The sequence below is a fragment of the Astatotilapia calliptera genome, chromosome 22, assembly GCF_900246225.1.
Source record: "Astatotilapia calliptera chromosome 22, fAstCal1.2, whole genome shotgun sequence".
Taxonomy (NCBI): domain Eukaryota; kingdom Metazoa; phylum Chordata; class Actinopteri; order Cichliformes; family Cichlidae; genus Astatotilapia; species Astatotilapia calliptera.
Genome location: NC_039322.1, coordinates 29237620 through 29381798, shown reverse-complemented (window position 1 = coordinate 29381798; position 144179 = coordinate 29237620). Strand labels below are relative to the sequence as shown.

The 144179-nt window shown below is 40.9% G+C and overlaps 6 protein-coding genes and 1 long non-coding RNA gene across 8 annotated transcripts; 3 read left to right on the top strand and 4 right to left on the bottom strand.

Annotated features, from left to right (window-relative positions):
* Positions 1 to 30135: 30135 nt before the first annotated feature.
* Positions 30136 to 31444, bottom strand: LOC113015071 (uncharacterized). The gene is made up of 3 exons (XM_026156992.1): positions 31301 to 31444; positions 30937 to 31215; positions 30136 to 30845 (listed from the first exon to the last, which is right to left on the bottom strand). Exons 2-3 carry the CDS (start codon positions 31144 to 31146, stop codon positions 30198 to 30200), a joined length of 858 nt encoding a protein of 285 aa, XP_026012777.1. The 5' UTR covers positions 31147 to 31215; positions 31301 to 31444; the 3' UTR covers positions 30136 to 30197.
* A 27660-nt stretch (positions 31445 to 59104) lies between these two features.
* marcksl1b (MARCKS-like 1b) lies at positions 59105 to 61045 on the top strand. The gene is made up of 2 exons (XM_026157192.1): positions 59105 to 59424; positions 60394 to 61045. Exons 1-2 carry the CDS (start codon positions 59338 to 59340, stop codon positions 60949 to 60951), a joined length of 645 nt encoding a protein of 214 aa, XP_026012977.1. The 5' UTR covers positions 59105 to 59337; the 3' UTR covers positions 60952 to 61045.
* Positions 61046 to 68860: 7815 nt separating this feature from the next.
* On the top strand, positions 68861 to 76252 carry hdac1 (histone deacetylase 1). 2 transcript variants are annotated; one of them, XM_026156707.1, is made up of 12 exons: positions 68861 to 69002; positions 69986 to 70098; positions 71693 to 71810; positions 71894 to 71968; positions 72228 to 72366; positions 73152 to 73293; positions 73384 to 73476; positions 73566 to 73674; positions 73761 to 74141; positions 74239 to 74394; positions 74450 to 74523; positions 75417 to 76252. In XM_026156707.1, exons 1-12 carry the CDS (start codon positions 68954 to 68956, stop codon positions 75522 to 75524), a joined length of 1557 nt encoding a protein of 518 aa, XP_026012492.1. In that variant the 5' UTR covers positions 68861 to 68953; the 3' UTR covers positions 75525 to 76252. The 2 variants fall into 2 exon arrangements, with proteins under 2 accessions (XP_026012492.1, XP_026012493.1); XM_026156708.1 differs by having other exon boundaries at positions 74478 to 74523; positions 75417 to 75517.
* Positions 76253 to 78326: 2074 nt separating this feature from the next.
* eif3i (eukaryotic translation initiation factor 3, subunit I) lies at positions 78327 to 83283 on the bottom strand. Its single transcript, XM_026156891.1, has 11 exons — positions 83125 to 83283; positions 82649 to 82741; positions 82475 to 82562; positions 82125 to 82190; positions 81514 to 81663; positions 80108 to 80235; positions 79465 to 79575; positions 79255 to 79344; positions 79093 to 79166; positions 78901 to 78993; positions 78327 to 78799 (listed from the first exon to the last, which is right to left on the bottom strand). Exons 1-11 carry the CDS (start codon positions 83125 to 83127, stop codon positions 78718 to 78720), a joined length of 978 nt encoding a protein of 325 aa, XP_026012676.1. The 5' UTR covers positions 83128 to 83283; the 3' UTR covers positions 78327 to 78717.
* A 3642-nt stretch (positions 83284 to 86925) lies between these two features.
* Positions 86926 to 96054, bottom strand: txlna (taxilin alpha). Its single transcript, XM_026156567.1, has 11 exons — positions 95967 to 96054; positions 95157 to 95356; positions 93141 to 93398; positions 90877 to 90968; positions 90394 to 90564; positions 90026 to 90220; positions 89805 to 89924; positions 89626 to 89700; positions 89446 to 89538; positions 89258 to 89353; positions 86926 to 87881 (listed from the first exon to the last, which is right to left on the bottom strand). Exons 2-11 carry the CDS (start codon positions 95344 to 95346, stop codon positions 87546 to 87548), a joined length of 1626 nt encoding a protein of 541 aa, XP_026012352.1. The 5' UTR covers positions 95347 to 95356; positions 95967 to 96054; the 3' UTR covers positions 86926 to 87545.
* A 3301-nt stretch (positions 96055 to 99355) lies between these two features.
* Positions 99356 to 136614, top strand: LOC113014353 (uncharacterized). Its single transcript, XR_003270957.1, has 3 exons — positions 99356 to 99463; positions 134689 to 134861; positions 136482 to 136614. It is a non-coding gene; the product is annotated as an uncharacterized LOC113014353 (long non-coding RNA).
* On the bottom strand, positions 107937 to 120705 carry kpna6 (karyopherin alpha 6 (importin alpha 7)). Its single transcript, XM_026155810.1, has 14 exons — positions 120529 to 120705; positions 114376 to 114509; positions 114154 to 114246; positions 113864 to 113963; positions 113653 to 113747; positions 112901 to 113032; positions 112721 to 112809; positions 112508 to 112607; positions 111533 to 111696; positions 111363 to 111441; positions 111014 to 111139; positions 110051 to 110178; positions 109428 to 109612; positions 107937 to 108653 (listed from the first exon to the last, which is right to left on the bottom strand). Exons 1-14 carry the CDS (start codon positions 120530 to 120532, stop codon positions 108466 to 108468), a joined length of 1617 nt encoding a protein of 538 aa, XP_026011595.1. The 5' UTR covers positions 120533 to 120705; the 3' UTR covers positions 107937 to 108465.
* Positions 136615 to 144179: the final 7565 nt, after the last annotated feature.

Below are 144179 nucleotides of genomic sequence, written 5' to 3'. Positions count from 1 at the left end.
TTGTAGTAGAAAAGACGTGCTTTTGGGGGTTTTTTTGTTTTTTTTTACAACTGTGACCCGCATGAAAATGGGATCACAGTCAAATACTGAATGAGGACACTCAGCTGCTGCTCGGCACTGCCTGTCAACTATGCTGAAATGCTATTACAGATGTAATTGCACTGTGTTTCTGATAGCGGTGACATTTACACATAATCATCACTGTCCTTTAATGCTCCTCGTATCTCTCAGTTGTAGCAGCATGACACTGTTAACACTAAAACTCATGATATCCCAGGGCCATCTCCTATCCTATGAACTAAATGCTCATCTATCTTTTTTGTGTTTTTCAGCATCACGTGGAAGGGTTCGCTGCCATGTGAATCTGGAAGGGTTCTGAGAAGGACAAAGGTACAAAGAAACTCAAAGAAATGCAAGAAAATGCACAGACACACTTAATCCTGAGGCATCTTTCCTCTCACAGATGGTGTGTAGGACTTGAGGCTATCATTTGCTGAAGGGGCCTTCCATTTTTCCTCAGCCTTCTTCCTCTACATTCTTCTTATCCTCTGTTTTAGAACACAAGTGATCACCATTACTTAATAAATGACTCATGATTCACACATGAATTATGTATGTATTCTTGTCCTAGCATTACAGCATACAGATTAGTCCTATAAAATCGAAAGAGCTGTAAACTTTGGTAATCAGAATCAGAAAGGGTTTTACTGCCAAATGTTGAGCAGGTTTACAACATTAGGAAATTGCTGCGGTGCTTCAGTGCAAACATACTGTCATAAATTACGCTAAAATAGACATTAAAATAAAAATAAGAATAAGAATTAAAAGTGCTAAGTAGAAAGATGAGTGCAGGTGGTGATCAGTGCCAAACATGGAATGATGAAGTGAACACAGCGTAGGGTCATGTTGTTAGTGGTGGCAACAGTCATACGGTTATTGTTCATGTGTCCAACAGCACAGGGGAAGAAACTGTTCTTATGGCGAGAGGTTCTGGTGCGAATGGACTGGAGCCTCCTGCCTGAGGGGAGCAGGTCAAACAGACTTTGTCCAGGGTGAGAAGGGTCAGCTGAGATCCGAGCTGCACGCCCCAGTGTCCTGGAGGTGTACAGGTCCTGCAGAGATGGGAGTCTGCACCCAATCACCTTCTCAGCAGAGAGAACAGAAAGCAAAAACACTCAGATTCTGTTTGATCTTTATATAGAATGAATGAAGTTAAACAAAAAAAGACCAGAATGACATCTTCTCTGCACAATAAAATGTAATATCTCAATGTGTGAGCAAAAGGGTTCTAGATGATAAAGAATATAGAAAGTTTTCAAAATAAAAGACTAAACACGTCAATTTGTGAAGTTCTGTTGATGTGAATTTATATCACAGGCGCGAACTCTGTATAAACCTGTATAGTCCTTGTGCACAAATTCCTCTACCGGTCTTGTAATACTTTGCAGTGTGCCACCACTTTGTGTGCTTGACTGCACAGCTGAAACCAGTAGAGAAACTGGTCCAGTTGTGTTTGGTTTCTTTTACAGTTTTTTACAGACGCTAGGACACATTTCTCAATACTTAGGTCACTTTTGCAAAACTCCTCACACAGTGAGCACAACAGAAGTCTATGTGGGCTAAACTGAGGATCAGTTATCATTGTTTTGGCACAAAATGCATTCAATGACTACATCTCTCAAATTTCATGAATTATTTTCTCACTCAGACACAACAACTGCCAAAAATCTTTGTAAGTACAGGACATTTTGCATGTGCTTACATACTGTTTTCAAAACTGTTAAACTTATGGCCAAAACAATAACACAATGCAAAACTTAAAAAGACAGCAAAATGCAACAGCAATATTTTATTGAAACATATTTTAAATCTAAAAATCCAGTTTAACCAGTCACAGCTGATTCTCATTGTAGATGAACATCTACACAGGTGTTACTCCTTCAATTTTTCAACTCCTTCAATTCTGGCATGCCAGAAGATTCTTTCCTAGGTGTATTGCCCTAGATGACATAAGATGTGATGTGGATGAGAACCTGTGGCCAAATGGAGAAGACCGAGTAGATTAGCATTACTATTGTATGAGTATCAGTGGATGGTGTGTATACAAATTCTTGTATTTTGGGATTACTTAGTGCAAAAAAATAAAAATACATAAACAAATATTAACCAATTCTGCATGATGTCTGATTCATTCCAGTAACATATATTGAAATTATAAACAGAGATGTGTCCTTGTTTTACACAAGAAAACACTGTGTAATGCTACATGTTGCTAGTGTTTTTTAGGTCATTGTTTTGTGGGTGACAAAGTGTGTTTGTCGGCTGTCAACCTTTGCTAGTGTTCTGGAAGAATGAGTTTATTTGAGACCTGAATAAAGTGTTTTGGTAGTTGTAGTGCATTTTGAATGTGAAATGAACTGCTTTGCCAAGCTGAAGGTCAGTTAGGAGAATTGTGTGAAGAGTTTTGCAAGAGTGGCCTAAGTATTGTGAAATGTGTCCTAGCGGCTGTAAAAAACTGTAAATTAGTGACACACTTGGAGCCTTCTGGACAGAGTTGAAGAGATGTGCTCTCTTAAAAAAATGTGTATCTTTGTCATATCTTAAATATGTCTGAATGATTCAATGTTACTTATGTTTTTCTTACATCAGAAGTAGAGAGTGCAAAGATGTCCACATTAATGCTGTAGTTACATTAGGGAAGACAGCGGTTGAAGACCACAGCATGACCAAAGTTATTGCGATTAATAAACTGCTGACTTTGAAATAGTTGCTTCCAAAATCTGGACCACATCTGCAGCCTGCCCCAGTGAGTTCTCATCTTCAAAGCAACTTTGGTGCACCAAGGCAGTGATAAAATGGCAATCACACAGTCTTATATTCACTCGCTGGGCCCATTTTAGGTTTGACAGCATTTTAGTAGGTAAAGGTGAATGGCTTGGACATGAATTGAGCTGTGGTTTGGGGAAGACCTCGAAGGGGACTGGCGACGGCTCCCGGGCCTGGCAGGTCCCCATTTACTAAATAGAAGTGAAGAAATAAAAGAATTGAGAACAAGGAGGGAGGGTGGGGCAAGCAAACGAGAATGAACAGCTTGCAGAACTGAGGGAACCTATATAGATGACAACCGGAAGGAGTGTGTTTGGAGGCGTGGTCCTGCTCTTGAAATTCCGATAGATACAAATCTCCAATAATATATATTTTATATAATATAACCCTGATATATATTATAAGTCTGCCTTCAGTTTGCTATTGAACTGAATTAGGTTGGTAATTCCATGCAATCTGTTGGTGGCGGCACAGCAAAACTCCAAATCGGTCACTGCAAGTCACACTGCAAGTGTTTGGAGACAAACTGCGCAACTGTCTTGTGATCAAAAGTGGTCACACAGAGGTTATGGGTGTGGCACGCTTAGCCTCTGGGTGACCAGCCAGGTCACTGCAACTACTTGCAACTGATCACTGAAAGTGAAAATATTCAATGTGGTCACTGAACAAACACTGATTTTTTTGCCAGTCACACGGTGGTTACCATCCTATTTTTAATCAAATGTGACTGAGGAAAATATGGAAATAATGTCAGGTTGACTTGAAACACCGAGTTGATTGGATCACAGAACAGCAGAATGCTGCAAAGTCAAAAAGTCACATTTTCCAGCTGACTGTCAAATTTAAACACTTTTAAACATTCTTACGATTAGAAGAGTTCGATTACTTTGTGGTTATCTGTGGCTTGAAAGTGGCAAAGGATCGAGCTTTGTCAGGAGCTGACATCCCCATTTCTAATCCCACCTATTACTGTAAGCTTTGAATGCTCATTTGTTTCTCTAATTAAAGGAATCAAAATCCAGCGTGCATCAAGTCTACTTGAATAATTTAATCATTACATCGTTTAACAAATCATGCAATTAAGGAATTACCAGTCCAAAAAAAGGACAACATAGATTTAACTTGACCTACTAGAGGCATCTGCACCTGGAAGCAGATGTCTGCCCCTCCCTGAGCCTGGTTCTGCTTAGAGGTCTTTTCCTGTTAAAATGGAGTTCTTCCTCCCCACTGTTGTTTATGAGTGCTATCAGAGTTTTTTCAGTTACATTATAAAGCAATTTGAGATGAATGTGTAAATTCAGAATGCATGAGAAATGACAGACTTAAGTAGAGACTTGAAGGGTGAAAAATAGAAACAGAGGAAAACAGGTGGGGAGGGATCAGCAACTACTCATGCAATCACCTGGCAGGTCCAGTATCATAGCTGTCGGTTAGAGCGTTGATTCTTACCCTCCTAGTACATGACCCAGAAAATTTAGCTGGGATGGCAACTCTTGAGAAATCTCCTCGAAGTCTTAGGATTGTTTATCCAGGTTTTGGCACCATTAGAAGTGCCAATCCTCCGGTGCCCTGATCCCTGATCCCTGTTCTGACTCTCACCAGGCTCCCCTAAGATCAGCTGAATGGATATGAAAAACAATGGAAGCTTTTTGTACACAGTAGCGCTAACTTGGCAGACGGGGACACAAACGAGTAAAGGGGATCGTGAACAGTAAGATATGGCACTGCACTCATCTATCGTTTCTCTCTGTGTGTGTGTGTGTGTGTGTGTGTGTGTGTGTGTGTGCGCGCGCGCGCATATGGGCGAGTCTGCATCCTACAAATTATGTACAAATTCCTAAATCCGCTTTACCGCATTCCCAAACGCGACCCTTGTGCTTTAAGTTAATTTAATCATCTCAATCCGACTTGCTTTCATTTGCTTACGTGTTATAATTCACTTTTTCTATAGTCTATTTTGAAGTTTTTCATTTGGCATTCTTTGCTTTCTTTTCTCCCCTGCCATTCTTCCTGTGTGGGATTTTCTTTCCTTTTTCTTCATCTTCTCTTTTTCCCTTTCTGTTGTATAAATTCCATAAATTCCGTCCTGTTTCCCAGTGAGGTTTGTTGTGTCCTGCCAGGGGGATATACAGACTGGACATTCCACAGGAGGGGGAGGAAGGAAAGATGATGGGATGTGTACTGAAAATGCAAAAAACATTTCTTTCTTTTTTAACCCTTTTCATATATAAATTAAAAAAAATATAGCTTTGCTTTTCTTGTTTTTTTATGGGATTCTTGTAGCTCTCCGTTAAAGTGTGTTGTTGTGCTGTAAAGCACAGATACTACTATCTTTTGTTCTGAGGCTGACAGGTTATTGCTGATCTTTGAGACAGCGGGGCAAAACAGTCTCAATTCAAGTTTTAGTTTTCTTAATTGGGAGCTTTTGGCCATTTCACACATAGCAGATAGAGACCGCTTACCCAGCATCAACACAAAACAAGGTGGGTACATTTGTAAAAGCATCTTGTTCTCTATGTTTTAGCACTCCCTCCAGACAAAAAGGGCAATTTTCTTCCCTAAAAGCAAATGTTTCTGAAATACTGAGTGGTATTATATGTTGTGTTGTGTATGAGGGAAAAGCAGCTCTATAGAAACACTGTCACTGTCAACAAAATGTGGCTTTAAATTTAGGTTGATATCTGGTGGTTCTCCGTGGATTTGGTCTGTTATTCATTCACTGAAATCGTTGTGCTCTGCTGGCAATAAATAATAAGAATCAGAATACTTTAATAATCCCTAAGAAAATAATATGGGTTACATTTCATCCAAGACAAAATGCACTCATGATATCAATCTATAGAGTAGTCACTTCTTCTTCTATGGTTTTCTGTGCCCGGTTTGCTGGCACTAGGATGAGAGTTACCCATTGTGGCGTTTAAATGTGTCTAAGCGTGACCATCAACAGTCTAAAAGATGGATGCAGCTACTGTGACGTCATCCACTGGTTCCTAAAGATGAGCATTTTCACTGTCACCATCTTGGGCAGTGAAACTGCCTGCTCATTGGCTAGCAGCTTTCCAGTCTCCCATAGACTTCCAAAGAACCAGAAGACTTTCCACAACTAGATAGGCTGAGCTTTTAAGATACGTCCACATTAGTTTACTTTTTTCTACCCAGAAGCTATGTCCATGTTTTATACCGTTTATGGTGGGTGCACTGCAGTTATGCAGTTTGTCCGAGGACATGCAGATGCACTAAGGAGTGGGTAATGCTTTCTAAGATTCCCATACAGCTATGGGAAAAATATATGGGGCGTTTGCCTCAAAAGCTTTCTGCCTGTCTGATAAGCAGTTCTAATAAAACATACTGGCAGCTTAAGAAGACCTTGACTTGATATCTACCAACTGCTATCAGAGATTAACTCAAAAGCTTAACACTTTACTTAAGGTCCTACAAAATCCTTTAATGAAAAATTCCAACATGCTTACAACTTAGCAATCTACTGCTATAACAATGGACTGTACATAAAAGATGGAACTGTGACCTCACCAAACTTATTCTCAGTGCTTTTGATAACAAAGAGTATCAAATTTGTATACATTTAGCAATGCGAAGTTTTTCACTTGCCAAAACTGAAACATAAATTTCTTGTTCAGGCTGCGTTATTGGCAGGAAAAAAATTTTCTTAAAATGGTTCTAAATACACTTCAAAGACTGTGGATAGGTCAGATTTAGTGAGTCAAATGAACAGTGGTTAGGTCTAATAGACTGACTAATACAATGGCTACAGTTCCCTGTGTCCAGACACCTGTTGGTCAAAGCATCCGGTGCTAAAGTGAGGCGATGCTTCTAGCTTAATTTTTCCATTCTAGCATCATGAGAAAGTTGTCATAGACAATAAAACATATATGAAAGATATAAAATACAACACAGAAAGACTGAAGCTATCCTTTTGGTCATTGTTTGCAGAGTTTGCAGACAAATCAACCTCTTCCATGTAAACTATGGATGACCTCATCAGTCTTCTAGTGTTTTGTTGGAACCCCTTCTTTGCGAGTAATTTTACCCAGTGAGAGCGAGGGACCTCCACCACTCATCAACTACTCAAGGAATACTGGTTTTCCCCCAGCAACTGGAGGCTTCCAGAGGTCACCAACCAATCTCTAAGTCTGTGTGACTGAAGCCAGAGGGACTTGGGGGGGTTGAAGCTTAAATATACTGCCAAATTAGAAGGATGAGTTTGATATGCGACATGAGGAGGGTAAAACAGTGCAGCTTACAGTTTTTGCCCGTTGCCTGAACACATTTTGCAAAACTTTGCTCATTGTGCCAAAACCCTAAACACAAGTACACATGACACAACACTGGGAAATATACCATTCACATCTGCACCAAATTGAAACTCTACTCTCAAAACCTAAACTCTGCTATCAAAACCTGACATTCCTTTGTCAAAATGTAACTCTGTTGACAAAATGACACATACTTGCATCATATGCAAACACTTACAGAGCAGGGGGAACACACTAGTCTACTTTATATAAAGCACTGCAGTCTTTGATTTCCATTGTTCATTCAGAAGGCATATTTTCAGGAGACACATTTGCAAACAACCAAAAAAGCAAATAGGCCTACTCAATATTGTACATTGCAGCACTGTACATTGCAGTACCATGAATTCAGATAAAGCAAAAAAACAAAACAAAAACAAAAAACCCATAATACAGTAATAGAAAAAACACTATACTGTAAACAAAAAATCATGACAATTGTGCATACGTGGGCTCATGGATCCCGCCGTCTGTTGGGGTCTGGCCACAGGACCTCATCAACATCGCAAGCAATGTCTTCTCCCGCTAGGCACTGGGGAAAATATCCTCTTCCATGTCAAAACCATCCATGGATTGCTGTCACCTGAATGTCGCCGCAGGCCTGTTCCATTGCCTGCAGAAGAGGCATGCAGGCATGTAGTTGGCGGTCATATACACGCCATCTCCAAGCCTAAAAAAATTCCTCTATAGGGTTTAAAAATGGTGAGTAAGGGGGCAAGCATACCACTTCAAGTTGACTGTGGTTGGAGAACCAGGCCTGGACCAGAGCAGCCCGATGGAAACTGACATTATCCCATATCACCACAAACCTGGGCTGATCTGGTCTGTTCTGTACAACTATATCATGGAGAGCATCTAGAAATGTGAGTATATGTTGCCTATTGTATGGACCTAGTTTTGCATGATGATGCAGAAGCCCTCGAAGGCTTATGGCGGCACATAATGTGATATTTCCCCCGCGCTGCCCTGGAACGTGCACAATTGCCCTTTGGCCAATTACATTACGACCCCGTCGTCTTGTTTTGCACAGGTCGAATCCAGCTTCATCAATGAAAATGAATTCATGAGGCTGTGCAGCTCCATCCATGGCCAAGATTCTCTGTAAAAAAAAAAAAGAAAAAAGAGAACATATTACTGTACTACAGTGCTACACATACAGAACCCTCACCCATCACACAGGTACCTGTGTAGCTCTCAGAATGTATTCATGTGGTACTGATATGGTACATATTCAGCTCGAAGTCCTTTGACCCTGTCACTGTTCCTCTCAAATGGGACTCTGTAGAGCTGCTTCATGGTGATGCTGTGTTTTCCCAAGATGCGTCTGATGGTGGTGATGCTCACATGGTTTATGTTGTTGAACACTTGCCTGTCTGCAAGTATTTGCTTTCGTAGCTGGTGGAGACGCATAGCATTGTCTGCCCTCACTAGGTCCACAACGGCGTTGGCGTCCTCCCCCAGAAGGTCTTCGAGTCATTCTAGAGAAATACAACCACATATTGTCATCGGTTTGCTTATTTTTCTTACAGTACTTTACTGTATATACTGTATCATCCACTGTACAACACTGTACTTCAATATAAGTAATCATGGTATGTTTCACAGAAACTACCACTTTGGCTGCAAAAGGAGCATTAGCACCCTGCAGTACCCTGCACACTTGATATGGTAACTGTAGAACAGTACTATAAAAACCATCTGAGTAGAGTAGAAGGCAGTGAGATGAAGACAGACCTGTTTTCTAGTCTGAATTTTCTTATTACAGATGCCACTGTGAAGCGGCTTAGATGTGGGTGGACTCTCTGCCCAGCTTCCCTCATAGTCAGGCCATGGTTGATGACATGGTCCACCAAAGTTGCTCTTATATCATCAGAAATATAGGTCCGTGCATGGCCTCTTTGACCTCCATCCATGCTTGCAAAGTTCTTGAAATGGCTAAACTGAGGGCTTTTTGCGGTTGGCTAATTGGTGTTCAGTTTTGCAAGTAAGTGCCTTCAGGTGTATATTTGAGTGGTTGCAATTACCCGATGTGTTTTGTATTTTGGATACATGTGTTTTCCAAATGGCACCCTGAAATTTCATTTTTGAACGAAGTGTCTTATGTATGAAATAGAGTGTAGTATGCAGGACCATGTGTGTTGCATAAAGGAGTAAGTGTGTTGCATAATTGCAACCAGAGTGCAAAGCAGCACTTTTGTTTAAGGTATGGGTACATGTGTTTGGGGTATGGTAACAAAAGCTTCAAGTTGTGTTACTTTAGTCTAAGCATGGGTTTATAGTGTTCAAGCAACGAGCAAAAACTGTAAGTTGCCTGCCTTTACTAGCTTGGATCCTTTGTCCTTTAAAAATGCACATCTCTGTTTATTTAATCAGCAGTTATTGATCTGATCTGATCTGATTTGATTTTTCAGATGCTGAGTGAGTTGTCTTACATCTCATCAAACACATTTCATTGTGATCTTGGTCCTGTGTTAACTTACACAGCAAAAAAAGCTAAAACCATACTGACGCTGTTTTGTTTTGTTTTTTATTGTGTGACAGCAGTGACCTAAATAACAGCAATGAGGAAATGATAGTTTCTGAAAGTGTTGCAGATGAGCTCCCTATAGACTCCTGTACATAGAAAGTCACTTATAGGGAGTAGGGTGATGGAAATGAGTGCATTACAGTTTTTCTCGATTGCTTAAACACTATAACCAGGCCTCTAAACTAAAATTTCAAAACCGTAACGCTACTGTTCAAAAAGCTCACCCATTTCCCTGAACTATAAACACTATTCCCTGCTTTGACACATGACTCAAATTTGGTGAACTGCTACTGCAAAACTCTACACACAAATCCCTACATTTTACAGTGCTTACACCATGTAGTCATTTAGAAAGCACTAGCATGCAATAATGTTAACTTACAGTTTTTTCTGATTGCGTAAGCACATTTTTTGTAACTATTGGCTAATTTTGCAAAACTCTTCACACAAATAAGAAAACCTGTCACCCAATAATCAAAACATTGTAGTTCTCTTGCAAAAGCAAACACAGCTAGATTAACTCTTCACACCTTCGTAAAAATGGTGTTTCCGTATCAAACAGTACACACAAGCCATCATCTACTAAGCACACAATGCGCCAACTGCACACTGATGGTATGAATACAAAACACATCTGGCTTTTGCTTTCTCTGCGCACAAGGTAGGCTATGTCAGTTTGAGCTCATACTTCTGTCATAGATCCATAAGCATAGAGGGATCCAAACTTCAAGTACTGGTGTTTATTCAAACACATCAAAACAAACACAAGTGTTTATTTCCAAGTACAGGATAATTTGCAATCGCCATAATGACTATATGGGTTACTTGGTCTGCAGTGAACATGCTTCCTCTGCCCCAGCATCTGGTCATCTAGCAATTCTGTAAAGTAACAATTTCAGTATTTTTACATCAATGGTATTGGTGTGTTTCTCATTGGCATACGGCAGTGCTACAAATCTTTGTGCGAAGTGACTGTGCTAACCGATTCTCATTTCAAGATGTCCTTATGGTACTTGCTACAGTGTAGCGGCTCGAGTTAGGCTGGACCCGTTGGCCAGCTACCCTCAGGGTCATTCCACGGTTGATTACATGGTCCACTATTGTAGCTCTGATGTCATCAGCAATTCTATTTCTTACTCTTCCTACCCTTCCTCTCCCCCCTTCTCGTCTTCCTCTTGCTCCTCCTTGTCCTTGTCGTCCTCTTCATCCTACTTCTTCACCTCCACGTCCTCTTCCTCGGCCTCCTCTACTTCTCACTCTTTCTGCTCCTTCCATTGTACTCCGCACACACAGCTTACCTGTATTATAGTGCTTAGGCTGATTGCAAAGTGAACTAATTATCTAAAAAAGTTTTCACATGTGAAAGTGTGCCAGACAGTTGGCAAATTAGTGTTAATGATAGCCATACATGTGTATACTTTTGCTAGGAGTGTGTTGGAAATTTGGTAATTGAGTGATGTGCAGTGAATTGTGCCTACAGTTTTGCAAAGTGTGTGTTACAAAATTGCAAACTGAGTGCAAAGCAGTTTTTGTGCTTTTAGTTTTGCAAACTCAGTGAGTGGTTTTGCTATAAGTCTGAATAGTTTTAGAGATTGTGCTACAGGAATCACAGTTAGGGTTTAAGCATTCAGAAAAAACTGTAAGTCAGCATAGCTTGAGCTCAATTAGCACACAATTAACCAGGTGGAAACACTAGGAGTCAAAATTTAGCACACACCAATCAGAACCTGCGATAGATAGATAAAAGGGCCAAAGTCAGCTCATTCAGGTTTGAAACAATGAATCCAAAGAGATGCAAAGGAAGAGGACGTGGTGGAGACAGAGGAGGTGGTGAAGGAGGTGGAGAACGACGGCGACAAGGAAGGGGAAGAGCAAGGGCAAGAAGACAGTCAGTCTCGGATGAAATTCGAGCCACTTTAGTTGACCATGTCCTTGTCCATGGGATGACTATGAGGGAGGCTGGGCAACGAGTACAACCAAATTTGAGTCGCTTCACTGTTGCCTCCATCATCAGAACCTTCAGGGAGGAAAACAGGTAGGTGTACTTGCAGTAAGACTGCTTTGTACAGTAACGTTTAAGTTACTGAACTTATGTGTCTTGAGTTTCAGTATGTTTCCATTATTTGCCTGTAAAATGACTGTGTGACAGTTACAGTAATGAGTGCTTCTATTTTTGTAGGACACAGAGACGACCACCTGGTGGAGGCAGGTTAAGGCTTTTGTCGGAGGAGCAAGAGAGGGAACTTGTAAACATGGTAATTGCAAATAATGTAATCCGCCTGCAAGAGATTCAAAGGAGAGTGATTGAGGATGATCATCTTTTTCGAGGCATAAATGCCATCAGCCTCTCCACAATTGACCGCATCCTCCGAAAGAATCAATTCCGGATGAAACAGGCATACCGAGTCCCTTTCGAACGAAACTCTGACAGAGTGAAAAACCAACGTGTGGAATATGTTCAGGAATGAGTTTTGATACTGTATAAAGTATTGTGTACCATCACAGCATGGCAGTTTATGCTGCCATTTCAGCACTCTTGAACTGTGGTTCAGGGTACCGATTGACTCTACTGTGTTATGTGTTTTGCAGAGAATCTTTGAGATTGAAGGACGGCCTGTTCCCCATGAAATAATCTTTGTGGATGAGGCAGGTTTTAACCTGACCAAAAGAAGGAAAAGGGGGAGGAACATAATTGGCCATCGGGCTATTGTAAATGTCCCTGGTCAGCGTGGGGGGAATGTCACTATGTGCGCAGCCATCAGCCAACGAGGGGTACTCCACCGCCATGGCGTACTAGGACCCTATAACACTATGCTTCTCCTTGCTTTTCTTGATGGTTTAAGACAACATATGTTCCAGCTGGACTACAGGGAACCAGCACAGCCAGAGCAGCCTCACTACGTTGTTGTGTGGGATAACGTCAGCTTCCATCGCGCTGCTCTGGTTCGTGATTGGTTTACCAATAACCCAAGGTTTTCTAATATCTTTCTGCCTGCATACTCTCCCTTTCTAAACCCGATAGAGGAGTTATTTTCGGCATGGCGGTGGAAAGTGTATGACCGAGAACCTTATGTCCATGTTCACCTCCTTCAGGCCATGGAAGAGGCCTGCCTAGACATATCAGTAGATGCATGCCAGGGGTGGATCAGGCATGCAAGAGGATTTTACCCCCGCTGCCTGGCTGGGGCCAATATAGCCTGTGATGTGGATGAGATTCTCTGGCCTGACCCAGACCAAAGACAAGATGCTGAGGTGGGATAATGTTTCTGGTGTGTGTTGTACTGTATAGTACATGAATGACAATGTGCCACTGTACATACATTGGTTGCGTCTTTTGTGTTTATCATGTGACAAGGGTTTTGAAGGGGAGAACCATAAGCAACCTATTTGTTTTGGAACTATTGTTTTGAATTAATTGTACCAGTGTGCAAAACTCTGTTGTAGTGTGTGTGTTTTTGAGGGCTTGTGTTTGATGTCTGTGGGCAAAGTTTGGTTTTTCAGCAGGAGTGAATAGTTTTGGGTGTAGAGCTTCATTTTGACCTGGAAATAGGATGTTTGGGAAATTGAGTGAGATGTTATGGATTTGTGTTTACTGTTGTGAGGATATGAGGCGTAGTTTCAGGAAATGTGTTTTAGCAATCGAGAAAAACTGTAATTTAGACACAACCGATGTAGACGAGACCAGAGAAAATAGCTGTTGCATTAATGTTTTAAATGCTTCTAGTGCTTCAAATGATAACTTTTTTTTCTGGAGGAATGAATTAGTCTTTGAAAAAATAAGAAACAAACAACTGATCTGACCTACTGCACTACAAAAATACTACTTAAATGCCAGTAGTACCGAGCGTGCTTCACTTTCCCCCTAGACTTCCACATCTTTGACTGATACTTACAAGGTCTGTTCCCTCCAGCTTTGAAAAACACATTCCATTTTAATGCAGCCGTCGCTCACAAGGTCATTTGTCACTTGATAATGACAAAGCAAACCCAAGGGCATTTCACCGCTAAGTGTGTGTATGTGAGCGTGCGTGAGAAGGAAGCAGGAGAGGTGAGGGACTGGCGGCATCCTTGTGAGCCCATCTATTTGTTTAAGGTTTAAAGACATGAAGAAATCCTGTAGACTGCTCCTGTTTTCATGTATGTGGAGAAAAACATATTACAGTTTTTTCTGAATGCTTAAACCCTAACTGTGATTCCTGTAGCACAATCTCTAAAACTATTCAGACTTATAGCAAAACCACTCACTGAGTTTGCAAAACTAAAAGCACAAAAACTGCTTTGCACTCAGTTTGCAATTTTGTAACACACACTTTGCAAAACTGTAGGCACAATTCACTGCACAACACTCAATTACCAAATTTCCAACACACTCCTAGCAAAAGTATACACATGTATGGCTATCATTAACACTAATTTGCCAACTGTCTGGCACACTTTCACATGTGAAAACTTTTTTAGATAATTAGTTCACTTTGCAATCAGCCTAAGCACTATAATACAGGTAAGCTGTGTGTGCGGAGTACAATGGAGGGAGCAGAAAGAGTGAGAAGTAGAGGAGGCCGAGGAAGAGGACGTGGAGGTGAAGAAGTAGGATGAAGAGGACGACAAGGACAAGGAGGAGCAAGAGGAAGATGAGGGGGGAGAGGAAGGGTAGGAAGAGTAAGAAATAGAATTGCTGATGACATCAGAGCTACAATAGTGGACCATGTAATCAACCGTGGAATGACCCTGAGGGTAGCTGGCCAACGGGTCCAGCCTAACTCGAGCCGCTACACTGTAGCAAGTACCATAAAGACATCTTGAAATGAGAATCGGTTAGTACAGTCACTTCGCACTAAGATTTGTAGCACTGCCATATGCCAATGAGAAACACACCAATACCATTGATGTAAAAATACTGAAATTGTTACTTTACAGAATTGCTAGATGACCAGATGCTGGGGGCAGAGGAAGCATGTTCACTGCAGACCAAGTAACCCATATAGTCATTATGGCGGTTGCAAATAATCCTATACTTGGAAATAAACACTTGTGTTTGTTTTGATGTGTTTGAATAAACACCAGTACTTGAAGTTTGGATCCCTCTATGCTTATGGATCTATGACAGAAGTATGAGCTCAAACTGACATAGCCTACCGTGTGCACAGAGAAAGCAAAAGCCAGATGTGTTTTGTATTCATACCATCAGTGTGCAGTTGGCGCATTGTGTGCTTAGTAGATGATGGCTTGTGTGTACTGTTTGATACGGAAACACCATTTTTACGAAGGTGTGAAGAGTTAATCTAGCTGTGTTTGCTTTTGCAAGAGAACTACAATGTTTTGATGATTGGGTGACAGGTTTTCTTATTTGTGTGAAGAGTTTTGCAAAATTAGCCAATAGTTACAAAAAATGTGCTTAAGCAATCAGAAAAAACTGTAAGCAGTATTATATGATATATATATTTTTATGCTAGTATGGTGGATACTCATTTTAAACATGGCCAAGTTTCAAACATTTAGGTCAGAGTGTTGTCAAGTAGCCAAAAGGTCATCCTTTGACCTCTCCAGATACTCCTTTGAAGACAGTTTTCTACTTCTCACTCTATGATGTCAAAGACAGTGGATTTCTATGGTGGCCCTCTAAGGTCAAATGCTGTGCAAACGCTCCAAAAGCACACACATTACAATGGAAGGTGGATAAAACACAAGAAATCTTCACTGTTGTGAGGCAGAAAAAGATGCAGGTCCTGTGTGTTTTAATTAATTAAATTTTTTTGTTTTATTCTTTTCCTGTAAGCTTTTGCAATGATTATTCCCACTGTGTGTGTGTGTGTGTGTGTGTGTGTGTGTGTGTGTGTGTGTGTGTGTGTGTGTGTGTGTGTGTGTGTTTAACTTCCGTATTCTTTTGACCCTAGATTTCCCTAATTTGGTCAGCTCAGAGTCCCTGCTATGGTTGTGAGCGCAGAAGCTCCACCCAACTGCTGCTCAAACCTTTTGATTTTCAAGGAGAGCCAATCAGAAGAATGCTGACCTGAATAAACAGTAAAAGAAGCTGAACTCAAGCTCATTTCAGACAGTGGAAGGTAAATAAGAATTATTTTTGAACTGGGAATCAGTTCAAAACTGTGTGTTGAGGGTCTTTAGCTTCTGCACATAACAAATCTGCATATCCAAGCTTGTAAGAAGTAGGTGTCATTACAATCATGTGTTTTTAGCATGCAGAGGATTTGACATCCACGAGCCAGGTCTGCTACTTTTAAAAGTAGAAAACCAAAGAATTTACAAAGAAAACATCTTTTTATGCCTTTATTGCATTTTTCGCGCATTTATCCTGAGCGTGTCGTTCCACTGCGTCCTGATAACTTACATAACAATGCTGAGGAGAGAGATGTTTATATTTAGACCATAAGGCCTCCAACCTTCAAACCGTATCCTCTAATTCCTTGGGTGCCCGATGTTGCAAAACAGTGTGTGAGATTGTGTGGGCGGCTGTTTGTGTTTGATCATGAGTGAGCCTGTGAAAACAGCCATGTATGAATTCCTGGTGTATTGGTGCAAGCATCATTAAGCGCATGAGTGTGTGTGTGTGTGTGTGTGTGTGTGTGTGTGTGTGTGTGTGTGTGTGTAGGTCTTATTATGTTAATCCTTGCCAGTCCTATTTGCTGGCCCTTCTGGTAAGAGGGGTATGTGGATGGAGGGGACCTTGGTTGGCAGGACTGGCATAAAGACAGATTACAGTAAAGCAGAACAGTTGCCACATGGCCTGAGCTGCTCTGAATATGCCCGCTGCTGCTTATGGGCACTGGCTTGTTTGTACAGGTTTGGGCTGGTCTGGCTTTTTTTTCTGGCTCTGCTATTAGCTGGTCAAATTTGGTTCCGGTTTTGGGTTGATGCAAAAATTTAAATGTCTATCTTTTTTTCTGAGTGAGGTGTGTTTAAGAGGTGATCACAGACAGGCAAGAACTACATCAACTCTTTGAAAGATGTTATAAAGTTAAATATTAGAGTCTCCTTGGATAGTGAATCAAAAATTTCCCACCTCCACCACACACACACACACACACACACACAGACTGTATATAAATGATACATGTGTCATCTTTCAGCATATGAATCTGAAAAGAGAAGACAAAGTTGTAATTGTCGGAATCCTGCATTCTCTTCCAAGGTCAGCAGTAGGGGACTCCTCTGGTTGCAAAAAAGACTTAAGTTTATAACTAGGGATGTTCCTGGTAACTACGTTTTTAGAAAACTTAGTCAGACTGAGTCGTAGAAACTAAGATAGCAAATTTGAAAACTGTTTAATGTAAAATGTCAGAAACTAAAAACAAAGATATTTTAAACCATTTATCAAATTCTTCACTAATGAATTATGCCTCTTAACTGTGCAGCACCACGAATCATGCATTATGGAGATTACCCCCTATACTGCAGACAAACCGATGTTAAATATGATATGAAACCATGTGTCTAAAAAAGATTTTCACGTATTACTAAAATATGACATATCAACATCCGAAAAACTAAAACTGCGATCGAGGAATGTGGCGCGTTTTTCCGTGCACTATGAATGATGCATGCTGTTCGAAAACGCATGACAGCCACTCCAATAAAAGTTAAAATCTAAAACAGCAAAAAAATAAATTATCCAGGGGCAGCAGCAGAGAAGCCCAAACCTCCCTGTTGCCACATCCTCCAGCTGATCTGGGGAAACACTGAGCCTTTCCCAGGCCGTCGGATAGATCTAAACTCTCCAGCATGTCCAGGTTCTATGCCCGGGCTTCCTCCCAGTAGGACAAGCCCGCCCACCTTAGCCAGGAGGCAAAAGCCTTAGTTGTTATTTTTCAATGTGGAGCTCTAATTTAAACCCCTTGTGAATGACTGAACCTCTCAGCCTCTCAGCTAAGGCATCCACCTTTCAGAGAAAGCTTATTTCTACTTGTGTCCGTGGAAAGATGATGCCTAGATTAGGATTGCGATGATGCGCAGTCTGGTGGCAGATGGCTCCATAATATTTAGGAGTTAACAATTTAGCAGTATTGGGCACTAATTAAAAAATTAATAACTGGATTAAATAACTAGTAAGTCTGTATCAAATAGTGAAAATAGCAACAATTTTTCAGCTAGTCGACTAGCCGCACACACCCCTATTTATGGCATAGTATAAACACTTCCCTGATGCCTTTTCAGGCTAGCTGGTAGCCTGACTAATGTGTTGTTAATGACCATTAATTAACCGATAAGCGTGATGTGACCCTAGAAGTCAGATCCATACCAACCTTGTGATGGCAAAAACACTCAGCTTGAGCCTTAAGTCCACATAAAGAGTGATTGGTGTAATTGGTGTACTATACTGTAAAGTCTCTTTAGTCACTGGTGATGGCCAGAGGGGCCGATGGCGCGAAATGGCAGCCTCGCTTCTGTCAGTCTGCCCCAGGGCAGCTGTGGCTACAACTGTAGCTGCCTCCACCAGTGTGTGAATGTGAGAGTGAATGAATAGTGGCATTGTAAAGTGCTTTGGGTGCCTTGAAAAGCGCTATATAAATCCAATCCATTATTATTATTATTATTATTATTATCACAGTCAAAACTACGGACATCAGCACAGAACCGCTTGCCCAACACGTGATGCCGAAACTGTTGGATGCAAGCAGACGTATAAACTATAACACCCTAAAAACAGCTCAAATAAAAGCCAAAAAGGTGATTAATATATTTATATAGCTAAATATCAGCTTCATGAGTTTTAAAATAAAAGAGACAAAACTTGAATTAAATTTTATGTGTAAACTTAGACAATCAAGATGGAATTAAAGTTGTTTACCCACAATGTTATACTGCCGAACTCAGATTTCCAGGAACCAAAAAGGTTCAAAATAGTTTTTCTTTCTTGTCAAAACCTGTTGTGTTATGATGACGCTACAGTCACACTATGGTTGCTTCAAAGATTACATCAAAGTCTGTGACCACTTGCAGTCAGTCGTCTTCAAAGCAACTTTAGTCCATCGAGACAGTGGAAAGAAGATAGAGTCAGTCTGTTTGCAAGTGAATAGGATCAAGTGGGCAATTACATGCAATCTACAGTATTTGTCATAACGTGACAACTGACTATGAGAAATCGGCAAACACTGCAAAATTTTCCTGTCTATGTACACAGAAATTACATTAAACATGAGCTCTAATTTAAATTAACTATTTAAATGAAGAGTGCAGCCAGAAACTCATTGGTATGAATCAAAAATTCAGAAAAATTCAAAATGAGGATACAACAAGACGCGTTTCTTCTTCTAAAAAGACTGAGTGAGATTGAGTGCAATGTGCTGGCAATCTCCTTTATGAATTAGATGGTAGTTATTTGCAAACCAAGCTGGATAGTGATAGGTTGCCTCCCACCAGATGATCAGTGCAACTGCCTTGGTACCCTAAGCAACAATGAGGTTGGGGGAGTTGACCAGTTGGTCACCACAACTACATCCAATCAATCTCTGATCTAAAATTAAAAATTAATGAAGTAGTTGGACTGAGCCATTATGAAGTAAACAAACCTGGGTTCAACAAATAAGTGACACTTATCTTTAAATGCGAAAGCCTCTTTAGCCTTATCTCCAGTTTAATTAAAGAAAACTACAGTTTTCCTTCCACCTAATCAGAAGTGTAAATGAAAGGGTAAACAACAGCCAAACGAATGAGTCAGTGAAGACCGATGTTATTGAACCTGGTCTAAAAATTCTGAACTGAAACTGAAAAACAGAAACGAGGCACAGAAAACGCCACTTCCATTTTAGTCACTGTTCCACCAGGCGGCCCGTTCGGTGAATGAGCCATACTCGGCAACCTTCATAAAAAAAGGCACTTGTTGTGTGCGTGTGTGTGTTTTTAAATAACAGCTATTGCCTGGTGAAGTGTGAGACTTCTCACTACAAAGCAGCTGCAAAATCTGAAAGAAAACTCAACGACAATAACGTCAAAATGAGCGGATAAGATAGCAGAGCTTCTTGGAGTTCACTTTTAACAAGTGCAATGTAGGAGTATAAGTGATGGAGACTCCCACATTTCGCAGAGGCTAACAAATGTGCATAATGAAGATGATCACACAGATATTCCCTGCAAATTTACAGTAAGCTGTTGCATGCGCAGTGTAGCAAAGAAGGATTTGGGAAGCTGAAACATTATCTTTCAGTCACTGCAGATGGTTTTTCCTTTTGTTGTTTTAAGACAAATTACAAAACATATCAAATCAGATGCTGAAAAATCACTTTAAAACACTATCAGATGTCTCAAATAACTTTGTATGAATCCTAAAATATTCTTGAGCACATTTTGAAATGGGAAGTGAGTAAGCTTGTTCATTTACATTTAAGAAATGTAAGTTTTTTAATCTGATCCTTTTTGTCATTAATGTGATTTTTCATGGGTTTTTGTAAGAGGTTGTGAATTTCAAGCAACGTTTAAAACAATACATTATCAATACAACTCCCACCATTTGCAAATATAAAGATCCTCCACGGCTGAAAACAATGTTGTGATGTTTGAATGGAGACATTCCTTCAAACACACACATGCACACACACACACACACACACACACACACACACACACACACACACACACACACAGTGTATTAAATGAGGAAAAGTCTATATCTATACCAAACCCCCTCCCTGAGAGTTTCAGTCCCTAGATACGTGAGCGCCATTTGAAGCGCTGCATCCACACAAGCTCACATCCGCCTGGATACGTGAGCGCCATGTCGAATTCATGACGGTTGTCATGGTGCCCACATAGCAACCAGCTATACATGTACTGGCTGCTGCCTCCGGTCGACTCAACGATGGGGTGGGGGAGGTAGGGGCACAGAGGGGTGGGAGGTTGGGGGACACAGAGAAGAGAAGGGTGGGAAATTGGGGGGTGTGCATGTCAATTTGTGCTTTTTTTTAGTACGTGTGTGTGTCTGTGTATGTGTGTGTTTTTTCGTTGGAAAGGAAGAGGCAAAGCAAAAAAAAAAAAAACAAGACAGACAGACAGAAGAAAGGGGGATCAGCTGGTCTGTAAACCTCAGAGAGATGGGGAAAAGACTGAAGAGAGGAGCGAACTTACGCTTGACAGCTCTCTGAAAAGCCACGAGGCTTATATGAAGAGACAGACACCTAAAAAAAAAAAACAGCACTTACTGTTTCACTGTAACAATAGTGTCTGAAAGACTGAATAAATGTGATTGTGTTGAAATGGGAAAAACCACTGATTGAATGTTTTACCGCAAAGACATGTAATCTATCGTCAAAATGGTGCTTCTCTACAAAAACATGGCTAAATCGAAATCTTCCAACATACTCGCACGTGTATCAAGATGATTCAACTGCTGCTTTTGTATTTTGATTTTCAAAGTGAATATGAGGCCAAAAAAAGGGATATCTGTAAGAGGCAGAGTGCACTGCATATCATTAGAGAGGAGAAGAGAGAAGCATGTTCCGCTAATTCCTCCTCCTCGGTGGGTCGGTCGGTCATGTGAGCGTGTGCAGAGCGTTTCATGGGTAATTGATGTGCTGAGTTTTATTTTGGGAGCCGAGTCAAACGACAGGGCTGTGTGCATCACCTGGCAAAAAAAGAGAGAGATAAAAACAAAACAAAATGCTGGACATGCATAGCTGCATGCAGAAGTATGCATCCCAACATACAGAACTCTTTACGCACAGTTCCACTTCATCCTAAAGACTCACATATGTAAACACGGACCAAGAAAGGGTACACGTGAAGTCGCGTTCACACAGAGACACAGGCACACATACATGAATATTTCAGTTTGATTCAAAACGTGCAAAGCAACCGCTGCCCATCCCCCCCCACACAAGGCTTGGATAGCAGTGCTGGAACAGGCCATCAATGATAGAGAAAGGCAAGGAATGAGGGAGGTGAGAGGACATGAGGGAGAATATAGACGTCAGAGTAGAGTGGCAGCTCTGACAGCTCAAGGGGAGCAGCGGAGGAGGGTGCGTTTACAATACAATACACCCTCTTTTTTGAGGAAGGTGGTGGTGTTATCTTGTTGTTGTTGGTGGTGTTATGCAGGGAGAGTTTATTTTTTAGAGCTCTTTCAGGTGAGCGACCATGTGTTCATCCAGTGTTTCATGATTTAGTTGATCCCATAAAAATACTCATCTCCTGCAGAGTAAAGCAGTTCCTTCTCTGCTATCAATGCTCTGACTGACCAAGACCTGAAAAACTATTTTTTAAGTGCAGAATACAGTTACCGATGATGGCCCAGGTCTAACAGGGTTAAGAATATTAGTGCACAGTCCACGGGTGAACTATGGTGAAGGCACCATTAATGCTAAATATATTACTGTTTGATAGACAAGATTTGGAGCACCATGAAGTGCCCTCGTTTGCAAACTGAGTAAAGTCTTTTTTTCTAAGAAGATCTTGCTTATTTTAGTATTTCAAACCACATTCTAACTGCACAGCTCCATAGCAAAATAGCCTGTGTGCTAAATGGGCCTGCCTCTCACTTCCTTTAAATTATGTGGCACAGCGCGATCTTAAAGTGACTCTGTTTGCACTTGCTAGGATGTTTCTTTGTAAAAGGGGACATTACTCACCTAAATCAGCTAATTAAATGCTGATTCTTAGTGAAAATTGGCTAACTTGGCATACGCATGTTATAAGGCATCAGTATGCCTTGAACTAAGTGCTTCTCAAAAACATTCCAAAATTTTCTTTCTGCCTTTCTGACATGAAACTGTATCTGAAAGGCCAGAAAAGGAGACCAATTAAATCCCAAACAGCTTATTATGCTCTTGTTTAGTGTCATTTATTGGATTGGTGTCAGGGTTTCTGGGTCTTTGACCCAGTATTCTTAGTTCATGTTCACTGTTTATATTCTGTCTGCTTCACCTCCTGTTTTATTGTGTTAGCCTTGGTCCATGTGCATTATGTTCCGTCCTCTTCCCGTTTATCATTAGGTCATTATGTTCAGCTGTGTACTCACCAGGTTCTAATCTCTCATCACTCAGCCTGTGTATTTATGTCCCTCAGTTCAACCGGTCCAATGTCTTGTCATTGATGTTATTGTGATGTTGTTCTCGCCGCCGTTAGGTTGTCCTCTGTTCAGTTCCGTCAGGTCAGCCGGTCAGTTGTCAGTCAGTCTTTCATTCATCCATTCAGTCAGTCGTCCAGCCGGCCAGCCGTTTCCTACTTCTGTTCTGTTTGTTCACTCCGTTGACAATAAAACACCAATCTTCACCTACCTGTGAGTCCAGCGTTTGGGTCCTCCTTCTTTCGTCCACGACCTCATCCTGACAATTGGATCATTCAAGTCTGATGAACCAAGTCGTATTGGTGATTTTAAAATTCATTTAATAAACAGGGGCCTCAGTAGCATGTGGAAGAACCATACACAGCCACAACAGCCTAGCACCTCCTCCTCCACGCTGGTCACCAGCTTGGTCACACCCTGCTTTAGGCATGCATCCCATTCTTGAACCAGCACTTGTAAGTCAGCCAGTGTGGTTATGTTGGTCACTCGGACACGAACAGCAAGTTGATCCGACGTGTTCAGTGAAGCTGAGGTCAGGACTGCAGACAGGCCATGTGATGCTATGCAGTTCCAAGTTCTGGAGGTAGTCTCTGAAAAACCCTGCTCTGTGGAATCTCATCTGGATATTTCTCTGGATAGAGATTACCTCTAGTATGACAAGCCATGTTTGTCGAGTGAGATACTGCTCCAGACCATCACCATGCCTCCACCAAAAGCTCTTACACTATCATTGCAGCAATCACCACTGCTTTTCACTTCTTTTGCACACTTTTACCCTTCGATCCAACTGCTGTAAGTGCAATCTGGACTCATTGCTGAAGATAATGTTCCTCCATAATAGCAGGTTTCACTGCATGTGTTGCCGACACAAGTGCAAACAGGGGAGTTGGGGCTGGCCTCCTGGCAGTCCTATGAGACCGGAGATTGATTATGTGCATTTGAACTCTACCCAGACAATGTGTTCCGGGTTGTTTGGGTAGAGTCCGGCCATGTCATATCAGCCAAATCTGCAGAACAGTGCCTTCAGTTCTTAAGTGTTGATAGGGTAAGAAAATGGCCCTGTGGTGTCGTCTTCCTGGGACGGGACTAGGGATGGGTACCGGTGTCCGGTGCCATGATGGCACCGGTTCTGACATAAACGGTAGTAACCAGACCGAAAAGCAGCGCACATTTCAGTGCTTTTTTTTCCTGAGCTGTGATACACTTTAGATTCTAGCCAATCATTTTACATTTCCAAGGATAGTAGGCGGGGCCAGGTACGTACGTTCTTTTAGAGCAGAGCTACAGATTAAAAATGACCAAGGCAAAGCGGTCAAAAGTCTGGCTGTACTTCACAGCAAAATATGCAAACTCAGCAGCCTGCAACAAGTGCTTTAAGCTGATACTGTGATACTGTCAAAGGAGGTAACACCTCAAATCTGATGAAACACCTGGCGACGCATAGCGTTTTTTTTTTTAAAGCCGAGAAATGCGCCGTATTTGATAGCTTGCTGCGAGACCTCACACCGGGCACATCTAGTGCAGGTGGGTTGCCTGTTATCAGACCCGGAGTTAGCAACGTCCCCCAAAAACCCGAAGAGGAGAGTCCTGGCCCCTAGCCCTGCCAGTGTAGCAGAAATGATGACGGATGATGATGGCAGCAGCAGCTGTTCTTCTCTGCGTGAGTAGCTTAATGTTGTTCGTGTGTAATTTACGTTGAGTAGGCTAACCACGTTATTACATTAATGCATGTAAGATGAACTAGCAAACATCATCATAGCTACATGCGGCTGTCTTCTTGTTTGACGGCAGATACTCCCTTCACCCTGGCCAAAAAGGCTAAAATGACCAAAGACAAAGTGGAAAAAAGCTAAACATGAGAGGTTTTTGGACAAAGTTTGTGTTTTTTTCCATTGTTTAAGCACTGCTTCCAGCCAAGAGTGATACCATATATGCCCCATAGCTGCAGAAAAGGCTAACATTGTTATCTTTTTACAAAAAAACAGTTGAACATGAGAGGTTTTTGGACCAATTTTGTGTTCTCCATTCTTTAAGCACCGGTTTGAGCACCGTTTAAGCACCGGCACCGTTTCAAAAGTACCGATTTGGCACCGGTATCGGATAAAACCTAAACGATACCCATCCCTAGACGGGACTTTTGATGGAACTAGATGTTAATAGGGTTCACTCCAAATAATGCTGCAACTTGATGTTGCAGACCACAAGCTTGAAGTTGCTATATGGCCTGGGCCTTATCCAAATGTCAAATGAGGCATGCTTGGAGCAGATGCCAACTGGGCGTTGTAGCAGGGTTCACCCTCACAGGTGCTGCTAATCAGGCACCTGATTGTCAACACCTGGGTACCAGATGCTCAAAACAAGAGTCAATAGCAGTATAAGAAGTTTGGCACTGCCAGAGAAGATTTGGCAAGTTTTTAATGGGCGTAACCGACAACTCTACTTAACCCACAAATACATTTTCTTACAAATGTGGCACCATTCTAGGAGAAACAAACATGCTTTAGAACGGCATAAGATTTATTGCCAAGATGCATTGCAACAACAAAGAAATAATCAACCAAACACAAAATTAATAAGTTTATTTTTGGTGGCTAAACTTAACCAAACAGTCACATATAGCAACAATTTAAGAAATGGTCACTCCAGCCTCAGTGTAGGTAGTTTGATATGCCTCTACTCTAGCTCCCTGTAAGTGTGGACTCAGGGTTTATCAGACACTACTCCAGAATTTGAGAGTGTATAGAATCACGTGCCCTGTCTGCAGTCCTGACCTCAACCCCACCGAACACTCGGATCAGCAGGAGAATTGTAAAAACTCCTGTCATTGTCATTTTAGGAATCCTTGCATTACATCACATTGGTTCCTTGGGTTTCCCTACATGAATTATTGTTTGGTGTTTACCTTACCATAACTACTGTTAGTATTTACAAAGAGAGTGCAGTGACAAGACCACAGCATATGTATTTCTAGAATTTCCATTCTCAAAGCACGAGGAAGGAGCATATTTAAATCGTAAATTTTATTTAATTCTATTTGCGACATGTGAAACTTTTTTTGTGTGTTTGACATTAAATCAACTGACATTGAATCACTATGAGAGCTATTTGGGGATTCTGCTCGCATGTGATTTTGTCCTGTTTAGTAAATCTGGCTCTTAGTTGGACTTGTCACTGTCTAAATCGGGCAGCTACAAACAAAGTACAGTCACGTCCACCTATTTCACGGCAAACGCTCTGACTTGTCATAGAAGGAAAACTACAAGGGGAGGAAATCACATTATCAATAGCTCAGTCCCATTAAATTTTCTTATAAAATATGTGCTTGCTTCAGAGCACAAGTGGATATTTTGCAAGTGAGAATTCTAGAAACATCTGAAACCTTACCACGCATGATGGTTGTGGAACACCTACTTGTGAACTGCAGAGACCTTTATTTGCGAGTAACCCATAAAAAGACCCTAGAACTCACTTAATGGAATGATTATAATTTTTATAAAGCATACCATACTCCTGTGGTGATATGCTTGGAAAGTGGCATTAACATACAGACATATCACTAATTCAGTGGTGAATACCATCACCTATACTTTGCTTAGGACTTATATATGAGTTTGATACCATGAAACTTATTATATAAAACGTATGCAGATCCATTTCCAAAACCTTTCCTGGACTGATTTCCTAAAATCTTGCTGTGTTCCTTTAAGATGCTCAGCTTTGGCAAGCGAGATATTTCATTTGAAGAGGAGTGTGTAGGCCTACATGTGTGGGTGTTCATGATGCAAGCCCGTGACAGCATGAGCTAAATGATAAAAGCCAGCAGACCCTTCAGCCGTGGTGGCATTTAACACCATGGATTCGGATGGATGGAAGTGAGCTTGTGGCATGAACGGGACAGCTGAGATTCAGTTGGCGCGCACAAGACAGAGAAATGTTTTTTAAAATGTACTCAGTGTGTTTAGAATGCAAATATCCACACATAGACTCATTAGCCCCCTGGGGGAATTGGTGTTTCTTCCTGTGAGGTGCTCGGTATGCGTGGGAGGAGGTCAAAGTTCAAGGGGAAGTCAGGGTGCGCACATGCACACGATCTTCCTCGCAGAAGACAGAACGACCCACTCCAAGACATCTCACTCACACATGTGCCGGTGAATCCACACCTCATTCTCTGTTGCATGGGTGTTAATCTCTCGCTCTATTTGCACTCATCAGGAGATAACGGCATCATTAGCACACATTAACATGTCTGTATTATCATTCCCTCAGAGGCCCGTAGTCCCTGTGCAAACTATACGTATGTGTGCGCGCGCGCGTGTGTGTGTGCGTGTGAGTGAGTGAGAGAGAGAGTGAGAGAGAAGACAAAGAGCTGTGAATGGGGATGAGGCGTGAATATGGCTTTTTCAACAATTTCAGTCTCTCACAGTCTGTCACTGAGATACGAATGTGTAAGCCAACACATCCATTTACACATCAGCCAAGATTTTCAACAGCAAAAAGTACTTGCTAATTACACCATTATGTGGACGGTTGACATAAGCTTTTTGTCAATGTTGGAGTGGGAGAGATTTTCTTTTTTTAACCGAATCATAGTGGGGAAGTGTTTATTGGCGCTTTTTGTTTTCAAGCGTTTAGAAGTTAACAACGTAGGAGCTATACAAACGTCACATGGATGTAAGAGCCATTTTGAACCCCTCAAACTGCTTCGTAATTTCATGTTTGTGAATTTTAAGAGTGCAAGGAAAAGAGAAGGACTAAAAAATAATTTTTACTGTTTTTTTCTTTGTTTTTGGATTTTAACAGTTTCTGCCTATAGCTGCTTTGGATTGATCTGTCCAGCTTGTAAATATGTTAGAGGGTTAGGCAGGAAACCAAATCCTGAAAGGTCTGCTAGCAATCTGCAACAGGACAAGCAGTCACCCCCTGTGGACGCAGCATAAAACTTAACAAAGTCGGGTGAGTTCAAGAAAAAGTCACCCGCTGAAGTTGTGTTTTGCAGAGAAAATTAGCTCTTGAGTCTAAATTACCCCCTTTTTTCCACAAGGCTTTTTCCTACTTTACAGTTTTTTTCTGATGGTTTGAGCACATTTTTCGTAACTATTGGCTATTTTTGCAAAACTCTACACACAAATAAGAAAACTCTTCACCCAATCAGCAAAACATTGTAGTTTTCTTGTAAAAGTGAATAACCCTTGCTTATCTCTCCACACCTTTGTAAAAATGGTATTTTTGTATCCAACAGTTAACACAAGCCATCATATTACAGTTTTTTCTGATTGCTTAAGCACATTTATTGTAACTATTGGCTAATTTTGCAAAACTCTTCACACAAATAAGAAAACCTGTCACCCAATAATCAAAACATTGTAGTTCTCTTGCAAAAGCAAACACAGCTAGATTAACTCTTCACACCTTCGTAAAAATGGTGTTTCCGTATCAAACAGTACACACAAGCCATCATCTACTAAGCACACAATGCACCAACTAAACACTGATGGTATGAATAAAAAAACACATCTGGCTTTTGCTTTCTCTGTGCACAAGGTAGGCTATGTCAGTTTGAGCTCATACTTTTGTCATAGGTCCGTAAGCATAGAGGGATCCAAACTTCATGTACTGGTGTTTATTTACACACATCAAAACAAACACAAGTGTTTATTTCCAAGTATAGGATTATTTGCAATCGCCATAATGACTATATGGGTTTCTTGTCCAAACATAAAACTGTTCAAAAAGAGTTATAAAAATATGATCTTCTCGATCTATAAAGAAAAGGAAAATATTTAAATTAAGTGAATGTCTCTATTTAAAAACAAACAAACAAAAAATTCATGATGTGATATTATAGTATATAGTATATCAGAAATCTGTTCACTATTTTTATTACAAATTATATCAGTAAGGAAGCTGACTAAATATTCACTGATAATTTATGGGACAGGGGTGGGATTAAATAAGTGTATACTTCTTCCCACTCCCTTTCAACATGTAAATTAATCAGAATGTTTTTTTTGTATGTAATTTGTATAGTATATATATTTTTTTCTCTCATTTCTTTTCTAAATGTACTTGTATATTGTTCACATGTTGAAATAAATTACCAATCAATCAATCAATCAATCAATTCTTGGTCTGCAGTGAACATGCTTCCTCTGCCCCAGCATCTGGTCGTCTAGCTAGCAATTCTGTAAAGTAACAATTTCAGTATTTTTACATCTATGGTATTGTTGTGTTTCTCATTGGCATATGGCAGTGCTACAAATCTTAGTGCAAAGTGACTGTACTAACCGATTCTCAAAATGTCCTTATGATGCTTGCTACAGTGTAGCGGCTCGAGTTAGGCTGGACCCGTTGGCCAGCTTCCCTCAGGGTCATTCCACGGTTGATTACATGGTCCACTATTGTAGCTCTGATGTCATCAGCAATTTTATTTCTTACTCTTCTTACCCTTCCTCTTGCTCCTCCTCGTCCTCCTCTTGCTCCTCCTTGTCCTTGTCGTCCTCTTCCTCCTACTTCTTCACCTCCACGTCCTCTTCCTCGGCCTCCTCTACTTCTCACTCTTTCCTGCTCCCTCCATTGTACTCCGCACACACAGCTTACCTGTATTATAGTGCTTAGGCTGATTGCAAAGTGAACTAATTATCTAAAAAAGTGAAAGTGTGCCAGACAGTTGGCAAATTAGTGTTAATGATAGCCATACATGTGTATACTTTTGCTAGGAGTGCGTTGATCATTTGGAAATTGAGTGTAAAGCAATAAGTTGTGTTTACAGTTCTGCAAAAAGAGTGCTGTGCAGTGGATTGTAGCTACAGGTTTGCAAAGTGTGTATTACAAAATGGCAAACTGAGTGCAAAACAGTGTTTGTGCTTTTAGTTTTTCAAACTCAGTGAGTGGTTTTGCTATAAGTATTAATAGTTTTAGAAATTGTGCTATAAGAATCACAGTTAGGGTTTAAGCATTCAGAAAAAACTGTAACATGTTAGTCTGTGGGGATTGACTCCCTTTTTCAGCCAGCCTCAAGTGGCCATTTTGACACGTTTGTATTTCAGCTGGTTTCTTTTTCAGGCCCAGAAGTTGATGCTTTATTACAGGTTTTTCTGATTGCTTAAGCACATTTTTTGTAACTATTGGCTAATTTTGCAAAACTCTACACACAAATAAAAAAAACCTGTCACCCAATAATCAAAACATTTTAGTTCTCTTGCAAAAGTGAACACAGCTAGATTAACTCTTCACACCTTTATAAAAATGGTGTTTTCGTATCAAACAGTACACACAAGCCATCATCTACTAAGCACACAATGCGCCAACTGCACACTGATGGTATGAATACAAAACACATCTGGCTTTTGCTTTCTCTGTGTACAGATGTCAATTTGAGGTCACACCTTTGTCATAGTGTCATGTAAACATACAAGGAACCAAACGTCAAGTATTGGTGTTTATTCACACTCATCAAAACCAAGACAAAGTCAGAACACAAAATAGGAATTCCACAAATAAAAGGAAAAAAAAAAGACAATCAGCCTACATCATGTCGTCTTTCTGGGTCCGGCCACAAAATTTCGTCCACATCGCATGCGATATCCTCCAGTCCAAGGCACCGGGGAAAATATCTCCTTGAATGCCGTATCCAGGCCTGACATGATGCCTGGTCAATATCTCCACATGCCTCCTCCATTGCCTGTAAAAGGGCTACCTGTTGATGAGGATGACGGTCATATACTTTCCAGCGCCAGGCAGAGAAGAACTCCTCGATGGGATTCAAGAATGGAGAGTATGGAGGGAGGTTGAGTGCCATGAAGGATGGATGGTCTGTAAACCAGTTGCGGACCAAAGCAACCCTATGGAAACTAACATTGTCCCATATGATGACATATCGGGCCTGCTCTGGTCTCTGAACAGTGAGCATGTCATGCAAGGTGTCCAGGAATGCAATAATGTGTGCAGTGTTGTATGGGCCTATGGTTGCATGATGGTGAACAACACCATTTTGGCTTATAGCTGCACACATGGTTATGTTACCACCACGTTGTCCTGGGACATTGATGATGGCACGGTGTCCAATAATGTTCCTGCCACGTCTCCTGGTTTTACTGAGGTTAAAACCGGCCTCATCTACAAAAAGTAGCTCATGTCCCATCGCATCTGCTTCTAGTTCCATCACTCTCTGGACAAGACAAAACAAATGCAACACATCAGGCCCATGCACAACACTACAGTATGCACTTCCAAATTCAGAACCAATGACACTAGCTTACCTGCACATAGTCATATCGCAGTTGCTTTACACGTTCTGTGTTTCTCTCAAAAGGAACTCTGTAAATTTGCTTCATTCTTATTCTGTGGCGCGCAAGTACACGACTTAGTGTAGAAATGCTTGCACTGTGTATATTTTGAAAGATGGTGTCATCATCCATTATGCGCTGCTGTATTTCACGCAGTCTTATTGCATTATTGGCAATCACCATGTTCACTGGGTCTCTTGCTCTGGAGTGAACATTCTGCCTCTGCCCCCAACATCTGGACGTCTAGCAATTCTGTAAAGTAACAATTTCTGTATTTTTGCATGTATGGTACTGTTGTGTTTCCCATTAGAGTATGGCAGTGCTACAAAGTACTTACCGATTCTCATTTCGAAATGTCCTAATGATGCTTGCCACAGTGTAGCGGCTCAGTTTAGGCTGAACACATTGGCCAGCTTCCCTCAGGGTCATCCCACGGTTGATGACATGGTCCACTATTGTAGCTCTGGTGTCATCAGTTATTCTGTTTCTTACTCTTCTTACCCTTCCTCTTTCCCCTCCCCGTCGTCTTCTTGCTCCTCCACGTCCTCTTCCTCCAACTTCTTCACCTCCACGTCCTCTTCCTCCAACTTCTTCACCTCCACGTCCTCTTCCTCCAACTTCTTCACCTCCACGTCCTCTCCCTCGGCCTCCTCTGATTCTCACTCTTCTCACTCTTACTGCTCCTTCCATTGTACTCCACATAGACAGCTTACCTGTATTATAGTGCTTAGGCTGATTGCAAAGTGGACTAATTATCTAAAACAGTTTTCACATGTGAAAGTGTGCCAGACAGTTGGCAAATTAGTGTTAATGATAGCCATACATGTGTATACTTTTGCTAGGAGTGTGTTGGAAATTTGGTAATTGGGTGTTGTGCAGTGAATTGTGCCTACAGTTTTGCAAAGTGTGTGTTACAAAATTGCAAACTGAGTGCAAAGCAGTTTTTGTGCTTTTAGTTTTGCAAACTCAGTGAGTGGTTTTGCTATAAGTATTAATAGTTTTAGAAATTGTGCTACAGGAATCACAGTTAGGGTTTAAGCATTCAGAAAAAACTGTAAAACACTTCAACATACAGCCTAAAAAAGCAGCATTTTTCATTCAGCTGCCATAAGCAGTAGCAGAGAGAGCTCTCTCACCACAACCGAGCAGTATTTCACTGCTTTTTATTTTCATTTCAATCCAGTGTTCTGACCAGACTGCAAGCAAACAGCTTATTTTGTACTCCAAGCTAACACAGAGGTTACTTCATGAGATGTTAAACATTTTTCGTCCATTATATTTGCACAAAAGCAGCTCCTTGTGTTTCTCTTCTCATGAAATTCTTAGTCATTCTGGTGTGTTTCCTACCCCCCACATCCACATACTTGTTGTCACTGTGAAATATCAATGGGACCTGTCTGAATGCTGTAAAAAATATTACTAATAGCTGGTTAGAATAAGGCTCGGTGGAAGCTTATTATTATATTAAAAATGAACATGAAAAAGCCCTTAAATTATTCACATTTTATTCTGTTGATTGTGGCTTAGAGGCCCACTCTAATTGGAACCTGTGTGCTTTGTTCAAGGTCACTTAGAAGCATACATTGTTTGCCCTTTCCAATTTTATCCCTCTCTGGACCGTCCTGCTGCCAAAAGCAAGGTGATTGTATTATATTCTGAATGCACTTTTTGCTGTATCTGTTTTTTCAGGCAGTCTGCATATTTTCTTTAGAAAGATCCTGCCACAGCCTGATCATTTCCAGTGTCAGGGTCCTTGGCCTATCCTGATGTTTAGGAATGAGCACAAATCAGATCCATCTGGGAACTTGAAGGATGGGAATTTGTTGCTAGCTACGGGTCTGTCATGGATCTGGATTCCCACTGGACTGAGAGCCATCTATGTCAACAGCTGATATCCTGTGCCTCAGACACTCACATGTGTGAAAAGAGAAGAGTCAATAAACATAAAGATGGAAGGGTTAATGGATCAAAGGACTTCTTCAAATAGTCTGCAAAAAAAGAACAGATGACTTTAACAGAAAATGTTTAACCAGGTTAACCAGCAGCAAAAGTCACTCAGACAGAAGCAAAACAGGTGATTATTTAGTGTAGTGGTTAACACATTTGCCTAGCACACAAAAGATTCTTGGTTTGAGATGAGGAGGAGACACAAATCATTGGGAGGGTTGCATGTGTATCCATCAGCTTTGCAAGGAACTTTATTTATGCATTTAAAGAAGGGTCTACTTACCAACTAGCCAACACTTGTGTTGGTGTACAGGTGTGCCTTCAGGGTTTCTTGGTAGAAGAGCTCTCTCCATCTCTGGTAAGAGCAACAGATTGCACAAAGAGCAAACCCAGCACACTTATCATATATTAGAAAGTGTTTCTGTTAAAGTCACCAAGAGGCAATGATAGAATTATGTGGAACAATCAGTCCGTGGGCTACTCTTGTTTCCACAAACACTCCAAATCATGGAAATGGCTTCTGTGCTGGAAAAACAACATCAAAGAAATTCCTAAAATCCTGCATTTCTATCTGAAGGCCACCAGGTGGCGATAGCTGCGGTTGCAAAAAGACTTTAGATGCTTGTCAAACAACTTTGTTACTTGACCTCTGTAAACACCTTAAGAACTTTCCTGCATCCTTTATGTTACTAATTTTGGGTCCTTCTGAATAAAAAGTATTTCGTGCAGATTTCGGACATACCGTGTTTGAAATTGCAGGATTATCTATCATACAAAACATTGGCTAAAGACTGCTCCTACACATCACATTCATTCATGTGTTTTGGGGGGATTTTTACTGGAGGGGAATTCTGTGGACCAACAGGTGATAGCTACGTCCATCTTTTATGCTGCCTATTGTGCTTTTGGTGAAGGTTGAAGCCACAATACACTTATGTATGAATTATGCTTCAGTGGGAAATCTACGTTGTGATCTACAACGTAACTGGAAACCCCTCTTAATAAATGCACCCACCTAACTAAATTCCCCAGCTTTTAAATTACCAAGTTGTTTGTACAGTGATATCAACTGAAACTGGTACTATTTAAATTATCCATGATAGAAGCCCATTTTGCAGGTGCAGCTGATATTGTGGATCTAGATTCAATTATAAAGAATGCCATTATATTTTGGAATTAATGCTATGCTAAAAGATCAGTTTGTGTGAAAACTACATTAATGTTGAGCAGTATTTTCTGTTATTTTCTGCTGAATATTTTCATTTCATCAGCAGCATCTTTTTTCCTCAGTCAATAACGTTGGTAGATAGTGAGCCTGCAGAAAGTAGGATTTCTGTGGCGGCTAAATTTATTTATCTCCTGAATCCTCTCTCAATCCATGATCCATGACGTTCCTCAAAAACCTCTGGCCTGGCCTTTTGGTGCACATCGTGGGCCCTCAGGAGTGTATGTGTCCAAGCTAAAGCTGCCTCTCTCTGCCTGACCTCACTGTGCCTCACTGCCTGCCTTCCTGGGCCTTAATCCTGATCAAGCTTGTCTAGACCTCTCATTACCAGCACATAATAAGAGAGCAGGGGAAGGACAGGGCAATAGGGCCAGAGGGAGCTGGATGGTTGGAGAAGAGGGAAAGATACAGAGAAAGTGACCCTGACTTTGACCTGCTCCTTCATTCTAGTGTTTACTCTCTCAGTAAACAGACTATATATTCATCCAATACACAGAATGGAAGAAGGATGGCAGGACAGATGCAAGGCTGTGGGGAGAGGGGCCCGGACACAAACAGGGGATTGCTGAGAGAAAGCAAGTCAATAAAATAGATCTTGAAAGTCACAAAATTGTTGAAAATTGTTGCTTACATTCGAATACTTAAGTTAAGCTAGCACTCTCCAAGCAGCTTCATGTGGACTGTTTAAATACAAAGGTGTTCTAACTTGTCACTCTGTACTAAGCATGTTTCCTGATTTTTAAATGTACCAAAATTGCAGTCTAGATTACCAGTTTACAATCTAGGCATTTATTTTGTTGTAATTTGACAGGGAAATTCAGATTTTCCTTTCTTTTAGCGAAAGACCGCTTTGCCAGTGACTATAATCAAACGGGAAGGCGCAGGCTGATAAAAGAGAAGAGGCAAATATCATTGATGTCACTGGATTTACCATCATGAGCTCAATCCCATTTCCACACATACTCAACGTCTGCTAAGCCATGGCTCCAGTCGAGCAGCTGAGTGTGACATGCTGCGATTACTGAACAAGAGTAAATGTGATGAGGGGCTAAACGCGTGAACTAACGACATGACGGGCGTCACTGGCCATCCACGAATGGGAATGACTGCACAAAACCATAAGACAACACAGAGCCCAGAATATTGATTTGGGAGTGTTTTAAGCATACACAGGCTAGATAGATGTTGTGAGTGTGCATATCTTTGAGGTTTTAGAAGAGTTGCATGTGCTACACAGTGCCATGTGCAGTAGCGTGATCACATACAAAATTCCCTGCTTTGCACGATGTCTCCCTGCAGCTGAACGCATCCTCTGACTCCCACACACGTGCACAAAATCCACTCTATATATGATCAAACAGAATGCCTAATGTGTACACCTGCACGCAGCCCCATATTCACAGTCTAGGTCCTATAAATGCACAACCAGCTGTGTTACTATGCAAAGTGACTGGAAGCCTATTTCATCAAATTACTGAAACACTGATGTAGGCATGTATTTAGTCTCATCCCAGTATTCCTCTCTCTTTCCACCCCCTCACCCTCGCCTTTCTGCTTCTTCTTCTTCTTTCCCAACCCCCCACTCCCACCCCACCACACACACTTTCTTCTCACACTCATAATTTAGATTCCTCTCTTTTAAACACACGTATATTCCTCATCTTGTCCTACTCTCTCAGCTTCCTAATTGCATCCGCATTCATTTTTCAATTCTGCGCCCGAGACTTTTGCCATTGCTGGCAGCACTTGAATGCTTTCCTGCAAATTCTTAGCCTTATTTACATACGAGGGGGGCTTAACAGTGATGCTCTAATTGGCTGTCTGGACTGTATTCAGTATGCTAACTGCTTGTCTGCGAAAGTGTCCATACAAGGGTCGACCAGTGCCATGGGAGTTTATAGAGTGGGCAGTCAATAACAGCCAACCAAGAATGCTTCTATTGCAATACCTTAAGCAGTGAGAATCTAAAATAAATTGATTGAACCTGAAAGAGATGCAAATATGTGTAATATTGTAAAACATTTAGCACGTGAAACAAGGCTTGAATGTCAGATACACAAAGGCTAAAATGAGGCTAATGTTACTTAGTCCAACAAAAAGCTATTGAAGTGGACTTGTTACGCTCGTTTCCAGCTACACAAGAAATTAACCATGTTACACCCTGCACAACAAAATATTTGATGTTAAAGCTCCTCAATCTGTTTATTACTAAAATACTTTAAAGGTGCTCATTACTTTAGAAATACTTACATATAATTTGATCATTTTTTTCTTTATAGACTGAGACTCACTGCCTTGTTTTACTGTGTTTACTTGTGAAATATTTCAGATGGAAATTACACCCTAAATTCAAAGAATGATAAGATGTGTTTTCTCAACATTAATCTTAAATCGCGGGTTATATTATGAAGGTAATAAACTGAATGTGAGCAAATGTCCGATTTTAATAAGGTTGCTAAGTCTTATGTCAAAATGAGCTGTAGCAAAAGGCAGATTACTGAAAACAACTGGCTTTTCATGTCCATCCCTTGCGTTAATTTAAATGATCCTTCCCTATCAGCACCATCACGGTGTTGACTGTGTTTTATCTGTAATTTTGGGAATGTTTGCCTGTGAATCCTGCAGCTATTGCACTGTGTGTCCTGTGATAATTTAAGATTAAACGCTGAGAGGCATTTGGGCTGCTGTTGTGTTTACCTTGTAGTAAAAAAAAGCAGCTCATTAACATTCTCGTCATTGTTGTGTGCCACTTCTCAGGCGCTGCGTTGCATCTCAATAGGCTTTTCATTGAGACAGTCCAGGAGTCAATTAGCTTATCTGGCAAATGGCAATATCTACCTTGATGTTGTTGTCGTCATACAAAAGCAAAGAGCCTGTCCACACTGACTCCGAACAGTTCCTTTACACAAAGTCACGTAGCAGCACGTCAGCCACTGATAACACCAGGACCATCTTGAAAGAGACGGTTCCCTCGTCTTCCATCCATGTACACATTCCCCTGGGCTTTAAATGAGAGCAGGGTTTCCCCAACAGATAAACAGGATTTATTGATTCAGTGTAATTTGACTCACTCTGCGCCATAATGACATTATAGGGGAGGACCAGTGACTGTGTTTGTGTGGATGTAAGCATGCATATATGCATGTGCGTGTGCACAGACGCTTAGCACAGTGACGTATTATTCAGCCAGAGGAATTTAGCTGATTGGAAAGTGATATAGAAGAGAGCAAGCCAGATGATAGAAGAGGATAGGAGAAGACTAGAAAAGCACCAGCAAAAGATGGTCTGTGTATGTGTGTTGTATATGAGGAGGTAGCAGTGTGAAAGGCGAAGTAAATTGTGCTGCTCTCACGTGTCTTTTTCCACGGGCACCGTGCCATAAATACTGCCAATCTGTGTAAAACCCCCAGGCGATCAATGAGCCATCGGAATAATGTTTTACTTGCTAATCAAAAGGAGGAGCAGTAAGAGAAAGACACAGTTCAATGGCGAGTTAGTAGATAAAGTCTTGAGCTGAATTCCAATCATTCCCAAATCAGTCTAGAGTTTGACTACAGATTCAGAAATGCTAATCAGCCATCTGTCGATGGCCGACAGCAGATCAAGGCCATTCCCCACTTCTGGTGGATGGACTTCAAAAATAGACACTCATCTGAAAGGCATTTGTTTGGTTTCACTTTGGCGCTTTACGCTTTACAGAACATAAAGATATTGTGGTGAAAATCTAGCAGGGTCAGACGTACAAATATGCATGTTAGAAAATGTTTTGTTTAACAAATAATGTTAAAATTGGATCTGCCAGTGACTTCAATCACAGTTTACACGTTTCTGTTGCTTCCTGTAGCAGCATTTAGCTAATAACACTTGCTTAATAGTAGTGGTAAAATACATGCTTAGTATTGTGAAACCAGTTAAAATACTGGTACTGGGCTCAATTCAGCTTAGGTTAAAAATATATAAATAAAACTCTAATAAATATGCTGAACATCTGTAATGTAGAGTTAAAACGCAGATACTTTACAGCTGTTTTGAAATGCTTACAGAGCTGAACGCTACCAAAAAAGGTCAAAGTAGCATGCTAATATTTAACATTTGTAGTGTTTCCCAATTCCATTAAAGTACAAGCAAGTCTTTTGTGGTGAACTTCACATGTCAAACAACCAGTCTACGCTTCTCTGCTCCCTGATGTGATCATTATAAACCTTTGACGTGAATAGTTCAGTGTCAGTAAGTTTAGTAGCATGAGGCATTTTTATTTAATTTTATTTATTATTATTAACTAGCACCATTTTCATTTTCAAAGTATTTCTCAACCTTGACTAGATGCAGAGAAAAGACCACCAGATGACAGTTAGCCAGTGTCTAAAGAGGTTAAAGCTGCATATGAAGAAAAACTTAATCAGTTTGTTTTGGCTTATTGCCTTAATCGCAGTCAGGATTATTTAACGTCAAAATGTATGCTAGGTTAATTGTCTATTTAAAGATAAGGATTTTAACTTATAAGATTTTGGAAATAATATGGACTGAAGTTGGTCATTAGTATGATTCGGACAAGCATCATCATGGGTGCTGCTTCCTAAATACTCTGTATGAGCATATCTGTCATTGGTGTTTCAGTCATTGTGATGATGTTCCATGATTATTGTTGTTTATGTTTTTTGGGTTTCTTTGGTTCTCTAGTGAAGGTTTAGTTCTGTTTTCTTATTCTCCTCATTTAGTCTCCGTGTGTTGTGTGCTTAGTTTTAAGCCTGTCATGTTCCACGTCTCTGTGTCTAGTCTGTTTTTGTCTCTTGCTTCCTGTTTTATTTTGATATCTTTTTTTCCAACATCAGTGTATCTAGTTTTGCTTCCCCTCGTGTCATTATTTCTGATTAGTCCCAGCTGTGTTTCCTCCTGTTCCCCATCCTCTCATTATCCCACTTGTGCGTTTTAGTCCTCAGTCTTCCCCTGCTTGTTGTCTCGTTGCTCCATCCTGTGTGTTTCTTCCCTCCATGTTCCACGTCAACTCCTAGTTTTGAGTTACTGGTTCATTTTCCCGTCTTTTAGTCTGAATTTCTAGTTTCTAATTTCTAGTTTTGCTTTGTATTTGAATGTGACGTTTTCTAGCATTTAAGCTGCCATTTTGACTTTATACCTCTGTTTATGAGTCCTGCATTTGGGTACTACATCCTGCCTGCCACACAGAAAACCATGACAATATGGTAGTCAGGACAGTGTGAGGCATAATAGTCCCCAATGTGTGCTACATGTAAGAAAAAACAACTCTGAAAAAATGACCCCACCTGATTCTTCTGAAACTGACTGAGGTCAATGTGCCAAAAATGCTTTTGACTCTTTATTGCTGTTAAAATTAAATATAGAAATAGAACCACTGCAGCAAATTTATGGCAAACCTTCCATCTATCTGTATGATATCTCATTAATGCTGCACCCAAACTAAGGAAAACAGCCTTTAGATCTTGGTACGCCCAAACTTATTGCAACTGTGTGCAGTGAACTTCCAGTCTTGTTGCCTTTTAAATGGCTACTTTGTAGACATGACTAGCAATGTGTCCATTCACAGCCATCTTCATACTGACTTTGGCTGATCAAGCCAGTGACAAAACAACAATAAGTCTGCTATCAGTCAGCTTTCAGTTTGTGAATGAATGGGGTCAATTACATGCAATCTGTTTGTAATATTTCAGCAAAGAGCTGTCAGAAATGAGCAAAAGTCTGCATAAACAGTAATTCACATTCAACTTCTTACCTTAAGGGTTCAGTCAGAATGTCATGTTTCTGATTCCTCCATAAAAAGTTATTTAGGTCCTGCAGGATAATGCAATATAACTATTATACAACCAAATGGCAACCAGCTGAGTCACGTCTACTATTACAAGAGATATGATGCATTTAACGTTAATCTAATTTGTGTAGACTGACTCAGACAAATTGCAGGACATTGCCAATTTGTCTTTTTTGATGGAAATTATTTGCAAATTGTTATTATTTACAATAAATTATTTATTGCACTTTGCCAATCAGTCTGAGAGTGATTGCAGTCAACTTGATTTAGGTCCCAACTCTTTGGAGACAGACTATGTCCAACAACCCAATCTGTGCATCTGCTTTGTACGGAAGCGTAGAGCTGCCACCCAGGCAAAAGAAAAATACAAGTGTATCACGTTATAACGTGAAAGGTTTATTGTTCTAACAAGATACTTTTCCTGTTTGTACAATATACTATCATGTTTGTACAATATACTTTTCACGTTTGAACAACATAATATCACGTTATTACAATATACATAATTATCACGTTCGTACAATATAGGATCACGTTCGTACAATATAAATATTATATTGTACGAACGTGATAATTATGTATATTGTAATAACGTGATATTATGTTGTTCAAACGTGAAAAGTATATTGTACAAACATGATAGTATATTGTACAAACAGGAAAAGTATCTTGTTAGAACAATAAACCTTTCACGTTATAACGTGATACACTTGTATTTTTCTTTTGCCTGGGTGGCAGCAATACGCTTCCGTAGCTTTGCAATCGAAAGTGGTTGCGTAAACTACGTGCAATCAGAAATAAATGCAATTACTGGATAACCTCAGATTTTTTTCTAGTTGCACAGAGGTTACCATACTATTTTTACACTAGTGTGGCTGAGTCATAAAACCACAATGGTTAAAATATTTTACTTTCGTTTATTCCTGTCAGGACCATGAATGTCTTTCCAAAAATTGGCAGTTTTTGAGACATTGTAGCCTGTACTCAAGTGGCAGAGCATGTCACATTTTCCCAGAGACCACATTGTCAGTAAAAAGTCAGCAACATCCTGACACACACAAAGCAACAGATCAGAGATGTGTATCCCAGCCTCAATGAGTGCTTCTAACCCCCCAGTGGTGGATGAAGAAACGTTTCACTGTCATTTTGACTTCCCCTGGCTTTGCTTGCCTCCACTTGACAGGCTGAGACCGAGGTAATTGGTGCCACATATGATTCTGTCAGCTTGGACAGCAGGTAACAAGAGACGGTGAAAGACAAAAAGAAATACAGACAGAAATTTACTTCAGGGCCCCCAGTGTAACTGGGCTTCAGTGAAAATTTGTCTTCCACTGCGACCTTAAATTTAATTCCTCTGTGGTTTGTTAATGCAAAAGTGGCTTAAGTGGCTTAGTGTGGAAAATTATATATGTGTGGGTGTGTGTGTATAAATTGTCATATTTATGCAAATTAGCCAATTTTCCCTGACGTCTTTGCTTTCTACAACCTTGTCTAAATTTCTCAAAAGTCAAAAAGTCAAAATATTTAACCACCAACCCTGAATAAATTGATTTGATTTGTTTTAGAAAATGCACACATACTTTGCAGCACCAGCTCTCTCCCCCATCAGCTACAGCCATGCATTTTTAAGCAGGGTGTCAGAAAACACTGCATCATATTCACACATATTACACACGTGTGCACAAGCTGAACACACAGAAGCATCCTCATCCTCAAGTCTAAATATGTGGCACTGATAATTCTGTCTACTACACGAGCAGCCATCACACAGAATTAGGTCAATTCTCACAACACCCCTCCTTCTCTCTCGCTCTGTCTTTGCTGATTACCAACTCATTTGCCTCATCTTTCTTCCTGGTTATCAGCTCTCTTTACCGTAATTTATATTATCAGCAGGTTCTAGAGCAATAACTCCCAATCCAAAAGTTGCCATACTGTGCCTATTGTAAATATCACATTTTTTCCCAAGGGTTTCAAAGGTGCACAACCTGCGTTGAGACTTGAAAGGGTCTCCAGCAAAAAATGATCCACCAGGAATCATTTCTGGATTTGCTTAACGTGTGATGTGTATTTCTTTGATATGGAATTTTCAAAAGCTCGGTCTGTGATTGCTGATGGCAAAGCTGCAGATGTTCTGATCTTTGCAGATGAATTATTCGGCACAGTGCACCTAGTTTAACAGTCTGGCTCATATACAGCCTTTAATTTAACAGGAGTGCGAGAGGCAGACTGAGCTGTGCAGCCATCTTGCCATCCCCGAATTGCACACTCTTTTCAGTCTCATCCTTGGGCATGCAGCCTCCCTCCCCCCACCACTCCATGTGCCAGCCTAGAGGGTGTGCTGGGAGGGCATAACCAGTGTGTGTGTGTGTGTGTGTGTGTAACCAGCGTGCATGTGTGTGAGTGTGTGTTGATGTGAAGGGCAGCCTTGCTGCTGTAGCTTTTCAAGCTTTGCTGCCAGTATGTCAGTGCTGCTGCCCTTTTCTTACACGTCTACATTTTCCCTCCAATACTGCCTTCTTCCATCACCCATGCTTGACCTCATTGCCTCACTGTCATGCAGAGCACATGCTACACAAATTCATCTCATACTGAGGCTGATGCAGATTCTCCACATTCTTTGGAAACGATGTGACCTGTCTGTGGAGCCCTGCTGGGATGTGTTGTGTGTTTTAATGTCTTGGATTTACATAGTATGCCTTTATTCCCCCCTAACCAGCTGACTGTCTTATCTTGTGTAAGCAGCACTGTAGGCTAAAACCCCCATATGGCTGCCAGAGAACCTGTCTCACCTTCCTTGTCTGTTTATTCACACCAATGGAATGATAAGATTTTATGCTGCTTACAGTCACAAATACAAACAAAGACCCTGCATTCACCGCATTAAATGCTCCGTCTGGCCTACTTTTCATGGGAGATGGCATCCCACTGGTGTGTGTTTTCAGCGTGTAAGGTCTCTAATGGGAATATTAAGGGGCCAGTGTCAAGCCACCCTATAAGAGTGCACATCAAGCCAACCTCCTCGCATCGACCTATCATAAGCTCTCAGTCAAATCACATCCTAATTCTCCACACTGTGTATATTTGTGTGACTCCTCTCCCTGGTGATATGTGTCATCGTGACTCTTGGAGTGTGTTTGTGCATAAAACACATCTATCAGACTATCCTTGGAAAGTGTTGTGCATTTAATCAGATCCATATCTCTTTAATTGAAATACTGTTTCTCCAGTTCTCTACCATACTTATTTACTTGCTACTTTGCATGTCTCAGTGTGTTCATGCTATCAAGTAAGGCTGCAAAAGTAGTCTACAAGCACGTGGATTGTGTAGTAAAAACCGTCAAAAAGTTAAATGTGGAACAAACGTTGTACATTTCTCATAATAAAAGTTCTCCATCTTGGCTACCAAGCAGAAAGACAGGAACCACCAAAGAATTGTGAGACAGTATGAAAGAGGAAGAACTGTCAGCATGACTCGAATCATGTCATCAGAGAAATGCTTTTTTGTCTGTTAAGCCACTTCAAACTGCTCTACAAATCATTCAAGAACTAATCTTGTGTCTACACTTAACAGACAACTTAGCAAATAACCAATTTTACATTCTTTTATCCTTAGGTACTTTGTTACTAGTAACTAGTAACAACAACAATTATAACAAGGTGGTTGCTGAAAAGCCGTTAGATAAAAACATGGCGTATCTTGGCATGCTGTGCAGAGTGTCCTTACAATATATGAGGAAGCTATACAAGTGGAGTGTAAAGGAAGACGTGGCAGACGCAGGAAACCTCCTACAGCAGATGAACAGTATCTGAAAGTGGTGTCCTTAAGAAAGATGAAAAAGTCAAGTAAATACCTAACAAAGAACCTGAGAGATGCATTGAGCTCTTTGGATGAACCATCTACTGTTTGCCACATCAGAAATATTCTCAGTTGAAGGGAGGTTGTGAAGAAGCCATTCGTAAGGAAGGGAAATAAGTGGACAAGGTTGAGGTATTCCACATTACACTAGATGAACTGCTTTTAGCTTTTAGCTTGGCCACCGGGTGTCTCAGAATTCCTTCTTAACCTTGGTGGCTTCTTTCAACTTCAGTGTCCACTGTCTGGTTTGGAATTACCATCACGACAGGTACCAACTACATTACAGCCACAACTCTGTCCAGCCACCTCAATAAAGGAGATGCACGAGGTTTAGACTCCATGTCCCCAGGCCTTTGGAATACTTTATGGAGTTCTGCTGGAGGTAGGAATTGAGGATACCAACATAAGGGGCCCCTGCCAGAACACACTCGGGTTCAGATCAGGCAGGCCATTCCATGTCGCACGTTCAGGTCTCACTGCCATTGCACACATGGGAAGCTGGAGATGGGACCACCCTAGACTGGCACCAAACACAAAATGCAGCCAATCCCTATGAGGCCTCCTGTGGATGGTGAGCCCATAGTAAGGCAGGGCAATGTCAGCTGTTCACCCGACGCTCTCCCTTGTGCTCCCTCCAGTTCCCTCCCTGGACAAACTGGTCTTTTGATTTGTACTTTTTCATATCAAGCAACTCTTTCTTTGTCTGGCCCCTCACCAAATTTTCCTTGGAAAACCCTACCAGAGGCATAAGGCCCAACATCACTGCGTCTGGATCACTGGGATACAAAACATCCTCCACCACAATAAGGTGGTGATTCATGGAGGGGATTAATTGGGGGCACGTACTAACAAACATATTTTATTACCTTTGTCAAACAGCTTACCAGTATATTAGTCTCCCCAAGTCTGCCTTACTGATCAAGACACAAGAATATTATCACTTGTCTCTTGAAAACGAATAACTGTGTTTTCTAGTGATCCCTTTAAGAACAGTTTCAAAAAAGTCGAAACACTTCCAACTAGCTTTGACATCTTAACATCTCTGGTAGTGCTGCATTCTGCACCTGACAGTGAGGCTCTCCACCTTTACACTGCTGGATCAAATGAAACTCAAAAAGGAAATATCCATCCATGTGATTCACTCTTACTATAAGACCAAAAAAGAGATGAGAGTGAAATATAGTTTCATTCGATTGATCCCTCACAGACGTTGGTTACATTGAATCTCATCTTTTTACAGCTAATATTTAAGATTAATTTAGATTCTACATGTTGGAATTATGTTACAAAATATCAAAACTACATTGGCTGTTTTCTAAAGGTCAGGCCTACACTGAACTCCATTATGACGTTTTATACATGAACTTTTGGCATTAAGAACTTTATTTTTTTTAAACATATTATGGGGCTCATTGTCAATAGATTTGCCATGCTTTATGCTTGAACTGAAGTGCCTCTTGCCCACACTGTCATGATACAAGGTTCTGAAACTCATTAGATTTTCAAAGCCAAAAATACATCTGACAGATTTAGAAACCAAGTGTGGGCAAAGCTTGTGAAACCTGGTTTATGTTTCCTGTGCTGGCAGAGCATTACTTCCTCCATTTCATGACCTTTAACTACAGAAAGGCAATGATGTAGCAGAAGTGTGCTCATGTGAGATTTCCTCACTTAAACCAAGCATATACCCAGGAGTATAACAATGGAAATGCACATGATGCATAAGTCATTCAAAAAAAGCCCTTGTTGCAACATAAGGGAGTGTTAATTTCGGTAAAAAGGGCTTAGTAAATTGCACGTATCAGTGTGAGTTTCTGTGTTTCATCAGGCCAGTTAGAGCCACTGGCAATACAGCTGCAACATTAGTGGGTCAGTGTGCCATCAGCCCATTCATCAGCACTTCTTCCTCTCTTCCCTCTGCCTCCATCTCCCCTCTGACTCACCATCAGTCCGCCATTCCCTCGCTACCTACCGCTCACTCCCTCTCCCGCTCGCTTAAGTTGGTGAAGAGTGCATATGCAGAGTGTTTTAAAGCTCATGAATGAATTCCTTTAGACAATTCCAAACTAAGTGTGTAGAGGAACTTTGCTAATAAGGTGCATTTTATAAATGCAGCAAGTATTTGAGAGATAGAAAATTAGACAGTCAAGAAAAGTCGAGATTCTCGAGATTTGTGGCAAAACTAAGATAAAACTAAAAACAGAAACTTTTTTGAGTTGTGACCATGTGTTGGAAGCATTCTCAGTAGTTCAGCCAAATAAAAAATAGGTAGTTAAAAGTGTTCACGGTCATGCCTATAGTGACCTCAGAAACTAGTTGATGACACAGTGATCATCAGTCTTCTTGTGGGGGAGAAGTCAGGCCATGGGCAGGTTGTAGAAGATTTTGTGGCTTGGTGTGATGAGTCCTTCCTTTAACTGAATGTGTCAAAAGCTAAAGACACGATTATTGATTTTAGGAAGTCCTCTTATAGCTCATCACTTACTATTATTAAAACAGCTGATACTGGGATTGCGGAGAGTTATAAGTATTTAGGTGTGGTGGTGCTTAGGTGGTGCTTTACCATAACCTGTGTTTTGAAGCTCATGCTGATGCCACTACTAACAAAGTTCAGCAAAGACTGTTCTTTTTAAGGAAAATGAGATCCTTTAATGTCTCATCTGAGATGTTGTCTTTGTTTTACAGAAGTTGTATTGAATCCATTATGTCTTTTTGTATCGCTGCCTGGTTCGGTAACCTGACGGTGAAGAATAAGAATCGCTTGGGACTTCTGGTAAAAACTGCTAAAAAAATTTCAGGGTGCTGGCTAGACAGACTTTCAACCATTTATAACAAACATGTGCTGAGGAAGGCTCGTTCTATTGTTAATTGTTTGAACCATCCACTTCACAGTGAGTTTGACTTGTTGCCCTCTGGCCACCGTTTTAGAGTACCTGTGAGGAAGACCAAAAGACTCCAGGCTTCTTTTATCCCTACTGCAACCCATCTCCTTAATGGCAAATAATTGTCTTGTGGCTTTTTATTATTGTTATTATTATTATTAATATTATTGTTTTGTTTACTCTTATTGTTGCCTTGCTGCTAAACTAATTTCCCCTTGTGGGACAACAAAGAATTTGAATTGAACTTGAATTGAAATAGTTGGTTGGCTAGTTGATTTCAACCGCTGCTGGGTGAAATTATATTTTACAGAGGAATTCATGGTTCTTAAGGATTTATATCATCATCACCAAAATTTGTATTTATTTGCCAGTAAAAGATTTTGAAATTTCCAAAAACCTTCTGATTGTATTTATTATATCGTAGAATCATATAAATTATTTCTGCTTTGGAATTCTGTTAAAACAATACACGGAACTCCCGATAATGTGGGCCACTCTCGTTCATGTTGTGCTGTTTTTACTCCTTTAGCTTCGTCTCTGCTACACAAAAGATAGGGGTCATAATATACTTCTTTGTAGTAAAGTCAAAATGAGTGTTATAAACAATGGAAACTTTCAATTTTAGTGATTGGCTTGCTTCTTGTATATGCATTTTGATTTTTTTTATGTTGTTTTCAAACTACTTCCTCTTTGTGGTTAGCACTGTCTCATTCCCTTTCATGTTCAGGAGAACCACTCAACATTGTAACTACAGTGTGAACACTGTGAAAAATGATTGACATCCTGATATCTTATTCTTTCTTTCTTATTTATCACACTTAAATGTTTCAGATCGTATAACAAATTTTTATTATTAGACATAGATAACCCAAGTAAATACAAATTACAGTTTTAAAATTATGATTTTATTTATTAAAGAAAGAAAAGTTATAGGTCTTAGGTCATGAAAGCATCTCAGTCTGATTTAAGTCGGGACTTTGACAAGGCCACTCCAAAACCTTTTTGAGCCAATTAGATGTAGTCATGCTGGTGTGTTTTGGATAATCTTTCTGCTGCATATCCCAAGTGAGTTTGTGCTTCAGAAGAAGCACTAATAGTCAGACGTTCTCCTTCAGGATTTTCTGGTAGAGAGCAGAATTCACTGTTTCAAGTCGCCCAGGTCCTGAAACAGTAAAGCAGTCCATAGTACTACCACCAACCTGTTTGACTCTTGCTATGATGGTCTTATGAAGTGGTGTGTTAGTTTTACCCCAAATGTAACAGGACTCTTCCATAGATGTTGTTTTTACCAAGTCTCTTTCTTATTGTTGAATCATGAACTCTGACCTTAACTGAGGCAAGTGAGGCCTTCAGTTTTTTAATGCTGTTCTGTTTTGTTTTTGTTTTGTTTTTTTCTATTTGGCTCTCACTGTGGTTCGCTGGAGTCCCAAAACCTTATAAATGGCTTCACAACCCTTTCCAGATTGAGATATATCAATGACATCTTAGCTGATGTGTTTCTTTTTGAGATCTTTCAGCCTACTTCAAATTGTCAGGCAGCCTCTGTATAAGTGATTTCTTAATTCAACAGATCTGGCAGTAACCAGGCCTGGGTTTGGCTAGAGAAATTGAACTCAGCTTTTTTTGATGAAACATTTAAGTATGACAAATATGCAAAAGACTAAGGATTCAGGAAGTGCGCAAATACATTATTGGGCTACATAGCGTTGGCTTTTTGGATGACTACATACAAGGCATTTATGTTATGCTGTAGGCTAAATCTCCAAACATCAACCTGTCTTGATACGCTATTGGGCACCAGTATCAGAAGTTCATTTTTTCAGGTATCAGATATTAATGGTTTGATAGGTTTTCCTATCACAGATGTCATATTCCAGCACTAACTTGTCTTATCTCTAAAATCATTCCACAAGTACACTTTCTGTTTTGATTTCTGTTAAATTCTCGCTTTCCTCGAAGCTGAATGCCTCGCATGCGTACAAGAGATAAACACAGAAAGGCATACCAGCCTAAGATTCTCAAATTTTTTGGTCCAAATGCGCAAGCCTGATTTCCCTTCTTTCAGTGTGTTCCCATTTCCCTGCTTTACTTTGGCTTTCCCTCCATCTCTCGCTGGATGGATGGTAAAGTAGAGAGGAGGAGGCAGAAGAGGAAAAAGGAGGGGGTGGATGTGTTGTGCAGTTCTGCTGAATGTGCTCACATGTATGAAAGAAGAAGCATTTATTTTAGGACTCTCGCGTGGGTGTACACAGATTTGAAACACACACACACACAGACACACACACACTGGAGAAGTGAGAGCTCGCAAACGCAGAGATAGGCCTGACCTACCTTTATATCAATCTGGTTTTGAAAGCTGCTGGAAGGGTGCTTTTCTCTCCAGCTCCCAGACTCTTCCTTATACCTGAATACTTCAAATGCATTACACATCCCCTCTACACACACACACACACACACACACACACACACATGCACACACACACACACACACACACAGCCAGGAGAAGCAGGAAAAATAAAGAGAAAAAAACCCAACAGGACAAGAGGTGAGAGCCAGAGAGCATGAAAGGAAAATAAAAGGCAAGTGGTTCGCCTCTCAGCAACACATCGCACAATAAGTGTCCACGTTGTTGTGTCATATTGTGCCAGCATTGCCACAGCATTATAGTGTGTAGAAGCTGTTGTCATGGTAATAAGGTCGCTGGCATGCTCATATGTCAAAAGGGATTTATAATGGGCTGACACCATTTTCGCTGCTGTATGTGCCAGCCGTGTGTGCGTGCATGTGTGTGTGTACATGCCTGTGTTTATGTATACAGTATGTTAGACAAAGACAGACTGGCATTTTGAGTGTGAGTGTGTGTGTGTGTGTGTGTGTGGGAGCGGGGGGGCTGTAATTTCCCCAAGAGCAAGGTTGAATTTCCACATTTAACACAAACCCTACATTATTTCCCCCAAAAATCCAGCCTTATTTCAAAATAAAGCCTTACAGTTCTTAAAAAAATACCCTTTCAGAAAGTCCTCAGCCAATACATCCTTTTTCTCCTTCTCAATATTTCACATTGTTATTTACATTGTGACACATAACTTGAGGGAAATCCCCATAGGGATTCCCCCTCTGATAATAAATTTGTTTGTAATTGGACATAAAAAGCAAAAGTAAAAGTAAAATGTCACGTGGGCGCTCGCCGTACTTGATTCCTCAGTGGTAGTATTTGGATTGTAAATGGAAAGTCCCTGACATTGGAGTTTATTCTTGTTGTGTGAATGTGTCAAAGTGTAAAGAGAAAGTAAAGAGAACCAAGTGTGTCGCTCCAGACAACATATTAATGGAACCTACTTAGCTGGACTTGTGTACCACACAACACTCCACCACCCCATTTCCTTGCTCGTTGTTGTTTGCCCCCCGGCTCCGAGGCTTTTGACCCTAGCTACTAAGGCAGCTCAAAGGTTATTTTTTTGCTCTGCTCTCTATTTGTCCATCTTGGACATCTGTCAGCTCAAATGCTAGACCATATGCTGCCTATTGCTGCAAAGTCACTGCTTATGTGATTGTGCGAGTCCTAGATATTGACTGGCTGGCTTTGATTAAAATCCTGATTATAATCCAGGGCAAGTGATGCATCCATTTTCAAAAAAAAAAAAAAGAAAAAAATTGGCGTGGTCGCCTATAAACAGTTTCAAAAAGTGATGTTCAAAAAATAATACAAAGGTAGGAGGTGTTGATGAACTTTCAGAGCACTCTCACACTCTTCTGATGTAAGACCATAAGCCTCTGTCCCTCATCCTTTCTGTCTCCGTCTCTCACTGTCTTCATTCAGCTCTTCTCTAACCCTCCAGCCAGAATTGTGATGCTCATACATAGAGTGAAACAATGGAGGCTTTAGGAGATCATCTGAACATCCAGGGCTACAGAGCTTCATTGACTGCAAGAAAACAAAAGGACAGTAAGGGGGTGGCATTTGCCGTCACATGTAAGATAAAAGTCGCTGACGTTAACATAAATTACAGCTACCGTGGGATTAAAGGCAGGTAACAGTAACTGGGAGATGTAGTCAGCATACCAAAGCTGTTTCAAGAGCCTCAGGCAATGACCTCAAGTCATGCAATCAAAGGGTGGGGGTAGGGCAGGTCAAAGGGCAGGAAAAACTCAGAGAATTCCCCGAGGCTCAGCTGTATAGCTTGGTTTGATAAGGTGACAGCAAGGAGAAAGTTAAAGGGTATGATTGGGCTCTGTTACACTTTTAGTGATGTGGCTAATAATCCTTTTCTGACAGTTGGAGGAGGTGATTGGCTCGTTCAAGCCGAGGAGTTTGATGACAGCGACACATTAAAGTTCAGTGGTGCTTTTGGCAAGTTGTTTATTTTTGAAGCATATATGGAAACTTGCCATTCACATTCACTGCTTGTGACGAACCAGTAAAAACAAATGATAACTGAATGAACTGTTTTCCCACTCGTGCGTGTTTGCCTTTGTGGTTATGACATCATACTTTCATTTCCCACATGCGCTTAGTCACGGCAGTAATGTTACCTGATTGGAAAGTACCTTTCTCACACTGCTCCATCCTGACACAGTAAAACTGAAAAAGTTAGGTGACTTCCTCTGAAGAAGGTTGAATGCCCTCCCCCCACACATACCAAAGTATTTCCCTAAAACATCTGCTACACGTGAGTCCACGCTGTTGGCTGCTTTGACACTTCCCTTTACGTATCCATTTCCAGTAGTACCTACTCCTAGTACAGCTGAGTAGGTACTAAAAAGGTACCTTGTACCAGGTAGTACCAACTAGTGGAAAACCCTAAAAACCGAATCAAGCCGTCCTGAGAAGGTACTCCCTGAACCTGGTTCTGCCGGCCGTTTCTTCCTGCTAAAAGGGAGTTTTTCTTTCCCACTGTCGCCGAAGTGCTTGCTCATACCATATGATTGTTAGGTTTTTCTCTGTATGCATATTGTAGGATCTACCTTACAATATAAAGCACCTTGAGGCGACTGTTGTTGTGATTTGGCGCTATATAAATAAAATTAATTGGGAAGTTCTCCTTTTCTATCTGGTGCATCTTTATCATTATGCACCATTACCTGATGGTGACAGACAGTCACAACAGTTGGCAGAGAGGCGGAAATGCTTCTGGACATTTGCTACATCTTTCTCTGGATGTAGCAAATGTCCAGAACCATTCAAATAGGCTGCAAGAAGTTGCTGTGAACTGCGGGTATTCATTCCTTTGAGGTGAAGTATTGCTTTGTCTTTTCAGTTATTTCTATCTTCATGTTTACAATTTAAAGCTCCAGATTACTGATATTAATATGAAGATTAAAGTGTCCAAATGTAGCAAAACTGTAGCAAAAGCCATGGCCTTTCCTCATTTAGTGGCTGTGTTAACATGTAGTTTTAAACACTGCTCAGAATAATATTTAGCAGCAATTAAGCTATGTAGACTTATGATTCTCAGAATGATCAGCATTTCCAAATAACACAAAACGCATTATTGAATTTTTACCAAATTGAGGAGGTAGAATGCCTATATACTCTAATCAGAAAAATAAATTCTAGGTTTAACATTGTGCTTGTTAGGATGTGGCTAGATCATAGCCAAACAATACCTCTAATCCTAAATGAGGTTTAAATTTCCAAGGTTTTTCTATATATTTTCTGTCTATCATCTTTTCAAAACTCTGTCGTTAAATGTGACTCATTCACGCCCACTTTGCTTCACTTGGCACCATTATCTTGAGTCTTCTTGTCTCCATCCCGTCCCAGTCCTGCCTTTGTAAAGGCATTGGAATTGGGGAGGGGTTAACAGCTGTTTGATGACCTCTTGTCAGTTCTTTGCCTGCACCTCATGTTATCACCAAAGCTATCAGCACGTCATTCCAGTGCATGCGATGTCCAAACAATGCGTTGACTGCCTCTACCTCCAGCTATCTTCTTTCTCCCCCAGCCACTGCTTTCTTTATATCTGACGTCTCTGCTCTGACATGCTGATTAGAACCCCCTTTCCTCCTCTTTTCCCCCATCCTGTCTGCATTCCAGCCCTCAGCACATCTATATGAACCCTGTCACAGCTGACGTACCAATGCTTTGTGTGTGTATAATGTGCATCTACGAGTGAAGGAGCACTCCTTTGTGCCTTTCTCCCCCTGACGCTAGTTTGGTCCCATGACAATGCTTCCCTTATATGCACATGAAACACAGGGGCACATGTGCAAACACGCAGACGTGCATTACACAGAGCAAAAAGTGTTAAGAGTGGCGCTGCGGAGGTGAGGAGACGATGAGTCTGTTCTTCGTCACTGGTCTCACAGCCGTCGTTGGCATCACACTGTGTCTAAGATTTCAGGGGAAAAGAAGAATGGAGCAGTTTATGTAGTTCAGGCTGCAGAAGTCAACCATGATGGCGCTCACCCCCCCTCAAGGCCCCCCACCCCCCGCCCACCACCACCACCCACCCCCAATCTCCTCCAGGCGTGAGTTACCTCAGGAGGGGTGAAGAAGCCCATTCACAGGAGAAGATGGCTTGAGAAGACGGGAGGGCCTGCGTGCCAGGCATTCCACAGTACACAGTGGACACATTATTATGACATTTACAAGGGCAGCAAGAGAGATACAACGTGATATGAGAGTGAGAAAAGGTTGTCCTCTCAACATGACTGCCAGAAAGTCAAGGCAAAACCACAAACTAACATCAGAGTAAAGAGAACCAAGTTCAAGCACATTCTTTTGAACCTTTGGATGCATATTTAAATCTCTTCTGCGATTAGGGCGAATGAAACATTTACAAATCCATTTACAAAGGTAGACTCATAGACTTTTTGAATAACTTGTTTTTTTGTCCTGCCAGTATAACATTTTCTGTTTTCCAAACAGCCACCCATAAAGATGCTTCTTTGCTTTGATATTGACATTGAGAATACGAAGGCAATTCCGTAAATGAGACAAAGGTAACAAAAACATGGCCAAAAGTAAACCCCATTCGGGATTCTCTTGCATTCCTCTGGTTTGGGGCTGTTTTCTTTGGTTTGGGCTGGAGCCATTTGTTCCAATTCAGGGGAAGTCTCGTTGCTTCACCATACAATGCTATTTCAGAGAATAATGAGCTTCCAACTTTGTGGCAACATTTTGGAGAAGGCCCTTTCCTGTTTTAACAGGACAATGCGTTCATGCCTCGAGTCCATAAATGAGACTAAGACAAATGTCTTTTGTTAAGTTTGTTGTGGACTGAGATGTCAGAAGTGTAGACTGTCACTATAAGAAGATATATTTAAATATATGAAAGATGGATGTAATTATATTGAAACCAGTGACCATCAGTGTTGAGAGGTTATGTGTGTAATGTGATTATATTTAAATGAGAGGTTTGAGAGTTACGTTTTCAGTTATTGCTTGCAAGCCTGGTTAGCAAGCTAAATTTATAAGACATCTACTCATCATTGCTAAGCAACAAGCTTGTAATAAACTAGAATTTCACTCTGTTCTATCAAAGAAGCCCATGCCCTTTGATACTATCTAGATAGATGACTTATAAATACAATTCATCCACCATAAGGAAGCTATCAGTAGTTGCTAAACACGTTTTTTTGTTTGTTTGTTTTTAGCTGTAAACATGTTTTTTAATCCTGTAAAGCTGACTATTTTAACATGGGACTCTATGGTGGCTGACTCTTGGAGACAGCCTCAATGGCCATTACAGGAATTTTCTTTCGCTCAGGAGGTTGACGCTTGATGAGGATACAAACAGGAGACAGTTAGCCTAACTTAGCAGAAAGACCTGCACATGCAAGCAGGAAGAGCTTGCATGAAAAGGTAAATATATTTTCCTAAAAGCACTTGGCGGTGACTTCCTGGAGTCTTGTCCTTAGTGAGTTTGCCAGGCAACCAGCACATGGAGGTCACTGCACCTGTCCAGGAAATACCACACAATAACACCATAAAACCACAATGCTAATCAGCAAGCATCATTTTGATTTTGTTCATGTTTTTCTTGTCCTGTTACCTCCTACTGATCTCATTTGCCTTTTCTGTTTCTCTGAATCTGTTCTGTCTACTTTTATTTGATGCATCTATATTGTTTGCTGGTAATAATTTCTTGGTTTCATTACTAATTAAATGATCCATCTTTTCTGACCACCATGGTAATTTGGTCATGCATTATAGCCTTCTTCCCTGATCACATAAGAATGATAACACTGTTTTTTTATAGTTAATATCTCCCAATAAATATAACCTTTATTTCACATGGTTTTGTTATGCTAGGCTACTGATGTCAGACAGCGACACAACTTAGACTCTTAACCTTTGCGGGAAGCAGATTGTTGAGGAAGTAAGGCCTGCAAACTCCACAGGAGCCTAAACAACACTCAGGCTAAGAGGCCCTTCTTCTTCTTCTTCTAGTGAGCCTGTAATAAAGTACATTAAACAAAGGCTGATCAAATGTTTTGCCCTGTGAGCTCAGTGTTTTTTCTATCTATTATAAAGACTAAGATGTGCATAATATGTATAAGTATAATCTAGCTTGGATTTTATGGCACTATATGGCCACTAAATATACTTTAATTTGACCATATTTTAAAAGCAAGAGCTAGGTGACGGCTCTCTTTGTTTACTATCTATTAAAGAGAGTGTTATCTCACGTAATGTCTACTTTGGTGCACTGTGCAGCCTGTTGCTACTTATTAATTAATGTGTTGCAAAAAAAAGTGAGATTTTTTTGTAATTCTTGTGTGCTTTGGTTACTTTCTTCTAAAAACAAAAACAAAAACAAAACTCAGGGAGTAACAAGTTGCTCTCATGTGTGTGAAAAGTATCGATAAAACTAACTGATGAACATACGAGCAACAATGTATAGTGTTTCCATCCTCCTTCAAGCCCTCATGCTATAAGATCAACTCAGTAGATCCCAGCTGTGAACAACTATTAGTCTTGGTTCTCCTTTATCTCTTAGCAAGAATTTAATTAACTAAAGATTACTTATTTAATGTCATTATATTAGCAATTACTTACACTATATCGTCAGAAATATTTGCTTGCCTTCCTTCACACAAACGAATGTGAGTAGCATCCCATTCTTCGTAATCCACAAGGTTTAATATGAAGTCAGCCCATTTTTTGCAGCTATAACAGCTTCAACTTTTTGTGTAAGGCTTTCCACATGGTTTAGGAGTTTGTTTATGGGAATTTATGACCATTCTTCCAGACCCACATTTGTGAGGTCAGACGCTGATGTTGGACTGGCTCGCAGTCTCTGCTTTAATTTATTCCAAAGGTCGTCTGTCAGGTTGAGGTCAGGCCAGTCAAGTTCTTCCACACCAAACCTGCTCATCCATGTCTTTATGGACCTTGCTTTATGCACCGGTGCGCAGTCACGCTGGAAGAGGATGGGGCTATACCCAAACTGTTCCCACAAAGTTAAATTGTCCAAAATGTCTTGGTATGCTGAAACATTAAAAGTTCCTTTCACTGGAACTGAGGGCAACTGAGGGGCTTAGCCCAACTCCTAAAATGCAACCTACACCTCCAACAAACTTTATACAGCAAAACCCAGACATGTTGATTGGATTGCAAGATGAAGACGGGTGAATCGTCACTCCAGCACATCTCCACTGCTCTAGACTCCAATGGCGGCGTCCTTTACGCCACTACATCCGACTCTTTGCATTGTGTTTGGTGATGTAAGGCTTGGATGCAGCTGCTCAGCCATGGAAACCAATTCCTTGAAGCTCTCTGCACAATGTTCTTGAGCTAATCTGACGGCCACATGAAATTTGAGAGTATGTATCAATTGACTCTGCGCACTCCACGCTTCAGCATTTGCTGGCATGACAGCAATTCCCCCACAATGACACACACATTGTTACAATGCCACTAACAGCTGACTATGGACAATTTACGAGTGAGAAAATTTCACAACTGCACTTTTTGTTGAGGTCTGCATGCAGTCTGCATGTCTAAGTACTTGATTTCATACACCCGTGGTCATGAAAGTGACTGGAAGACCTGAATTCATGTGAGCAACATCAGTAAGGAGCACTCTGCATTCTACAGTGAAAGTCTTCAGCTGATACAGTCACATGAATAACTTTGTATTAACCACATTGATGAAATGTTTGCATGGACAATGCAAAACTGTGCTTTGAGCCCATTGTAAATGCATTAATGATTACACAGTTCAGCCAGTATCTCAAACTCATTTCTGTTCATCGCTGATCTGTACCTGCAAAGAGATGAGCAGGTGGGTTTCTAATAGGACACACATTTCACTGGTCCCGAGTCTTACAAAATCAATTAGACAGATTGGTTGCAGTAAAGAACAATTTGCGCCACTGAACACTGGAGTCTTTGGCTTGCGTAACTGAGGTTTTTAACATCAGCAGCTGTTGTGAAGAATGTTTGTGGAGGCGAACGATCAGGGGGAATGTGCATGATCATCCCGTTGGCATATTTAAGCACTGGTATGTTGTTGACAAGCGGAAGTGAACAACATTTCTAGTCACGTAGACATGAGGAGACAGCGTGACATGCTACTAGCCTCAACAAGAATCCTGTTCTCCAATCTGATGGCCAGAAATGTGTCCTCTAAATCTACATCGAACAATAGAGTAAACTCTCATTCAGTTGTTTTCGTTCATTTGTACTGAATGACAGAAGTGAATCCACTTTACCATTCAGCTGCTCCTCCTGGTGGGAACAGATCTAGATGGGAAATAGTGTACCTGGAGGTAAAAACATTCCCATTCCCAGTCTTTTTCTGTTTTAGTTTCCACCTGTTGATTTTGTCACAGTTAAGTCCTCTGTATAAATGAAAACTGTCATAAAATTTCTTCCATCACAGTGAGGGACTTAATGGACATACGGTGAAAGCAACATTAAAAAGTGCTGAACTCCAAGACAGCGGAGAGGTGATCCATGGGGAAACGAGTGGGTTACTGTTTTTTTTTAACTGCAAAAGAGCACGCTGGCCTTGGCGGAGCATGCGCTCCCTGAATGCCCATTTAGGTTGCGTTTATTTCTGTGTAACCAAGATTTTGATCTAATTGCTCTTCCAGTGTGCCTTTTTCAGATAACTGCTCTGTCAATTAGTGGGATGCAGTGAATCAAACCCATGACAATCCAAAATTACTAGATTTCCACAACAGTACAGATTGTGGTAGAAGTATAACTTTTTAGAGCAAAAAGAAAAGCTGTTTAAAGGCTTTATTTAGGGCATAGTCATTTATATGGTTTGACTTGTTCTTCCATACATGCAAAATCAATAGTCAAGTGACCTCTGAAATTAAGGCTAATTTAGCCGTACTTCAAAAATAGAGGAATTTTAAGATGGCTATAGTGTTGCAAGAATTACTTCTTCTCCTCTTAAACTGTATTTCATGAGCTGTGTTGTGCTAGTAAAGCATAATACATCTACCTGATGGAACTACTATTTTCTCGAGTAATTTGACTGCCCAGGGGAGACTGTGCCTGTGATTTACTCTATATGGAGGCTTTTTCATACCATAAGTTGACTTCTGGAAACGTGTTGGATTTTACTGACAGTCTGACTAATTGCTGAATCAGACTGTAATTTGAGATATGTTTTTGTCTACCATCTGTACTGAGACTGAAACCAAAAGATGTCCAGTCAGAATTCCCCCACTTACGCCAGGAAGCAAAAGTGAAACAATAATGGTGCAGTGCATTACTAAATGCCATGAAATGAGACAGTGGGAATGGGAGGTGAAAGGAAAATAAATCTAGGTAAAAAGGGTTGTCTTTCTACTTTTTAGAGCAGTTTTCACTTCTTCTTTTTTTTGGCACTTTGAGGAAAGGATCTAACAGTCAATTAATAACTCAAAAGAACTAGTTGCAGCCCTAAGGGTGCTTGTGCATCCTGTGTAAATAAACTGCTACAGTGAATAGAGTTGTTATACCGTGTTCATTATTTCTCACTGCTGATTTCTTGATCAAAGCAACTTTAGGTTCAATTTATGCTATGACTGAGTGTATCAGGTGCAATGCTATTAAAGCCCGCACACACATCCAAACAAGTGGTTTAATGTTTACTATAAATATACCTCACTCTCATCTGGTAATCACCTAGATGTTCTATGAAGCTATGTGCTCCATATCTTCCCTCTGAATTATCAGCCATCATGTGAATTGAGGTAAGCAAACACACTCATACAGTAATACTCACTACAAGGAAGGAAACTACTTTTGTGTGGAGGCTTTTCTCTTATCTTTATGCTATGTCAGCATTGTTTTTTTAGTTTCATGCCTATAAAACACTGCATTTAGTAAGGCTGAATTGATTTCATTGCTGGGGGTCCACTTGAGGGGCGGGGACAATTAGGGAGTCAGAGGTGATTGGACAAAGTCGGGCTGGAGCAGACGATGATTGGCCGTTCATGAACAGGATCCGCCCACGGGTGGTGCCCTGAACCTGCTGTATGTTGAAGCGTTGCGTTCAGCGAGCTTCGAGTTTAGAGGGTCTCTCTCTATCGGGGTGGCAAGTCAGACAACGGGAACAACCGAAGGGGAGTAGCTGCTGTTTGAAGAAAAAAAATTAAAAACACACACACTTTTCACGGTTTCACCGCTGGATACGTAACTCGCTCTGGAGTTGGATTAACTTAAAACGCGCCTTTTTTAGTTTTTCTTTTTAATTTGCTTTAGAAGACCGCTACTCACCGAAGACAATGGGATCCCAGGCATCCAAGGGAGAGGTGGCCGCGGAGGCAAACGCTGCTGCCGCTGATGCTGCAGCTGCCAAAACCAACGGACAGGTAAATATACCATCTAGTTGCTCCGTATGACTACTTTATCACAGAAGGATGGCATAATAAATTGATAAAAGTTGAGTTTCTCACACGAAAACCTCGCATATAGCGGATTTGGCTAACGATGAATCGATTAAACTTGAATGTGAGGACATTTTGGGGTAAGTCAGGTGGGGCTTTGTAGCATCTTGTGCTCAGACGGGTGTTCACAGAGCTCCCCCCAAAAACATATCAGTCCGCGGGGAGGGGGCTGTTATTTGTCACGGTTTTCCCAGTTTCAAGTAAGTATGTGTTTATTTGTCACTGAGGTCGAACCGAGAACGCATTTTGACAGTGCCAGTCACAAAAGGGGGAGGGGGCGGCTTGCTCGCACGTAGGCAGTCTACTACTCCTCCCTGAAAAGAGCCCTGTTGCCGTCTCACCGCAAATCTTGCAAATTGGTACTTTCCAAAACGTAATGTAAGTAAAATTAGTCATTAATGAGATGTCAAATGTCACTAATATTCAAAACAACGATTTTCCGTCACTCTTACCAAATAGTCTTTTGGGGGGGGGGGGGGGGTTCATGAATAAAAAAAATTCTTCGGAGTTTTAAATGTTTTTCCCCTGGAAAATTATCACATTTTTCTTGGGTAAACAAAAAATAACAAATGAAGGTGTTTTCATTCGTCCATCGATGAGCTTCAGCCTCGTCTTTGTTGAGCCCGTCTGTCTGGCAACCCGGGCGGTCTGTGAGACGCTGCCGCCGCCTATCGCCTGATTAGGGTACTGCAAGGCGTCGCCTCTTGAGCCAGACGACATGGTGGTTAATTGATGAGCGCAACGATGCTCGGCAAAGATACGAGACCTCCCCAACAGCAGTTGTTCTTGTTTGTATTTTATGTTTGTTTTTTAATTAAAAAACACAAGACTTGATAGAAAGCTGACTTATTTTGTGTCTTTTTTTTCTTCTTTTTTTTGTAACCCTTTTTACAGGAGAACGGTCACGTGAAGACCAATGGCGATGTCTCTACAAAGCCCGATGGGGATGCTGCAGCTACCAACGGCTCCGCGGAGGCCGCCAAGGAGCCTGAAGCCAGTGCGGGAGGTGACACTATCGAACCGGCGCCTGCTGCAGACGGAGAGGCTGCAAAACCGGAGGGCGAGGCTGCGGCCAAAGAAAGCACCAAAGAGAAGAAGAAGAAGAAGTTCTCCCTGAAGAAGCCCTTCAACTTCAAACTGAACATCAAGAAGAGCAAGAAGAGCGAGGCTGTGAAAGAGGAAGCGGCTGCCGCTGCCCCCTCTGAGGAGAAGCCTGCTGAGAATGGAGCCGCTGCTCCTGCCGAGGAGAAGAAAGAGGAGGTGAAGGAGGAGGCTGCTGACGCCGACGCCGCCGCTGCCTCTGCCGCTGAGGCTCCGAAGGTGGAGGAGGGGCCAGCTAAGGAGGAGGCCCCCAAGGAGGAGGCCAAAGAGGCAGCTGCTCCTGCCCCCGAGGCCACGAAACCGACAGAGGAGAGCAGCTCGACCCCCGCTCCGTCTGAAAAGAAAGAGTGATTGTACGTTTAGCTCACAATGAACTGGGTGAACTGTTTTTCAAGAGAGAGAGAGAAAATTAAGAGTATATATATATATATATATTTATATATATGTGTATATGTATACATATGTATATGGATATATGTATATGTAAATATATACACATGTATGTGAGAGACTCCTTCGACGTGCCACTTTTTTCGTCATGATAACAAGACGACAGACTAGATTCACTAGATCACTTTCCTGGTTACTGCTCGACATCTGAACCTGGACTGAGTTTTAGGCTGCGGGTTTGGTCGCTGTGCGTGGGGAGGGGGGGGGGGGGATTTTTAATGGCTAGCTGGCCGGCAAATGACACCATGAAGTAACGATGGATGATGATTGGAGGTCGAAGCATCTTTTCCCTTAAAAATCCACAGCTCAAGATGCCTCCTGCCGAAGGAACGACGCTAGATAAGATACTAGGACACCACAACCACTTGAAATGACTGTTAAATAGAAGAAAAAGAAATCAGAAAAGACTTGCCAACTTTTTACATTCCTATATTTTAACCCAAATTTGAAGTATTTTGTGGTGTATTATAGAGAACCATCTTAAAGATTCAGAGAAGCTATGTCTTGTTTGTTCAAAGAAAAAAAAAGATAGACGACTTTGATTTTTACCTTACTATGAAAAAAAAAAGAACACTTAAGCTTGCTATGTTCACTGTTGCAGTTTGATATGAAGCAGAGTTGTTTATCTGTCTTGTGTGAGCCTGAATCTGCTTTGTCTCTGTAAATAAATTGGATTGATTTCTGTTCTTTATTTTGCTAATGTTGACAGATGTTACTGGTTTTATTGTAAAGTTGATAATGGTAAATAAATGTTGGTTACCTGCCTGTTTATGTGTCTTCATGCTTATTTCCATCATGCACTGCTCTTGCCACGGTACAGTTGACTTAGAATCTCTTGAGCGTGTCTATCACATTATCACATTTTTAACGAGTAAACAGGCGTCCACTCGCAGTAGTCAAGCAACAGGAATTCGAGCAACACACATAAACGCCATTACACAAATAAGTCCTTAAAGAAGCAAACCTTTCCACTTGGACGTAATCTCTGGGCAGTTAATCAGAATCAGAATACTTTATTAATCCCGAAGGAAAGTTATTACAAATCTTCTTTGGTCAGTAATGTATAGAAAACTGTAACTTTGTTGCAAAGATTTCGTTCAGAGTTCTTCGAGTACCAAATTTCTCTACGAAAGCACCAAGAATAAATAAATGCAGCCGCTGTGCTGTTCCCTCCAGGTTTGACCTCAAAATTTATTAAAGTGATAGTATCTCAAGTTTTAGAATCTAGAAATAATGTACCCACTCTTCCACACGTAGAGCAGTGTTACTACACGGTCTGTGGTTTGGTATAACCACTTTCATTAGTCACCACTGTAACATTATCTCTTATGCGTGAATTATGCTTGAATGGGACTTACTTTGTAACTGGAAATAGCTTTTAACGCTACACTGTAACCTTTGACATAACCTAAAGTGCACCTCCTGTAATGTTAAATGTAACTAAAGATCACGTCGATGCAGCCCGCAACGACTTCAGTGGCATGGCAGGGTTAAGAGGGGTTTCCAGTTATGTTGTAAGTAAGGATGTAGATTTCCTGCAGAAGTCTGAATCGAGCTTTAGTCAGCATTTTATACCTGTTTTGTGTGTTTGTATAAATACAAAGTAATTAATGGGTTAACGTCAGGTGGCTCTAGTGACAGATTTAACCTCCTAAGACCCAAACTCATCCACAGCATGCATTTTTAATTTCTCTTTGATATTTGGGCTGATTGGGACCTGATGAATGTAAAAACAAAGAATTACCAGATTTTTTTATTTTACCTAATTTTTGTTTCTAAGAAAAATGAGAGCCATATATGAAGATATTCATTTAAAATTTTGATAGAACAGTAGCATTATAATGTTCTCATAAGTGGATATCAGGCCCTTGTAGAGCAAAATTGACTATTTTGGTACTACTCTGACCACATGAAGGACTTCATGCTATTTATAGATTCGGCCTTCTCATCTAAATCTATGGAAGAACTCTTGCTTTTCCAGAATTCCAGATTTCCATGAAATTTCACAAAATTTAAGATGTTAAAAAGGTAAAACTAAGCCTTTAAAAGCTTTCTTACAGGGTAAAGTCTGCAAACTTTCTGTTAATTTTTATAATAACATTTATACGCTGACACTGTGTGTGCATTGTGTTTATATTCCTCCTGGAATACGCGCTTCTTTTGCGGTGGAGGAACACCAAAGTAATTGCTTACGGAGCTTGCTTCTTCGACATCTTTAAGAGTTCTGAACAAATGTCTGTCCTCCTCCAGAACATCTTATGTGCGCAAACGCGCATTCCAACTTCTTAACTGGTGCGCGTCTTTTATTTTGACCACCTATGTGCACCCCTGTTTATATCAAGACAACCATCTGAACAAAGGTTAACATTTCAAAAGTGCTAGGAGGCATTACAAGATGGCTTTCCAGGGAGAACTTTGCTGTTGTTATTCCATTGGGAATGTTTTTTTTTTCTAGATGTATACTTGTAATCAGATACAACCCAGTAAATCTGAACAGGTAAAGATTTATTCTACTAATACATAATTAAGTAATAATGATCAAAAGGGAGTTTTTCCTTCCCACTGTCGCCAAGTGGTTGCTCATAGAAGGTCATCTGATTGTTGGGGTTTTCTATCAGATATTGTAGAGAGAAATATTACCTTACAATATAAAGCACCTTAAGGCAACTGTTGTTGTGATTTGTTGTTGTATAAATAAAACTGAATTAAATTGAATTAATACACAAGTATGAACTACAGGATGGGCCATTTATATGGATACACCGGAATAAAATGGGAATGGTTGGTGATATTAAAGTCCTGTTTGTGGCACATTAGTATATGTGAGGGGGCAAACTTCTCAAGATGGGTGGTCAGCCATCTTGGATCCAACTTTTGTTTTTTCAATAGGAAGAGGGCCATGTGACACATCAAACTTATTGGTAATGTCACAAGAAAAACAATGGTGTGCTTGGTTTCAACGTAACTTTATTCTTTCATGAGTTATTTACAAGTTTCTGACCACTTATAAAATGTGTTCAATGTGCTGCCCATTGTGTTGGATTGTAAATGCAACCCTCTTCTCCCACTCTTCACACACTGATAGCAACACCGCAGGAGAAATGCCAGCACAGGCATTAACTTTCCGTAGTTTCAGGTGCTGCACATCTCGTATCTTCACACCATAGAGGATTGCCTTCAGATGACCCCAAAGATAAAAGTCTAAGGGGGTCAGATCGGGAGACCTTGGGGGCCATTCAACTGGCCCACGACGACCAATCCACTTTCCAGGAAACTATTCATCTAGGAATGCTCGGACCTGGCACCCATAATGTGGTGGTGCACCATCTTGCTGGAAAAACTCAGGGAACGTGCTGGCTTCAGTACATAAAGAGGGAATCACATCATCATGTAGCAATTTCAAATATCCATTGGCCTTGAGGTTTCCATTGATGAAGAATGGACCCACTATCGTTGTACCCCATATACCACACCAAACCATCACTTTTGTTGTTCCAACAGTCTTGGAGGGATCCATCCAATGTGGGTTAGTGTCAGACCAATAGCGGTGGTTTTGTTTGTTAACTTCACCATTCACATAAAAGTTTGCCTCATCACTGAACAAAATCTGCGTGAACTGAGGGTCCTGTTCCAATTTTTGTTTTGCCCATTCTGCAAATTCTGTGCGCCGATCTGGGTCATCCTTGTTGAGATGCTGCAGTAGCTGGAGTTTGTAAGGGTGCCATTTGTGAGTAGCTAATATCCACCGAAGGGATGTTCGACTGATGCCACTCTCCAGTGACATGCGGCGAGTGCTAGTGTGGGCTCTTGCTGAATGAAGCTAAGACAGACACTGATGTTTCTTCATTAGTGACAGTTTTCTTGCGTCCACATTTTGGCAAATCCAACACTGAAGCAGTTTCACGAACCTTAGCAAGCAGTTTGCTAATTGTAGCATGGGAGATGGGTGGTCTCGTAGGATGTCTTGCATTAAAATCTGCTGCAATGCGTTCATCAGATATCAACACAATTTCGATCCGCTCTTCACGTGTTAACCTCTTCGACATGTCAATGGGTGTGAACAAAGAGAAACTTGTGAATAACTCATGAAAGAATAAAGTTACGTTGAAACCAAGCACACCATTGTTTTTCTTGTGACATTACCAATAAGTTTGATGTGTCACATGGACCTCTTCCTATTGAAAAAACAAAAGTTGGATCCAAGATGGCCGACTTCTAAATGGCCACCATGGTCACCATCCATGTGGAGGAGTTTGCCCCCTCACATTTACTAATGTGCCACAAACAGGACTTTAATATCACCAACCATTCCCATTTTATTCCGGTGTATCCATATAAATGGCCCACTCTGTATCGTAGGACACCTGTAATATTAAAAAAAAAAAACATATAAAACAGGACTGGTTTACTTGCATTATATTTGGCTTAATACATCCAACTGTCATGCCAAATTATTTATAAATAGCTAAAAATGTAAAATGTAATATAAATTTTAACAATGTCTGGTTACATATAACTTGCAGCCCGAGGCTGTATTGACTTTGTGTTTTCCACTAATGGAAAACGACTGGAGACATCTCAGTGGGTTAAAAAAAACAAAGAAAAAAACCCAAAAAACATGTGTCTCATCATAGTATTGATGGTCCACAGCTCATTAAAAAACCAAAGCCCACTATTTCTATTCTCATTGATAAGGAAATCCCACATGGCCCAAGGTTCTAAGATAATTGAGCACTCTTGACATTCTAGTGGGAGTCCGCTGACCCCTGGCTCCTCAATTAGTCCCGTGGCCCTGAGATCACTACAGCTACATCCACCCCCCCCCCCCCCCCCCCCCCCCCCCGTCCCCTTCACATTCACAGTGTTCCTTCCATTAGAAGGAAGGCAACAAGGCAACCACCCTCCTGAACATGGCAAGCTGAGCACATCAGCCCTGCTCTGGGTGATCTGACCTAGTTCACATGCTGATTTGATGAGTTGAGATCTGAGCTACATTTGGTTCCAGCCTTCAAACAATTCTGAGTTATTGAAAAAAAGCCGAAACTCCCAGCTGACGAGGCGCCGTGCGTCTTGTAGATTTCAATTATTAAACTTCGACAGCAGACATTTTCTTACTAATAGACAGAAGTGTGCATAAAATAATGGCAGAAGAAGCGCACTTAATTGTGTAAACCATCCACATCTACCTACACTGTGCACGGGCACGGAAGATACAGTGAGCTACAAATTATTGATGACTGCTCCACACGGAGTTCACCTCTCCATTGTTTGGTTTGTTCTGTACATCGTTGTTCTGTTTGGACTGCGTGATGTAGGTGAGATACTGTGACTGATCACTTCAAAGCTGCTGCATTTTTCATTCAGCACTGACAGGCTATGCAGAGATTTGGGAAGTTCAAGCCAAACACAAATGAGCGCACACCGCCATCTGGTGGCCAGTCTCAAATCCTAATCTGCTTCAGGTTTCGTCATTGAGTTTGTTATTACAGTTTTTTCTGAATGCTTACAGTTTTTTCTGATTGCTTAAGCACATTTTTTGTAACTATTGGCTAATTTTGCAAAACTCTTCACACAAATAAGAAAACCTGTCACCCAATCATCAAAACATTGTAGTTCTCTTGCAAAAGCAAACACAGCTAGATTAACTCTTCACACCTTCGTAAAAATGGTGTTTCCGTATCAAACAGTACACACAAGCCATCATCTACTAAGCACACAATGCGCCAACTGCACACTGATGGTATGAATACAAAACACATCTGGCTTTTGCTTTCTCTGTGCACAAGGTAGGCTATGTCAGTTTGAGCTCATACTTCTGTCATAGATCCATAAGCATAGAGGGATCCAAACTTCAAGTACTGCTGTTTATTCAAACACATCAAAACAACCACAAGTGTTTATTTTCTTCCTCTTGCTCCTCCTTGTCCTTGTCGTCCTCTTCATCCTACTTCTTCACCTCCACGTCCTCTTCCTCGGCCTCCTCTACTTCTCACTCTTTCTGCTCCCTCCATTGTACTCCGCACACACAGCTTACCTGTATTATAGTGCTTAGGCTGATTGCAAAGTGAACTAATTATCTAAAAAAGTTTTCACATGTGAAAGTGTGCCAGACAGTTGGCAAATTAGTGTTAATGATAGCCATACATGTGTATACTTTTGCTAGGAGTGTGTTGGAAATTTGGTAATTGAGTGTTGTGCAGTGAATTGTGCCTACAGTTTTGCAAAGTGTGTGTTACAAAATTGTTACTGCGTTTAAAACATAGACAAACATCAATAATCTCTGTCAAATTGAGTATATTCTCTGTATTATTGGAGGGTCCTGACCATACAACATAAAGCAACAGTTGTGGATTGGCGCCATATAAATGTTAAAAGGAGTCCAGGGATTTAGAAGTAAATGGGAAAATGATTCCCACTGCTCCCTTCACCTATGACCTCAGTAAACACATTCTTGATGACTTTATTGATGTATTTTCCATTTTTCCTGGTTTCAAGTCATATTGATTCCAACATTGTGTTCAGTTTGACTACAGTCACCGATTAGAGCCAAAAAGGATGGAAAAGGAGAGTTGTTTTTATTGTTGGCCTACCTAGCTATTGTTTCGCAGATTTCCACGCCTCACTTGTCACATCTGGTTTCACAACACCAAGATGGCAATGGCCAAAACACCCAGCTCAAGGCTTCAAGATTGGACTTCAAAAAGCAATGGGGTCCATGTACTTCATTTTATACAGTCTATGGTTTCACCCTGAAAGAAGTGGGTGATGACAAATTGATGTTGTTGAGTTTGTCTTTTGTCTTTCTTCTCTTTCCCCCTGACTCACAGGAAGGAAAGGAAAATGATGAAGGCCAATTTTATGATTATTGCCAATTATTTTGAAGACAGCTTGGTTTATGGTCATGGACCTCTGTAATACACATTTAATGTATTACAAAAAGTATTAAACAGAACCTTGCAACAACCTTGCAATAAGATAAAAGAGATTATTTAAAGAGATCAATAAAATGTTGGTGTAACTGGTGTGTTTATGTTAAAGGGTGGATCATACTGTGGAAAGTGAGAGCTGAGCACAGACACTACCGTTCCTATTCAGGTATTTCTTCCGTGAATATCAGAGGAGAGCCATCATCTCCTAGGAAATTTTAGGCATCACCTCATTTCCTGCCTTCACGTAGATTTTTATGTAACTATTTGTAGCTTTCTGTTTCAATTATTTATGCATAGAAAAGTACACAAATCAATGCAGTGAGGTTCCCATGCATTTGGCATTTTCCGTTTTTGGCTTTTCAAATAATTATTCTCAACTGAAACCATTTAATATCGTTCCCTGTGTATCAACACTCTTACATGTTTACTCATCTGCCTTCAGTATATTTTTTTCCTGTTTGTTCTGGTGACCTCATTTTGGCAGGCTAGGGGGATTGGGGGGAGTCCGTGGATTTTAAATATCGGGGGTTCATTTCAATCCCTTCTCGAATCTACAGTAAAGCTGTTTTTCCTTGGGCAAAACCTTGAAGTAAAAGGATTCTCGACACAGGGGAAGAAGAAAAGCTCATTCTTATTTTATCAGCTCACGGACTGGTTGTTGCTGGAGATTACAGTGACCAGTGACCACCCTCACATTGTAGAACTGACACGGGCTACTGTACGTGCAGAAACTTGCCTTCATTGCTTCTTGCAGCTTGAACCCAAATACCAAGTGCAACTGAAAACGAAAAGAAATCTTTGCCATAGAAAGCCCCGAAGGCAAACGGCCTACGGAGCGCACTAGGGCGCTCTTCGGTTTGTAATACCGGCGCCTCCCTGTAGGGCGGTTCAGCCTCTGTGATTGGTTGACAGGACCTCAACGAGTGCTCCCTGGAGCCACAGAGGAACCGGTGAGCACGGAACAGGGGGGTAAAATGGCGCTGTCTCAAGGAACAAAGAAGAAAGTTTGCTATTACTATGACGGTAAATATCGAACGTATGCATCTTGGTTTGCCTTGATATCGAAGTGGCATTGGAAGAGTAGGAAATATTACATGTATTTCATAAAGAATCGAAAAAGGTTGTTATACCATCAGGCTAGCTAGCCGGTGTGGTGAGCTAATGTTAGCTTGACTAACTAGCCTGCTTTAGCCACACGGAAAGCCTAGTTGGCTGTTAGCTTAAGCCTGCACGCAGCACACTGGGGGATCTTCATCGAACTTTCAAGTGCTTTAGTAAAGAGACCAGTTTCGTGAAATTGTTAAAGCATTTTAGTGGGTTTTAGATGCGTGTGGCTAATAAGGTCTTCCCTGCAGCGTGAAGGAGTCGTGAAGCGATCCGACGCTAATCACATCAGTGTTACTCGGGAATTGCTAACAACTTCCGAGAAGTGTGAACGATGTACCGGCTTCCTCTAGATTGGCGCTATCTAGCCCGGTGGTTTCATAGAAGTTAGAATGCGTTTGACTCCATTAAAAAAAAATGTGCAGAATCGCATACATAAGAAACTTCTATAACACTGAACTTATACATTCCCAGCCGAATGATTTGGATACATTAACGGGTGTATTGAGCGTGGTCCTTCTCTCAAGCCTTCTTGTGTGCTTTATAAAATGTTTGTCTGGCAAAATAATTCCGATAAAAACTCCCACAAGTCAGCCCAAGACGCCCACGGTGTATTCTGCAGTAGTCGTTTCGTGAATGTGTTACAAGTTTTAATTAAAAAAAAAAAGAGGTTTAGAGTTGGCCAAGTTCACAAAAAAGTCATCCTTACACGAAGCCTCGTAGGCTTTTTAACTTAAAGGTGTATTTGAAATGCAGATGAGCAGGTTTTGGGTTGAGCTGAGCTTGAATTTGGCATTTTTAGAAGAACTAAAATGCCTAAGGCAATGTGGCTTTTCTTTCTTTCTTTCTTTTTTTTTGCAATATCTAAAATAAACTTGTCTGGATGATGTTTTTGCCCACAGGTGATGTGGGGAATTACTACTATGGCCAGGGCCATCCCATGAAACCACACAGGATCCGTATGACGCACAACCTCCTCCTCAACTATGGACTGTACAGAAAAATGGAGATCTATGTGAGTCATACCACCAGACACATCAGACAGAGACACACACACACAGGGTTTCTGCCAGGACTGATAGTACTCAGAGGCAAACTGTTAATGCAACTGTACCTTGCAACAGTTTTTAAATGGTAAATGGCCTGTATTTGTATAGCGCTTTTTTACACACATAAAAATGGGTAGTTATTTGCTGTTTACTGCAGAACTGCGATGAAGTTTTATAAAAAAAAATTTAAAATAATGGTCATCGGTTGCTGTTTTAACTGTGTTAAGCTTTGAACGATGTCCATGTTGAGTAACATTTATAGAGCTTCATGCAGCTGTAATTGTGGTTTATGAGTCTGTGACTTGTTCCTGTGCAGCCACAGTGAGGGTTTGGTCTCCAGCAGTAAGTTAAACTCATTCCAAATTGGCATTGGACTTATCCAGGGATCCCCTTTGTTACTGAGTCCCTTTCTAACTTTTATGGACAGAATTTGTAGGCAGCAGGTTAAAATCTCTAGGTTTGGTGAGCTCAGCTTCACATCTTTGCTTTTTGCCAATGATGTGGTCCAGAGGGAAACACCTATCAGGTGAGACGAACCTTCTTGTTTGCAGTATTCCCAGAGTATTTGGTGTCCCTGTGTATCACCACCCAAAATATCATGACGCTGTGCTGAATCTTTTTTTTTCTGCCCCCTACCTCTACTGGTTTTAATTGAGTGATAGTGTCTGGCTCAAACTGGGGGAACTGGGCTGTCAAATGGGTTTTAGCTGGAAGTTCAGACTCATCAGGTTCTTGTTTGTGAGCATGAAGTCGTAAGGTTGTTTGTTTTTGTTCCTAATCTGATTTAAGGCCACAAACTTGGAGTAGTGACCAGAATCCTTTAATAATCCCTAAGGAAATTATGTAAAGAATATGGTCTTTGATACATTCAGTAGAGCTCAGAGCAGAGCTGCTACTCCTCAGCATCAAAACGAGCCAGTTGAGGTGGTACAGGTGTCTTACTGGGATGCCTCTTGGGTGCAACTTAGATGACATATTTGAGGTATGGTGAACCCAGAGGGGACTCGGAACATGCTGGAAAGATCGTGGCTCTCTGTTGCCGAATCCCTCAATATAATAATAATAATAATAATAATAATAATGGGTACTTTATTGATCCCCATGGGGAAATTACTTGTTTTTCTCTGCATTTGACCCATTCACTCAGTGAAGCAGTGGGCAGCCCACTAAGCAGGCGCCCGGGGAGCAGTGTGTACCTCAGGGTAGCCGTTAAGTGGATTCGAACCGCCGACCTTCCGATCATGGGGCGACCACTTTACCTACTGAGCTATCCCTTCTAGACTGGTCATGTGACTTTGACGTCAATAAGTGATAGACGATTGATAGATAAATGGATAGTTTGACTATGGAAGGTTTCCATATTTGTTTTATCTCAGAAAATTAAATAAAAATGATTTTTGAAATATATCTCAAGCTGCGTTACATAGGACTGTCAGTTATATAAGACAGGTAAATAGGGCTTGAATGATGGGTTAGCCCTGTCTGTATTCACACACTTGTACCAAACTGCACGAAATGTTAGTTACAACTAACAATTATTGACAATGTGTGTTATTTCAGAGACCACACAAAGCCAGTGGTGAAGAGATGACAAAGTACCACAGTGATGATTACATTAAGTTCCTGAGGTCCATCCGACCGGACAACATGTCTGAGTACAGCAAACAAATGCAGAGATGTGAGTGCGCTGTTTTCTTCTCATTAATCCTCGGCTTTTCCTTCTGTTCAGGCGTGTAAAAACTGGTTTTCTCTTTCTTACAGTCAATGTTGGAGAGGACTGTCCAGTCTTTGATGGTCTCTTCGAGTTTTGTCAGCTCTCAACAGGTGGCTCTGTGGGTATGTTTTCCAAACACACTTCACATAATCTCAGTCCTTTTGTTTACAAAGAGCAGCTAATCAGAAGAAATTTAAAAAGGAAGGTGGATGCTAAAATGACTTGTTTCAGACAGGGTGAACTGAGAGGCCCAGAATAACATACATGAGGAATATTTTGACTGTTCAAATGCAAACTTACAAGAATCAAAATACAGTTAAAACTCCCCTTAAAAGCTCCATCAGATTGTTTAATGTTGATTATTCTTTTTCATTCCTGTAGCTGGAGCAGTGAAGCTGAACAAGCAGCAGACAGACATCGCCATCAACTGGGCTGGTGGGCTCCATCACGCCAAGAAGTCAGAGGCCTCTGGTTTCTGCTATGTCAATGACATCGTGCTGGCGATCCTGGAGCTGCTTAAGTAAGCAGCACAGCTGTGCTCTGTTTTTACATGACTGTATATCCTTGTCCTCTGTCAAAGTCAAAGTCAACTTTATTGTCAATTCTGCCACATGTACAGGACATACAGAGAATAGAAACTACGTTACTCTCAATCCCTAGATAAAAAAGCAAATGAACATTTAAATATAAGAGTGATTAAAAAAATGCAGGTAAAATAATTAAAAAGTAAAAATTTAAATAAATAAATACAATACAATTTTACATATAACAAGAAAGCTATACAATATACAATATAATGGGTAAATGACATTGGGTGTAAACCAGGCAGAGTAGTGCAAATAGGCAAATAGTGCAAATGGAGATTTAGTAATGTACGGTAAGAGATAGTGTAACAACAAAGTCTTATGAGGTAATGGCAGTCCAATGCTCCACAAAGTGACTGGTAACTGGTGCAGGCCAGTGAGTGAGTCAGAGTGTGTGTGTGTGACAGAGTTCAGTGAGACCGTGGAGGAGAGAGGGGAGAGGGGGCAGAATCGGGAGGGAGTTAAGCTTCCTGACAGCCTGATGGATGAAGCTGTCCTTCAGTCTGCAGAGCGCATTTATGAAAGCATTCAGAAATGCTCTGTTAGGCTCCCTGTCTTTGTCCTGTGTCTTTCTGAGTGGTTGATTTTCATCAGCATTTATTTGCTTTTAAGTAGAAACACACACTGGGTGCACTTTTGGAGTGTTTTTTGTTTTGTTTATGTTATTATACAGTAGTAGAACTGTATAAGTTTATTAACTGAGTTCTATGCCATGTTTCAGATACCATCAGAGGGTGTTATACATTGACATTGACATCCACCACGGTGATGGAGTAGAGGAGGCCTTCTACACCACAGACAGGGTCATGACCGTGTCTTTCCACAAGTATGGGGAATACTTTCCTGGCACTGGAGACCTGAGGGTTAGTTTTCTTACTCTTACGTCTGACACGTGACCAGTGAAACTTGAACATGTGTGACCATGAATTCAACAATATTCCCAATGTGTGCAGGACATTGGAGCAGGAAAGGGCAAGTACTATGCAGTGAACTACCCCCTCAGAGATGGTATTGATGATGAGTCCTATGAAGCCATCTTCAAGCCTGTAAGTTTTCTTTGATAATGTTTCTGTAGCCAGCAGAGAGCATGTTCACTGTTCATGTTCTGACTTTATTATTACTGTGTATGTGTTAGGTCATGGCTAAAGTCATGGAGATGTACCAGCCCAGTGCTGTGGTGCTGCAGTGTGGAGCTGATTCTCTGTCTGGAGACAGACTGGGCTGCTTTAACCTCACCATCAAAGGTATAACCACACAGTCCAAAAGATAATGCTCAGATCTGCCTTTGTACCATCAGGAATTTCACGCCAATATGTGCTGACTCCTACAGGTCATGCCAAGTGTGTCGAGTACATCAAAACTTTCAACCTTCCTCTGCTGATGCTGGGCGGCGGAGGCTACACCATCCGCAATGTGGCCCGTTGCTGGACCTACGAAACCGCTGTCGCCTTGGACTGCTCCATCCCCAATGAGCTGCCGTACAATGATTACTTTGAGTATTTTGGGCCTGATTTTAAGCTGCACATCAGCCCCTCCAACATGACCAACCAGAACACCAACGAGTACCTGGAGAAGATCAAACAGCGCCTGTTTGAGAACCTGCGTATGCTGCCTCACGCCCCCGGTGTCCAGATGCAAGCGATCCCAGAGGATGCCCCTCACCCAGACAGCGGAGACGAGGAGGAGGAAGACCCAGACAAACGCATCTCTAGTAAGAGACTTCAGGAGGAATTATTTTTTTTAGGATTAAAGAAACAGTGGCATGAGGATTTGTACTGATGCCTTTTTGTGTGTGTTCTGTTTTTCAGTCCGAGCCCACGACAAGAGGATAGCCTGCGAGGAGGAGTTTTCTGATTCTGAAGATGAGGCGGAGGGGCAAGGCGGGGGACGCCGGAACGCAGCTAACCACAAGAAGGCTAAACGAGTGAAGAAGGAGGATGAGAAGGGAGGAGAGGAAAAGAAAGGTGAGGCTAGTGAGACAAACCTATCGTAGAACATGATTAAAGATAACAGGAACAGTATTTACCCATGTGTCTTTGCTTCCTAGAAGTCAAAGAGGAAGAGAAGGAGGAGGAGAAAATGGACACATCAGGGTAAGAAACATTCAGACTGGGACAGAGTGGTTCACTTTTACTTGTCTCGGTTGTTCACTGGATATGGAGTAGAGAATTTTGACACCAGGTTCCCAGCTTGAAGCAATTTCAGATTCATGACATTGTGGTTTGTAACTGGTTGGTGTAGTGGTTTCTTGCATTTATCATTTAGGGTTTTCAGTTAAGGCCATGTGTGTAGTAAGGCAATGCTGTCTACCTCTCTGCATACTGTGTGGCTCACACACAACAACAAAGCAGCTAATGAGACAACAAGAGGCATATAGTGGAGTTGCATTGCATGATTTGACCTACTTTTTAGTTGTTCTTTAGACTTGTAGTTGAAGTCGTTCAGTCGGTTTTTAAGTGTTTAAAAAAATGGCTTCATGCATACAGACAGGTGTATTAAGCTCCAATCAGAGGAGCTGCATACCACACACATTCATTTATAGAAAGAGGTGTGAGGCATGAACAAGCAAATGATCACCGTCCATCACCTCCCTAATCTGTTCTGCAGCTGGTAATGTTGCTGTATGAAAGTACTAATGATTATTCAGTGCTGTTGGTAACTTGCTATGGTTAGTAAAAGCACGAGGTTATTGGTGTGTCCTGGCACACTGCTGGCTAATCAGTTAATTAGTGATATGACCAAAGCTTCATCTGATTGGACAGTTGTTTTGATAAAGAGATACAGGAGTACAGTGTGGGTGTAATATGGTGCTTCACTACATGACGTTCATAGTTAGTGTTTGAGAAAAGGGCTGGTAACAGCAGATAAGTTACTGAAACTGCTAAAAGAAAGGGAACCCTCTTTGTCTTTGTGTTAGCTGTTTAGATGATGTTTTCTGAGTAAACTCAGTGTAACTGTAACTGTAGCAACTTCTAACCTGTTTCAGACCAAAAGAAGAGGTGAAGACGACCTGAAGACCGGCACACAGAGGAATGGATGGTTTTATTGTTATCCTCAAGCCCCTCTTGATTCCTGTATTCTCCCGCTCCAGTGATAGGGCCTTTTTCTATTCCTGTTTTTATTATGTGCTCTTAGAGGCAAGCCTGATTTACACTGTCACCTGTTTACAAGCCCAGTAATGCGCCGGTATAAACCGCACCCGCCTGGTGCTCCATGTAGAATAAAATCAATCCCTGTGAGCTGGTGTGTAAACCAGGTTTGCTCTAATAATATTTGAAAGCCACCCAGAGTGTTACTGTTCCTATCCTGGTATTTCACTCGGAAGTCCCTGCAGAGATGTAGATGATTTCCAAGTGCTCACATGCAAAAAGGCTTCGTTAGTTTTCAGACATCTATTTATGATACTGTGATACTGAATAACCAGCATGAGGCACTGTTTGCCTCTGTGTTGCTTCACTAGTGAATGCATGTTTAGATTGGTCTCGCCTTTAGCATGTACGTATTACTGCCTTTGCCCAAACAGTCCCCGATCTCTGCTCAGTAACTTATTTAAAATCACGAGTACAGTCCCCTCAGCCCATTTTCCTATGAATATCTGCTCTGTTTTTTTATTTTCTTCCTCCATTGTGTGTTTATGTAAGTATGAGTGTGAACCTCTTCTGGGGTTACTGTTGGGGTATGAGTGACTTATTTTAGATATTTTGTACCATTATACATGAAGGTGGAGTGAGCCTCTACACGTGCTTGTTTGGAGTTCTATCCTTGTGAAATGTGCATTATCAGAACTTTGTTATAAAAAAATAAATAAAAGATAAAACAGAATCTTATATTGTCCTGACTTGTTATTCGTACTGACACTGTAAATTAAAGATACAAAGGCAAGCCAGAATTTACAGTACAGTGCCACCTAACTTGTCATCAAGAGCAGCGGTCTCCAACCTTTTTTGCGCCACGGACCGGTTTATGCCCGACAATATTTTCACGGACCGGCCTTTAAGGTGTCGCGGATAAATACAACAAAATAAAACTAGTACTGGCACTGTAAAAAAGAAGATTTATTCATAACACACGTGAAAAGACCCAGGAAAACAGAGTTAACGATAAAAACGATAACAAAATAACGCTGGAAACTGATAAAAACCCTGAAAACTATACATTTCACACCTGAGCCTCAACTCTCGCGGCCCGGTACCGGTCTGAGGCCCGGGGGTTGGGGACCGCTGATCAAGAGTGTTTTAAGAAGACCCAGCTCCCCAAGTTTGCTCGATCACACTTCCACATGCAGTGTACTGAACCCCAAATTGTCCATGCACGTGGCTTTGAATGCTCAGAGAAAAAAATGGCTACAAGTACATTCGGTTCTGATGACGTTATTAGAGACAATTTCCTTACCACACCCAGACAGTCTTGGTGCCTGTGGAGGTTAAGGGCTCAGAGTAGGGAGTTGTTTGGTGTCAGCCAGCTTCTTGCAGAGCGTGAGATGAGGTTTTCTATTGTATAATCACAGGACGGTCTGAACTATCAACTTTTTCTGGTCCAGCCCACTTAAGATCAAAGTTTGACATCCCCGTCCTACAGTATTGGTCAACTGCTTGTAACCACTTGAAAATTTCACACCTCGTGGATATCGTGCAATTGTACAAAAATAAATCTTTCAAACTAAAAACTGCAACTTACTAATAAAAGTTCCCATTTTTTCTCACCCAATATGTGAATCAAGCATTAATGCAAAAACACTGAGTACACAGGCCAACAGGCATTTCATTAAATATGCAGATGACACAGTCATTGTAAGCCTCCTTCATGGTGAAGAGGATTCCCATGGGCCTGTTGTGGATGAGTTTGTTTCATGGTGTGATCAGTCCTTCTTAATGATTAACACCTTGAAAACCAAGGACATGGTTATTGACTTCAGGAAGACATCCCCCCATCCTGCGCTAACAGTGGTAAATGGTGCAGCCATTGAACTGGTGGACAGTTATAAGTATTTGGGGGTTGTTCTTGTCCTAGTCTCTGTCCTTTGAGTAACATCTTGCTGCTACAGTGAAAAAGGTTCAACAAAGACTGTACATTTTAAGGAGGTTGAGAGGTTTCAATGTTTCATCTGAAATGACTTTTTTTTTTATAAAAGTTTTATTGAATCTGTTTTAACTTTCTGTATCATTGCTGTACGGTAATATGTCCCTGAATAATAAGACCAGACTTAGCAACCTGGTTAAAGTGGCTGGTAAGATTTTAGGGAGGTCTCAGGTCCAGCTTGTGGACTTTTATAACAGGCAGGTGCTGAGGAAGGCCACCTCTGTCCTGTTGTGTTCAGATCATCTTCTCTTTAATGATTTTCAACTGCTTCCATCAGGTCACCGTTATAAAGTGCCTGCAGTGAAGACAGAGACATAGATTGTTTTTTGTACCTGCTGCTATTATTAAAGTTAATAACACTAAACCATAAGTGTTGTTGCCATTGCACATTGTACTTTTTTGATGAAAAATCTAGGTTGTTTTGTCAGGCTTATATTAGATTATTTTGGAGTGTGTATGTGATGTGTTGGTTGTCTGTACGGACATACTGCAAATCAATTTCCCGTTAGGGACAATAAAGGTACCAATACCAACACACTGTACTTCGATGTGTAAACGTTTTCTCACCCTGCTCTCCTCCTTGGATCAAGTGTCAGAGCTGCAAACCATGTCTGACTTGGTAAAAACTGTTTAAGGTTTTACAAAGAGCGATCGATTCGTTAGCAGATCACTGAGCTTAGTAGAGAGAATGGAAGAGGTATGTCCCACATGAGAGTATAAGAAACACAATCACCACTATAAACTTGTATCACTCCACACTGTTCAGGCTTATTTTTACTATCAAGTGCTATCAAAATGAGAGATGACAAACTGGAACAACTTTTTAAGGTATTTTATAGCGATTTTTGGCAGAATGGCTTCACAACAGAAAAATGATTGATAAGTCAAATTCTTGTCAAATTAAATACACTTCAGGAGAATGGGTTAAAGTCCAGTCACAAAATATGTAGAGATCCAGACGCCCCTGGAGTGTCAAAAGTGATGTTAGATAAAAAGCCTTACAATAAACACCACACTCTCGTCGGCTCTATTCCTTTATTGTGAAGTAATCTGGGAGAAGTGTACAGCGTAGACCTTTGTTGTACCCTGACTCCAGATCAGTTCAGATGAAGGGGAGGAGACAAAGTGCCGACTGTCCGTTATTCCTCTTTCCTGACTGGACTGAGTCTGATGTCAGCTGAAGCTGTGGGGTCAGACGGGCTGGCAGTTTACGCCTCCAATTCAAAGTCAAAGTACTGTGGGTCAAAGTAATGAATCCTTACGTATCCGTCTTCTCCTCCACTGCTGTAACTGCACAAAACGACAACAGCAGGAGAAAAGTGTTAACAACTGCTTCAACCACGCTGTCTGCATATTTGAAGATGATGGTCAGGAAGACGGTCGTCTTTTACCTCTTGCCGTCAGGGTGGAATGCCACACAGTTGATTGGGCCGAAGTGACCTTTGACCCTGCCAAACTCCTCTTCATAGGCAGCATGGAAGAACCTGAGTACAGCAAAGAAGGTGGTTACCACCACAACAGGTTCCTGAAAGGACTAAAATCAAGCATTAAAAGGGGAATCCACATCTGTCACGTTAGCTTACCTGGCCTCAAACTTCCCGATCCTGGTGGAGGTCGTAGTGACCTCCATGGCCTCCTGTCCACCTCCCATCACCACCTGAGTGACACAGCATTGAGTAAATATTAAATGTCAGACTGATTCTCTGTGCAAAGGACATGCAGCACCTGTGAGGGGCTTCTCTTACATGGTCCATTATCGGGGAGATGGCAGCAGAGTTAACAGGTCTCTCTGTCTTAAATGTCTTGATGTGATCCAGAGAAGTCGAGTCAAACAACTACAAGAACATGAGGAACATGACCAACACTCAGTAACAGCATCAGAGACATCTGCATGTGACGTTTAAAGCGAACGTACATCAGTGACCTGATCTCAGAGGTTGTGTTTAAAGGCTTACCTTAGCAGTGTTGTCCTTGGAGGCAGAGATGAACATCGTCAGATCCACAGATGTCTGGATGTCATTGATCTGCTTGGTGTGCTCCTTGGCCTTCTTCAGGATCTCTCCAGACTGTCCAAAACATGAAGCATGTTTCAACATGACGCTTTGAAGCGGGATTCATTTTTTTTCTTGTTTCAAGCTCCGCATTTTTATTCAGGCACTCAACAATTCAAAATAAGCCTTGTTCATTTCATGTTACAGTGGACCTCATCAGTTCATCCTGTCTGAAACAAGCCGTTTTGGCTCTGCTCCCTTTAAGCCATTTCTGTCCTGATAAGCTGCCTCTTGCATGTCTGAGATAACCATACAAGGACACCCTCTCTGACATCACACAGGGCCAGGGTAGGGAAAAAAAAAAGATGGTGTGAAACTGTTTTGAGCAGTCTGGCTTACAATGACTCCTTGTACATACTCTGGTGTCATATGAAATTCTGGTCATGTTTAATATGAGCAATCACCATGGTAACAGCATATACAGAAATCAAGGGAAAGGTGAAGAGGCTCCATTTTCGTAGCACTGTGGGCTGTGTGTAGATCGCACGTTGCTTTCTATGTTGCCTGTTTAATACATTCCCACATGTTCCCAGTGTGTGTGACAAACCTTGGCACTAAACTGGTTGATCTCTCCGTTCTCATGGCCGGCAATGACAAATTCTCCCAGAGGTCCCCACACAGCACTGGTGATCTTGTGGTCACTGCATGGTACGGTCAGGTAGGGCTGGTTGTCCTCTGCAGAGAGAAGAGAGAGAGAAATTACAACTTTATACCACTGACATGAGCCATAATCCGCATATACGGCAATAATTCCACCAATACAGTAAAAATCTCTAAATTAGAGCTGGGCGATATAAGATTTTTTCATATCACGATATGTTTTTTTCATTTCAGGCGATAACGATATATATCACGATATAAGCCAAATAACTATTTGTAAGATTTAAATGTGCCGTTGCTCACAAGTAAAATGTGAAATAATCAGCAGCTTGTTTTGATTTAAATATTTATTTCCCATAATAAATAAAATATTGCAAAATAAAATATAAGGCAAATATTGCAAACTACACAAAAGGCAGCCGCTAAAGCGTTTAAGTTTCAAAATAGAACAAACGAAACAGACTAAATCGTCAATTCCACTTAGAAACAAAATATTAATTCTAAAAATAAATGGTTTGTTTTACAGAAGAACAGACAAAATTGAGTAACTTTTGTCAATATCAAATAAACTGAGAACTAAAAGGAAATTCTCAATCGCTCCTTGTTGTATAGCTGAGCTTTTCAAACAGTTTTAACAGTTACTTTAGTCTGACAAAAGCCGAATGACGAATTAGCGCTTCCAGTCAGAGATTGAGCATGCACCGCTTCATTTCCAGACTTGCTTTTGGCACAATTTACAGTGCGCGCTACTCTGTTTTTTGTCAGAGTTGAAATAGCAGAAATACCTTCACACTACGGAACTTCTATGGCTCTTCCATTCAACAATCTCGCCGGCATTGGAACGGTCATCTGTTTTCTCTTCGGTAACCTTCGGTCACGCTCTCAGTTGATTTTTCTGTAGTCAGCACACTCATTTTCTCCATTACCCGGGCGGCACGGCGGCTGGCTGCTTCCCAAACAAATACACATGTGCGGCTTGGCACTTGTGCTGTACGTAACAAGTCACGTGACGTGACGCTGCGACTATGATTGGTTCGGCTCTGCGCTACTTAATTTGGATTGGCTGTTCTTTGTTTTCTTTTTTTTTTTTTAAGAGGACAAGAGTGGTGAGGCCTATCGCAATAGTTTAATTTTTCTATTGAGAAAAAGTTAGTTCGCAATATATATCGTTATATCGCCCAGCTCTACTCTAAATACATATAAAACTGAGACAAAGATGAGTTACTTCACACTGGTCTATGGAGGACAATGTGCCCAATGGTGGCTTCAAAGCACCTCTGATGTGTGACTCTTTAGTCTTGTAGCCCTTTTTCTTTAAAGATCAACATGACTGCTAACACTGTGTATATGCACCTATCTGCTGTGGATCCCGCAGGTCAAAGAAGTTCAGGAAACACTGGTAACCCATCTGCTTATCTGTGGAGAACATGATGATGTTGCCGCTGAAGTCGAAGCCGCACGTTCGAACAGCAGAGTTGGTGTTGAGCAGAGCCAGCTGTTTACCTGTGGACGACACACTGTGGGCTTTATGACACTGTAGAAGAAGCTACTTCCGGTTAGAGATTGTCTCATACCTGAGTGGTTCAGACGATGCTGCAAATATGGCATTAAAGTGGATACATTATGTTTTTCCCTTTTCTCTTATACACTGTTAAAATGGTCGATGCTTTTATTAAACTCAGACAAAATTTAAAATGACAAGTAATCCCCACAAAATCCTCAGTTTTTTTTTCTACCCATGGCTCTATATGTCATTGAAAACATAGGCTGTGAGCACAGAAGCCCCACCCACCAATCAGCCAATCAGAATATAGTTACACTTAACATGAAAGGAGCTAAAACAGCCAGACAGAGAGAAGATCAACTGAGGGAGCAGAGCAAAGCCCAGTATACCACACATGAAGATTAGTTTGAAATCATGCAAAGCTAGTGAAAGAAAAATGATTAACTTGTTTTCAACCTACCGGTCTCACAGTCCCACAACCGACAGCTGTTATCTGCTGATCCTGTTAGCACATTTTTAGTGTCCCCTGAGAGAAGACAAGTTAAGGATCCAAACATGCGTATCCTCAGCACAGACACTATCACAGGATTACAAACTCATCCCAGAAAGTTTGCTCTGTTCATCTCGATGTCACATATCTAAGACCACCTCAGCTCATGTTTTTACGATGAACATAATTACTTTAGTTGAATTTCCTTACCTGGATGATCGAGCATGCACGATCGATACATTACAATCTCAAACTACATCCGTTTGCTACAAAAAAAAAAAAAACTTTTCCAAGCATTTTTTCCAGAAAAATAAGGATACAGTCACAGTCCACACACCACACAGCTCCTGTGTGTCCGTTGTAGGTACCAAGCCTCTCGCCATTGACCGAGTACCATACGTTAGTTACCTGTAGAGAGAGATGATCAACGAGTTGGCCAGCTGCAAACAAACTAACAAACAATGGATGAGTGAGCTTGGCTATTATGAACCCACCGTGTCTTTAGCTACAGAGAACAACAAGTCTCCTTCTCTGTTGTACTTGATCTGAGTGATGGACCTCTCGTGGCCCTGGAGCAGGATCGGTTTCTGTGAACAACACAAACATTGATTTTAGATCAGCAGGTCGCCCTGTTTCAAAGGGGAAACAATGCGCAGGGCTCTACGATGACGAAACAACTATTAACGTTGAAATGCTTAGCAAAACAGCGAACGAGAGAAAATGGCAAAGAAGAAAACGGGAAAGCAGCTTTCCACTTGTAGCAACCACCACAGGCCGGCGAAACCTCTTTTAGCTACACCCAGCTAACACTAGCTCAAATATAAGCTGTCGCTGGCTAATTTTCGAGCTAAGCTAACGGTAGCGCCAGCAGTTACGCTAGCTAAGCTGGAGGCGATGCTGGTATCAACAAACCGCTTCATTCGAAAACAAATATTAGCATCAGGAACCATTTACCAAGGAGCACACTAACCATTTTTGTCAGCTAAGTGTCGGCGGCAAGTCCAGTATTGTCGCCGTTCCTCCCGTTGAAAGAGAAATGATGAACACTCGTGTTTCATGCACCGGAGCCGCGGCGGAAGAGGAAATGTTCTTCTTCTCTTGGCAGATGGGGAAATCGCATTCGAGCGCATTACCGCCACCTTCTGATTAGGAGAGTAGAGTAAGGCTTAATAGTTACTATAGTAGTTAAAAAGAAAATCCCCAAAATCTCTAGTCTTTTTATCTTTTTTGAACCCAATTATTCCAACATATTTGTTGAGGCTCCAGTCTGATTAAATTCGTTTTCACCAATAGTCAAAGGAGCTTGCAAAGAAAAGCGTCTGGACTTCTTTAAGTTGCTTGAAGACGTTTCACCTCTCATCCGAGAAGCTACGATGACCTGGATGACTGAGAACCTTCACAGACATATTTTCACCCATACTATAAACAGCGTATATATTGCTACAGATAATTGTAATTTATAACAGTATATCATTTTAACTTATTTCCACATGTATAATTTTCCCTTTGCCTTTTCCTCAATTTTACATTTATTTGAATGTAAAAACACATAAAACCAGTATCATATATATGTATCAGGTCACATTTCACTGCGTGTTATACCTGTATAACCATGCATGTGACAAATAAAGAATCTTGAATAATAATTCAATACCAAGTCCAATAATTTGTAGATGCAGGCGGGGGAAATGATCATTAGGTGAAAAATAATAAATTAATTAATTAATTAATAAACCTATCAGGGACTTATCAAAAAAGTGTAGGTGTGTTATTTTTTTGTAGTATCTACTATAGAAATTCATGTTATTGTTTTTTAACTTTGCAGCAAAAAACTCAGCAATTTTCTGAAAATAATATAAAAATCTCCTGTTTTATAATACAGGTCAGTCTCAGCAATGAGCTAACAGAACGTTTTTTTCTGCAGCGCGTTCATTTCTTACAGTTTAAACCCAAAGAGTTTTGTTGACAGATTACTTTACTACAGTAACATTTGTCTACCATGCAAGACCTGAGATGTACTATTTAGATTGCACATCATTTCCTTATAATTAGATAACTCTGGGATTAAACATTTAATTCAACCTCTTTTCCCGCTTATAGTATGGGGAGCTTTACTGGGCTGGCCCCTTAAAGCTCAAATTGGGCCATACATGGTCAATGACATAAAACATCTTTGACATCCCTGATCTTAAAGGTCTGAAAGTCCAGGGACTTCTGACACTCTAAAATTCGGCACAGTATCGAAAAATGTCTGGAATTCCTGAACAGTTAATGCGGCATTTTTGGAAAACCACCTCGACTTAAAATCCACCGTGGTGCTGTAACTGAGGCAAAATTACACACATACTCAAAACACAAGCATCACTGACCAAATATTTATAGAAGCATCAGATAAAAGCTTGAGTCTAGAAGGTCAAAGCTAAGTCAGTTCTTTTATTTAACAAGAAACAAAATATACAGAGCCAGAGAAAAGTACTGCAAAAGACCAAAAAAAACCAACAAAAACAGAAAGATCTTTGGTTCCTTCTTATGGTGAGTGAACCTCTCAGTCCACTGTGGGACAGGAATGAATCTGTCCTACGGGACAATGGAAGAGATTAGGTTTGTCATTGCGATATCAGATGAAAATGAGTCGTCACTCTGTTCCCAGTGCTACATATTATGTAGTACACAAGAATGTCAGAAGACACGTGTTCAATGGTCCATTAAGAGGCGGTCTAACTTTTCCATCTGTATTCACATCGGCTCAGTCGGTGCATCTTTCAAGAGATTCACAACATTACACTCAACATCGAAACAATCCGGTGTAGCTCAAGTGTGGGCCAAAAGGAAAAACAAATCTATATGTGTGTGTGTTCCTCTGTGAGATGTCATGTGTGGTACAGCACATCCATGCAGGACAGTGGATATAATAAAAATACATTCTCAGCTGAGTGCTTGTCAGATCAGACTGCCATAGAATAAAACCAAGACACGAGCGTTGCATAGAGGTCTTTGAACATTCAACTGGGAAAAACTGAAAGTACTTCTATCACACACACTCACCATACACACACCAGACAACCATGGAGTTTAAAGAGGTCATTACTGCAGAGTGACAAACCCGAACAAAATTAGCAAAAAGCAACTGACGTCATAAAACTAAAACTCTTTAGCAATGCTCTAAATTAATGGAGAGTATAGCGTGCGCTGCCAGATTTCCACATTTCAATGACAGATTCATCTTCCAACAATGCAGACGGACCAAAAGTTCAGGAATGCAAGATATCGGAATATTGACAAGTAAAATGATTGGTCGATCAGTGGCTGATATTTATCTGATGTCACATCAGTAATGTGCTGCCTTAATTTTCAAAAATAACATTCTTAAGTGCCATAAAATTGTCATTTTAAACATCAGTACGACGCTTTAATAAGTGGGACTCAAATTTCAGGACAGGCCTAAAAATGATTTTCTGTTTTTATGAATTGAACCTGCTAAAAATATTGTGCCTGATGCTGCTGTTAAGACTTCACTTGAAAGAAACACATAATGTGAGTTTTAGGATAAACACTGACAATCAGCGGGCAAACTGAAGCAGACTAACTGGACACACACACACACACACACACACACACACACACACACACACACACACACACACACACACACACACACCCTCTGACTCTTTACACCATAAAGCAGGTTGGCTTCACCTTACAGCAGTGTTGCTGTTGTTGCCGGGCCGATTGGACCGGAGGTGTAGGAAAACAGCACAACACAGAGGCGGTCGGTGGAATTACATGCACACTAGTAATGAGGTTAATACGGACATATATTTTGGGATTGTCAGCTAATAAAATAATATTTATTAATTGTCAAAAAAACATGATGAGATCTGAAGATGATGCGACAAAAACCTCTGGGCCTGAAAAATGTGAACACACAAAGTGCCAGAAACTGCAATTCCTCCAGTGGCCACTTGAGGCCTGCTTCAAAAGTCCATCCCCAAAGCCTTAAACTTTAATAAAAACGTTTCCAGCCTGGGAAAACAAATCCCTTCATAACACCACCATGATAACCTGTTATCCATGTGAATCAATGCCTGCCCTGACCGACACAGGGAGCTAGAGTAGTTAATTGCTGTTTGCTAGGTCAGCTAATTCTGAGCTGGACAGCTCCACTATGTCTGTGCTGCTGGGACCTTCTGGAAGATTTTATTAAATGAAATTAGTTTGTAATCTAGCTTGAAATTCTACTATTTTATTCTGTTGCAGGCATGTGTGCCTTCGGTTCGCACCCCTACAATTTATGAATGCAACCAAGCTAATTAGCATTAGCTGTTAATTTAATATTTCCACATGCTTGTACAAAGATGAAAAGTCACTTCTGACTTTGAAAATCCAACACAGTCGTGGCAAAAACACTAAATTTGAGGCTTTTAAATGTGACTTAGAAACCAAAGGGTGATGCCACTGTGGCCACCGTTTACATACAGTCTAAGAGCAATATTAGGGCCCTGGAGGTTATTTCAAATACGTTATTATAATCAATATGTTAAATATGGATAATGCTTTTAAAAGAGATGTTTCTGGAACTCTCATGGTGTGATTTAAAGCAGGAAATAAATTTACTCAGAGTATTGAGTACAGGAGTACATGTGAGTTCAGAAACGGAAAGGAAGAATATGGCAAACTTCAAAACAAGGGGAACAAACTCGAGAGTTAGAAATGAAGAGTCAGAATAATAAACACTTGCTCTGGATCTTAGTAAATAGAATGAACAAAGTGATGTAGTTAATGTAAATTTATTCATACGAGCTTTATATATACTTTTACTTTGCTAAAAATGCTTTGATAATTTGTATATACACAAATTTAGATGTGTTAATATGACTACATGGCATAGTTTATGTTGTTATGGTGGTCCTTTATGTCATCCTTGGTTTCTGTTCTTTGATCATTTTTACACATGTTGACATTAATATGTAGATAATAACTTGTAAATATGATCACTATCCTTTCACTATAGTTATTTCTGAAAGTATTGTAATAATATTAACTTGCGTGGCTGATTAGTTGCTTCCTGTAGATGAACACACTCGATAGATGCTAATAAAAACCATGAAAACCAAATTATTGCAGAAAATTGCATTATACATTCACGGTAACTGTGTGATAGTGTGCATGTAATTACACCAGCAGACTGTTTTGCAGAAGATTCTGGGAGATTACAACTAAACCCTTCTGTCAAACGCTGATCTGGTATTCTGGTCTCGTACATAAAGGTGTGACTTTGCAGTTTGCTTCGGTCCCAGTGTTTAACATGGGCTCCATCCAGCAGAGGAGTAGTGGGTTGCAGGCTGGTGGCTTATCTGTGGGTGGTTTGAAGAACGTGTGAGCAGTGCTGCTTCATTCCTGTGCCTGGACAGGCTGAGTGTTTGCCTCTTCCAGCAGGGTGTCTGTGTCCAGCTGCGGCTCACAGGGGCAGGAGTGGGAGCAAGAAGAGGTGGAGGCGGTGGTGGTGTCAGGGGCAGGGCAGGTGCCAGGCTCCAGCAGAGAGTCTGTAGGTGGTGGAGAGGGGGAGTCAGTCCCTGGGTTGGAGGTGGGGGCTCCCTCTGTGCCGCCGCTGAGGCTCTGGACCTTCTTGTTCAGCTCATTCCGTTCGACTTTGAGCGCCCGCCGGAGCTTCTCCAGCCGCTGGACTTTTCCCTGAAGTGCCTCAAACTCACGATCCCGAACGGCTTTCTGTGAAAACACACACACACACACACACACACACACACACACACACACACACACACACACACACACACAGTCAGCTTTTTAGCCATCTGTGCATTGAAAAACAGAAGATTCCACTTTCAGCTGTAAGGAAGCTGAAACATTGTCATGTTGTCACAGAAAAGATTCCCATTAGTGAGGTTTTTGGCTTCTTGTATCCATAAAACGAGTAAGCATGGATCTGTTTAACACCCTAAGAGAGACCCAAAGGCAGTGACATCGTTAGGACTCTGGACTGAGTCACCTGTGATGTCATAACCTTGCTGCAAAACAAGACTTGCAGGTTATTCTACTGTTCATGTGCAAAGTCACCAAACTTTTGGTTTGACTGGAGATTTGATGCATCCACTTCCTACACCCACACTTGCTTAAAAAAAAAAAATGAATAGAATCACAAATGAATATAAACACTGCAGCCATAATAAACTGTCTACGTAAGATTCTACTGTCTAGAACCGTGGCTTGAAAATTTAAGGTTAGGTTACAAATGTGATAGTCTGTGAACCAAATGTGATGTCAACGAAGCCTGTAACCATTTATACTGCAGCTTCATGCCAATTTCACTGCAGTCTTATCATAAAGTATGAAAAAAAACCCACTAGAATACAAATAAAGGAGGTAAATCGACAACAAAGCTAAGCTCAGCTATTGTAGCATCACTTTTAGCACACGCCTCTGTTCACAAGGGTAAACAGGTTGAGCATAGAAGGGCCAATAATCCTTGTTCTGCTCTGCAGCTCAAAATAGTGGCACATACTCCACTATTTATGTGGCATCCTAAAATAAACTAGCTGCAGGTTAATTTGGGGATTGCCCTTCATCTTGTTAGACAGTTAGCAGCGACTGCCCCTTCAAAATAAAAGCAAGGATGTTGTCCACTAGTATACTAGTGGGGCTGTTCTCTAAGACAGCTGAAAAGATATACAGATTTTTAAATAGCTACACCAGGGGTGTCAAACTCAAATACACAGTGGGCCAAAATTCAAAACTGGAACAAAGTCGCGGGCTAACATTAATATTTATTGAAAAAAAAAAAAAAAAAATCTTCCTCCAGATTTAAGAATGAATCTCTTCTTATGAACTCAAAGAAGTTTTGCTGAAAAACTGAATATGGAACAAGCAAAGCTTAATACTAAACAATATATATATTAGCTGTATAATAACAGTAGGCCAGCTCTAATAATAATTTGGTATGGCTTCGCGGGCCAAATGTAATTAGGCTGCGGGCCAAATCTGGCCCGCGGGCCAGAGTTTGACACCTATGAGCTACACTATTCAAACACAGATCTTACAGCTTCTTAACAGCAGACGTGGACACAATAAGCTCAAACCAGCTTTACCTCCTCGGCCATCTCCAGCAAGGCCTTGTTGCTGCTCTCCCACCTGGAGCGATACATGGCCGTCTCCTTCTCGAGCTTTTTGATCTTTTTAGTCATCTGTAAGCACAAAGCGAACAAGACTGTCACCACAGCCAATAACCACGGAGACGTTTCATTCTTACACCTTCAAGTTAGTGGAGTCGCCTCACCTTCTCCATCTCCTGCTTGAAAGTGGTGAAGACCTCATTGCTCTTGGACAAGGTGGTCTGAAACTCTTCAAACTTCTCCGTGTACAGTGATAACTAGTGAGGGAAAACAACAACAACATTATTTAAATGTTAAAGTCATTCCCGAGTTCAGCTGGAAAATCTGAAAGGCTGATGGGAAACCTGCTGCTTGAGGTGAACTTCCTGCTGCTTCATGAGCTCACACATCCTCTGGGATTCTACTGCTTCTTTTAACAGCTGTGGAGGGAGAAAACAAAGCCGTTAGAGATTGATTGTTGCATGTGTAGATTCAGTCTTGTGCTTGGACTGTGTATTTATTTTAAAAAGAAAAGGATAATTACAAAGTCTTTCTCTCTGTCGTGGCGGTCCTCAGACTCCTTGAGCAGCTCCTGGGCCTGGTGCAGTTTTGCATCCACCAGCTGCTGCTGCAGGTCTTTGTGCTTCACCACTTTCTCTATGTGCTTTTGGGATTACAAAGTCAGACAGGCGAGAGTTTCAAATAACTGAGGACTCACTGGTGGCGCTTTAACCAAGCGGGTGAAGGAAAACACTGCCTACTCACTTCTTCGCGGAGTTTGTACTGTTCATACAGTTTCTTCAGCTTCTCGGCGAGCTCTGCGTTCTCCTGTCGAAGGCTGGCGTTCCTCTCGTCGTGCTGCTGCATCTGAGCCTGGATGTCGTTCAGCGTCACCTGGAAATGAGAAGTCACCTCCTTCCTTTTCTCCTCCTCCAGCCGGGTTCTTTGCATTCCTTCGTCCTGCGGAGACACGATGATGATAATGACAACGAGTGCTTTTTTTATGTGATCGTCAGCTTTACCCTCCAAACTGTTTTCGCTTCATCAGTAAAATAAGACTAAATTTAAGGAGTCTCTGTGCATGTGCGTTGTGTATACATGTAACAGATAGAGGACAGGGTCTGTTTTTGTACCTTGAGTGTGCGGTTGTGTCTCTGCAGTTCCCTGCACAGACTCTCCAGCTTGCTGCGAGCCAGGATGGCCTTGCTGTGTTCGTTCCTCAGGTTGTCTTTCTCCTGGACCAGCTGGTTCTGCTTCTTCTGCAGCGCCCTCATCTGCTTCTGGGTGTTTCGGTGCTCTTCCAACTGTAAAACACACACATGCTCTTTCAGGTGTGACACCGCCAAACTAACATTTATATCTTTTTATGCAGGACGCTGCCTTGCTTTCCTATAAGACACGACAGGACAAACTTGCCTTACACACTTTCAAATGTAAGAATAGTGCACGCAAACAATATGATGCTTGGGTTGTTTTTTTTTTGTCCTTAGAGGCAGACTGGAAATTTTACAGCAGTTAAAATGTTGCTGTTAATATGTTTTGAAGTATTTGTGATCGTTAACATAATAACAAAGACGTTTACAGCCAAAGCTACAAACTTCAGAAGAACTACTCACCAGTTCAGCATACTTCTTACAGAGGCCTGCGAGCTTCTCCTCGGGGGTGCTCAGTGTGTTTAGAGTCTGCATGAGAAGTGTGATCTCCTTCCCTGCTCACAACAAAGGCAAATAAAAACATCAGGATGGAACCTCGCCCACCTCACACAAATGTTAGCAGCTTTTTAAACTACTACAAACTGATGGATTTTGGATGGACATTTTTAAGAGATAGGCCAATTTACAGAAGGCAGTGTAAGATACTTATTTGTAGAGGTAGCAGTAGTGAGGCGGAATGCACATGTGCACACATGCATGAATGAAGAAGCAGCAGCAAATCCTGCATACGTTTGGTCTGCAGTAGGGGTGGGCGATAAACGATATACGATAGAAACGATATAAATTTGGCCAACGACAGAGATTTTGACTATACCGCTCTATCGCGATAGCGCATGTTGATGATGTCATCAAGCTGCGACTGTTTTGGTCGAAAGCATCGCAGCGGCTAAAACCATTATCATCTGCAAATTATGCCGGACGACAGTCATAGCAAAGAGATGAAGCACTTTTGAAATATGGGGAAATCCAAAAACTGCGCTTCCTCCACTTCCGTAACAATGATTCATTAATGTTGAATTCTCTCACAGCTGTTCTAGTCCCATGTTGTTGCAGTATATTAATAACTAACCTTGTATTGTGGATGAATGATCTCAGTTGTTCTCCTGACTGAAGTTTGGCCCGTGTATAGCATCCTGCTATGCGATTGCATTTGTCCCTGACCACCAGAATCCCTCACGTTAACTTTTATCGAGTGGAAAAAAAAAAGTTGGTGTTCATCCTCCAGCTTCACTGTGCTAATGTTATGCTAACATAGCTGTGTCGCTAGCAATCACATAGCACAACATTATATACCAGGTAGTCCAGTAATAACCCTGCAAACGCCACTGCTGTTTAGTTTTCTGTCTTCATTTATGTTGGAAGTGGTAGCAGAGCTGTACGTTTTAATTAGTTTAAATCTCTCGGTCAGAACTTGGTATGAAATGTTTAGGTGGAAACTAGCGAGCTAACTTCCTGTTAGCTTATAACTCTGTTAAATTTAATAAATTCTGTTTTCATGGATGTAAAACTTAATTGTTACACCCGATAAAGCAGCAATGCTGATGATTTAATTAAAGACGAAAGAATTTAGACCGTTTTTAACTCTTAGTGTTCTTTTGACTTTGGGACCTGAAGCGGACGGAGTTTTGGACCCAGATTACTCCGCGAAGCTCCTCACTACGGCAGCCGTAATGCTCTGACAATCCATCAAGCAGTGCGGCTTACCAAAGTTGTACTAAAACATATCGCCCAGCCCTAGTCTGCAGCACTGCTATTTTAAAAGAGTAGACAAGTAGGCCACAGATGTATTACAGGCAGCACTTTTACAGTGAGCCGAGCAGTTTGCGGTGTTTCATGGTTTTAGTCACATTTCAAAAAACTGCAGAGAGCACAAGCTCAGCAGTGAACACACACAGAGCTCTGTGCCACAAATCCACTTATTTTTCTAACTTTCCTTAGATATAGAATCTTTCACTTAACACACTGAAGCATCTTTAAAAATTAATCTTTTAATGTGACTCAGACAGACCTGACGCAAACGTGACAAACAAGAATGTCTGACTCCCACGTTATGTCGTTCAGGTACTACTAAGTGGAACTCGAGATTCTGCTACTCGCAGCTGTCTGAGAGTCACATTATTTTCTTTTATCTTTAATAAACACCTGCAGACACAAATGCAGGAAAAACAAGAGTCATGCACAAGTTTACACAAACATTAAGTCCAACAAGACATTAACAATATGGTATCTAATGTTTTGTGTCCTCCTTCTAAACATATCACATGAGCTGCCATATACAAACTTCAGGTTTGTCGAGCAGACAACAGCAGCCCTTCTCTGGATGAATACTGCTGCACTCCATTAGCGCTCTCAGAGAACAGCTGCCTCAGCCTGTAACATCTGTTACAGGCTGTATTTCAGATCATGTTGAGTCTGCTTCTCTTTGACCTGAAATGCTATGCCGTTATTGAAAAGATACACAAAATCTACTCGTTTTATATCGCCTGATTTGCATTTCTGGACTGTGCTGGTGATTACCGAAACAAAATGGTTTTGTGTGCAGTCATAAATTTGCATTTTCAGTAGATTACTCACAATCTTTCCACTTGTGCAGCGCGCTCACACTAATTTCTCCCACTTATTCCTATAAATCTGGCCAAAACACTGAACACACTTCCCCCTCTTACCTAGACCCTTCACTTTTTTCTTCTCGTGAGTTTTCTTCTGCTGCTTTCCCACACCGCTGTCACCACCGTTGACTTTGCTTTCCTCTGGCTTGTCATCTTCCCTCTCATTGGTCAGGCCATTGAGCTCTGGGCTGTGTGACTGGCCGTTAGCTAAGTCGCTGGCATCGTCTGAAATGCTTTCCCGACAGTAGGTGCTAAGGATGTCCTCCAGCTGCCGGCTCAGCTCCTCTGCCATGTCACACTGAGACAACGGAGCCTCTGCAATTACACAGAATGGAGGGGAAAAAATGACTAGCTGCTTTTCTTCTTCTGAAGTCAAATATGTTGCATTTTGGGTTTTCAGTTCATAATAATTAAAAAAACAAATAAATAATACAATGTAGAATTAAACAGTTACAGTGAGAGAAATATGAAGCTCACTTGCTACAAGACCGTGTTGGAAATGATACTCCTTAAAAAAAAACAAAAAACACCCAGATTATCAGATCAGCAACAGTTTAGAAGTTTTATTTACAATATCTTGAAAATAAATGAGAATCTTTAATTGATTTGTGACTTTGAGATGCTTTTAGGCACCGTCCTCAACCATGATGCACATCTGAAGGCCTGTGACTGGCGTTATCATCATCACAGATGATCACATGGTCAGCATTTCTACTTCCTAACTGTCACTTTGGCCGTGCTGGATCTCACTTAGCAAATTAAAGGCTTAAGAATAAGAAAAATGAAACAACAACAGAGAGCAAACTATTCTAAGCAGTGTAGAGTCAAACATTAGTGGTGCCAGCATTATAATATGGAGCTGGAACCTGCTATTAGTAAATTCTCCTAACACTGCTTATGATGCTTGCATGGCACTGAAACTGATGCAGACACTTCATAGCTGGAGTTTGACAACTGAGATGCAGAAAATGAAAGAGGCACTGAGCTTTTTGATTGTATACTTTATCATACTGCTGTTAAATGCTGAATGTTGTTGTTTTTCGCAGCAGTATTTTAATTTATCAGTGAGGGGATAACTTTCTCTCAGTATAAAAAATAATTATCCTAGCATCAATGTAAGGACAATATAAGACTGCTGAAACTATTGGAATGGACATGAAGGAATGTACAAAGAAGAGGGAAAACTTCCCTGAAAAAAAATTGACCACAGCAACAAGCGAGGACCCAGGAGGCACTGCATGTGAAACACTGGGACAAGGCCCTAATAATAATAATAATAATAATAATAATAATAATAATGTGTATGTGTTAGTCCCCATAGGGAAATAGTTCCTCTGCATTTAACCCATTCACCCAGTGAAGCAGTGGGCAGCCACCAATGCAGCGCCCGGGGGGCAGTGTGTAGGGACGGTACCTTGCTCAGGGGTACCTCAGGGTAGCCGTTCAATGGAGTTGAACCCCCGACCTTCCGATCATGGGGCCACCACTCTACCTACTGAGCTATCCCTGCCCTATGTTAATTAACAAATATTGCATCAGCACCAGCATAAATGCACTTACATAGGTTACATCTTGGGCTCTACAAAGTTTCCCCACAGAAGTCTACAGCAGGCTGTAGAGTACAACCCCCCCCACAGGTTGTAGTGGGAAGGACACACTAACTAAAGCACTGGATCACATGTTGCTATTAGCAAGCTTCCTTGCTTCAAATCAGAATAAGAACCATCACGACCAACTGCCAGGCCAATTAGGTAGACAGCAGATGAGTAATTTGCAAAAAAAGAAAGATTTTAGCGCAGGAATTTATAAACTATACCGGACAACTGAAAAAAATGTGTCCTCCTGCCTCCTCCTTTCACAGGGAATAAACAGGTACATGCACCCTTCGGGTTGGCAGGTTAATCAATGATATAGAGAAAAAAGCTCTACTCCTACATCTTGGTTGCTTGGTATACATACGCATGCACAACTGGGAAACAAGATGATAAACTTGAGTCACAATGACTGATGATAGGAAGGTTTTAGCCTACTATAATCTAGTAGCGCTGGGATTGACATGAATTCACAGTTTACCTCCCCCCGCCCCCTCCTCGCCCTGTGGAGGTGTATCCGTCTGTGGTGTCTGTGGTTCAGACTCTTTGGGGCTGTTGCTTTCCAAGCTGTCCTTTGCAGCTGCAGGTGACTCTGTCCCTGCTGCTGCTGCTGCGGGTGGAGCATTCTCCGCAGCCTGAGTGGTGGACTCTTCGGTATCTTGTTTTTTCATCTCTCGTTACCTGTTACAAGGAGAAAAACCTGCCATGGTTAGCTCAGAGGGATGGAAATAATAACAGCAAGTAGACTTATTTATTGAGCAACACTTAACCGTCAGCGCAAATGAGTCACAGAACATTAAACGTAATAAAGTTTATCTTTTCTAGCCTAATAAAGCCTCGGCTGTATGGGGACACAAACAAAGTGGCAGCAGCTGAACCACAAGCGAAATAAACCTATAGTTACTCCTGCTAAGCTATGCTCCTTCGCAGTGCAGTAACGTTTCCTGATGAACTTGTTTTTAAGTTTTGGTTTTAAGACAGGCTCCGCACGATTGGTTTGGTGAAACCTGAACTTTAGCCTGGAAATTCATATACATTTCTATCCTCCAAACATTAAAGAGTAACTTTTTCTAGCTGCTTTCTTTTCTATCGTGCCCTGTCCCCATTAGCTTTCACTTTGCGTTAGCTAGCACAAGCCGCCAGAAGCAGCTAAACTAGCTTACACAACTGCCAGGTAGCCGCTGTGAGCTCGTATATATCAGGCACAAACTACTGAAACAAAAAGACACACTACACGGCTACCTGCTTATAAATGATACATGTTGTTTGTAGGTAGTATACAACTGTTTACCTTTAGAGTCAAGGAGGAAATTGCTAATGTGTCTGTAGGTTTCCTTAACAGCGTGAGACAGAAAAAAAAAAAACTCACTTCCGGTAATAACTTTGGGGTCTTCTTCTTCTTTGAGGTTTATTGACGCTTGGCAAACAACTGGTTGGTGCTTTACCGCCACACGCTGATCGGGAGGTGGATTACAACGTTACAAAGCAGCCCGTCAGTCAAATTAACTAATGCTGAAATTAATGCTTTATATGTGGCGTGATAAAACACTTACTGATAACTTTTTAATTGTATCTTTTTGAGCTTTTCAATAAATTGAGTTATTTCTTCCTATTACTTATTGTTTTCTCCTATCCACAGTTGTAACTCTTGCCTGTTTTATGTTTCCCTATTTTAAAACGTGCACGTCAGGGGTGTCAAACATAAGGTGCAGGATTAGCCAGACAAAGACCCACTGGGTGCATTTGGAAAATGTGACAAAAGACGTGAATTTTTGGACTTATAAATATAAATTAAGATGTTTCGCAGCTTTACTTACTGATAAAGATCTTCCCCATGGCTATTCCAACTACAGCAAATGAGTTAAATAACAGGTAAACAATTACATAACAGAAAAGTTCGTTGTTGTTCTCACTATTGACTATAGAATTTTTTTTTTTTTTTACAAAGGGTCCACAAAAAGGGAAATATTCTGTGAATTACCAACTTTCTGGACCATCTGAGCTACAACTGATGTTTTTGTAATTTTATACATTTACCTGTTATAATTTAAGCCCAAAGAGTCATACTGAAAGATTGGTTACAGTAGCATCTCTTTATTGCGGAAAAACTAAATAGTAAACACTACACACTAAATAGTAGTTTTATATATAAAATAAAGAAATGAACTGTTTTAAAAGTATCTTTAAATTCATTATAACCAATCCAGACTTTTTTGGTCCCAGTGTTTGCCACTCTCTTTGGAAAATACATTTTAATGTATGAAGAGAAAATCTCCGTCCCGGTTTCCCTCCAAGGCGTGAGCACCGATAAGCAGAGTTTTGTCCTTTCCTTATAAGATTCCTAATTATTCAAAGTAACGCTCAAGTATGCCGTTCAGCTGGGTTAGTTACAGCGCCGGGAGTAGCTTGGGAGAACAAGGAAACACAGACTGCTTCAGGTTGCCTTCCCAAACCAACTCAAAGGTTTATTCAGTACAAAACAGCTTATATAGAGGAAAAAAAGGTTCGTGTGTCAGCAGGTTCTCAGTTCAAAACCGGTACAGACCAAATAAGGAAACGTCTTCCTGCCTTCTGAGCAAAGAAGTATCCTTTGTGTAGTTTATCAGTTCAGCTACAATTTATGATCATCCCAGCAAAATACACTCCTAGGCATAGAATACAGAGTTCTTTCATTAGTGAATTCTGAAACAAACCACCTGGCTTTTAACAAGCTCTTTTCTAAAAGATAAGGAAGGGAGGATGGGAGTAAGGAAGTGGTCTCGTCTCTGTGGTATTTTCGACCTTGGGGTACCAGCCAATTCTTGGGTCAGAGAGAAAGAGAAAAACAACTAGCAAATGGGCCTTATTGAGTAACTCTTTTCTGTATAATATCACTACAAAACAATATCCTGTAAATGCTACCATGGTATCAAAATATCACAACAATGTAACTTTGCCAAAAACTAATTGCAGCTTCTACCTGCCAATAGGAATGTCCTATCGGGCTCAAAATGACTTGATGTCATAAGCCAGCATATCATTGTAAACCAACTTTATTGAAAGTTGCTTGGGGATCAAACACCACTGTGTACTATTTGTGAGTAACAGACAGACTGAACTTAGATCAAAATTCACCATATATTAATAGATTTGTTTAATCATTTCCCACCCAGTTTTTATAATAAAACCCCAGCAGCTGGGGTCGACAACCTGCGGCTCCGGAGCGCACGCGGCTCTTTAGTCCGTATAGTGCGGCTCTGCGTGGTTTGGGAAAATAAATTATAAGTATTTAGCTGAAGTGTATTTTATTTATGTTAGTTCTTTTTTAACTTGTAGTTCTAAATTGGAAGATTATTGTGATATTGAAATATAAAAATAAAATTATATTCTATTATTTTTGTCATCGCTCAAAATAAGCATCACACTCGCGGAAGCTGGTGTACCCGCCGAACGCTGTAACAAACCTTTTGGGTTATAGCACCACTAGGGGGGGAGTCTCCTAGGGGGTGTGTGAGTATAGCGTGGCAGCCATTACATGCTGCTCGTGTTCTGTTCTCAGGATAGACCTCACCGTTGTAACGGCCTGGCACCGGCGACTACCGATCCCCGCACATGTATGTACGGACAATATAGAGCCGTGGAGACCTGGCTTGTATGGTCTTATGTTGCTGACAAGGAATAAAGGTCTGTTGTTTAATTTAACTGACTGGCTCCGTGTTATCCGGCTAACCTCCACACCACATGCCCGCTGGACCGGCTAGCCGCTCCTTCCTCGCCAGACTGCTGTTACAACGCTGTGCATTCGGATCCACATTATGTCAGCAGCTCCATCGTGAACTATGTTAAAAACAAACACCGCTCACGCCTCACAGCCAGTAGCGGTTTTAGATACGGGCGACACGGGCGGTTGCCCGGGGCAGCATCGTGGTGGTGGGCGGCATCATGGGCATCGGCAAAAAAAAATTAAATAAAATGCTCGTACTCATGCTGCCCCGACGTCAGCCAGCGCATATTGGGAATGGCATAGGCACCGATCGGTTTTCTATCGCCCATTTGCTGGGAGTAAGGGTGCCCTTCGTTTGCGAGGTGCGCCTGCTGCTTGCGGCGCAGAGAGGAGAGGGCGGGGCGGCGGGGGATTCTCTGACCGGCTGGAGCGGCATCTAAAAACCAACTCGCAAAATAAAACAAAATAAAAACAAACCAACAAACACGAAAACACCAGACATTATAATACAGACTTATAATTTGCACCGATGTTTGCCAGAGGGAGTGTTCGCCCAGGGCGCCAAACAGGCTAGGGCCGCCACTGCTCACAGATGACAGCTTACAGTCCTGCCTAAAGATGAAAGTGACTTCGTACAACCCCGATTTGCAGACGCTGTGCGCTGAGGTTCAGGAGCAGAAGTCCCATTGTAAACATACCACGGCAGACCCACTGCTTTTTAGCATCTCTTTATTGACCACTTTTTACACACAGTTGCTGTATGCATACAGTCGGCTGTAGCTTTTCAGCTCACAGCCCGACACATACCAACAACAGCATAGGCTGTATCCCAATTCAGGGTCGGCAGCCTTAAAGTACGCATTTCAAGGCCGATTACGTCACAGCGGCGCGCCGAAGGCTGTCCCAATTCAAAGGCTGCTCGAAATGCGGCCCTGAAATGCGTCCTTCATTATCCTGAATTTTAAGGCGGTGGCAGTGTAGACTTCGTGGTCCCATATATCCCACAATTCATAGCGCGGCAGTCGGTGTGGAGAATTCTGCCGCAGACGGCAGAAGCGGAGCGGCCGAAGAGTAAACTGTGAAAAGTAAGTACTGAATATTATGTCACGTATTTATGTGCAAATGTTTAATAATGAAGAACGTTAAACATTCCTGTTGGCCACATGTCGGCAAAGTTATGTGACATTAGTGACGTTTGTACTAACTTGGTTTTAAAGCCTTTACTTTAAAATATACGCCGTTCAATAGCTGAGCTTAATCTTACAGAGAATGATCAAAGCTCATGTAGAAACAAACAAACAAATGAACAAAAGATTTTCTCCTTCATTTCTATCAAACAAAGCTGTATGACACCTGTCCAGTGGTTAGTATCATGGTTGCTAGGCAACCTGGGCAGTGCAACGGAGGCTTTTTTTTTTTATTTTTTAAACTTTATTGACAAACAACAGTATCAGCGCAACGGAGGCTAGACCGTCCCATTACACAAGCCTCGCACTTCCGGCCTTAGCGGTCTTTGAGTACGCGGCCCTTGAGGATCGTTGAGGCTGCGTACTTTAAGGCTGCAGACCCTGAATTGGGATACAGCCATAGACAGCACAGACGTTAAGGCCGCGAGGCGTGATTGCGGGTGCCGCTCAGGTGCGTCCGCCTCCCCTGCAGCGGCGCTGCAGACCACGCCCCGCCGCACGCATTAACCAGGTAAAATACATATTTAGGCAGAATTTTGCAAATATCTATTTTTGTTTTTTAAGAAGCATAGTGCTTTTTTTCCCCACTTGAAGGTCAAGGCTCCAAAAGCCCAAAGGTGATATATAACTGCGGTAAAAGTATGTTAATGCCCATGCTGTGTTCAAATCCTTTTAATGCTAATGATGCGTTTGATCTGTTTCCATTTCTGCTGCTTTCTGTTACACTGCCCTATCAATCTTGTTCATTTTCATTCTCTTTTCTCCTTCCTCCATCAGCATGTGTGGCGTTGATACAGTAGCTTCTTCCTGAAATTCCTACTTCATGAGTTGTTGGGATCTACAGGATTCCAAATATTTTTTTATTCAAATAAAAAGACTGCATGCGCATATCTAGAGATCTATCTAGAGATCTCTCTCTCTCATACATATTCACATATATACACATATTCACATATATACACACATATTCACATATATACACATATTCACATATATACACATATTCACATATATATATATACATATACATACACATATATATACAGCGGGGAAAATAAGTATTTGACACATCAGCATTTTTATCAGTAAGGGGATTTCCAAGTGGACTATTGACACAACATTTCCACCAGATGTTGCCATCAAGCCAAATATTGAAGTCATACAATCAAATCAGAACATATAAGTATACAAGTTAAACCATAATAAATAAAGTGAAATGACACAGGGAATAAGTATTGAACACACTTTATTCAATACTTTGTAGAAAAGCCTTTGTTGGTGATTACAGCTTCTAGACGCCTCTTGTATGGATAGACCAGTCGTCTGCATTGCTCAGGAGTGATTCTGGCCCATTCTTCCACACAAACGGTCTTTAAATCTTGAAGGTTCCTTGGGCCTCTTTTATGAACTTTAATCTTCAGTTCTCTCCATAGATTTTCTATGGGATTTAGGTCAGGTGATTGACTGGGCCATTCAAGCAACTTGATTTTCTTTCTTTGAAACCACTTCATTGTTTCCTTGGCCTTGTGTTTGGGATCATTGTCTTGCTGAAATGTCCACCCTCTTTTCATTTTTAGCTTCCTGGTAGATGGCAGCAGATTTTTATCCAGAATGTCCCGGTACATCTCTCCATTCATCCTGCCTTCAATAATATGAAGTCTGCCAGTACCCCTTGCTGAAAAGCAGCCCCAAACCATGATGCTTCCACCCCCAAACTTGACTGTTGGTATGGTGTTCTTGGGGTGGTGAGCAGTGCCATTTCTTCTCCAAACATGGTGTGTAGAATGACTGCCAAAAAGTTCAATTTTGCTTTCATCTGACCATACTATAGTCGTCCAATAATCCACAGGCTTCTCCAAATGCTGTTGCGCAAATTTTAACCGAGCCTTGACATGCTTTTTGTTCAGCAATGGAGTCTTGCGTGGTGAGCGTGCATGGATGCCATGGCGGTTCAGTGCATTGCTTATAGTTTTCTTTGAAACAACAGTACCTGCTGATGCAAGGTCTTCCTGAAGTTCTGTCCGAGTGGTTCTTGGCTCTTGGAGAACCCTCCTGATTATTCTTTGGACTCCTCGGACAGGGATCTTGCGTGGAGCACCTGATCGTGGCAGGTTTATGGTGAACTGATGCACTTTCCATTTCCGGATAATGGCCCCCACAGTGCTCACAGGAACATTTAGCATTCTGGAAATGCACCTATAACCATTCCCATCAAAATGCTTTTCAACGATAAGATTACGAAGATCTTGAGAGAGTTCTTTGCTTTTACCCATCATGAAGTCTTTCCTGTGTGCCTTCTGGGTAATGAGGAGCCTTTATAGGCCATCAATTAGGACTAAAGCAGCTGATATCAATTAGTACTGATAGGGGACAGGATTTCTCTATCAATACTGACAGATTTCAGGTGATCTCCTGGCTTTCTATGTCATTTTGCCCCTTGTTATCTCCATGTATTCAATACTTATTCCCTGTGTCATTTCACTTTATTTATTGTGGTTTAACTTGTATACTTATATGTTCTGATTTGTTTGTATGACTTCAATATTTGGCTTGATGGCAACATCTGGTGGAAATGTTGTGTCAATGGTCCACTTGGAAATCCCCTTACTGATAAAAATGCTGATGTGTCAAATACTTATTTTCCCCGCTGTATCTATAAATAAAAATTCATATTTGGATCCTTAGTATATGATCTTGTTAGCCACTTTTGTGTCCAAACCGAGTTCAACAGAGTTTGAAGTTAGCTCGCTACTTTCCATCTAAAGATGTTGTACCATGCTCTGACTTTAGGATTTCTAAAAACCTAAAACATACAGCTCTGCTTTCACTTTAGATGAAAAACTAAACAGCTGCAATGTTTGCATGAAAGCTGGACTACCTGGTGGCTACTACAGAGCTCTAGTCCCACTGCCATGGTTAACAGAGCAATATAAACAGCACATTTAATGGTTGAGAGTCCCTGATGGGCAGACAAATGTAACGGCAGGAAAAGGATGATGAAAATGGACCAAATGTTAATAAAGAACAGCCTCGGAGTGAGTCTTTCCTGAAGACTTAAAATATTTAGTATTTGATAAACTGTCAACCCATGGGTTGTAGCATCTTAAGGCCTAAAAAAACCACCTACAATAAGTGAAGAGTGTCTGAAAGTCATGTATACCTTACACAGGATCGGAGGAATCCATCTGCTGGATGGCTTCCAAAAGGCCAGTCTTAAGGAGGCTGAGATATGCCAAATTACACAAGAACTAGACTGTAAAGTCAGTGGCAACAGGTGTGCTGGTGCGATTAATCCAAATTTTAATTTATGTCATATTAAGAGAGCACAACAGTAAGTGCCTACAGCCATTTATAAAACATGGTTGAGGAGGAAAAACTAGTGAAATTCTAAATGCCGAAAATATGATTTATCCACCGTGCAGTCTCCATCTGGAAAGTGTCTGACTGGCAACAGCTTTATTTCTCAGCATGAGAATAATGCCAAACACACCACCAATGCAGTAAAGGCATACGAGCATAGCAGAGAGGAAAAGAGTCAAAACACTTTGAACACCAACAGTCATGACTGGCCTGTCATTGTGCGATCAGCTTTACAGGTAATAGAACAATAGCTTTGAATGTCCATCAGTAAGTCTGGAGAACTTAAAAAAAAAAAAAAAATTTCCTTAGAGACATTAAAAGAAAGTTTGCCTACGAGAGTTCAGACTGTGTTTAATAAAACTGGTCATACCAAATACTGAATATCAGGCTTGTAAGAATTATACCAACTGTTTTTGCCTTCTAGAACATATTTACATTAATGTTTCCACATTTCAATAAATCGTTATAAATCTAAACAAATGATGTTGGCTCAAGACTTTTAAACAGTACTGTTTGTTGTCTTCTTTCACATTAAATATCACCATCAACACCCCAACATGAAAGAACATTGAGGAAGAAAAACTCATTAAAGGGGTTGCAACATAACTTTATTTGATTTGCACAATATTTCCACTGAACAGTTTTTTTCTTAAATCTCAATATGCTTTCTTTACACTTATATTGTTGCCGTTTCCTGTATGCATCTTTTTCTTCATGTTCATGTTTGTGTGTCATGTTCAGTTTTGAAGTGTACTAGTTTTTCATCGCTCATTCATACCGTCGGTAAAAGTCAAGTCGAGTCACAGTTTAAAGATGGGTCGTTTGGAGCAAATGAAAAACCATAAACAAGAATAGAGAAAATAAATACGTGTAAAAGAAATGAGAGGACCAGAGCAGAAGATACGTCACGACTGGTCAGTGATGGCATATGAAAAGTATTTTTACAAACACGTAGCATTGTAAACATTTGTTGCGTAGACGTTACTTTAGATTTGGATAAAGACACCAATAGCTCCTAGGACGGAAGACACGTCGGATTTGTGATTTTTAGTGATTTCTGTTCAATCCCCGATAGATTACAAGATTCCTGATCATGCAGCCTGACGAGAAACTTTAAACACATTTATCCAAAAATATAGCCCAGAATATCCTGATCAGGAAAAAGATCAAGAAAAGCAAAAACAAAAAAGAGAAGCTTGCATCCTCACCACCTATTTTTTTTTTGTTTTTTTTCGTGTGACATGTTCTAATGAGGCTTTTTCTCCACTTCTTAGAAGTGATTAGAATTACATCTGAATCCCTGTCAATGTATCAGAACATACATATAGTTTAAATTATAATACTTTTAATGTAAATCATTGTACTATTTCTGAATCCCAGATTTATTTAAACTTCTTTTGTTTTTATCTTAGAAAAATGTCAAGTAGTAGCCTGTGTTCGCTCCACCCAGTGGAAGGAGTGTCACCTGTGAGAGCTGCTCTTCCTGTAGGTGGGCCTTTGCCTCTCGGGGTGTGGCTGATTTTATTTCTTTCTTTTGGACAATGTTTTATTGCAGTCTTCTGGATTCATCTGCACATTTTTCCAACTCCTTAAACAGCGCCTGAATTTAAGAGAAAAGAAAACTCAGGAGTGAGCGTGCCATCTAGTGCGGCTTCTAATGAAGAGAAGCAAGGTTTAAACAGCCTGAAGGGATCTGTCAGTCATTCTGACCGGGTCGACACAAGCCAATCACATAAAAGTCATACAAACTAACCATCAAGGAAATTTTTCAGCCTTCAAGAGGACAAAACTTTGGTAAACTAACGTGGACAGTTAGGTCAGTACCTGCATCTGTCTGCCCTGACAGCTGCTTAGGTTTCCATTATTTGCATTATGTGCCACATCATTACAAAGTTTGTATCAGTGCAGACGTTTTTTTTTTTTTGTTGTTTTTTTGCAGAGGGTTGGCTGCAGGTCGTGACATCATGAACATGAACCCACTGCTCATCTATGCACAGTGAAAACTATTAGAAGACTGTTACAGAGGGGACCATCACACCAATGGACAGCAGCTGGAAAAGACCAGTTTGATTCGTTTGTTGAGTCCTTTACGCCCCCCCGCCCGACACAGGACAATTGGCTTTCTTTAATGAAATTCCTTTTTCCCCCTCCCTTTTTATAGGCGCCCACAGTAAAGAATGCCACTTATCCACAGAAACCATGGCAAATCGTGTAACTTTAAAGATAAGAAAAATAGAGCAGCAATGTTTTTGCACAAAAAAAACGTGTGCAACATTCAAGTAAATAAAAGATATAAAGAAAAACAAATCTTTAAGTCAAAGACAGATACATAAGAACCTCAAGTCTTTGTTGGTCGGATTGGCACTTTTGTGAATAGGAGTGCATTTTTATTTTACACTTTATTCCCCCCCTGGTTGATTCACTGATTTATTTATGAATATTTTTAAAAACTGCAAATTCTGTTATCATCTGTTGGCCAAGCACAGACTTGGCCATCAAATCAGAGACTTCAGTCATAAATGCTGCCCCTACACATGAGGAGTGTAGAGGCAAGTTCTTGATCCTCATATAACTCTTGATTCAGCCTTTTACATCTACTGGGAGGACACGCGTTCAGTGGACAACATCGCAAACCCAACGTGAAAACACAAAAATCTTGTCACCATCACGTGCTCTACTGCTGATCTACGCTGGAAGTAAGAGTGGAACAATCCTGAACGTGAAATCGCCGATCTACCTCTGCAGCAACACCCAGTTAAAATGTGCTGGTCTGGTGAAAGGTTGTGCATCACAACAACAGATTTTATTTGTTCAGAATCCAATCATGATAAGTCATGAAGAATTTTTTGTGTGTGTGTGGCATTTTTTGCCTTGAAAAACTCTCTCTCATGATTTTCTCTGTTACCAGAGTTCAGTCTGTAGTCGTGCGTGAGGGTGAAGGTCTGGAGTACAAAATGTAGCACAGTAGCAAGAAAGATAACAGTGCAGGTGGAGTCGATTACAGCTCGTCAGCCTGCAACAAAAATTTTCCAACAAGGATTAATTCCCCTAAAAGTAATGACCGACTGCAAATGTCTGTCTCATAGGAGGACAGGTTTTAACTCTCACTGCACTTCACAACACCCAACAGTGCCTAACACCCCATCCCAAGCTATGAACCAATAGAAGTCTCCCATGACGGTGTCATCCACTGAGACAGAAGATTAACACGCACGTCAAAATGGAAAAATATGCCTGTGAATTTAGTGTTTTTTACCAAATAAGAAAGAACTGCCTTTGTCAAAAAATATTTGCTATTAAGCAGACTGATCCATTCCTAATCTCGGTGATAAAGACTTAATGTAGAGGTTCATGGTCTTAAGTTGGAGATGCTTCAGTAATCCACAGAACAGAGGGCTCCCAGACTCTGATTAGGACCTAGTCACTGAGTCAATCGATCCCTCCCTCACAGAGTGCCCCCGTAAGTCGAACATCACACAACCACAGTTCAGCTCCATCCACAAAACCTGAGCGCTGACCTGAGAACAGCTTCTGTTAGAGGTCAAACTGCCCTCAGGTCAGAGTTTACAGGACTCACTTTAACCATCAAAAGTCACGAGGCTAGAAACAACTAAAACAGTTTCAAAGCAATCCTTAGGATTTTGGGAAATAATCCTTCATCTGCTCCAGAAAGCAGGATTTTTTTAAATATAAAATAATAAGTAAAAAACAAAAAACATCCAATATGTTCACATTGAGGAGAATCAAAACTTCAAAACAAACCCTTTTAAATTTAGTTCTTTTTAAATCCAAAGATTATGGAAACCTTTTTAGTTACTACTAGCCACTCATCTGTGTGAGGTGTGTGTACAGTGTGTCTGCTGGTGTATGCAAGTGTGCATGAAGTGTGCGCAAATATATTTATATATATATTTATATAATGAAAATACACCAAAATTCAAATATACACTTATACTTGAATTTCTGTTGCAGTTAGGCTTGTTATTTCTCTGAGCTCCATCCCCGGCTAAACACCATTTGTCGTTAGACACACGAGGAAGCGGTGCAGACCGTCCCTGCCAGGCAGAGAACAGGCAATTTACATCGACACATATTACAATGAACCCATGCAAAATCATTATGTCACTGCCATTCCTCAAAAATATATAGTGATATAGAATGCCATATATTATAGATAAACTCTACCACTATACACGACACCACCACCGTCAATACACAATCACTGTTAACATCACCGAATCCGGCCCGGTTCCTGCTTTCGACTCCAAATGCTGTTTACAAAGAAGCAACGACTCCTCGTAGTGTTTGGCCAGGGATGCTCAGGGCTGTAGGCAGGGTAATATAACACCATGCAAAAACCCTACCACATACACCAGGGGAAGTGGAGGGGGCTTGCAGGCCAGCAGCAACCAGTTAACAATGGGTTTCAAGACATCGTCCCCAGGCTCTTAATTCTTGCTGCTTTTGCTGCCAACAGCTCTTCTCCTCCTAAATCCCCAACTATGCCTTTTTTAATAGTTAGATCACTTCATAATTCAAATGTTATTAATAACACGGCACACTACGAACATTGGGTCTCTAACTATTTAACCCTCAAAACCTGGATATTTTTTCTAGACGTTTTAACATAACCTTTTCGAAAACAAAACAAAACAAAAAAAAAACATTCACAGCCCTTCTGTTTGATAAAGTTTCACCCTTCTTGCCACCCGCTTAAAAAAAACAAACAAAAAACCCCCCAAAACAAATCATGCTTCCTAGCTTGGGCATCCAACTCAGGGCGACAAACTTTGGGGTTGACATCTGTGGCTCTAAACCCCATAAAGACTATTTTTTCTTCTCACCTTGAGTAGATATGCAGAGAGCAGGCCTAAGCCTACTGACTGGGAGCAGGCAAAGCAAAAGAAAATATCACAAGCACTAAAAATAAAACAAAAAAATTAAATAATTTAAAAATAAAAAGGGGTGGGGGCAGATAAAGGGTGAGGAGGAAAAAAAAAAAAAAAAAAAAAAAAAGGGATCATGTTAAGTATTTTTTGAATTGCACTGAGTCATAGTGACACGAAGAGTTGGGCAGATTCTGCTCATGCACCCCAGTTTGCACGCTCTGTATGGATAATCCTGAAAACAAAAGATTTCCGTTTGGAAAAGAAATGAAAGTGTATATTAAAGACACTAACAAATCACTACTGCTGCCAATGAGAGAATCTAAGCGCTGTCAAATGACAGGAAGATGTCTGGGTGTGCGTTTTGATGATTACTGGTGATTACTTCCTCTTCTAGCTGTAATGGGAGTTTGTGTGGCACCCTCCCCTCAGCCAGGAAACATGAGAGTCTGCCCTGCAGGAGGTCAGTACACTGGTTGGAAACGATGAAAGGGGGCGAGGCATTTTCAGGCTGGAGAGCGAACAATTTTAGCATTCCTCCAAAGGGTAGGGGGCGTGGCCTCATGGTGATTTAGTGGAGGTTCAGGGAGGATGGCACGGTGGTAAAAAGGAGCCATCTATGAGAGGAGGTATGAAGAGGAAAGGGTGGCTGACTTATAGCTGAAAACCTTCCATGGGGGCCTCCTGCTGAGGGAAGAGAAACTGCTGGTTGGCCTGGTCCACCTGAGGGGCAAGACTGCTGTCCTCGTCCTCCACACCAAAGTAGTGCTCAATTAGGTCAAAGGCCTTCTGGTAGATCTCCTGGTTGTCGTGACTCTGGAGGAACTCTATTTTGTCAAGACCTGGAGAAACAAGGAATGGAATATCAGAATGGCTGTTAAACTAAAAAACAAACAAACAAACAAACAAACAAACAAAAAAACCCAAACTGATTTTTTTAAATTCAGCTGTCCTACGTTCTGCCTCTGGTGGTGTAGTATGTATGGCAGCCTTAGAAAAAAGCAGAAGCTTGACATTTTATTTGCCCTAATGGAGGAATTTAAGTAGCTGCCTCTCCAGAGAGTCTAATGTGGTAAAAATCAAACTCTGGGCTGGACTGCAGCTCACCACAGTAATCAGTACTCGGTCTTGCATGTGAACCAATTTCAGGTTGTGTGGTTTGTTGCCCTCCAGCTCACAGGCGATCTCCAGAACAAAAGAATGAGTACTACTACCAGCTACAGATCATATACAGAAGACAGATGTAGCGTCCGTGGCTGCAGCTAATCCAGGCCTTAAACATGCATTCTTTCAAATGGCCAGCAGAGGGCAACTAGTATGGCGTCAAAAAGACTGGTAGCTTTCGTACTTTGTGACCTCAAGAAACTTTCCTGTTAACTTTATGGCCTCAATCATTAGTTTTATGCCTTTATGTCTTTTATGCCTATGAGGTTCATTTAGGGAAATATGGCCTCAGTGTCTGCCAAAGTGATAAAGCTACGAGCCTATCAGCACTGATCATCTCTGTCTGTGACACTGAAAGGGTTCCAATAATGCTGTATTATATGTAAACTGCATCAAATCCAAATCAAATGTTTTTTCAGCATGCATGTTTGTGTGCATTTCCTGCAGCATACCATAGGCTTCTTCGATGAGGCTGCAGTAAGGATTAACTCCGGTGCCGTTGTTCTCCTGTTTGGCTTCCTGTTCGCCCAGTCTCAAGATGTTTTCTAGTCCATTAAGAGCAACCTGAACAATCTTTGAGTCCATCACAGTGAGCAGGTCACACAGGGGCTTAATACAGCCCAGGTTCACCAGATATCTTTATGCAAACAGACATGGATAAGGCAGATGAATGCAGGTGATTCATTTATTTACTTTACAATTTAGTCCGAGTTATTCTTCACAGCTCTTTCACATTATCGCCTCACTTTCATGCAATTATACCTCCTTATTTTTCCAATCACCCAAATTCTGCATGGGGATTTTCATTTCTAACAAGCTGTTAATTGATTTTCTCCTCAAACAGAAAACTCCATTGGACTCATCAACCAGCTGAAACCTTTTTTGTTCCTTGAGAAAACATTTTGCTGCAGAATGCGTTTTGAATCAATACAGTACTACTGAAATCCTACTTTAAATCATCTCTAAAAGTCTTATCATTAAAACCAGCAATTGACTTAAGCTACTCATCTGATCTGCTGATGTGATTAAATGACAATGGAGGGACTGTCAACTAAATGAATCTTGCGAAGCTAACCTGATCTGCTCTGGTGTTCCTCCAGACGTGGCATTGGTGATGGCCCAGGCTGCCTCTTTCCTGGTCCTGAATTCAGCTTTCTGCAGAATGTCAATCAGTACTGGAAAGATGTTTGCATCGATTACCGTCTGTGGAGGAGGATGAGAGATCAGTACAGGAGAAATGCAAAAGACATTCAAAACTGATTTGAAATCATCAACTTGATACACTAGATAAAACTAACAAAAACTAATGTTATTTGACAGGGCGTTAGAGTTTTAGGAATCTTTAATATGAATGTTACAATATGACCAAAATACAGAAACTGACCAACATAAAAATAATTCTTAAATTTAATCCAATCTTTGCACCTTGAATACAGTTACTGGCTAAGGTTGCAGTCAGTACAAGTTTAGTTAAAATACGTTTGAATTACAAATAAGGCACAGCATCTCCACTAAACAGCCACCCAGTGCAGCCAAACACACAGATTAAAACGGAGCTGAAAAGCTGTGACACACAAGACACTTGTTTTCTGGCCCCACACAAAAGAAGAAACCACTAAATATATAAAACACAGTTGACACTGTATTACAGCTGTGATTACATAAAATTAATCAACACTGTGTAATGCTGACAATTAAATCCTACAACATTCAAGCAGCAGGAGAACTAAATTTGCACCAGAATAATGTGACAGTCATGATCACAGTGTCTGAGTCTAACAACACCAACTTATATGATTTAAGTAGACTAATATTAGCTGAACTACTGACAGTAAACAAGTGCTTTTTAAAAATCAGTTTCAGTTTTGACTCTTGCAGATTGTTTAATTTGTTTAATTTGGATTAATAGTTGTAGTTTGTGTCTAAAAAAAATAAAAAGTTTCAAAATACAAACTTCACAGATAGTTTGGCAAACACTAAAGTACTTCCACAGAGGTTTTCCTCAGGTAAACTGAGAAATGAACTCAGGGTGTGATACCTGTATTTGTGCTCTGTTTCCTGCTGTAATGTTTGAGATGGTCCAGCATGCCTCTTTGCGAATGGACTCTTTAGCACTGCTGAGGAGGTGAAGCAGACAGGGCAGGGCTGAGCAGTTCAACACCACCTAAAAACAGCAAAGCAGAGGGTAAAACTTCACACGCTCTTTATAACATACCTCAGATCTTTGAACTGCATCACTTTGCAGCTGTAGCAGCAATTATTAACAAAGCAAATAGCATTTAAAACATTTGGTAAGCTGAGAGAAATATTAAGATGACACAAACGCCTCTTCAACATGCAACAAGCTTTGGAGTCATCAAACCAACTTCAGTCTATTATAGTCTCACCTGTGTTTGGATATCATCTCCTGTGACAATGTTTCCTACAGCTCTCAAGGCGGGTGAAGCCACCTTATAGTCAGTGTGCCTGCAGAAAGATGGGGTTGGGAAATATTTTAATAAATGTACAGGTCAAATTTACAGGTTCAGAAATGACGCACAGTAAAGCCTGATCTTACATGAGTAGTTCTACAAGGCGCCTGCAGACACCAGAGTCAATGACGGCTTGGATCTTATCATTGGGGCCGTCTGAGAGGTAGGACAGAGCCCAGCAGGCATCTGCCAGCAAGTCTGGGTCACTGCTAAATAATAGCCTGGACAACACTGGCAGGCAGGGTGACACCTAGACAACACAAACATAATGCATATGTATCATGACAAACAATGTGAATTCAGCATCAAACATAAATCACCGAGAGACAACATGTCAAAATTTTCCCACAAAATGTCAGCTAGTACACAGAGCTGCAGAAACCAATGGTGCCACCTGAGAAATGTTATTGTAGAAGGATTCAAGAGCAAAACCATTCACATCCTGCAGCTGTGACCTGGGACAATCCAGCATCTAGTGTTGATCTGAATTGGTAAATACAGGCAACCTGACTGGTTGTGGGACACAGCCATGTGTTCCTCACACAGGCTGGCTTTTACAGACTTCTGTTTACTTTAGAATGTGTTTAACTTTTATCACAAGTAAATATTAGCAGCAACTTCCTGTCATATTCAACAGAAATGTTGCTTTTCTGAAGTCCAAATCTCTGAAACTTTTGAACTTATTAGAAGTTAAATGCATCTTTCATATAGTGACCATAGGAAGACAATGCATAATGGAAAATTCTCTTCCCACTCAACATTCGATTTAATCTGATATACATTTCACTGGTATTAAATTAACTTCTTGTAGATACGTTTTTTTATGGTTTAGCCAGAAAACTCGTAATAGTACAGAGTGATCGGCTGATATAACAAAGAGCCTTTATCCGTACTTGAATGTTCAGCTTTGTCTGCATAGAAAAAGCAGCTAATTGAAACTATATTGACATGAATGACCCTAAGGCCACGAGAGTCTCCTGGGAAAACCCCTATAGGCACTCAGAGGGGTTCCTAGAACTTTGACCCTAAAGCATCCTTTGTGTTGACTCGATGAGTGGTACCTTGTCAAAAGCAGGTGGTGGGTTTTTTCCTCTGCACAGATTAGACAGAGCCCATACTGCATTCCTAGTCATAGTCAGTCTAGTGGACTTTGTCAGAAGCCTGAAATACCAAAGAAAATCAAAAGCCCATTACAGGAAGTCATATTAGAAATTTGTCGCAGGGAGAAAAGCTGTAGGAAGGTTTGACTCAAAAGCAGAAATAAAAGAACTTACATTAATAGTGGTGGAAGGATGTTGCAGTTCAGCACATAGTCCCTGCACACTGCACTGTCCCCTGCAATATTACCGAGGGCCCACACAGCCTGAAGAAACAGTGAGACATAAAAATCTTGGGTATCGCAGAGTATGGAAAGATATTTATTACAGTGAACAATCTATGAACCGGTGCATTACTTGTTCTTGAACATCCTCAAAATCAGAGTTCAGCAGTTCTATGAAGATGGGCACTGCTCCAGCCTCAATCACCGTCTTTGTCTGCAAGGATGTTCCTGACGCAATGTTGGTCAGCGCCCAGGCGGCTTCAAACTGCAGCAACACGACAAAGCAGAGAAACAAGCATAGTGAGACTCATGAACTGTAGATAACAGCACTTACTATGTGCAAGAATGATGGCAATTCAAAACACTTTTCAAGTTTCTACTTTCTTACAGCTGGCTGGCTGCATCAACATAATCTAACACAGTGTCATGTAGGACTGATGAACTGCTCTTGATATTGTTTGAAAATTTTGAACCGGGTACGTTGTACTGCTGCAGCTGGGTTGAAGACATGAGCATACAATTGTGTCTGTTTTTACAGTCATTCCAATGATAGAGACTCACAGATTATACAGAGGGAAATATTTCCACAGTTTGAAAAGATAAGACTAAGGAAGTTTTGACTTCTTCTCCTCCTATATCAGCACTGATGAGGCGATATTGTCTGAGTGGTGACACCTATCATTTAGGAGAACACTGCAATGGCTACCTCTGCAGTAAGGTCGAGCATAACAAGCACTATTTTCTGTTAAAGGCATCCTAAAAAGCAAAGTAGCATGGTTGCTACCAAAGACATGGTAAAAATCACATTTTTGCACTCAATTCAGAAGTCTCTGCGTGTTCTGGAGGTTTAACACTGTATATTTAACAAATAAATAAATAACTGACCTGTAGTGTGCAGTTGCTGCTCTTCTTTAGGAACTCCACAAACCTCTCCACTACTCCAAGAGTGTTTATAACTTCATCAATTGGTGGGTTAGGCTCTGGAATAACAAAGAGGCAAAACTATATGTAGGCTTTTTTGTGGTCTATGGGGAACAGCACGAATGGTTTCACTCTTATGTAGAAGTACTCTCAGTACACTACAATGACTGGGTACCTTTGGAAAGTAATTTTCTGAACTTCTGTGTTGTAGCAAGCTGAAGCTCTGGGTCCTCTGAGAAAAGCATCTCTACCATGTCCCTGGTAATAACTCCTTCCTGCAAGAGGCCATATACAAGCACTTTAAACACTTCACCCACTCACCACAGATTCCCTTGTTTACAATCCACAAGCTGGACAACAGGCTAAAAACTGCTTTACACAAACGTGATGTAAAAATGCATCTAGTCTGTGATCATCTTTTTGTCTATGCAAGACTTGTTAAAAAAATAATGATCATTTACTCACAGTTACTGGAGAGCTGAGGTAAGAGTCCACCAGTGGGCTCTCTAACATGACCTCTTCTTCATTGAGAATGTCCACATTCCTCCGTTTGAAAAGCTGGGATTATAAAAAGCTGTTAAGAGACCTAAACACTCACATGCTGAACACAGACTACACAGTGACATAATCTCATCCAGGAGACAAACAACCTGATGAACTGGGAGTTTGTCACATTTGGTCTCATACCTGTTGTTCTCGTTTCTGTTTCCTGAGCTGGATGCCCTCCTCCTCTCTCCTGCGCCTCATCTCATCTGCATTGAGTGCTTTGTTCTTGTATCGGTTCATCCTGTAGTTATCCTTGGCCGGACTGGCTGACGGCTCTGGTTGGTCAAAGACACATCATGATTAAATCAAAAACCAACGTTTGCACTTAGAGGCTTTTTCTTTTTTTCCATCCCTGAGAAACCAACAACTTTTAGTTATATGTCTACAACATGTTTTAGTTTAACCAGAAACAAGAAAGCTGAACGCTTTCCCTTCTCACTGACTCTTGTCACATTCGGTGTATCACTTGTTGGGAACCTTTTATTGCCCTTAAAAAGCAACACGACTACTATTATTTCATTTCACCTGTCTAACACCAGCTCTGCTCCACATGAGACCTCTGTGTGTGTGTGTGAGAACGTCTATGACGCTAAGAGCAGGAAAAGAAGGCGCCAGGTGACCATTCATGATCACAGCATGCAGTAAAGAATCTCACACTGAGGTGAAATGAGATGTTAAATGTCAGATGTTAAAATTGTATTATTTTATTCATAAGTACCATTTCAATAGACATAAATTGCATTCTTGAAAATATTTAATTTTATTTTACAAAGTTGGGCCAAACCTGATGTTGCCTTACACAGACTGATTTCACAGGTCTTTAGATGGCTTATAAATTCTACTGGCTTGGATCAGTACTTTGTATCATCAGATACCTGAAGGCAGTGTATTGACATAGCATCTGAACTGGAAGGTATGGATCCGTTCATTCCTACTAATAATAAGCTATGATGATGATGAAACAGCTGTCACACATGCCTCAATATAAAAAGACCTTGCATAAACAAGCTCATGAAAACCGGACAACACAGCCTAAAAATACACATGCACGGACGCAAAACCCCCCACACAGCCAACCTATTCATGTACCAGTCAGCCAGCCCAGAACAAACCTATTTATTCAGTTAAATCGCAGAGTTAGCGTAAATTGGTGCCCACACAGGCCAAACTGCCCATTCTCAGCATTTGTGCAGTCATGCCACCAGAACGGGACACCAGGCAAACCCCAGAGTCACATGTGAGCCTATTGGGGAGTGAAAGAGAGGTGGGGGACAGCACCGAAACCTGTCGACACCACAGAACGATGCCAACCTTGTGTGCCAAAAGCCCTCCACTGTAACAGTGGGGAGGTTCTGAGGTTAAATATCAGAACAAATGTCGGAAATTGAGGTCATGTTATGGTTTCAGGGGATTAGCACAAACCCCTGAAATGCTTCAGCACGTGTGTGCAGATGGCAAAGCCACAGGGATGGATGGCACACATGAACAGGTTGCAGCTGGATGCACTCATTTCTGCAATGTGTTTGTTTAGATTAACTGTGGCACAACAGTGCCAGAAGTCAAACGCAGTTTAGTTCAGCTCGAACGAAGATGTCGCAAAGTGAGCCTTTGGTGTGAGAGACGCAGCTATAGCAGAGGTCAGCAACCCACCTGTGGTTCGTGAGTCAGGGGTTAAAATTAGGGGTAACCGTAACACTATTAATAAATATACTATATATATTAATTTGTCATCTCCCAATTACAACCATCACCTGTCTGTCTGCCCCCCTCATCACCCACATGTGCTGCTCTTTTTTCTCCTGTTATTTGGTAGGAGCTAAAAAGGCTCTTTTGATGTTGAAGGTTGCAGATCTGATTGACTGTTTAACCAACATTAAACAATGGTTGAACAATAACTGCTTATAGCTAAACCCAGCCAAAACAGAAACTTTGATTATTGCACCAGACAGTGCAATATCTGATATTTAACAGCGACTGGGTGACTTAGGTTCCTCACAGAAACATAACCTTAGAAACCTGGGTGTTATTTTTGATGAAGCTTTTTCTTTGGAGGGACATTTAAATCAAATAGTAAGAACCTGCTTTTTTTCACTTGAGGAACATTTCAAAACTTAGATCCACCGTGTCAACAAGTGAACTCGAGATGATAATACATGCTTTTGTCTCTACAAGACTCGACTACTGTAACAGCCTGTTTACTTGTCTAAACAAGAAAGGGCTAGCTCGTCTACAGGTTAGGGCTGCCACGATTAGTCGACTAGTCACGATTATGTCGACTATAAAAATCGTTAACGACTAATTTAATAGTCGACGCGTCGTTTGAAGCTTTGTAAGATCCCAAAAGAAGCAGGAATAAGTAGTAGGATTTAAGAGTGTAATAACGAACTGAAACAGAAGATGGCAGCACTGCATGTACGAGGATGCCAGGTGCCGTTAAACTCCGAAGAAGAAGCAGTGTCCAAATTTAGGAACCGCATTCTCCTGTGCCCGCATTTGTAGGCCGATTACGTTACAGCAACACAACGAAGACTGTCCAAATTTGAAGACACCGACAAATGCGCCCTTCATTTCCCCAGATTTGAAGGATGGATCGGGTGTATACTTCGTGGCCCAACCTATCCCAGAATTCATAGCGTGTCCCTGCTCAGTTTCCAACAATGGTGGCAGCTAGTTAGTTTTAATATTACTCTTATTATTCTTTCTGGGTCACAAAATAAATGTTTAACATATTTTCAGGCGAGAATGTAACTGTGTAAACTTCAAATATCTGCTCAGTTTATCAAGACACCACATATTTTCAAAAGCGCTCCTACATTTTCGGAGACATCTGTTACTCACCAGCTCGATAGCTAGCCGGGGTTCAAGGCTCACTAGAGCCGGTGGGGAAATCATTTTCAAACCCACCGCCGGCTTTTGCTACTCAGGTTAAACATGATAAATAAGTCACTTAGATAACTTAAAAATGTTATTGTTCAGCTTTTTGCAGTATTTTATTTGTTCCTGAGTAAATCGGTTTGGCTGAGATTAAAGTTATAGTTTTTACACAGCTGAACAAACGTCAAGCAGACAACTGATTATCAGAAGTGTGAGATGCTCGAGAATATACTCCAGTGTCCTGTTATATTTTAGATAGCAAGGAGCAAATGTCTGAGTTTATTAAACTCTACCGAAACAATCAGCAAGTTTCATTAAAATTTAATAAACTATCATCTTGTCTTTATTTTTAGTTAGCACATACCTTAAACACTTAAAGCTGTAAGCTAATGATAGATATATAAGAGCAGATGCATGCTGGTGCAATAAGCTGTACGTTTTACGTCCAATGAATGCATGATCTGATTAGTCGACTAATTGCAAAAATAATCGGTGACTAGTCGACTATCAAAATAATCCTTTGTGGCAGCTAGAGCAGGGTGATATGACCAAAAATATTTATCACGATATACATTTGAAAATTTGCGATAACAATATAACTGACGATATAATTGACACTAGTCAAAATACTTTACAACTCCACAACTTTATTAGTGCAAAAAACCCATCAATATATTTTCACTTAAACAAGCAGCTGTTTTTTTATGTGCATTAAAGTTATATAAAAACGTAACAGTGCAAACTCCTTGCTGACAATTTAACCAAAAGGCATTTCCAGTGGAAACTGGCCGACATATCCTCAGCATAACCATGTATAATATCTACAAAACTTAAAAAGAGGTGTTACACACACAATACGGTAATATTATGTTGAAGCACAGTACGTATCACTCCGCGAGGCTCCTGACTACGACAGCTGTAATGCTCCGACAATCCATCAAGCGGTGCGGCTTCGTAGCTTAGCAAAGTCGTACTAAAACATTTGACAGATTGTCGAGCGCCGTGTACATAAAATTGTTTCGAGGTCAGTAAACACAACCAGAATTCATTCATAAGGCACATGGGATTATAAGGGGCACTGTCGATTTTCAGAAAAATCAAAGGATTGATATTAAGTGTGCCATATTTTCCAAAGAACACGGTAATAACGACGGCCCGCTAGCATGCTCTACCAAAAATAGTGCTTTGTTGTGTATCTGACGGACGAAAGCCAAACCAGTTCCACACCACTGAAGTTGCAGCATTTTTACAAACCAATTCTGGTTCATCCGTTTCATTTAACGATTCGCTTTCACCCTTCTCATTCTGCATCGCCGCCATGTGCGTATGCAAACAAAGGCACTGCGCATGCGCGTTTTACCCATATTCTATCGCGATATTTCATTTTCCTATCGTTGCCCAAAATTACACTGGTATTGCCATGAACGGTATGATATAGCCCAGCCCTAGTGGCAGCCCTACTACAGGTTGTTCAAAACTCTGCAGCAAGGCTACTAACCGGCTCGAACAAGGGAGCTCATGTGACCCCTGTGTTAAAGTCGCTGCACTGGCTACCAATCAGATTTAGGTTCCATTTTAAAAGTCTAGTTTTAACTTTTAGAGCATTACATGGACCCCCCACCACACACACACACACACCACCTTGCCAATTTGATTCATACACATGCCTCCACTCATAACCTCAGGTCATCAAACCAAAACCTTTTATTGGTCCCCCATACTCGTTTTAAAACTCGAGGAGACCGATCTTTCCAAGCTGTTGCACCCAGACTGTGGAATGCACTTCCCCTATTTCTACGGTGTTTGGATTCGGTGGAGACCTTCAAAAAGCAGCTAAAGACATTTTTATATCAAAGAGCTTTTAATTAGACCAGGGTATTTATTACTATTGTGTTTTTACCTTGTAAAGCACTTTGTGACATGTCTGTGAAAGGTGCTATATAAATAAACTTTACTTACTTACACCCCACGTGACAGGCTTAATAGCTGCTGCTTGGACCGTTCTACAAGATCACCCTATAGAAACTCTTTTGCCTGATAGCTGCCATTTTGTGGGAATTAGAGCTTAAACAGATGAATGTTTCTCCAATCAGACTGTAGCCACCAGCTTCACCCTGTCATTCCAATACGTTCACTTTCAGGATTAACTCTAATAGGACCCAAAATTTACATGTTTAATTCAATAAGCACTGAAACAACTCAATGAAATGATAAGCTCATCAGCAAGGTGTTTGCTGAGATCACAGACAAAGAATGCCTTGCGGACAGGTTTTAAGGAACTTCCCCACCAGTTTTGCTTTTCATACCTAGAACTTACATTCACCTTTTAATATACAGTTTATATGCGCAGGCACAGTAACTGTACTTCTTACCCCTTTTAGATATAGCTTTTTGAACACGACATACTCCAGTAACATTCACTGCAAAGTGTATTTATCACAGGACTGTATAAGAACAGTCTGGAAAACATGTTGTCACATGAGCGCTCTGTCTCATGAGCTCACAGTCGGCTGTGATGATAGCAGTCTGTCATCTACTTGCCGCATGGAATCAGTTAGCTCACATTTCCACTTCACTGCCGACTGACTGAACACAGGAATTAAATTATTATAAATATTTTTTACCTTATTATATAATTCACCGAGTTTGAAGAGCAAGGGTGAAATTACGCAGCTTCACTTGCTAATGAAGGCGCCAGCTACTGGAAAAAGTCAAATCACTGCCTCTCGAACACCACTATTAAATGTGTCACCCCAGAGGCTTTGATTTAAAACTTTTTTTACGACGCTGGAAGTCTCTCACCAAGTTACAGTCGCCATATCCGCCAAACAGTAGCGACCAGACAGATAGAAAACGTTCATAATATAAAATAAACAGCAGTAGCGCTTTAAAGCGCCTATGTAATGTGATAACTGTAAAGCTACAGGCAGTTGCAAAACAAAACAAATAGAGAAAATTGACAACTCTAAAGTCGTATTTTATTCGATAACGCCGTTATATTGCCATGACTAATACTAACTTAAGCTCTAAGCTATACGTGCGTCTTCTCTGAAATAGTACAACGCGGCGCTAACGTGGTTAGCTGTTAGCCAAGTTTCCTCAAGTTGGCTAAAAACGGCACTAGCTGTTATCTCTGGTAAAAATTGCCTTAATGTGTCTAACATGATATACTGTAAAAAGGGAAACACTGTCCAAAGACCTTATAATTTGGAGACATAGCAAATGACTTAACGTAAAATAGCAACTCATCTTTCCTTACTACGTAGCAACGCCGACTAGCCACCTAGCTAACGCGTTAGCGTACTGGCTAAACAACAGTAACAGAATGAAGATTTCATAACCGTCAAGTCCGACGACAAAAGTGAATCTTAAAATCACTTTGAATACATGCCTATAGTAGGAACTTGCCAAACAGCTTACCCATTGTGTCCTATGCGGGTTTATTGTGCTAAGTTGTGAAGACGTGATTCAATTTTAAATCCTTTCCCACTTCTAGCTTTCCAGAATTTGCTCCGGTAAGCAATATGTCTGCCGGAGACGGAAACGTCAAACTATAACGTCGACTTCCTGCCACTAGAGGACGCCCCAGACCCACAAAACACGTCACACTCACGCACCTTCATTAACGAATGCCTTATAGCCAAAATATATTCAAAATGTTAAAAAAAATTTTACTACAGGATTAATTTCATTCTTAAAAATTTCAAAACAGAGAACCATCTGTTTATTCGTAGATTTGCCAGTCATTAAAGCACCACCGTGGTTGGTAGGGAAGGACATGATTTAGGGTTACAGTGCATCCTCCTTCCCAGCCAGCTGTTACTCACGTCTGTATCTATTTTACATACCCACTGGCATGTTTCAGGTAGCTCAATTTCTCTTGGATCTGCATATCCCTCTCTAGTTTTGAAATGCTATTTGACCCGCCGTGCTTCCCCAGTGTTTTCCCTAAATTGAATGTGACAGAGTAATACAGGTGAGGTTCATCCATGGTCAATTTGCTGGGAGCAAGTGGTGGTAAATTACTGCACTATATTGTGATGCAGTGTCCTCCTGACACGGCCCCCGAGGGGGCCTGCGGAGATACACCAGAAAAAGACTTTAGGGGGCAATGTTGTACAAATAAAGAAGTAATTGCTGCTGCCAGGCTTGCTCTTTTCCCCTATTAGAAAGGGCGGGGGAGGTCAAGTCAGCTGTAGCACAACTGAGATACTTTCCCATGATTACAATTTCTTAGCAGCTGTGAGCAAATATTGTTCATAGATTCCATGCTTTCTCAGTGTATCCACGGGCTCCGGATTGAGCTCCGCTTGGCCGAACCATAAGGGCTGAGAATTCACAGCCTTCAGCAGGTGTGCTGGCGCAGAGATGAAACAACTGCCGGCTGGATAGCTGCTCTCAACTGGTATCAAATAACACAAACACACAGGACCAATTTGTGCTACAGAGTCAGCAGTGAAATGCTCTCAGATCCAGTCCGCGGGGCTGTAGCCAGGGCTCATCGAGTCTGATTTTACAGGGTCTCTTTTATGAGTTCTTTACCTTTCTCATTTCTAGACCTGCTGAAGCACATCATACAGCAGCCTACACTTCACACAGAAGCAAAGGCTATCCATTAGTCAATGCCACAGCGTAAGGAGAGCTTCTGTAATGGAATCATGAGAGCAAAGCAAGGCGTATAACTGAAGGATTTTAAACGGCGGTACATGGGGAACGGTGACATTTTGCTGGAGTCTTCCACTCACTATCACTTCCTAATGGAGACATAATAAGCACTGTAATCAATACACAATTTTTTTCCCATCCAAATTCAAAATGTTCTAAATTAAAGTGAGGCGGGGGACATCTAAATGAACAAACAGAAGGACCCGTCCTTCAAGCCTCATTATTGGTCGTTATCTATCCAGACTGAGTCAGCAATATTGAGAAAATGCACAAGGAAAATTAGGAATGTGGGCAACAGCTCAATGAGTACGACAATAAGATGTTGATTAAGTGTAGATTTAATTAAAATGGGGTTTTTTTTCTCCTGTTTGTATCTGCAAAGAAGCTGCAGAATGTACTGTGTTGCATTTCATCTACTGAGGCTGTTTTGGTGACAGTTAAAAGACCTCTGTGTACAGATCTTCACCTCTTTGTATGCTGAATGCTGACAGAAATCCTTTTCATTTGCGAGCGGATTGTACTTTATCCAGTGGAGAGGTTTCATAGGCAAAAACAAAATGTCTGCTCTGTTCTGCATCATGCTCCTGGCAGTCTATCCATGATAAAACACCAAGCAGGACTCAGATCTCTGCAGGTGGATACTGCAACAAAAGACACGCAGAAAAAAAATGCCTTTGTGCATTTAGTCCGCTCAGACAAAAATAATATGTCTCACACAAATAGGCTAATAACATCAAGGAGCATGTTGGCAGAGCAAAAACTCAATTATGAGGCGTCAAAAGCAGTTTAGTTTTGATTGTGCTTATTTGATTGTGCAAATACGGCCAATTTAACTGCTCCTTAATTCAATTATGGCAAATATGATAATAAGGCTAGTTTGCTGAAATGTGAGAATGTGGTCGGGCCGCCTGCGGAAGAGAGCATCTGCAAGGCTCGGTGCTGAACGCTTTGTGCGAGAGTAATAAAGGCTGAGAGAGATAACGCTGTGGGGAGGATAGTGTGCGGAGAGAGCGGTGTGTCAGTGCATGTGGGCTCTGAATGGAAAAGAGGAGATATATCTTCATAATATAGTGTTGAAAATCCATTCAGCGCCGTCCATTCCATACTTTTTTTTTAATCTGACGACTAAGGGCCCCTCTCCCTCGCTCTCTCCGTCCTCCTGTCTTCTGCTCACTCTCTGACATCTACCAGGTGGGGGGGCCGATAAGTAAGTTGCTGACTATATGATTTTTGAATGTTCTTGTGGATTATTCGATCGCTCCCCGTGTGTCTGAGAGGAAGATTTGTGTGAAATATTTCAAAACTGATATATAATTTTTACCTCGCTGGATAAAAGAGTCACACATCTGAAGCTAACAATGGCATTTTTCATTTAAGAGAAATAGATTAGGTGGGAAATCACGTTGCATCTAAGTCACTACCTGAGATGTCCTGCTGCTCTAATCTAATTGTTTTACGCTACAATCCAATGAGACCTGTCAACATATCATATGGGGAGGTTTTTCTGTGGGTTTCTGTATGCTGGATTGCATAATAAGGGACACGGACATTATATGCCAGTGGTGGTTTAATTCAAGTCAATTCAGTTTTATTTATGTAACGCCAAATCTCAACAACAGTCATCTCTAAGTGCTTTATATTGTAAGGTAAAGACCCTACAATAATACAGAGAAAATCTCAACAATCACAGTACCCTCCTTTGAACAAGCACTTGGTAACAGTGGGAAGGAAAAACGTCCTTTTAACAGGAAGGAACCTTTGGCAGAACCAGGATCAGGTTGTGGCACCAACCTGCTCTGAGCAGTTGGGGATGAGAGGAGGAATACGGGACAAGAGACACACTGTGGAGCAAAGCCAGAGATTAATAATAACCAATGATTAAATGCAGAGAGGTGTATAGAGAGTGAAAAGAGGTGAGTGAAGAAAAAACTGCCTATTGGAGCGTAACTAAGGGAGGTTTCAGGGTCACCAGATTCAGCTCTAACTATAAGCTTGGTCAAAAAGTAAAGTTTTAAGCATAATCCTAAAAGTATGGACATTGTCTGTACCTCGAATTCAAACTAGGAAACTAGTTAAACACAAGATGGGCTCAGGAAAAAAAAAGGCCACAAAACATACAAAGAACCAGGTTTAAGGCACTTCCACATTGGCTTGACTTTTGCGACTCAACGTTCATCTTTAATATACAGTATATGTTGCAGTCACTACGTAACTAGAGCATAATTTCCGAATTACACACAGTTTTTGAAGTTAGCGATGTAGTGTCAGTGAAGGTAACTGATAAAAAAGTGACAAATGACACTGACTAAGAACTGAGAACTTCATCTAAACGGCAATAGGCCACATCAACTCCAGCTTCCTAGTTAACTTAATAAGGTTCTTACTGACATTAATACTGATCTTAAATACCAGTCAAATATTAGTTTGCATCCCTAATGTGCACCCCAACAAATGTTCTTCAGGGACCCAAAATCCCTCACTGCATCCTTCCTCATTTGCATCCCAGTCACTGTGTTGCGCTTGGTTGCTGGATGGCTCATCATCGGAGATAAATGATGCTGTGAAATGGCGCAGCAATGTCACAGCGTGGGCTGAGGTGGCTGCATGTAATACAAGCTTGATGCCAAAGAGTGAGTGAGAGAGAGAGAGAGAGACACAGACAGAGGCGGGTGGTGGGGCGGGGTGGGCCGAGATAGTGTTGCATCAGGACAAAACTTAGGGATGCCAGCGGAGTAGATGAAAGAACGAGATCAATATGGCACAATTATTGTACACTCACTCTAACTGATGAACACGTGGCTTGGAAGGACTTCCTTTCTACTCTTTAAACCTTACAAGCCAATTTTAGCCCAATCGAATTGGCTCAATAAGGTCTATTAAGTCAAAGTGCTTTTATTTACCTTGCCATTGGTATCGGAGGACTTATCTTTATTTTTAGGTCTTCTGCTGCGAGGTGCTGTAAACTATCCAGGGAAATTCCACTGCGTCAATGCAACACTTTCAGTACTTTAAATTTATAATCCCTGAAATGCAAACTCTTCCAACGTACCTTCCTGTTGTACACCCTCTACAGGAAATGTAACAGATTTATAATAAAGCGACTAAGGGACTAATTATTCCACTGTAACTAAATAGAATTTCACTACATTGTATTTGAAATTACAATGTAATTATAGTTACCTACAAATGCTTAAAGTAAAATGCTTACATTAGAATGAAAAGGTAACAGGTCAGGTAAAATAAAAGCACAACTGAATAATAGAACATCCATCATTTACATCTACATAATGAATATTAAATAAAGATTTAAAAAGGCAAAATTAATCTACTTAGTCCATTAATTCAATTGTACTTACAATTTAAGATTGGAAAATATTTGTTACTCTGAAAAATTAACATGAAATTATGCAGTACTACTTACAGTATAATTGTTTATTGTGTCCTGTAAAAACCTGACTTGTTACCTCTTATTCTGGTCTGCCTAGTATTTGTAGGTAAATATAAATACAGATCAAATAATTTCATTAAATTATGGGGGAATTACGCCCTGAGTCGTATTTTAAAATGTTACTGCAATCAGTTCTGAAAATATTCAGTCTCCAGTCCTGCTTGGATGCTTTAATTGAGCATTTCGACTCCCACTATGGCTGGCTCTACAAGTAGGGAAGGGAAGGACTGACCATAAAGTTGATGTGTATGGCCGTGGATGTGCCGGAGTGCCTATCTACAGGGATTCACAGCCTCCCTGCGGCGGCCATAAATTCACCCCGTGATTGGAGAGAGGAGGTAATGAGGGGGCCTGGCGCACTACTTGGCCACACTGCCAGACTTGTGAGCGCACACACATTTCTTCGTAAATAACACCACCACTGACCCTGACAGCAGTCTGATCATCTCGGTCTGCCACAATCACCTTCCTGCAATAAATCTATCTAATTAACTCTGCAGCTGAAGCCCAAGAGTCTCTCCTCCAGTCAATCAGAGGTTTCTGTGGCATAACAGTTTCTGACAGGACACAAAATTAACTGAATAAAATTAAAAGTCTTTTGACTGTGGCGTTCTCGCTTTCTTCCACAATATTAATTGTTGTTTTCAAAAGTGCTGGACGTGTGGAATTGATGGCCGCAGAATACAATTTAGTTCAAGGCGGACAAATGGCTTTTAAGTTAATGTCAAAAAACAAGGGCTGAATTTTCTTTGACAGCGTGTCACTTAACTAGATGTATTCCTGTACTGTGCATAACGGCGCGCTGCCTCGGCTTGTTTTTCAAGCGGTCTATTATTGATATAACACTCAGATTGAGTGGAAAATGGGAAAAACAGCACAGAGTGATGATAAGTGGATTAGAAAATTGCCTCCGTGCCCTTTCAGAGGCTTGAAAAGTTCCTTTCTTCTTCTTTACTTTTGACTCCAACCAAACCAAACCCAACCTTTGCTGACCTTTTGCGTGTTGCATCTGAGTAATTGAATGAAAAACCTGGATAGAGTTAATTGGCTGTTTCCATATACTCTGAAAGCTGCTGATAATTAATCAGAGAGAACAAAAGCCACTACATCACCACCTAATTATGGGTGAACACTTGGCAGGCTCGACACACAGGATCCTCATCGGTGCGCTATTTCTTTTATCCGCGGCACGTCTGTGTGTGTGTGTGTGTGTTACCTGCAGTTTTGCCTCATTACATTCCCAACAATAGGTTTTGATTACAGCGAGGGAAAACATTCTTGTAACATATTTCAGATGTTTGGAATCGTTTGTCAAAATCTAATTACCTAATAATTATAGAACGTCAGAGAAATGTGTGAGCAGGCTTTTCTTTCGAGACTTTCGAGTTGTGGAAATGTAGATGAGCTTAAGGATAAGATTCATCGCCTCACACATCCAAGTCCCATTTGTCCCGGGGTTTTAAGTTATTACAAATAAATGTATTTAAAGTATAAAAGGTCATCGCTGAGTATGATTAAACACTGTGGGCGAATGCATGAAAAAAGGAAGCTCAGCCTTGTGTTTTCAGGGCACACAGACAAAACTAGACAGAGGTTGTTTTTAAATGAACGAGGTGCTGCAAAGAAGGTGGCAAATTTTGACTGAAAGTTAGCCGTGTAGCCACCATGATCTGACCCACTGGTTTGTGAACTGCTGTTCAAACCCTCAACTTTGGCTGTTGCTGTGTTGATTCTATTGAGCCAGGTGATGCAAGCATGGTGTGGATCTGACTGCAACACCAAGGGATGTTGCACCTCGTACCTTAGTGACGTGTCAATCACAAAGTAGACCGATCATAAATAGGGCTCATTATGTAAACAAAAGAGCGGTCATGGCACCAAAAGTCCAAAACAAGACTCAATAGGTAGAGAAGACACTAGTAAACGTTAGCATTGGTAGCAAAGATTTGCTCTTTAAAGTTCTTAAGTTCTTTATGGGAGCAGCCTGAATGCTCAGCTTTGCTGCTCAACCCACAAATATATGTTCTTTACAAATTTGGCTCCATTTAGGAGAAAACAAACAGGCTTTCCAATTGTATAAGATTTACTGCCAATAAGTATTATTACAAATAAGAAATAATTGACCAAACACAAATTTCATTACATTTTGTGCCAAGTTTAGAAAATGAACATCGTGTTATGCTAAACAAGGCCTCAAAATAGTGACTGAACGCATAAATTTAGAGGAAAGTGCTCACTGAGGTCATAGTTGGAGGAAGCCAAATGTCATTTCCCCACAGACTTTCAGAACCAAAAGCTATGTCCACTCTTTAAACTGTGTAGTTTCTAGAAATGACAACAGTAGGCCAGGTTTTCAGTCTCCAGGGGTTGAGGTTAAAGTGATATTTTACCTTGACTTAGTATTGGTAGAAGTAGCAAGCTAGTGTTGATGAATGTAAATAGGAGCAAAAACACTGAATTTCAAATTACACTGTTATTCAGCTGTCAGCTTAATGGCAATAGATCATGTCATGGCAACTAACCAGTTCACTTAATAAGGTCAGTATTGACACCAGTCTCTGGAGTCGAGTGCTGTTTTCCTGCAGACTTTTCCACTATTGGACTTGTTTTTGTAGTCAGAGTCACTCCTGATGGCCATTAAAAAGAATGCATGTTTAAAGCAACACCACTGGCTTCACTCAGATCTAGAAACTCTGTGCATCTTTTTTTTAATAGTCTTTTCAAAGCTGTTGAAAAATGCTGCACAGACACCAATACCTGCCAACAATGGCACAAAGACCTCTTGGACTTTCTGTTTGTCACATAATTATATACATATAGACTTTTTTTGTCTAACAGTTGGGCTTTGTAACAGAAAACCAACATGAAACGGGGTTTGTGCTTATTAGCATTGTATGGTTCCATTAATCTGTAAAGATATGTGAGTGATGACCAGCATACTGCACTGTTAGTTAAAGGTACAGTGTGTAGTCGAAGGAGCTTGCAAAGAAAAGCGTCTGGACTTCTTTAAGTCACTTGAAGACGTTTCACCTCTCATCCGAGAAGCTTCTTCAGTTCTAAGGTCAAATGGTGGAGAGTCCCAGATATAAACCTAGTGGGAGTATCCCCCCACAGAGGGACAAAAGGACCCCCTGATGATCCTCTAATCGCCTGAGCCAAGGTGTGAAACTGGGTGTGGGTCCCAATCAGCCAGAGTTTCGGGTGAGTTCATTGTGAAACCTGGCCCCACCTTATCATGCGAATTCCTGAGATCAGATGGCCCAGGATGTGAGTGGGCGTTAAGGCGTCTGGGAAGGGATCTCAAAACTGTGTGGTACAGTGTGTAAAATCTCACCACTAGATGTCAGTAAATTGCTGATCGTGGTTAACTGAATTCTATTTTCTTATCCCTCCAAATTCAAGTGCATAATCATAGCTTTGGTGGCTGCTTTAGTCAGCAAAGAGAGATCAAATCATTAAATTCTGACTGTGCAATTGCAGCCGGGCAGCATTTTTTTTAGTACTCCTAATGTTGTTCAAATATGTTAAAATATATTTTAACATATTTGAACAATATAAACAAAGAGCAATAAATAAGAAATAAAAAATGAATGAAATATTTTATGTTAAAACTCTGGTTTTCATCTTTACTGAGCGTACCCAGATAACAAAGTGACTCCAGACTGGAATCACTTTTCTATCTGGGTACACTGTCAGTCCGCTGTTTAACTCAGCTGTTAATAAGCCGGGTGAGAAGCGCCCATGCTTATTTACTCTGGAAGAGGCTGTCAAACTTTGTGAATGGAGTCTGATAAGACTTGATGAAGCTTACGTCTGATAATACAGATGCTGAGGTGAGTTGTTGTGGAATTGCTGAACTTTTCTGTTGATAAGCGCTGCTGTTTTTGACACTGTTAGCTGGTGTTGGTGTGTCGTCCACACTAGTGGATCTAACATTATTGAACTTAGCAAATAAACTCTCATACAGAAAACTGTTCATCAGAGGCAAAGTGGGAATTTCAGGGCACTCAAGATTAGCTGTCATAATGTTAGCTTATAACCAGCTAATGTTGTTGCTTAGCTGACTCGTTTTCAGCTGTCTGGAGATGAGAGGGTTGCATGTTTAATCTGGTGACCATAAATAATTGCGACAATATCAGGAATAAATAGTTATATCTATGCATGATTTCATGTGTTAGAGCCCTGGCTTCAGTTCAGGAGATGAGGCTTGCAGAGAGGAGGAAGAGGATGACGTTTGATCCAGATGCGGTTGAATTGTCCCTGTCCTTCACGTTTTCACTTCATTGGTGAAGGAGACCCCTTCTCAGATGACAAAACAAGGGTATCATCCTTCATATCTTGAGTCTAAAGATGCAGGCACAGCAAATCTCTTCTCCTCCGCCTTTGACGTAGCAAATATGTGGTCAGCCTCTAGCCACATGCATAAAGCAGGATTAGGTGAAGCAGTGATGCTCATTTCAGCCACTATATGCAAAATGACAGGCAACATGGCGGCTTTCACAAACCAGCCCACTCCCAAGTGTTTTTAATTTTTAACTCTTAAGTTTATGACAATGCATCCATTTGATGGAAGATGTAATTACACTGTAATTAATTTAAAAAAACTATAACTGCTTCACATGACCGACTTTCACTGACAGTGCCTCTGTGAACATAGCACTGCAAACAGTGGTTCGTTGAGATAAATACCTTCAGCATGCTAACATGCCCAGGCGATGTTTAACATGTGTCCGCAACTTAATTAACCACGTGGTTGAGCTAACAATGTGCAAATCAGCTAATTAAGAGGCAACACCTGATGCTGGTTTCATTATTAGTTTCAGGTCTGCTGATGGTGCTAGAGGAAACATTAAGAGTTGTCTTAACTAGAAAAACATGAAAATCTGTCGACCAGTGCTTAAAGCATTCAGTTAAAGACAAAACTGATCATAAAGTGATCTAAATCTCGAGCTAAATGTAGCTGCATAGTAATGTAATACAGGAGTCATTAAAAATATCGACTTGCTCGGTTTGATGACTGATTGAGCCATAGATGTTTTTGCTTGTGCACTCCTTCTAGAGACAATTATGAGCACTGAATGTAAGAAGATAATCAAACACGCATTGATCGTATACTGCAACTTCTTTTTAACACTCCTGTGACTTTTCCAGCTAAACTAACCCTACAAAAAATAAACAAATAAAACAACCTGCGCTGTCTCATTGTTTAAAGTGAAAAACAGATGTGAAACATTTGATTCGAAAAACTGATCAGACTTCTGTAACACCAGCTTCGAAGAGGTTTTTTGCTCCTCTAAAATTGAAAAGCGTCACATCCCAACATAAAAACATTTTGCCTTTCCTGTGCCCCGGTTTATAAAAGGACCCCATCACTTGGTCCAAAGTTTGCAGTAAGTAGGTGCAGGCATTATTTATTTTGCAAAATCGCTGAATGCATTATCTTCATTTCTCAGTCCCTGTCATGATTCTGAAGATGAAAATTATCTTTGAGATGCCCCTTGTGTGATAAATAACTGCATTCCTTTTCATTAGACACTGACTTTCCTTTGCAGCAGTTTACTCTGTAATCAATTAATTAATCATTCCACCATCAGAGACTTTAGTTCAGTGTCTGATGCTGGCACCAGATTATATTTAATTATTTTATTAGACTTTTTTATCTTCAAGATGATAGGAGACGGTCATCTTAAAAAAAAAAGAAGGATATTTTTTTCTTTCTCCTTCTGTTTCCTCTCCCTCCATTTCTTCTGCCCAGTCCTTGTGTGCCTTTGGCATCAGCCTTTTATTAAGGGATTTAATATCCACCATACCATAGGGCCAATTTTCCTCAGGGCTCCTCTTTCCCCATCTTCTTCTTTCTCTTTTTTCCACACTCACATACCCACACACGAGCAGCATGGCAGGAGTTCCATCTTAAAGAAATGAGGGGAGCTGGGGAGCAATTAGATTCAGCTGGAGACATTTTAATGTGAATTTCTCTCAAATGCAGCGCTGCTTTCCTCTGGAGAAATCTCAAAGTCAAATATAGGATCTTTGATCATTCACAGCCATATGGCATTGTGAGGCTTGGATCAAGATGATGATGATGTGCGTGTGTGTGTATGTATATGCATGTGCTCTGATGATGTCTTCAAGGTCAAATCATGCAAAACTAATTCAAATGGCATACATCCCATGGTACAAATGAATAATAATTTTAAAAAAAATACATGGCAGGGCAGTAGCTTTCGAGATTATTTGCAAAATTAGTTGGAAATGTGTGGTTTTAAAATAGTGAGGAAGTCAACACTGGTTTGACCTTGGAGTCAGCAATTATTATATCTGCATGAGACTGCACAGATTGCATCACACGCGTATGGAGAGTGTGTGTAATCAAAGCCTGTAGATAAAGAGTTTGAGTGGTGGAACACTCTGACACTGGGATTAGCCGAAGCCGGCCTGGTTACGGATTGACCTCTGCAGGATAGTGGATGTGAACGGGGATCTTACCAAATGCCAGAAAATACCAGAGATCTCATACCTCATTCTATAGCCCTGCCAAACCCTTAGATGGTGTACCACCAACACATTTTGACATTTAATTCTTGCATAGCTGATTAATATATGGAGAAAATATAACATTTTTCATTTGCTTTCCACTCAGTGTCACATGTCACCTCACAGTGATTATGGCATTCTGTTTTTTTTAATATGATAACAGAAAAAGACTGTAATGGCTTGAAACACTACACGCAAAGTGCTAAGAGCTTTTGCTGCCCAACCGTAACTACAGTTATCGACTGCAATCAAAGCCCTTTGCTTTGCATTCCCACAGTCTCTGAAATAAGAGTACAGAAAAAACCTGTTTCTGTCTCAACAATTATTATAACTATAACTATTATAATTATAACTTTCTCAAGCACCACAAAGGTACATATATGTCCCCAAGGAGCAGGGTTTTCAGCTGGTATAAAAAAGAACATAAAAAATCCATTCATCCATCCATCTTCATCCGCTTTCTCCGAGGCCGGGTCGCGAGGGCAGCAGCCTAAGCAGAGAGGCCCAGACCTCCCTCTCCCCAGCCACCTCCTCCAGCTTATCCGGGGGAACACCAAGGCATTCCCAGGCCAGCCGAGAGATATAATCTCTCCAGCGTGTCCTGGGTCTGCCCCAGGGCCTCGTCCGGTGGGACATGCCCGGAACACCTCACCCAGGAGGCGCCCAGGAGGCATCCTTGTCAGATGCCCGAACCACCTCAGCTGGCTCCTTTCGATGTGGAGCAGCAGCGGCTCTACTCTGAGCCCCTCCCGAATGGCTGAACTCCTCACCTTATCTCGAACATAAAAAATGAATGTGCATAATTTATAAAGCTATGGTCAAATTAGTAGTTTATTAATTCCCTATTTGGGGTGACTGTCAGTGGCGGTCCTAGCCTGTTTGATCTAACACACCTACACCTTAGTTCACAGATTCACTTTGTCTATTGTGCATTTCTGAGATTTCACACAACCCAGGATTCAAATCATGAATACATAATGAGCTTGGATTTACAACATTATAAATGAAATGTGCTCTATTTGGAAGCAGCGGCCCCCCTCCCCTTTCAACGGGTTGTGTGTGAGACTTTAAATCATCAAACTGTAAATTTTAAATTGTTATTGATCCCTTTATCCCTAGTCCTAAAGTGTATATTTATTTTCTTACTCTTCTTATATATATTGTTTGTTTACTTGCCTCATTGTCTCGTGTCTCTATATACTGGACTGTATGTAGCGGAGATGACAATAAAGTTTACTTTGACTACAGCAGCGAGCAGGTGCACCGAGGGCTCTCGCGCTCACTTTTCGTGTATAGAATTTCAAAAAAACATTGGTGCAAATTATAAGTCTGTATCATAATGTCTGGTGTTTTCGTGTTTGTTGTTTTGTTTTTATTTTGTTTTATTTTGCGAGTTGGTTTTTAGATGCCGCTCCAGCCGGTCAGAGAATCCCCCGCCGCCCCGCCCTCTCCTCTCTGCAAACGAAGGGCACCCTTACTCCCAGGAAATGGGCGATAGAAAACCGATCGGTGCCTATGCCATTCCCAATATGCGCTGGCTGACATCGGGGCAGCATGAGTACGAGCATTTTATTAAATTTTTTTTGCCGATGCCCGTGATGCCGCCCATCACCACGATGCTGCCCCGGGCAACCGCTACTGGTGACTGTGGTATCCTTGGGCAAGATACTGAACGCTGAGTTGCTCCAGATGTGTGTGGATGTTAGAAAGAAAGCACTTAAACATAGACAAAAGTGCTCTTATGAATATGAGTGTGAATGGGTGAGCTAGGCATGTTGTATAAAGCACTTTAAGTGCTCAAGTAGAGTAGATAAACGTGCAGCGTTAGCACTATCTCCTCATGGCAATGTTCTCAGCTTGAATATTTGTTTTCTCTGTACATAGTGAGTTTTCTCTGTGTTTTTACTGCTAAGGTACAAAGATTTTAATTGTATATTTACATCAATTACTTAATTACTTTAGTTTCTATGAGTGTAGCATCTTACATGTCATGATCCTTGCAGGCTCCAGGGCTTATGTTTACTTTTTGTTCCTCTCTTAATTTAGAAAAAGCATCTTTGATGACTTTTATTGTTGGAATAGGGGGCTCTGTGGGTCCACCTATGGGCGGAGATGCTCTGCTTGGATTGTCCTTTGCACACCTGAGAATTTCGGTGGTGTAGCAGGTCTCCTCCAGCCTATTTGCTGTGATTGTGGTAATCAGACCCTTTTTATTTGCTACTTATCCTTCTGCTAATCATTTACTATCACTGTTACTCTGTCCACTAATGGAGTTGCCAGCCTCATCCAAGCCACATTAACCTGTTCTGTTCTGCTCCTCCACCACTCATCTCTGGAATTTTGGAAGAAGGACTTACCTGAAACCTGAAACTTGACTCAGTCACTCAAACCTCCAAAGCTCCTCGTTGTGTTGCCGCTGTCACAACAAAGTCTCAAGACTCACACTTGCTCCTTTTAATAACTCTTTTAAAATCATCAACAGTGTCTTGAGTCTGAATCCAGAGTTGTTAGGTTGTTAAATATGACAACCTAACAACCTCTATGCAACCAACAATCCTCAAAGTTAAATTATATAGAAACACAAAGCTTGTCTAGATTATATTAAGATTTTATAGTCAGTGTAATCACAGCCATAACTTTGTTTCATTTTGGCTGGGCAGCTCAAACATACCACAGTATCCATGAGGTTCAGTAAGTGAGTGGTAGAAAATTCATATTGCTTTGTATTTAATGCACTAGCAATAACATCACAGGAGCTGAATTAATCAAGGACTGACCCAGAATTTAAGAGTTTGAAGCTTGGGGATAGGATGCTTCTCAAGGAAATACAGGGGGGATTTGGGCAGATTTTACCTTGAAGTTTTTACACAAACTTACTTTCTATTTAGGAATCAGAGGTTTTCTGATGGATTTGTTAATGTTTTTTATAGTGCAAATTTAACCCACTTCCCACCAAGACCTGACTTGAGAGCTGAAGGCGATGGACGGATGGGACACACTTTAAGGAAGGTGCTTTCTGCTGCTCCTTTACTTTCCGGGGTTTACCACAGAAGATGGCAAACAATGCCAACCCCTGCACCAGAGAGCTGCCACATCCTTTAAGGTACTTTTTGTAACTACTACTTCAAGTATAGTTTTTGTGCGGACCCAAATACAGACAAACGAGAGGTGGGTCTGACCTTAACAGAAAGCGAGGTGTGGCTTGTGACAAACAAAACTAACAAGACGAAAACTAAGATAAAACCTTAACTATGCAGAACTAAATACATGAAACCTGAAAAACACGAGAAGGTGACACTCACACAATAAATACACATGTCAGGTGTCGCTACTCAGACAATACCGCCACATAAGCGTTGATTTAGAAGAAGTCAAAAGTGGAAGCAAAGATATATCCAAGCTTCTGTAGCGGATGATGATTAAAATGGCGGTAAAAACACTCTTGTCTTCAAGCAAGAGCGGCCACATCGTAATGCACCAGGTTACAAAAACTGAGAGGTGCAGGAACGAAGCCACAAAATTAGAAGCAACACCAGGGGGCGACAGCGAACAAAAAAACCCTGTGAGGGTTACATTGACTCTCTTCACCATCTTGTGGTACAAATCGGTACTACATGAAATGTTAGTCTTGGTCCACCAGCGACACTGAAGCTAATAACTGAAAAACAAAACAAAAAAACGGCTGGATGGATGTTCGTGCATAAACAAAGTACTATTAATCAGTCCATTTGAGAGTCAACAGTCAGACTATGAATAGGTTTGTCCATGAACATCAATATACATCTATTATAAAAACAACTGAACATTCACTAATAAAATAATTGTTGATTAATTAGGATGAATTTTAGGTTAATTAAATAATTAGAACAATAGGATAAAGAAAGTATTTCTCTTCTTCTTCTTATTTGCTACTATATATTGCTTCGGCTAACACAGTGATAACACTGTCACCTAAGAGGATGTACTGGTGCAGTGTGTTATCAGGACACTCAGGGAAAAACAAAGAAAATGCAAGATCTATTGTCCTTTTCCTCCTGAACTTGCCTGGGGATAAATGAAAAAGGCTTTATATCTGCCCCAGGAAAAAAAGAAACGAAATCCTCCACAAACCATCTCAGTTCAATGTGAACATAATCAGTAAGGCAATCTTTGACTTATTTGCTCCTGCAGGTGTCAGGGACTTCAAACAAAGTGTGTTAAAGGAAAGAAAATGAGATATGATTTCATAAAAATGCCCGAAATAATGTCTGCTTTGTTTCACAAGATGTATCCATAGCTGAACAAAAAAAAAAGCTTGTCAGTTAAAATTTCAGCGTAAATAAGAGAACTATGAAAGTAATTCCTGACAGCCAAAAGACACATTTACAACAGAAGAATATGGATATTTAAAATATGCATTCTTTATAAAATCACTTTCAAACATCTCTTTAAAAAAATGACTCCCTGTCTACCTGTCACTGTCAGAACAATGAAGTAACTCAACAGACGCCAATTTTACATGGTCTATTTTTTATGAAGTGCTGGGAAGAGGAAATTCAAAAAACAATATTTTACTTATTGCAGGAAAGAGACAAGACATGTTTACATGTTTCACTGTCAGCAGAGACGAAAATAACAAATAGCAATTACTGTCATTCTGTGTGAACATTTTTTTTCCTGCCACAAGTATTTTCTTAAAAGAGCAAGTCTGTTTTTCTTAAAGCTATTCTCCTTTTGTTTACAGGAATACCTCAGCGTTTTTTCATTCCATTTGAAGGTTGGAAAACTTCTGACCAGGTTTTCAAAACATCTTGGCCCCAATTTCTAATGCAGGATTTCCAGTGTAATGTGTTATTGTCCTCCAATAACAGATCTCCCAGGACCACAAAATAAATCTGGTTTTAAAGGCATTGATCTGTTAAAAGAAAGTTTTTTCTTCCCACTGTCACTAAGTGCTTTTCATAATTGGTCATGTGATTGTTGGGATTTTCTCTCTGTTACTATAGGGTCTTAATAAAAAGCCTTGAACTGTTTCTTGTTGTGATTTGGTGTTATACAAAAAAAAAAAACTAAACTGAATTAATGTATTCCAATTAGTCAGTTAACACAGTGAGCGATTTGCAAATTGCACATCTCTTTGAACATGACGGTTAGTCACCACAGGCACTATCCAGTCTTCAGACAAAAATGAAAACAGAAAACCAAACAGCACTGACGTTTGTAGGGTACTGAAGTTGGGCTAGCTGGTGGCTGTAGCTCAGGTGGCAGAGCAGGTCAGCCACTAATCAGAAGGTCGGTGGTTCGATCCCAGGCTGCCTCCTGGCTGCATACCAAATATCCTTGGGCAAGATACTAACCCCACGTTTGCCTACTGGTGGTGGTCAGAGTGGCGCCAGTGTCCGGCAGCCTCGCCTCTGTCAGTGCGCCCCAGGGCAGCTGTGGCTACAATGTAGCTTGCCATCGCCAGTGTGTGAATGGATGGGTGAATGACTGAATGTAGTGTGAAGTGCTTTGGGGTCCTTAGGGACTAGAAAAGCGCTATACAAATGCAGGCCATTTACCATTTATATTAGGATGTGCTACGTGGTGGCTAACTACCACTGGTGGTAGCTAGCCACCATTGGTGGCGCTGTCACTTGGTGTTCGCTCGCTCTGCGGTAGAGTATCACTTCCTGTTCCTGCTCAAACACAGTGGTGTTTCTGAGTAGCTTATTTGCTTAGCAATTTAATTAACAACTTTTAAATACATTCTTTTTCATAGTATAATCTTCACGTGCTTCATTCGAAGCACACTTTCTGTGTACTCACTACCTAATTTATAGCCAAAGTATTCACTCACTGTCTCTGTACTGTTTCGCTAGCTTAGCTTAGCTCGTAGCCGACTTGTTAGCACCATGGCTACTTCACCTGTCCCTCCTGCACTTTCTTGCTCATTGTGTCAGATGTTTAGTTACTCCTCGGCCTCCTTTAGCAGTAATGATATCTGTAACAAATGTAGCATATTTGCAGCTCTGGAGGCCAGGATTACTGAATTGGAGACTTGGCTTCGCACCCTTCATTCACCCATAGCTAGCCAGGCCCCTGTAGCTGGTGCAGCTGAAGATAGCGTAGGCCCCGCTAGCTGTTCCCCGGCAGACCCCAAGCAGCTGGGGAAAGAGGGCGGCTGGGTCACGGTGAGGAGGAAGCATAGTCCTAAACAGAAGCCCCAGGTACACCACCAACCCGTTCATGTGTCTAACCGTTTTTCCCCACTCGGCGACACACCCGCCGGGGGTCAAACTCTGGTAATTGGTGATTCTGTTCTCAGACATGTGAAGCTAGAGACACCGGCAACCATAGTCAATTGTCTTCCAGGGGCCAGAGCAGGTGACATTGAAGGAAACTTAAAACTGCTGGCTAAGGGTAAACGTAAATTCAGTAAGATCATAATTCACGTCGGCAGTAATGACACCCGGTTACGCCAATCGGAGGTCACTAAAATCAATATTGAATCGGTGTGCAACTTTGCCAAAACAATGTCGGACTCTGTAGTTTTCTCTGGTCCCCTCCCCAATCAGACTAGGAGTGACATGTTTAGCCACATGTTCTCCTTAAATTGCTGGCTGTCTGAGTGATGTCCCAGAAACGATGTGGGCTTCATAGATAATTGGCAAACCTTCTGGAGGAAACCTGGTCTTGTTAGGAGAGACGGCATCCATCTCACTTTGTATGGAGCAGCTCTCATTTCTAGAAATATGGACAAATTTATTAAACCTCCCAAAATATGACTATCCAGAGTTGGGACCAGGAAGCAGAGTTGCAGTCTTACACGCCTCTCTGCAGCTTCTCTCCTCCTGCTACCCCCCCAAAAACCCATCTCCATAGAGACTGTGTCAGCTCCCAAACAGACAAAAAAAAACTAAAAACCAGCAACAAACAACTTAAACATAAACAATTACAAAGAAAGAACAATAAAGTATCCACATCTGAACCAAAGAGTAAAACAGTGAAATCTGGATTATTAAATATTAGGTCTCTCTCCTCCAAGTCTCTGTTAGTACATGACTTAATAATTGATCAACAAATCGATTTACTCTGCCTTACAGAAACCTGGTTGCAGCAGGATGATTATGTTAGTTTAAATGAATCAACACCCCCGAGTCATTCTAACTACCAGAAATCTCGAAGCACAGGCCGAGGGGGCGGTGTGGCAGCAATTTTTCACACCAGCCTATTAATTAATGAAAAACCAAGACAGACTTTTAATTCATTTGAAAGCCTGATGCTTAGCCTCGTCCACCCCAGCTGTAAAACTCAGAAACCAGTCTTACTTGTTATCATCTATCGTCCACCTGGGCCTTACACAGAGTTTCTGTCTGATTTCTCAGACTTTATATCAAATTTAGTTCTGAGCTCAGATAAAATAATTTATTGTGGGTGATTTTAACATCCATGTAGATGCTAAAAATGACAGCCTCAACATGGCATTTAATCTGTTATTAGACTCAATCGGTTTCTCTCAAAATGTAAAAGAACCCACCCACCACTTTAATCACACTCTAGATCTTGTTTTAACATATGGCATAGAAACTGAACATTTAACAGTGTTTCCTGAAAACCCTCTCCTGTCTGATCATTTCCTGATAACATTTACATTTACAATAATTGATTACACAGCGGTGGAGAGTAGACTTTATCAAAGTAGATGTCTTTCTGAAAGCGCTGTAACTAAGTTTAAGAATATAATCCACCCACTGTTATCATCTTCAATGCCCTGTACCAACATAGAGCAGAGCAGCTATCTGAACGCTACTCCAACAGAGGTCGATTATCTTGTTAATAATTTCACCTCCTCACTACGTACAACTCTGGATACTGTAGCTCCTGTGAAAACTAAGGTCTCTAATCAGAAGTACCTGACTCCGTGGTATAATTCTCAAACACATACCCTAAAACAGATGACTCGTAATCTGGAGAGGAAATGGCGTGTTACAAATTTAGAGGATCATCATTTAGCCTGGAGAAATAGTTTGCTGCTTTATAAGAAAGCCCTCCGCAAAGCCAGAACATCTTACTATTCATCACTGATTGAAGAAAATAAGAACAACCCCAGGTTTCTCTTCAGCACTGTAGCCAGGCTGACAAAAAGTCAGAGCTCTTTTGAGCCAACCATCCCTTTAACGTTAACTAGTAATGACTTCATGAACTTCTTCACAAATAAAATTTTTATCATTAGAGAAAAAATTACCAATAATCATCCCACAGATGTAATATTATCTACAGCTACTCTTAGTACCATCGATGTTAAGTTACTCTTTTTCTCCAATTGATCTTTCTGAGTTAACTTCAATAATTACTTCCTCCAAACCATCAACGTGTCTTTTAGACCCCATTCCTACAAAACTGCTCAAAGAAGTCATGCCATTAATTAATTCTTCGATCTTAAATATGATCAACCTATCTCTAATAATCGGCTATGTACCACAGGCCTTCAAGCTAGCTGTAGTTAAACCTTTACTCAAAAAGCCATCTCTAGACCCAGCAGTCTTAGCTAATTATAGGCCAATCTCCAACCTTCCTTTCATATCAAAAATCCTTGAAAGAGTAGTTGTCAAACAGCTAACAGATCATCTGCAGAGGAATGGTTTATTTGAAGAGTTTCAGTCAGGTTTCAGAGCTCATCACAGCACAGAAACAGCTTTAGTGAAGGTCACAAATGATCTTCTTATGGCCTCTGACAGTGGACTCATCTCTGTGCATGTCCTGCTAGACCTTAGTGCAGCATTCGATACTGTCGACCATAATATCCTATTAGAGCGATTAGAACATGCTGTAGGTATTACAGGTACTGCACTGCAGTGGTTTGTATCATATCTATCTAATAGACTCCAGTTTGTTCATGTAAATGGAGAGTCCTCTTCACACACTGAGGTTAATTATGGAGTTCCACAGGGTTCAGTGCTAGGACCAATTCTGTTTACATTATACATGCTTCCCTTAGGCAGTATCATTAGAAGACATAGCATACATTTTCACTGCTATGCAGATGACACCCAGCTCTATCTGTCCATGAAGCCAGATAACACACACCAATTAGTTAAACTGCAGGAATGTCTTAAAGACATAAAGACCTGGATGGCCGCTAACTTTCTGCTTCTTAATTCAGATAAAACTGAGGTTATTGTACTCGGCCCTGAAAAGCCTAGAAATATGGTATCTAACCAGATTCTTACTCTGGATTGCATTACCTTGGCCTCCAGTAACGCTGTAAGGAACCTTGGAGTCATTTTTGACCAGGACATGTCCTTCAATGCACATATTAAACAAATATGTAAGACTGCGTTCTTCCATTTGCGCAACATCTCTAAAATTAGAAATATCCTGTCTCAGAGTGACGCTGAAAAACTAGTTCATGCATTTATTACTTCCAGGCTGGACTACTGTAATTCATTATTATCAGGATGTCCAAAAAACTCACTGAAAAGCCTTCAGCTAATCCAAAATGCTGCAGCAAGAGTACTGACAGGGACTAGAAAGAGAGAGCATATTTCTCCTGTTTTGGCTTCCCTTCATTGGCTTCCTGTTAAATCCAGAATTGAATTCAAAATCCTGCTCCTCACATACAAGGTCTTAAATAATCAGGCCCCATCTTATCTTAATGACCTTGTAGTACCATATCACCCTATTAGAGCACTTCGCTCTCGCTCTGCAGGCCTACTTGTTGTTCCTAGAGTATTTAAAAGTAGAATGGGAGGGAGAGCCTTCAGTTTTCAGGCCCCTCTTCTGTGGAACCAGCTTCCAGTTTGGATTCAGGAGACAGACACTATCTCTACTTTCAAGATTAGGCTTAAAACTTTCCTTTTTGCTAAAGCATATAGTTAGGGCTGGACCAGGTGACCCTGAATCCTCCCTTAGTTATGCTGCAATAGACATAGGCTGCCGGGAGATTCCCATGATGCATTGAGTTTTTCCTTTCCAGTCACCTTTCTCGCTCACTATGTATTAACAGACCTCTCTGCATTGAATCATATCTGTTATTAATCTCTGTCTCTCTTTCACAGCATGTCTTTTATCCTGTCTTCCTTCTCTCACCCCAACCGCTCGCAGCAGATGGCCGCCCCTCCCTGAGCCAATCATATGACCCCCTATGAGCAAGCACGCTCATAGGGGGTCATATGATTGTTGGGTTTTTCTCTGTATCTATGAAGCGCCTTGAGGCGACTTATGTTGTGATTTGGCGCTATATAAATAAAATTAAATTGAATTGAATACATATGGAACGTCAGGACTGACATAATGAATTAATTAAATAATTAATTAAATGTGGCAATAATTAAATAAAATTGGAAATAATGAATTAAATAAATATTTACAACACATTTAATAAATTAATTATTGACACATTTAATTATTTACATAATTAATTAATAACACATTTAAATAATTATTGACAGTTTTAATTAATTATTTAGTGATGTATTTATTTAATTCATTTTGGCACTATTGCCCCCTTCATGTCTCACCTTGAAATCATTTTATCTGTCAGCCTCACCCATCAAACTAAGGGGGCGGGGTTAACGCTGCCACTGCAGCTTCTCTAACATTTGATTGGTTGCCGTGCAAAGTAAGTCAAGACAGGTCATCCTAGATCAGACCTTCCCAAAGTGCAGGGGAGGTGCGGTTTGAAAAGGGGGAAAAAATTTGGTTTCACCTGCACCGCGCTGGGCTGTTCAAATCACAGACAAACAGTATCCCACATTCTTGATTTTTAGTTCACAAACACTTGTTGTAATGACTAACTACTCCTGACATTTTGGAGATGTTAGCTCTTTATACAGTAAAGTTGCAGTGGGATACAAATAATATCAGGCTGATCCTACCACGATTTGTTCAAATCAGGGACAAACAGTATCCCACAGCTGTTTATGTTTTTGAACCCATTTTGCACAGAGAGGCATTCTTTGAAAAATGTATTGATAGCAATGTTGAATATTATTACACAGAAGAAAAAAAACTACACATAAAATAATTACACCATGACCTCTGCATTTCTAAATGGAGGGACAGTAACTACGTGTGTGTATGTAAGCATTTAAAAACTGAAGATAGTCAGATTAAGGCTATGTCCACACGTACCCGGGTATTTTTGAAAACGCAGATTTTTCTATGCATTTGCACCTATTTAGGGCGATCGTGGCTCAAGAGATGGCAGTTCGCCTTGTGATCAGAAGGTTGCCGGTTCGAGCCCCGGCTCGGACACTCTCAGTCGTTGTGTCCGTGGTCAAGACTCTTCACCTACTGGTGAAGGCCAGAGGGGCCGATGGTGCGATATGGCAGCCTCGCCTCTGCCAGTCTGTCCCAGGGCATGCAATCCATTATTATTTAAACCAACTGTTAACTGTATATTTCTGTACATTTACGTATTATGATTCATATTGCCACATTCATTGACCTTGTTTATAGGTAATTTCATTGTTTGATCACACTAAAATGTTCCTAATTTAATGTCTGAAAGCACTTGGTAAAGGCAGAGTCCCATGTAAAATTAGCACAACAAACTCTATTTTCATTACTGAAAATAACCGTATTTTTATGGGACAGTTATTTTCTGTTATTTTACAGTCGTATTTTGGCGCCCCAGCTGCCGGAATATTACCGTTTTTCCCCTATTTATAGATGATTTCATTGTTTAATCACATTAACATATTCCTAATTTAATGTTTAGTGGCACTTGAAAAGGCGAGATCCCATGTCAAATTAGCGCAACTAATTGTATTTTCATTACTGGAAATAACCGTATTTTTATGCGGGAGTTATTTTCTGTTATTTTACGGTTGTATTTTGGCGCCCCAGCTGCGGGATATTACCGTTTTTTTAAGATGTTTTCTTTAACAGTGTACCCTTTCATATCTGTTCTCATTGGACGACACACTTCACTTGTCTTGAAGCTGAGAAAGATTTATTTTGAGACCTGCTGTACCAGTGGGGTTTTTTTTCTACCCATAGTTGAACTTGAAGTTGTCAAACGTCAATTAGGTCTCTGGTCGGCATGTCCCTCCAAAATGCTTCCTGTGGACACAGCTTAATTTGCAGTTTAGCGAGATTGTAACTAAATGTAGGAAATACAGTGAAATCACAACAGAAACTCTCTTCTGTGAATAAGAAGCAGCTGGTTATGGTGACTAAAAGGGACTACTAAGGTGGATGCCATAAAGTGGCTCATGGTCCTGTGACATCCCTAATATTTACAAAAAAGGTATTTCATTACAATCAAAAACCTGTTGGCAGACAAAAAAAAACCATACCCCATAAAATTTGGGGGCTAAAGCCCCGTAGAACCACATTCATTCTGCACTATATCTCGAGCAACGCCAATGAAACCAAAGTCCAGAGAGTGGGAATGCTTGAGTGTATTAGTTGTTGAGAAACTGGGACTGTTGTGAAGGTTCGTGCCAATAAGCTG

Bases quoted from the DNA above. Each gene is read 5' to 3' on its own strand.
- LOC113015071 (XM_026156992.1), bottom strand. From the start codon at position 31,146: ATGGTGATTGCCAATAATGCAATAAGACTGCGTGAAATACAGCAGCGC. The intron at 30,846-30,936 runs GTAAGCTAGTGT...TGTCTTGTCCAG, and splicing joins TGCGATATGACTATGTGCAG to AGAGTGATGGAACTAGAAGC.
- marcksl1b (XM_026157192.1), top strand. From the start codon at position 59,338: ATGGGATCCCAGGCATCCAAGGGAGAGGTGGCCGCGGAGGCAAACGCT. The intron at 59,425-60,393 runs GTAAATATACCA...CCCTTTTTACAG, and splicing joins CTGCCAAAACCAACGGACAG to GAGAACGGTCACGTGAAGAC.
- hdac1 (XM_026156707.1), top strand. From the start codon at position 68,954: ATGGCGCTGTCTCAAGGAACAAAGAAGAAAGTTTGCTATTACTATGAC. The intron at 69,003-69,985 runs GTAAATATCGAA...TTTTGCCCACAG, and splicing joins AGTTTGCTATTACTATGACG to GTGATGTGGGGAATTACTAC. The intron at 73,294-73,383 runs GTTAGTTTTCTT...CAATGTGTGCAG, and splicing joins CTGGCACTGGAGACCTGAGG to GACATTGGAGCAGGAAAGGG.
- eif3i (XM_026156891.1), bottom strand. The intron at 82,191-82,474 runs GTATCCTTATTT...GTCTTCTCTCAG, and splicing joins GTGGTGTGTGGACTGTGACT to GGGACACTAAAAATGTGCTA. The intron at 80,236-81,513 runs GTGCATATACAC...TTCTCTCTGCAG, and splicing joins GCGGGATCCACAGCAGATAG to AGGACAACCAGCCCTACCTG.
- txlna (XM_026156567.1), bottom strand. From the start codon at position 95,346: ATGAAAAAACAAGATACCGAAGAGTCCACCACTCAGGCTGCGGAGAAT. The intron at 90,221-90,393 runs GTACAAAAACAG...GTGTCTCCGCAG, and splicing joins GACACAACCGCACACTCAAG to GACGAAGGAATGCAAAGAAC. The intron at 89,925-90,025 runs GTGAGTAGGCAG...TAATCCCAAAAG, and splicing joins AGTACAAACTCCGCGAAGAA to CACATAGAGAAAGTGGTGAA.
- kpna6 (XM_026155810.1), bottom strand. The intron at 114,247-114,375 runs GTATGAGACCAA...TTATAATCCCAG, and splicing joins AACAGAAACGAGAACAACAG to CTTTTCAAACGGAGGAATGT. The intron at 108,654-109,427 runs GTATGCTGCAGG...TTGTTTCTCCAG, and splicing joins CCTCATCGAAGAAGCCTATG to GTCTTGACAAAATAGAGTTC.